Genomic DNA, 144,179 nt, shown 5'->3' on the forward strand with positions numbered 1-144,179 from the left:
GAATTTGGTGGTGCAGAATTTAAAAAAAAATGACAGGGGCGTGCAGGAGATGCTGTCGGTGGCCCGAAGAATTGCGGGCCACTTTCGGCATTCAGCCACCGTGTGCCGAAGACTGGAGCACCAGCAAACATTCCTGAACCTGCCACGCCATCATCTGAAGCAAGAGGTGGTAACGAGGTGGAATTCAACCCTCTATATGCTTCAGGGGATGGAGGAGCAGCAAAAGGCCATTCAAGCCTATACATCTGCCTACGATATAGGCAAAGGAGGGGGAATGCACCTGACTCAAGTGCAGTGGAGAATGATTTCAACCTTGTGCAAGGTTCTCCAACCCTTTGAACTTGCCACAAGTGAAGTCAGTTCAGACACTGCAAGCCTAAGTCAGATCATTCCCCTCATCAGGCTTTTGCAGAAGCAGCTGGAGAGATTGAAGGAGGAGCTAAAACGGAGCGATTCCGCTAGGCATGTGGGTCTTGTGGATGGAGCCCTTAATTCGCTTAACCAGGATTCACGGGTGGTCAATCTGTTGAAATCAGAGCACTACATTTTGGTGCTCGATCCTAGGTTTAAAGCCTACGTTGTAGCTCTCTTTCCAGCAGACACAAGTCTGCAGATGTTCAAAGACCTGCTGGTGAGACACTTGTCAAGTCAAGTGGAACGTGACCCGCCAACAGCTCCTCCTTCATTTTCTACCGCCACTGGAGCTGCCAGGAAAAGGATAACATTTCCAAAACCACCCGCTGGCGGTGATGCAGGGCAGTCTGGAGCGACTGCTGATGCTGACATCTGGTCCGGACTGAAGGACCTGCCAACGATTACTGACATGTCGTCTACTGTCACTGCATATGATTCTGTCACCATTGAAAGAATGGTGGAGGATTATATGAGTGACAGTATCCAAGTAGGCATGACAGACAGTCCGTACTTATACTGGCAGGAAAAAGAGGCAATTTGGAGGCCCTTGCACAAACTTGCTTTATTTTACCCAAGTTGCCCCCCCTCCAGTGTGTACTCCGAAAGAGTGTGTAGTGCAGCCGGTAACCTTGTCAGCGATCGGCGTAGGAGGTTACTTCCAGAAAATGTGGAGAAGATGATGTTCATCAAAATGAATTATAATCAATTTTTATTTATTTTTTTGCTCGTCAGCTACAGCTACACACACAGCTACACACTGGAGGAGACGCTGTGGAGGAGGAGACGCTGTGACACTGTGACCGGAAGTGAGAGTGAGGGGTCAGGCACGCGTGCGCACGTGTCTGAGTGAGAAGCTGCCGGATTGGGCCAGAGGGGTGCCCGATCAAGTGGTGCCTGATCGAGCCAGAGGGGGTGCCGGACAGAGGTATTGGGCTCCGGACCGTGGGATAGAGAGAGACCGGAGCACAGCAAGTGCTGCTGCTGCCGATCTCAGTGCTATAAGTAAATTTAAAAAAAGGACATCAGGGGCGTTTAATCTGTGTGAGTGAGGGACAGAGTGTAGTGTGTGACTGAGGGGTTGAGAATTGTGTGTGAAAGAGGGATAGAGAGTAGTGTGTGACTAAGGGGCTGAGATTACTGTGTGTGTGTGTGTGTGTGTGTGTGTGTGTGTGTGTGTGTGTGTGTGTGTGTGTGTGTGTGTGTGTGTGTGTGTGGGGTTGCAACTAGTGTGTGAGCAAGTGGGTGAATTTTCTGAGTGTGTGAGGCGCAGAGTTTTTGGTGTGTAGGGTGCCTGTTCTGTTTTGTTTCTGTGTTTTTGTGTGTGTACTAGAAATCTTCAGGGACGCTGCTGCACAAGCTGCAAAAGGGGACTGAGGAAGTTGGCTGCTGCAGTCATCAGAGGAGAGGACAGAAGGGGACGGAGACTGCTGCCATTACAGCTGCTGCCACTGGAGGAACTGGGAACTGGGGACTACTGGAGGAATTGGGGACTACGGAGGAACTGAGAACTGGGGACTACGAAGGATCAAGGACCGCACAAAGATAGATAAGTATAAGCCTAACTTAATTATTGTATAAGTGAGTGTTTCTCCAGATTGTTCTTCTTTGTTCTTCGTTATTTATTTCTTTATTTTTTTTTTTTTATATATTTGCTTCTTTTCTGTTGAGAGTAACAGGGAGTTAGACCTTACAAACACTATGGGTGGGGCTGTGATTGGAGACCTCACTCAGTGCATGTCGTGCAAGATGTACGCACACCTGGAGCAACCGTCCCAGTGTGATTTCATCTGCACAAGATGTGTGCGAACGGTTGCCCTGGAAGCCCAGGTAACGGATCTAGAGCAAACCGTTACGCGACCGAGGGAGAATCACAATCTCGAGCAAGAACTATATAGAACGGTGGAGCAGCTGCGGGAAGGGTTACTAGTAGAAGAGGAAAATCAGGGAGCCAGCTGGGTCACAGTTAGAAGGAAGAAGAGGGGGAGGCTCGACATCTCCGGACTATCAAACCCGAATAAATTTGCACGACTGGACGAGGATTCAGAGGATGATAGTGAGGAAATGACGGTGCCAGAGGGGACTGTTTCCTCTAGCATCCAGAGGAGCGGCCCCTCTGGCAGAGTTGGGACAAAAGATAGTGAGGTACCTAGTCAGATTGTGGTGGTAGGGGACTCTGACAGGAGGAAGGCAGATAGGGCAATCTGCTACCGGGACCATGATCGCCATACAGTCTGTTGTCTCCCGGGTGCTCGGGTGCGGCACATCGCGGACCGGGTAGATAGATTGTTGGGAGGGGCTGGGAAAGACCCGGCGGTCTTGGTGCATGTTGGCACCAATGACAAAGTCAGCGGAAGGTGGGATGTCCTTAAGAAAGACTACAGGGAATTAGGCAAGAAACTTAAGGCAAGGACATCTAAGGCAATATTCTCTGAAATATTACCCATGCCACGCACTAGTCCAGGGAGGCAGAGGGAGATTAAGGAGGTAAATGTGTGGCTTAGAGACTAGTGCAGAAAAGAGGGGTTTGTGTTCCTGGAACACTGGGCGGACTTCACAGTCAGGCGCCATCTTTTTTGTCGTGATGGATTGCACCTGAATGAGGAGTGGGCAGCGGTGCTGTGGGGAAGGATGGTTAGAAGGTTGGAGGAGATTTTAAACTAGGAGTCTGGGGGAGGGTTTAGCTAGAAACTACGGGGCGTGCAGTGAGAATAGTGGGGATGGCGGTAGTAAACGAAATGGGGGAGAAGTTTGGGGGAGGGTTAGAGCAGCTGGTAAAGGTATCAACATGGGTACTAAAAGAGGTTTTACCAAAGCACTAACCGATAACGATTACAGGTCATCGTTGTTACATAAGGTGAAAGTTGTCCCTAACGCAAAGGGAAATACTTATCTTAGTTGTATGTATGTGAACGCTAGAAGCCTTACTGGTAAAAAGGGCGAACTAGAAATACTTGCAGCAAGCAAACAGTATGATATTATAGGCATTACTGAAACTTGGTGGGACGAATCTCATGACTGGACAGTCAATTTAGAAGGCTATACGCTGTTTAGGAGAGACAGACTAAATAAAAAGGGAGGGGGTGTGTCTTTATGTAAAACAATTTTTAAAACCTGATCTACGGGAGGATTTGCAGGAGGGGACTGTAGATACGGTCGAGACGCTGTGGGTAGAAATTGCATGTGGCGAAAAGGGAATAAAAAAGTTAGTATTGGGGGTATGCTACAGGCCGCCTGGTATTAATGTATCTGACGAGGAATTATTACTGAGGCAAATTGAAAGAGCAGCAGGAGTAGGTGACATAGTGGTGATGGGAGAGTTTAACTATCCAGAGATAAACTGGAAAAACGATTCATGTGATACTGCTAGAGGTAATAAGTTTTTAAACACACTTAATGATAACTACTTAGTTCAACTTATTGAGGAACCCACCAGGTACAATGCAATCTTAGACCTGGTATTAACAAACCAGGTGGAATTGGTATCAGATATTGAAGTGGGGGAGCCCATAGGAAACAGCGACCACAATAAGGTCACATTCAATATAAGTTTTCATAAAGAGTCCTATACTGGCTCAACTAGGACTCTAAACTTTAGTAAAGCCAACTTTGAAATGATGAGGGAAACTCTAAGGGATATTTATTGGGAAGGTTTGTTTCTAGGAAAAAATACTACAGAGAAATGGGATATATTAAAATCACTACTAGCTAAAAAATACTCTCAAATGTATTCCTACGAGCAGCACAAAAAGGATTCAAAATAATAAACCGATGTGGCTTAATAAAAAAATAAAGGAACTTATGGGCAAGAAAAGGCGAGCATTTAAAAAATACATATCTGATGGGAATGCGGAATCATTTCAGCACTATAAGGACTGTAACAAAATATGCAAAAAAGAAATAAGAGCGGCTAAAGTAGAAACAGAAAAACTAGTAGCAAAGTAAAGCCAAGCAAATCCCAAAAAAATCTTTAAATACATTAATAGCAAGAGATTAAAGAAGGAGAGTATAGGCCCTGTAAAAGACAAGTCGGGAGTCTTAATCAAAAATGATAATGACATAGCGGACATACTTAATTAATTTTTTTCAACAGTATTTACTATAGAGGACCCAATTATGGGACTAACACACAACCTCAATAATGAGAATATCCCACTGATAGGTACTTATTTAAGTGAGGAGGTAGTCTGTGACCGATTAAAACATTTAAAGATTAATAAGTCACCGGGGCCCGATGGAATTCACCCAAGGGTTCTAATGGAGCTTCACTCTGAACTTGCAGACCGCTATTTTTGATCTTTAAGGATTCAGTTATATCAGGTATGGTTCCCAAAGACTGGCATATAGCGGAAGTAGTGCCTATATTCAAAAAGGGAAGTAAAGCTGAACCGGGAAACTATAGACCAGTTAGTCTTACATCTATAGTGGGGAAAGTACTGGAAGGTATTCTAAGGGATAGTGGGTCTAATTCCGAGTTGATCGCAGCAGAAAACTTGTTAGCAGTTGGGCAAAACCATGTGCACTGCAGGGGGGGGGGCAGATATAACATGTGCAGAGAGAGTTAGATTTGGGCGGGGCGTGTTTAAACTGAAATCTAAATTGCAGTATAAAAATAAAGCAATCAGTATTTACCCTGCACAGAAACAAAATAACCCATCCACATTTAACCCTCTGCAGATGTTATATCTGCCACACCTGCAGTGCACATGGTTTTGCCCAACTGCTAACAAATCTGCTGCTGCGATCAACTTGGAATTACCCCCAGTATTCAGAAGTTTCTTTAAGCCAATAAAATCATCAAAAGGAATCAACATGGATTCGTGAAGGACAGATCCTGTCAAACCAGCTTACTTGTTTTTTTATGAAACAGTAAGTGCAAACCTCGATCAGGGTAAAGAGGTGGATATAATCTTTTTAGATTTTGCCAAAGCTTTCGACACAGTACCACACATGCAACTTATCTACAAGTTACAATAAATAGGGCTAGGAAGCTCTATATGCACTTGGGTCAAGAATTGGTTAGTTGATAGAGAGCAGCGCGTTGTGGTTAATGGATCTCTTTCAAATTGGACTGAAGTGTTAAGTGGTGTGCCACAAGGCTCAGTATTAGAACCGCTATTGTTCAACATTTTCATTAACGACCTAACAGAAGGTCTAGAGAGCATGGTGTCAATTTTTGCAGATGATACCAAATTGTGTAAGGCTATAAATACAGAGGATGTGGAGTCTCTTCAGAACGACTTAGTTAAATTAGAAGCATGGGCAGCCAAATGGAGAATGCGCTTCAACACAGACAAGTGTAAGGTAATGCACTGTGGTAGCAAGAACAAAAATAACACCTACATATTGAATGGGGTAAAATTAGGGGATACTGTACTGGAAAAAGACTTAGGTGTTCTCATAGATAACAAACTAAGCAGCAGTTCCCAAAGTAGGATGGCAGCAAAGAAGGCTGATAAGATACTAGCATGCATAAAACGGGGAATTGATGCAAGGGACGAGAGTATTATACTCCCATTATATAAATCACTAGTGAGGACACATCTTGAATACTGTGTACAATTCTGGGCACCGTACTACAAAAAGGATATCCTGGAGCTAGAAAAGGTTCAGAGGAGGGCAACCAAACTAATTAAGGGCATGGAGAGGATGGAATACAATGAAAGGCTTGAAAGACTAGGAATGTTTACATTGGAAAAGAGGGACAGTACACAAAGCTAGCGCGGGACCTGTTTTTGTCCAAATCAACACATAGGACTCGTGGACACTCGCTCAGGTTAGAAGACAGGAGATTCCGCACAATACGTCGTAAAGGCTTTTTCACGGTAAGGACAATACGTGTTTGGAATTCCCTGCCTGAGGGAGTTGTAATGGCAGACTCTGTCAACACCTTTAAGAATGGGTTAGATAAATTCCCCATGGATAAGGATATCCAGGGTTATGGTGCATAGTCACGCACTATGGCCCTCATTCCGAGTTGTTCGCTCGCTAGCCGCTTTTCGCAGCAGTGCACACGCTAAGCCGCCGCCCTCTGGGAGTGAATCTTAGCTTAGCAGAATTGCGAACGAAGTATTCGCAATATTGCGAAAAGATTTTTCTTTGCAGTTTCTAAGTAGCTCCAGACTTACTCTTCCAGTGCGATCAGTTAAGTGCTTGTCGTTCCTGGTTTGACGTCACAAACACACCCAGCGTTCGCCCAGACACTCCCCGTTTCTCCAGCCACTCCCGCGTTTTTCCCAGAAATGGCAGCGTTTTTTCACACACTCCCATAAAATGGCCAGTTTCCACCCAGAAACACCCACTTCCTGTCAATCACACTACGATCACCAGAACGAAGAAAAAACCTCGTAATGCCGTGAGTAAAATACCAAACTGCTAAGCAAATTTACTTGGCGCAGCCGCAGTGCGAACATTGCGCATGCGCAGTTAGCGGAAAATCGCACCGATGCGAAGGAAAAGAACGAGCGAACAACTCAGAATGAGGGCCAATAGTTACTATAAAAAGGGATCAAATGCAATGGCTGAAATCAGCATCAGTCATAATTTTAGACAAATCATCGTGCATAGGAGACCACAAATAGGTTGACCTTGATTGACAATTGTCTTTTTTCAACCTCAGATACTATGTTACTAATTTCTCCGTGGAGACATTTACCAGCAATTGCCTCCAGAAAGTACACAGGGACCTGTGATGGTGGATTCCAGTGTGGACGAATTAATACTCTGTGAGGAGGGGGATGTACACAGTGAAAGGGGTGAGGAATCGGACGATGAGGAGGAGGTGGACATCCTGCCTCTGTAGAGTCAGTTTGTGCAAGGAGAGATTGATTGCTTCTTTTTTGGTGGGGGCCCAAACCAACCAGTCATTTCAGCCACAGTCGTGTGGCAGACCCTGTCGCTGAAATGATGGGTTTGTTAAAGTGTGCATGTCCTGTTTATACAACATAAGGGTGGGTGGGAGGGCCCAAGGACAATTGCATCTTGCACCTATTTTTTTATTTTTTTATCTTTGCATCATGTGCTGTTTGGGGACTATATTTTTAAGTGCCATCTTGTCTGACACTGCAGTGCCACTCCTAGATGGGCCAGGTGTTTGTGCCGCCCACTTGGGTCGCTTAGCTTAGTCATCCAGCGACCTCGGTGCAAATTTTAGGACTAAAAATAATATTGTGAGGTGTGAGATGTTCAGAATAGCCTGGAAATGAGTGGAAAATATGGTTATTGAGGTTAATAATACTATAGGATCAAAATTACCCCCAAATTCTATTATTTAAGCACCCGAATCCAACAAAAATTCTTAAGGGAGAATTTGCCAAAACGCGTCTGAATCCAAAACACGACCGCGGAACCGAATCCAAAACCAAAACACAAAACCCGAAAAATGCCCGCTGCACACCTCTAGATATACAAAATGCTTGGGACCAGAAGTATTTTGGATATCGGATTTTTCCGTATTTTGGAATAACAATTGCATACCACAATAAGATATTATGGTGATGGGACCCAAGTATAAGCACAGAATGCATTTATGTCCCATTTACACCTTATACACATAGCCTGAAGGTCATTTTATACAATATTTGTAGGGATGTGCACCTGAAATTTTTCGGGTTTTGTGTTTTGGTTTTGGGTTTGGTTCCGTGGCCGTGTTTTGGGTTCGAACGCGTTTTGACAAAACCTCACAGAATTTTTTTTGTCGGATTCGGGTGTGTTTTGGATTCGGGTGTTTTTTACAAAAAACCCTAAAAAACAGCTTAAATCATAGAATTTGGGGGTCATTTTGATCCCATAGTATTATTAACCTCAATAACCATAATTTCCACTCATTTTCAGTCTATTCTGAACACCTCACACCTCACAATATTATTTTTAGTCCTAAAATTTGCACCGAGGTCGCTGGATGGCTAAGCTAAGCGACACAAGTGGCCGACACAAACACCTGGCCCATCTAGGAGTGGCACTGCAGTGTCAGGCAGGATGGCCCTTCCAAAAAATACTCCCCAAACAGCACATGACGCAAAGAAGAAAAAAAAGAGGCGCAATGAGGTAGCTGTGTGAGTAAGCTAAGCGACCCTAGTGGCCGACACAAACACCTGGCCCATCTAGGAGTGGCACTGCAGTGTCAGGCAGGATGGCCCTTCCAAAAACTACTCCCCAAACAGCACATGACGCAAAGAAGAAAAAAAAGAGGCGCAATGAGGTAGCTGTGTGAGTAAGATAAGCGACCCAAGTGGCCGACACAAACACCTGGCCCATCTAGGAGTGGCACTGCAGTGTCAGGCAGGATGGCCCTTCCAAAAAATACTTCCCAAACAGCACATGACGCAAAGAAGAAAAAAAAGAGGCGCAATGAGGTAGCTGTGTGAGTAAGATAAGCGACCCAAGTGGCCGACACAAACACCTGGCCCATCTAGGAGTGGCACTGCAGTGTCAGGCAGGATGGCCCTTCCAAAAACTACTCCCCAAACAGCACATGACGCAAAGAAGAAAAAAAAGAGGTGCAATGAGGTAGCTGTGTGAGTAAGATAAGCGACCCAAGTGGCCGACACAAACACCTGGCCCATCTAGGAGTGGCACTGCAGTGTCAGGCAGGATGGCCCTTCTAAAAAATACTCCCCAAACAGCACATGACGCAAAGAAAAATGAAAGAAAAAAAGAGGTGCAAGATGGAATTGTCCTTGGGCCCTCCCACCCACCCTTATGTTGTATAAACAGGACATGCACACTTTAACCAACCCATCATTTCAGCGACAGGGTCTGCCACACGACTGTGACTGAAATGACTGGTTGGTTTGGGCCCCCACCAAAAAAGAAGCAATCAATCTCTCCTTGCACAAACTGGCTCTACAGAGGCAAGATGTCCACCTCATCATCATCGTCCGATTCATCACCCCTTTCACTGTGTACATCCCCCTCCTCACAGATTATTAATTCGTCCCCACTGGAATCCACCATCTCAGATCCCCGTGTACTTTCTGGAGGCAATTGCTGCTGGTCAATGTCTCCATGGAGTAATTGATTATAATTCATTTTAATGAACATCATCTTCTCCACATTTTCTGGAAGTAACCTCGTACGCCGATTGCTGACAAGGTGAGCGGCGGCACTAAACACTCTTTCGGAGTACACACTGGAGGGAGGGCAATTTAGGTAGAATAAAGCCAGTTTGTGCAAGGGCCTCCAAATTGCCTCTTTTCCCTGCCAGTATACGTACGGACTGTCTGACGTGCCTACTTGGATGCGGTCACTCATATAATCCTCCACCATTCTTTCAATGGGGAGAGAATCATATGCAGTGACAGTAGACGACATGGCCGTAATCGTTGGCAGGTCCTTCAGTCCGGACCAGATGTCAGCATCAGCAGTCGCTCCAGACTGCCCTGCATCACCGCCAGCGGGTGGGCTCGGAATTCGTAGCCTTTTCCTCGCACCCCCAGTTGCGGGAGAATGTGAAGGAGGAGATGTTGACAGGTCGCGTTCCGCTTGACTTGACAATTTTCTCACCAGCAGTTCTTTGAACCCCTGCAGACTTGTGTCTGCCGGAAAGAGAGATCCAACGTAGGTTTTAAATCTAGGATCGAGCACGGTGGCCAAAATGTAGTGCTCTGATTTCAACAGATTGACCACACGTGAATCCTGGTTAAGCGAATGAAGGGCTCCATCCACAAGTCCCACATGCCTAGCGGAATCGCTCTGTTTAGCTCCTCCTTCAATGCCTCCAGCTTCTTCTGCAAAAGCCTGATGAGGGGAATGACCTGACTCAGGCTGGCAGTGTCTGAACTGACTTCACGTGTGGCAAGTTCAAAGGGCAGCAGAACCTTGCACAACGTTGAAATCATTCTCCACTGCGCTTGAGACAGGTGCATTCCACCTCCTTTGCCTATATCGTGGCCAGATGTATAGGCTTGAATGGCCTTTTGCTGCTCCTCCATCCTCTGAAGCATATAGAGGGTTGAATTCCACCTCGTTACCACCCCTTGCTTCAGATGATGGCAGGGCAGGTTCAGGTTTTTTTGGTGGTGCTCCAGTCTTCTGTACGCGGTGCCTGCACGCCGAAAGTGGCCCGCAATTCTTCTGGCCACCGACAGCATCTCTTGCACGCCCCTGTCGTTTTTTAAATAATTCTGCACCACCAAATTCAAGGTATGTGCAAAACATGGGACGTGCTGGAATTTGCACAGATGTAATGCGCGCACAATATTGCTGGCGTTGTCCGATGTCACAAATCCCCAGGAGAGTCCAATTGGGGTAAGCCATTCTGCTATGATCTTCCTCAGTTGCCGTAAGAGGTTTTCAGCTGTGTGCGTATTCTGGAAAGCGGTGATACAAAGCGTAGCCTGCCGAGGAACGAGTTGGCGTTTGCGAGATCCTGCTACTGGTGCCGCCGCTGCTGTCCTTGCAGCGGGAGGCAATACATCTACCCAGTGGGCTGTCACAGTCATGTAGTCCTGAGTCTGCCCTGCTCCACTTGTCCACATGTCCGTGGTTAAGTGGACATTGGGTACAACTGCATTTTTTAGGACACTGGTGAGTCTTTTTCTGACGTCCGTGTACATTCTCGGTATCGCCTGCCTAGAGAAGTGGAACCTAGATGGTATTTGGTAACGGGGGCACACTGCCTCAATAAATTGTCTAGTTCCCTGTGAACTAACGGCGGATACCGGACGCACGTCTAACACCAACATAGTTGTCAAGGCCTCAGTTATCCGCTTTGCAGCAGGATGACTGCTGTGATATTTCATCTTCCTCGCAAAGGACTGTTGGACAGTCAATTGCTTACTGGAAGTAGTACAAGTGGTCTTCCGACTTCCCCTCTGGGATGACGATCGACTCCCAGCAGCAACAACAGCAGCGCCAGCAGCAGTAGGCATTACACTCAAGGATGCATCGGAGGAATCCCAGGCAGGAGAGGACTCGTCAGACTTGCCAGTGACATGGCCTGCAGGACTATTGGCTTTCCTGGATAAGGAGGAAATTGACACTGAGGGAGTTGGTGGTGTGGTTTGCGCGAGCTTGGTTACAAGAGGAAGGGATTTACTGGTCAGTGGACTGCTTCCGCTGTCACCCAAAGTTTTTGAACTTGTCACTGACTTATTATGAATGCGCTGCAGGTGACGTATAAGGGAGGATGTTCCGAGGTGGTTAACGTCCTTACCCCTACTTATTACAGCTTGACAAAGGCAACACACGGCTTGACACCTGTTGTCCGCATTTCTGTTGAAATACTTCCACACTGAAGAGCTGATTTTTTTGGTATTTTCACCAGGCATGTCAATGGCCATATTCCTCCCACGGACAACAGGTGTCTCCCCGGGTGCCTGACTTAAACAAACCACCTCACCATCAGAATCCTCCTTGTCAATTTCCTCCCCAGCCCAACCAACACCCATATCCTCATCCTGGTGTACTTCAACACTGACATCTTCAATTTCACTATCAGGAACTGGACTGCGGGTGCTCCTTTCAACACTTGCAGGGGGCGTGCAAATGGTGGAAGGCGCAAGCTCTTCCCGTCCAGTGTTGGGAAGGTCAGGCATCGCAACCGACACAATTGGACTCTCCTTTGGGATTTGGGATTTCGAAGAACGCACAGTTCTTTGCTGTGCTTTTGCCGCAAGTCTTTTCTTTTTTCTAGCGAGAGGATGAGTGCTTCCATCCTCATGTGAAGCTGAACCACTAGCCATGAACATAGGCCAGGGCCTCAGCCGTTCCTTGCCACTCCGTGTCGTAAATGGCATATTGGCAAGTTTACGCTTCTCCTCAGACGCTTTTAAATTTTGATTTTTGGGTCATTTTTTTACTGATCTTTTGTGTTTTGGATTTTACATGCTCTGTACTATGACATTGGGCATCGGCCTTGGCAGACGACGTTGATGGCATTTCACCGTCTCGGCCATGACTAGTGGAAGCAGCTTCAGCACGAGGTGGAAGTGGATCTTGATCTTTCCCTATTTTTTTAACCTCCACATTTTTGTTCTCCATATTTTGCGCACAACTAAAAGCCACCACAGGTATACAATGTAGATGGATGGATAGTATAGTATTACTTATACTTATGGACGACGACTGACGACACAGAGGTAGGTACAGCCGTGGCCTACCGTACTGCTGCTTAGTGCTTATATATATGATATACTGTATAACGGACCTGGTGGACACTGTCAGCAGACTGCTAAACAAACTAGTATGACTATGAAGAAAGAAAAAAAAAAACACCACAGGTATACAATGTAGATGGATGGATAGTATAGTATTACTTATACTTATGGACGACGAGTGCACTGACGACACAGAGGTAGGTACAGCCGTGGCCTACCGTACTGCTGCTTAGTGCTTAATTATATATATAATATACTGTATAACGGACCTGGTGGACACTGTCAGCAGACTGCTAAACAAACTAGCATGAAGAAAGAAATAAAAAAACACCACAGTGTTTTTCAGGCAGACAAACGTATACTGGACTGGTGGTCACTGTCAGCAAAACTGTGCACTGTACTCCTGCTATAACTGCTCCCCAGTCCCCACAATTAGGCAGTGTGAGCAGTGCACTCAGCACAGATATATCATGCAGCAGTGCAGCACACTGAGTGAGCACAGATATGGTGGAGCGTTTTTTTTCAGGCAGAGAAACAACGGATTAAACTCAAAACCCTGCACTGTACTCCCTAACAGCTGCTCCCCGTCCCCAATCCTCCCCACAATTAAAACTAAGTCTCTAAGATTTTTTTTTTTTCTAATACAACGGAGAGGACGCCAGCCACGTCCTCTCCCTATCAATCTCAATGCACGTGTGAAAAATGGCGGCGACGCGCGGCTCCTTATATAGAATCCGAGTCTCGCGAGAATCCGACAGCGGGATGATGACGTTCGGGCGCGCTCGGGTTAACCGAGCAAGGCGGGAGGATCTGAGTCGCTCGGACCCGTGTAAAAAAAAGGTGAAGTTCGGGCGGGTTCGGATTCCGAGGGACCGAACCCGCTCATCACTAAATATTTGTAATAATTTTTTGTATTAAATAAAATTTGTGTACATTGAACCATCAGAAAACAAAGGTTTCACTATCTCAGTCTCACTCAAAAAATTATGTATTTCGGAATATTTGGATATGGGATAATCAACCTGTAATTAGAACATAATAATGTGTTTATACATCTATCTATCTATATCTATATATATATATGTTGTTTACTAATAATGTATCACATTGGCATATAAATTTCCCGTCAGTTGAATTTCCACACATACCATTTAAATAAAATCGTTAACCAAATCTATAACTTATCTTATAAATAAAACAGAGGGCAGAAGGACTTGGCTGTCAAATTACTGTAGAATACTGTGTTCAGATCTGGAGGCCATATCTCAAAAAGGATATTAATACATTAGAGACTGTACGAAGAAGGGCAATTAAAATGGGTTCAGTATGACTGACTGCTGGATGGGATACTGGCGGTCACAATACCGACGCCGGAATACCGAAGTGTGAAATCCAGACTGGGGCGAGATAAGTATGTTCCCCGCTCTCCTACCCCCTAACTCTCCCTTCCCACTGCCTGACCCTAACCCTCCCCTTAGTGCCTAACCCTAACCTCCCTCCTTATTGCCTAAACTTAACCTTTCCCCAGTGGTGCCTAACTGCAGCCTGACCCTTCCAGGATTCCATCTTCGACATTTTGACAGGTGTCGGGATTCCAGCATTGGTATTCAGACTGGCGGGATCCAGACAGCCGGAATTCCGACAGCCATCATCTTAAACGCATCCCATTACAATGGTGCATGGCCTACATCACAAAACTTAAAAGTCTAAAAGATCTAAATATGTACAGTTTGGCACATAGAAGGGAAAGGGGGAACATGATAGAAACTTTCAAATATATCAGGGGTTTTAACAAGGTACAGGAGAGAGACATTCTTCAAAGGAAGAGAAGTATTAAAATACGAGGACATGCACTAAAACTGGAAGGAGGTAGGTTCAGGGGAAATTTCAGGAAAAATTACTTCACAGAAAGGGGAGTGGACAAGTGGAATTGCCTCCCATCAGAGGTGGTAGAGGCTAAGACAATAGAGCAATTTAAACATGCTTGGGATAGACATAAGGATATTCCTACAAAGAATTAGGAATCAAATAGGGTTTCAGATAATACAGTTAAAAAATGGGATTTTGTACTCACCGTAAAATCACTTCCTTGGAATCCATCTGGGGTACACTGCGTCATGATCTCTGGGTTAGAGTGTGAGCTATGGAGGTTAGGCACATAAAACACTATAAACTAACTCCACCCCGCTCTAACCCCTCCCACCTCCAGCAGAGCCTCAGTATACGTTTAGCTAAGCCGCATGGAGGAATAACTACAGAACAAAGTCAAGAGAAACCAGACAAGAAAGGAGGGATTGCAGCGTCCCCCAGATGGATTCCGAGGAAGAGATTTTACGGTGAGTAAAAAATCCTATTTCCTCTATTATTCATCTGGAGGACGCTGCGTCATGACCTCTGGGAATTCCCAAAGCTAGCTAACAGAGGGGGGGTTTCCGGTGCAGCAACACTAAGGACAGAACGGCAAACTGAAAACCCTCCAAACCAAAGGTATGGAATCTATAAAACATGGTAAAGGTGTGCACAGACGACCAGGTCGCAGCCCTGCACAGTTACTCCACTAAGACACCACGGTGAACCACCCAAGACTCGCCAAAAGCACGAGTCGAATGAGCCCCCAGAGGAGCCAGAACAGGCAAACTCGAAGAGTCATTAACCTGACAGATAGCCAACATGACCCAACGGGCAATGGTATTCCTTGAGGCCGACCAGCCCCATTTTGGGGCATCAACAAGAAATAAAAGAATGTCCGTACAACGAATCAACGCCGTGCGAGACAAGTAAACCTTTAAAGCCCAAACAACATCCAACAAGGACAGGGATGATGAATCTGGCGAAGACGAAGAATCCGGATTGAAAGACGGTAGAACAATATCCTGGTTGAGATAGAATGCAGAAACTACTTTAGGAAAAAAGGATGGTTTTATCCTCAAAACCATGCTGTCAGAGTGAAAGGTGAGAAGAGGTGCTTTGCGAGACAATGCGGCCAACTCAGAGACCCGCTGAGCCGAAGCAATTGCCAAGAGGAACACCACCTTCAAAGTCAAAAACCTGAAGTCCACCGAATCTAGAGGTTCAAATGGTAGCTTCTGCAGAGCCATAAGGACCAAATTTAAATTCCAAGGAGGAACAGGAGGCACATTTGGCGGCTGGATCCACAAAACGCCCTAAAGAAAACAACGGACATCTGGAAAGTTAGCCAATCTTTTCTGATAAAGAACTGACAAGGCAGAGACCTGACCTTCGAGAGAGGAAAGTCGTAGACCCTGGGCCAAACCATCCTAGAGAAAAGCCAAAAGCCATCGTAGACGAAACTGTGAGGCCAAAACATTCTGGCGCTGGCACCACGAAATGTACACACGCCAAATTAGGTAATAAATCCGGGAAGAGACTGCATTCCTGGCATGAAGCATCATACTGACAACCGAAGAAGACAAACCCTTTGACCTAAAGATGTTAGTCTCAATAGCCACGATGTCAAAGCCACACGAGACAAATCTGGGTGATAACATGGTCCATGAAGAAGGAAGTCTGGATGGAGCGGAAGGCGGTATGGAGGTTCGGCCACCATGGCCTGAATCTGGGCATACCAGTGTCGTCGATGCCAATCCGGAGCGATCAGGATGACTGGCAGAGCCTCCCACTTGTCTTGAGGAAGTCTCCGGTTGCTAGGAGACTAAATGCATTGACGCCCACTTCACTCCGCTTGTACTCTCCCATTGGTGTATTCTCCGCTCACCTTTTACAGCTCCCAGGCTCTCACACTTTGTTCTACACTGCTCGGAGGTGCTATTCCATCCTGCTGCCTGCCACCCATCCACACGTGGAACTCGCCCTGCGAGGCACAGAGCACACAGGCTCCACGGCGGCTGCTGACGGCTGCGGGCTCATACAGCCGCATGTGTACTTTACAGCATCACGGGGACGGCCGGTGCATTACAGCAGGCTGGAATCCCACGGGTTTATTATCAATCTGCGATCTCTTCAATTGAACATTAACACCACGTGTATTTATTGCATAAAGGAATCCTGATTGCTAACACACAGGAACCAGCACAGTGGTAACTATAAGAAACTGCATGCTGTTATAATTTCATTTGTGAGAACCTTATTAGCGGAATACAAACCATATAACCATACTGGGACACCAGTGATATGTTTTTTTTTAAAACCCTTTCAGGAGAGAAGTTTTATTTAAATAATTTACTAATTACTAACCTATCAGCTTTGCATGTTATTGAATATAATTACAGGGTATGCATACTATGATTGAATTTATTTATGAACTAAAATCCGGAGCTTGCAAGTCCTTAGATATGTGCTAATTGTTTTTACATGCTTTGTGTGTGTGAATACAGATGGGTCCATGTTTATCTTGACCTTTAATAGGATTAACTGAGACTGGGCAGTCGGAAGTACCAGTTGATCGCTAGCTGCATTCGTTCGCTGTGTAGCGATGAGGCAAAAAAAGGCACTTCTGCGCATGCGGCGCAATGTGCACGCGCAAAGTACTATTACAACGACCGATGTAGTTTCACACAAGGTCTAGCGAAGCTTTTCAGTCGCACTGCTGGCCGCACAGTGATTGACATGAAGTGGGCGTTTCTGGGTGTCAACTGACCGTTTTCAGGGAGTGTTAAAAAAAAATGCAGGCGTGCCAGGTAAAAAACGCAGGCATGGCTGGGCGAATGCAGGGTGTGTTTGTGGCGTCAAAACAGGAACCGAACAGTCTAAAGTCATCGCAAGCGCTGAGTAGGTATTGAGCTACTCTAAAACTGCACAAAAAAAATTTGCTGCCGCTCTGCGATCCTTTCGTTCGTACTTCTGCTAAGCTAAAATACACTCCCAGTGGGAGGCGGCATAGCATTTGCACGGCTGCTAAAAACTGCTAGCGAGCGATCAACTCGGAATGACCACCTTAATCCCCTGCTATAATGACTTAATCCCCTGCTGTATTGTTCTCTGTATTGTATTGCAGCTGAGAACAATAGATGAAGGGTTTATGTTAATAAACCATGTTGTGCCTAGGCGCAGCAAACTAGCCAAGATAACCGTGGACCCATCTGTATATAGAGTAATTTATTTTTATATTATTGAGCCTCACTGAGTCTATTCATTCTGAGAGACGGCACATTCACAGATTGAAGGTTTTATAAATAAATAAATAAATAAATATATATATATATATATATATACATGGATGGAAGTAAGGCGGCACTCAAACAGGCTTTCATCAGAAGAAATAGGTCATTTATTGAGACCAAAAGGCCAACATGTTTCGGGGTGAATCCCCGTCCTCAGGGCCAAAATTCAGCAACAGAACAACACACATAAGTGCAACATACATATATAACTACAACCATTAAACCTAAGCATACTCACCTGTTCGTCGGCGCCGCCGCCAGCCCCCTCGCCACGCTGGCTTCCGCATCATGGAGTGACGTCGTGTAGCGTCGCGGAGCGATGACGCGACGGGGCAGCCGAACGAACAGGAGAGTATCCATAGCAACGGCCCAGCGTGTCCCGAAGGTGCCGCTGCAGCAAAACCTCCTGTGGACAAAACAAATAAGTGAGAACACATACATTTAAAAACACACTTATAGGATATTACCAAATGACTTTAAGCACTTTGGGTATCAGAGTTCAGGCATATAAGTACAGGACTATAAATATCGCTCTAGATAGCCCAAATAGGGCAACCAGTTTAAAGAAAACATTGCAGGCTCATGTTTTCATTTAACCCCCTGGGTGCTAGTGTTCCCAGAGAGAAAATCCAACGTGTCTCCTTTTGGAGCAGACGTCTGCCTCTATCCCCACCTCTAATATTATTAGGGACATGGTCAATCAAGGTTGCACGTATACTAGCAACCCCATGTTTGGCACTTAAGCAATGTCGAGCAAATGGCTGTTCACTGCAACCTTTTTCAAAAGCTTTTTTGATGGCACTACGATGTAGTGCCATCCTTTCTCTAAATTGCCGTATGGTCTTGCCGACATAGGCAAGTCCGCATGGACAAGTTAAGATGTAAACTACATATGTAGAGGTGCAGGTAGGCCTATGCCGTATCTTCAATTTTTTGCCTGAATGTGGATGGTTAAAGGTCATGCCTGAGACTAAGGTGTTACATGTAGCACAGCCCAGACACCTATAACAGCCATTCTTGGCCCGCAAAAAATGTTTGGTCTGTTTTTTGGTGTTGTCAGAGATATCCAGCTTCATTACCCTGTCTCCTATGTTGCTACTACGGGTAAAGCTCGGTAAGAGGCGTGTGTCAATAAGATCTGATAGGGCTTTATCCGTTTGGATGATTGGCCACAGCTGTTTAGCCTTTTTAATAACTCTAGTAGAAGCTGTAGTGTACCTGCTTACCCAAGGTAGGCATTTGTCATCTCGTGTCTTGCCCTTGGGGACTAGTGTCTGTGCCCTAGTTAATTTAAGAACTTTATTCCTGGCTAACTCTAATTGTCCCAGAGGGTACCCTCGCTGGATGAATTTCTCCATCATGTTGTTCAATGCGATCAACGTCTCCCCCGGGTCAGATGTAATTCGCCTGACCCTTAAAAATTGAGAGTATGGGAGGCCCCTACGGAGAGAAGGGGGGTGAAAACTGTGATAATTAAGTAAGCTATTTCTATCTGTAGGCTTAACATAGATCGAAGTAGATAGCCTAGCCCCCGTGTGCTTGATCGTTACATCTAAGAAGTTAATATGTTCCAAATTAATCTCAAATGTGAACTTAACTGGATGGTTACTAGAGTTAACTTGCTCAAAGAGTGCCAATAGTTGTTCACGGGGCCCTTGCCACAAGATAAGGAGATCGTCTATATAGCGCCTATAGTACCACAATTTAGTAGTCACCCCTGGGTCGACATAGAACATAGATTTTTCCACTGCGTACATGAACGCATTGGCGTACGATGGGGCCACTGCCGACCCCATCGCACAGCCAGCCACTTGTAGATAGAAAATACCATTAAACATGAAATAGTTTCTATGTAGGACTCTACTCAATAATAGTAGGAAAAAGCTGAGATCTGGTCCTGTATATCTATCATTATTCTCCAACAGGAGTCGTACAGCCTCCACTCCTGCATCATGCGGGATGCAGGTGTAGAGGCTGGTGACATCCGCTCCACAGAGTAGCAGATCTTCAGGTACTGGGTTTAGTTGGTCAAGCTGTACAAGTAAAGTATTCGTATCTTTTAGATAGGAGGGTAACGCTTGAATACAAGGGTTAAGGAAAGAGTCCAGGTACACTGATATGGGATGAAAAAGGGACCCCCGGGCAGAGACTATAGGGCGCCCCGGGGGATCAACCAAGGTTTTATGTACCTTGGGCACCACATAGAATAAAGGGGCCCTAGGAAACTCTACTGTGAGAGCATCCCGCGTAGCAGTTTGTATAGTCTTTGTTTCGCAGGCCTCGACTAATAGGCGGTCAAGATCCTCCTTGTATTCGCATGTGGGGTCCTTAGATAGTTGCTTGTAGGTAGTAGTATCGTTCAGTTGACGGTTGCATTCCTCCATATATTTGTTCAGGTCCTGGACCACTATCCCTCCTCCTTTATCCGCCTTGCGGATAACTATGTCGGATCTTTGAGATAACTCATAAAGAGTCCTTTGTTCAGACTTAGTAAGGTTATGATGTACAGCGTCCCTGGATGCTTTAAATCCCTCTTGCTCTAGCATCCTGGTAAAAGTCCGTATTGAGGGATTTAAGGTAGGTGGATCAAAGTGGGACTTCGGGGCTATACGTTGTAGTTGGCTCGGGATGTCATTTAGTTCCCTGTTGGAGGATTTACCATAAAAAATTCCTTGCGTCTGAGTGTCCTATTGAGACGATACACATCAATTTTCCATTCAAGGCTGTCTAAGGGATAGGTGGGTACAAATGATAAACCCTTAGTTAGAAGGCGGTGTTCAGGGTCCGTCAACGGGACCGATGATAGATTAAATACTAGCTCTTTCATTGACGCTGCCGTCTTGGTGCGTAGGATCCTTTCGTTTTGGTGCGACCGCCGCGTCCTCTTCCGCGAGCGGGGCCTGGGGTCTGATTGGAACGTGTCGTGATATTGGTTGATGGTTGCCCTAAAGCGACCGCCCCTTCAGTACTAGTGGATGCCAGCGGTGTTGGTACATCTGTATCACTTGTTGACGTACTCGTGTAGACTTGTTGTTCCCTTCTACGTCTTGACTGAAACCGCCTGTTATTGGCCTGTTGCTCCTGGTTGGGTCTAGTACTCCCCAGCCAGGGGTAGACTAGTCTTTGTTCATAATCCCTCTTAACTTTAATGAGTTTGTCACTCTTAAACTTCAGGAGGTCCTGACGGTATTGCTCCATCTGTGTTGTTAGTTTGTTTATCCAATCGTTCTGTGTATCTTGTCCAAGTGATGTTTTATGTTGCCTTTCAAATGCTGATAATTGCTCGGTAATAAGACTCAGCTCCCTTGTGGACTCCTCCACCACCAGCAGAATTAAGTCCATAGAGCATTTATTGAGTATCGCAACCCACCTACGGCAGAACTGTGCATTGTATCTGCCTATTGTAGGTGTGTTGCGTACCCGGAAACCTCTTGGTATGAGATTATTGCGGTAATAGTCAGACAATGATATCCCATGGTAAGTGAAATCACATTCTTTCTGTTTGAGCTTAAGCCAGGCTCTGAAGAGTTCCTCATTTGTGTCCTTGGCAGGTTCATCAGTCATGCTGCGTTTTATCAGAATTGCTTGCGCCTCTGTATCTGAAAAGCTGAGGCGGTCGCTGGCATCCTTATATACCAGATCCAAGGCAGCCTCCAAATGTGGGTTCAATTCAGCCATGCTGTCGTAATGGTAGGTGTTCACTGAGCTACAATGATACTCCAACGTGCTGTAATGTCCACTTGCACAGTATAAAATACAAAAAGTAACTGTTAAAAACAGGTATGAGCCGTGAATCATATAGGTCCTGGGTTGTCTGTTGAAACCGGTAGGTGGGTGCCTTGGAAGCAAGGATACTACACTGGTATATGGCTATACCGAGTGTGTAGTCCATACATAGATAAAAGACAAGATAGCCCGGCACTCCCTTGTACCTTCTTATAATATCGGCTGCGGTGCCCTCCCTGTGACCGTGGTCACTATATACATGGATGGAAGTAAGGCGGCACTCAAACAGGCTTTCATCAGAAGAAATAGGTCATTTATTGAGACCAAAAGGCCAACATGTTTCGGGGTGAATCCCCGTCCTCAGGGCCAAAATTCAGCAACAGAACAACACACATAAGTGCAACATACATATATAACTACAACCATTAAACCTAAGCATACTCACCTGTTCGTCGGCGCCGCCGCCAGCCCCCTCGCCACGCTGGCTTCCGCATCATGGAGTGACGTCGTGTAGCGTCGCGGAGCGATGACGCGACGGGGCAGCCGAACGAACAGGAGAGTATCCATAGCAACGGCCCAGCGTGTCCCGAAGGTGCCGCTGCAGCAAAACCTCCTGTGGACAAAACAAATAAGTGAGAACACATACATTTAAAAACACACTTATAGGATATTACCAAATGACTTTAAGCACTTTGGGTATCAGAGTTCAGGCATATAAGTACAGGACTATAAATATCGCTCTAGATAGCCCAAATAGGGCAACCAGTTTAAAGAAAACATTGCAGGCTCATGTTTTCATTTAACCCCCTGGGTGCTAGTGTTCCCAGAGAGAAAATCCAACGTGTCTCCTTTTGGAGCAGACGTCTGCCTCTATCGCCACCTCTAATATTATTAGGGACATGGTCAATCAAGGTTGCACGTATACTAGCAACCCCATGTTTGGCACTTAAGCAATGTCGAGCAAATGGCTGTTCACTGCAACCTTTTTCAAAAGCTTTTTTGATGGCACTACGATGTAGTGCCATCCTTTCTCTAAATATATATACACAGCATTTCCTAGCATGCAGTGGCACTCAGAGACAGACTCATGGATATTCAAAACAAGCTGTGTTTAATCCATTCTAGTGCAAAAAAGACCATCCAACGTGAACTTCCTTCCCAGCTTGTGAGTAAGTGACGTAATGTACGAGCGCTGGTCACATGATACATGTAGCATGTGACCAGCGCTCGTACATTACGTCACTTACTCACAAGCTGGGAAGGAAGTTCACGTCTTCCCCTAAAAGATTGCTGTACCTCCCGCCGGCGGGACTTCTTCACCTATAAAGGTAATCACTTTGTTTTACTACACACTTCTTATTTGTTCACCTTGACAAAGGGGTGTTAGCACCCCGAAACGTTGGATTGTCTTTTTTGCACTAGAATGGAATAAACACCGCTTGTTTTGAATATCCATGAGTCTGTCTCTGAGTGTCACTGCATGCTAGGAAGTGCCGTATGTATAACAGTTTCCAGAAGGCACCGGGGCTCCATTTACAGGGAAGGGTGAGTGCCTATCCGATGTTGTATATATGTATATGTATGTATATATATATATATATATATATATATATATATATATACACACACACATACATACATACATACATACATACACACACACACACACACACACACACACACACACACACACACACGTGTTTTGAGCGCAGAGTGTCTTTTTATTTATTAGTTTTACTCCTATAGATGCAGCTTGGCAGGCTGTTTTCACTCAGCAGCTGAAATACTGATAGACGTCTAAATTGATTTAAAGCGCTGGTACATAACAATTTGGGACCTGGGTCCCATTTTGTTTATTGTTGTTCTCCCTCCGAACCTGTTGAAATACTCGAGGAATCATAGCCAGAGTGGAAACAGGTACCCGAGACGAAAGTGCCAAGGCACTGTCATGACGTCCACAAATACAGCCTGAGGATCCCGTGCGCGAGCTCTGTACTTTTTGTTGAGGTGAGATGCCATCAAGTCAATGTTGGGTAGACCCAATGTTGGGTAGACCCCACTTGGCGACCAGAGAGAGAGAAAAACTTCTTGATTGAGCTCCTATTCCCTGGGATGGACCGTATGATGACTGAGGAAGTCGGCTTTCCAATTGTCTACGCCGGTTATGAAGACTGCTGATATCATCAGAACCCAGGGCTCTGCCCACAGAATAATGTGGGCTACCACCCTCATGGCTCTCCAACTGTGAGTCCCGCCTGTTTATGTAAGTGACGGCCGTCGAATTGTCCGACTGTATGCGGATGGGATGATCCCGAACAAGTCCCTGAAGCTGCTGTAATGCATTGTGAATGCCACGGAGTTCGAGGATGTTGATTGGAAATGTTGCTTCCACCCCGGACTACCGACCCTGAAGATGGTGATGACGGCGCCCCAACCCCTGAGACTGGCTTCCGTTGTCACTATATGCCAAATTCAGACAGAAAAGGGAGATCCTTTGGTCAGATGTGGCATGTGAAGCCACCACTGGAGAGAGTGATGAGTCTGGGTTGACAGGCGAAAAATCTGAGTGTCCAATCGGAAAGCCAACGGGGACCAATGACACAGGATCTGAAACTGCAACGTCCTGGCATGGAAGCGGGAAAAAACGGGACCACCTCGAAGGCCGAGTAACTGCATGCATCGGAGCACCAACACTCAAGGTAAACTAAGTAGAGTGTGTATTATGGACTGGAGGTCTGCAACCTTGTCCGGAGGAAGGAAGACTCTTTGAACGACAGTGTCGAAGAGTAGGCCCAGGAACACCGCCCGCTGGGATGGTAGAAGTCTAGACTTGGGAACATTGATCAGCCAACCGAGGGATTGGAGTGTTTCCAATGTTAGGCCTACATGCGTCTGAAGTAGAGCCTCAGACAGGGCCTTGAGGATCAAGTTGTCCAGGTAAGGAGTGATGTTGACACCCTGTTTTCGGAGTATGGTGATCCCATGAGCAATTATTTTCGTAAACACCCTGGGAGCCGTTGAGAGACCAAAAGGAAGGGCCTGGAATTTGTAGTGGTAAGTACCCACTGCAAAGTGTAGCAGGTGGTGGTGCCCCTGCCAAATGGGTAGATGCAGGTATGCGTCCTTTGTGTCGATAGAAACCAAAAATTTGTTCACTTCCATGGCCAAGTTGACAGAACAAATGGACTCAATTTTACATTTGTTAAGGTGGAGGTACGGGTTCAACAGCTTTAAGTTGAGGATTGGACAAAATTAGCCGTCCGACTTGTACACCAGGAATATGAGTAGAACCAGAGACCCCGCTGCTGTTCCGGAACCGGCACTATGACCCCCACCCTCGAAAGAGAAGAAACAGCCTGAAACAAGGCCTGATTCCTTGTCGGGTCCTGAGGTAGAGGGGTCACAATAAACCTGTGCAGTATATGCTCTTTTAACCCCTGGAAATGCCGCCGCTTACCCAGTGATCCGATTTGGAATCCAACTAAACGTCCCGGAACAAGACCAAGCAGGCATCTACCACCTGGGGCTCGATGGCAGGACTGAGATAGTCATGCTGAGGTTTTGTCGACTGGCTTAGATCACGGTCAGTGGGTACCGTGGGCACCTCTGCCTCGAAAGGCACCTCTTCGGGAGAAACTGGAATTACTCCGAAAGGACTGGAAGGAAGCAAGTAAAGGATCCCCTGCCCTGAGGCCGAAAGGATTGAAACCTGGCAGGTTTCGAGTTGCTTTTCAAAACCAGAAGATAGGGGCTTTTTCCACCAGTAGCCTTGGTGATAATCTTTTCCTGCTCCAGCCCAAACAGGAATTCCCCTTCAAATGGAAATGCTTCCAAAGTGTGCTTAGATTCTGAATTGGCATTCCAGAAGCGCAACCAGAGGGAGCAACGCACAGCTATTGAAAGGACGGAGATGCGTGCTTGTAGGGAAACAGAGTCCAATAGAGCAGTGGTAACATATGACAGAGCCTCCGTGACCTGAGAGGTCAGTGGAAGGATCCGAGTAGGGTTATCAGAATGGACACCCTAGATAATCTGAGAAACCCAATCTTCGACGGCCCTAACGATCTATGCACTGGCCGCTGGATCCTTTAAGTTAGTGGTCTGGGCCATAGGCTTAGCAAATCTAGGTATGGGTGCAAGCAAGAAAAGGAAAAAACAACCTAGGTTGGAAGGGCGCTAGTGGGGTGTGTTTCCAAACTGATGAAAGCAGCTGCCTAAATTCCGTTAGTCACACTTAAAAAATAGATACATACAAAAAGCAATGGAAGCAGCGCTAAAACAGATGGATTGTCTAGTACCAACACATTTAGATAAAAATCAATTCATACAAAATACAGCAGTTAAAAATGAATTCATAAATAATACACTGTAAACATGATGCTTCTGGTCACCATATAAATGCATACCACATCACGCATGTTCCAAATATTTCTCATAGGCCAATGCAAATTTTGCAGGTGGACAATGATAGTTTCTTAGGGCTGATGGCACAGTTCCAGGAACGGTTTATCTCACTTCCAACGCTGGAGGAGTAGCAGTCCCAAAGTTCAAAGATGGGAAGTCCTCACCAGAATTGCGATGGCTTTAAGACAGTCCAATCCTTTAGATAGAAAACAGTCCAGCAATTGTTGTTTTGCAGGTCCGATGATAGTTCAGGCGATAATCACTCTTTTCAGTGGGTTAAGGTGACAAAGAAGCGCACACCCAATGTGTTTCACAGCCAGAACTGCTGCTTTTTCAAAGGTCTTTTAAAGGAAGAGGCAGGGAGAGCAGCTCCCAAAATGGCGGTGCACCGTTGCAGAGGCGGGGCTAAGCAGCAGCTACGGCGGGAGCAGCGGGACTTAGCGGCAGCCGAAGCGGTCTCCATAAACACCGGCAATACCGGGCAGTGGTGCACACGCGCCCCCCTTCTCCCCTACACAGCGGAAATTCAACAAAACAGTAGGGTAGCATTGGAACACACACACACTAAAAGTGATAGCCCAGCGCTGCCAAGGCAGGCTGTGGCTGTTCTTACCTTATCCAGCGCCTCCTCAGACAACTGTGATCCGGGGGGGAAGACCCAGGCACCACAATGGTTTAGTGACTCCACCAGAGGCAAAGCAAAGTGAGAAGAGAGCTCACAGAAGCTCCTAAACTGTCTAACCCCACTCTGGCAATGCTTGCCGCCTGTAACAGGGGCTAAGCATCATAATAAAGGAAAAAGAAAGAAATTAAACCTAGCTAAAAGCTAAGGAGAAGAAAAAAGTGTGCCTTCCTCCAAGGCACAAAAAAGTAGACTGAGGCTCTGCTGGAGATGGGGGGAGGAGTTAGTTTTTAGTGTGTTTTTATGCCTAACCTCCATAGCCCACACTCTAACCCAGAGGTCATGACGCAGCATCCCCTTGATGGATGATTGAGGAAAGGGGCAGACTAGATGGGCCAAATGGTTCTTATCTATCGTCAAATTCTATGTTTCTATATGATTAATGTACTAAGCCTCAAAGGTTAAGTGGATGGCATGTTATAGTCTGGTTTTGTAAAATGACAGATAGGAGCTGGTTGGTTTGTAGTTCATGGTCCAGACATAGGGGGTAATTCCAAGTTGATCGCAGCAGGACATTTTTTAGCAGTTGGGCAAAACCATGTGCACTGCAGGGGAGGCAGATATAACATGTGCAGAGAGAGAGTTAGATTTGGGTGGGTTATTTTGTTTCTGTGCAGGGTAAATACTGTCTGCTTTATTTTTACACTGCAATTTAGATTGCAGATTGAACTCACCACACCCAAATCTATCTCTCTCTGCACATGTTATATCTGCCCCCCCTGCAGTGCACATGGTTTTGCCCAACTGCTAAAAAATTTCCTGCTGCGATCAGCTTAGAATTACCCCCATAGGGCAGAGAAAAGCCCTTTTTTTGATGTAAACGGGACCTTTCTCTGCCTATTGCTATTCATAGAGCAGGTTACAGTGGAGAAGTTCCTGACTTCTCCAGCAGCGCCCCCACTCAGTGCCTGAAACGCATCACCATACTGTAGACTGCTATTCATGAAAGGACGGAAAGCATTGTTTTCTGCTTTTCGAGTGTGTTCAGATTCACCATACTAGGATGGCGTAGTCTGGGCATTGTGATAAAACTGATAGGGAAGTTATTACTTCACACTGTTTCTGTCACTCACCGGAACCAAGCTCCACCCCTTTTTTACCCAGTTCTGGGTATGCGCACACATAATCACAAGGATTACGCTGCCGCATGCACAAATGTCCAAGCAATGAAACCAGCTCATGTGCAAACAGAGAAAAAGAAAAACACGCCCAGATAGGTTAGTGGAATAAAAAGAGAAGATGGGTCCGCCGGATCCTGTTATACTGGATTGTATCATGAAACAGGTGAGGTTACATAAATTGCTACTTAATCAAGCTATATATCGCATTGCAATGATATATAGTGAAAAGGAACAATTGTATAACGAAAGCCTTAATGAATAGACCCCTGTATCGCCGTCAACTGTAGCTCTCTCCAAGGCTCAGTACAGGTTCAGTATCCCTTATCCAAAATGCTCGGGACCAGAAGTATTTTGGATATCGGATTTTTCTGTATTTTGGAATAATTGCATACCATAATGAGATATCATGGTGATGGGACCTAAGTCTAAGCACAGAATGCATTTATGTCTCATATACACCGTATACACACAGCCTGAAGGTCATTTTAGCCAATATTTTTAATAACTTTGTGTATTAAACAAAGTTTGTGTACATTGAGCCATCAGAAAACAAAGGTTTCACTATCTCAGTATCACTCAAAAAATTCTGTATTTCGGAATATTCCGTATTTTGGAATATTTGGATATGGAATACTCAACCTGTACTTACAGTAGATCCCTATATGACTATCCTGAGAATAAGGGCAATGAAAACATATTAAAAAAAAACCCTCTCCCATATTTACTGACATCCACTCCTCTGTTGAGTACAAATCATAAATGGACATATGCGTTGTTAGAGGTTTTAAACCCCAAAAAAAACAATATACAGACCAGGTTAGTTGTCAAATTTATTTTCACCAGAAGGATTGTTACATGATGGAGTTGAGATTTGCTGTCTGCTGGCACTAACTAAACAGGATGATAATGGATAAGGCAGTTATCCATTTATCAATTAACTAAACAAAGAATGAATTGTCAAATTTTGTGGACAGAGAACTACCCAAACATGGGACATTGATAAGTACAATAGTTTAGCAAAGAGACCTCTTTTAAAAAAAAAAAGAAAATAATGTACATTGCATATAGTAAAAATAAGGTTAATGCTACAGTATGCCACCACCAAGAGACACTCAGACAGCTAAGTAAATCACTACCGGTTTATAAGTAGAGACTGGGTACAGACTAGAACGATGTGCAACGCAATATAACAAGACATTGCGCCACCATACACACTATACGATATATCGTACAACGTCCGATTTATCTTTACATACTGCAGGGAACACATTGCGTCGTCAGTGGAATCATCCCATTCAGCACATCCAATGGTAGGATCCAAGGAATGATGTTTGGGTACGACGGATTGCAGGTACACACGATATAAAGTGTACGATATACACTATTGTTCTGATCCATGTTGGAACAATATATAGTGTAAGCTATGTTGCATAGTGTACACTCAGCTTAAGTCTGGTGTTCTCCAAATAAAACTTGTTGGATCCATCATGGACATTGAGTCCATCTGCAGATACCACATAAGCTCCCGTGTTGCTGTAGTTACAGGATTGGCAAGAGTCTATAGAGGACCATTTGAAACCACAGACAGAGAACTTATGTTTTACTATTGTTCCTTGGATGTCACACCCCTATTTGTCAGGCATATTTGATTGGTTAACACTTTTCTATAAACTTCAAAGCGCCAGAGATTATTGTGCAGTTGCCAGGGCTTTGCTAAAGGGAGGAAGCAGCCAATTTACACTTATAAGTTAATACAGGTATAAATTTGCTGTGTTTTTATATAAAGATTTTTAAATGAATGCAGGCATGTCTGTAGGATGTAATAATATAGAACAGGATTCAGAACAAATGCTTCAGACTTAATTCAAATCTTCCTCAAAATCAGCCACTTTATTCTTTCCGAGGGCAAACGCAACTGCTTCCACCTCACCGCCACCATTGCTCGCTTTCTGAAAATGAATCTGTATAATATCCTCAACGTCATCTTCATTTTCTTGGTCAACTTTGATCCCACGCAACAGCACCGTTCTTTTGACAATGCCAGAACATATCTGCAATGTAAACATACCCAGATACTCAGAAACAATTGACTGTGATACAATAATAAAAAAATAGATTGTGGAATATGGTTAATTCAAAGACTGTAACTGAAGGAAATGTGGTTGAGTTTTATTTACTTTCAGATATGGAATATTTTATCTAGAAACTGTAGTAAATTATTGCTGCGGGATGTACTGAATATTATGTCTTACCACTGGTATACCTCCAAACTATCCTGATATAGTCCTGATTCACGGACCTCAAAAGGGGCAGAATTGTGTCAAAAGTGTGCAAGTCAGGGTGGAGTTTGGATCAACTGGGGAAGAGTTTGACTGAAATACAATGGGACTTATTTTGTCAAAAGTTGGCATATATGAGGGGCATATTTATCAATGATCAGGTTCTAGAATGAAGTGTAATTCCTTACCGCTGCTATTCACAGATTGCAGGGATGTATTAAAATACACCCGTATGGTCAGGGTCTCTGAAAGGAACCCATCCCTGCGGTATGTTACAAGTCAAGTGATCATTAATGCGATCACCCCATTTCTCCTTCATGAGCCGGGCTCTACTGACCACGCATGCACAAGTGGAGAGTGCAGGGGAAGGATCTAGTGGACCCCTCTCCCAGTACTTTTTTGTGTTAGCTACGAGGGCCACACACTCTCACACTCCGGAGCTTGGTAAATTCAGCAAATAAGCAGCCCCCATACAGTAGGTTTGTATGGGGCTGCTTTTTCAATAAAAAATAGGGGACCGCAGCAGTTATCTGTAATAGGTGTTTTAGGGGGATGGCTCTCAAATATTAATTGATAGGCCCCTATATGTTGTGAGGTATACACTGAGTTGAGCGTACACATTAATACGCCTGTTCTCAGACAGATTTTTTGCACCAGGGATAGGACATGTGTGGATGCACATTTCTTGATGTGAGGTGAATGCCTTTAAAACAAATCACTTGTTTCTATTCCGCTACCATTTCTGGTGCTTCCTAAAACATCTGACAGTATCGATTTACAAATACATATCTAGAAAATGACCGCATATTTTTACCTGCAGTTTGTGCAAATGTTGTTCTACAACTGGTTGCACTGTAATTTCATGTTCAGCACACCCGACTGCCAGCTGGTGTTGACTCCTTTTTAGGACACGCTGAGCCACTTTGAAGGAGAGTAATATGGACAATGAAATATATTCTTCTATATAGTATTTTATTATTACTTTATGCCTTATGTAGCCCAGACTTAAACTTCATCACCCCAGGCCACATTTGGTCCCCCAAGGTGTAGTATGGTATGCCGGCGGCCGGGTTCTCGGCGGCCAGCATACCGGCGCCGGAATCCCGACCACCAGCATACCGACAGCTGGGCGAGCGCAAATGAGCCCCTTGCGGGATCGCTGCGCTCGCCACGCTGCGGGCACAGTGGCGCGCTACGCGCACCATGCTACTTATTTTCCCTCCAGGGGATTCGTGGACCCCCAAGAGGGAGAAAAGGTGTCGGTATGCCGGGTGTCGGGATTCCGGCACCGGTATACTGTGCGCCGGGATCCCAACAGCCGGCAAACTGAAGACCACCCGGTCCCCCACCAGCTTTCAGTTCATATTTCTTCAAAGTTCCATTGCACTATTATTTTTTACAGGCAGCCCTGCATATGTGCCTTCCATAATCCAGTACTGAAAGGAAATTAGCCTATTCAGATAGAGGAAGCTCATGCTCATTGCTCTCTGAGCAGGAAGACCAGAGTGGCGCACAGCGTAGCCACAATCAAAAAGAGGGGTCTACCTGAGATAAGTAAGGGCAGGCTATGCCTCTGCAGAAACCCTGGGGGTCCATTCAGAATTGTGCTATGGGACCAGCGCATTTTTCTCTAAGGGAAAGATTTATCAAGCTTGGAGAGAGATAAAGTGGAGAGAGATAAAGTACCAAGCAATCGGTGCCAGTCCTTTTTCAAACACAGCCTGTTTAGGGACAAGAGCTGATTAGGTAGTACTTTATCTCTCTACAAGCTTTGCTAGAGCTCCCCCCAAGCCCCTGTTTAGGTCTGTACTTAATATACAGGCCAGACACTGATTACTATTTTTCCTAGTTAATACAAAATCAAACTGGTGTTGGAATAATCAATGGCCTGCTGGATTAAGGAGAACATTTGTTACATTTAGGGAACATGAGCATGTGGAGTACACACTTAGTAACTATGGTTGTATTAGATATATAAACACACCTCCATTATGTAGATATGTAATGCAGGCAGAGTTTTTATTCCTGTTGTAGTCCACCGCCTCAATCTCTCCACCTCCTATATTAGACTTGTAGAAAGTAAGCTCCAATTTGTCCTTCAGTAACTGATCTGGGATGTCAGCAGGCAGTCCGCTAACACATAGTTTCTTGGTAGAAATATCCAGATTTACCTATAAAACAGAAAATGAAGACAAGTGACGCACGAATGATACACTGTCTATAGCCAGTCTCACAATGTTATACAATATATGGTTTTGTTGTACCTCAAACTCCACTGTTCTTTCTGGGTTTATTCCATGAGCTCTCACTTCTACATCTGCACCATTTAATTTCAGGATATGCTTTCCTTTGTTAATAATGTCTTTGGCAACTGTAATAAAGAGAAAAAACTTAAAAAAGTTAATTTAAATGTTATCGCCCCCGATCTCCTGTCTGAAGTGACGGGAGATCGCAGTGGACAATATACAATTGATGTCCCCTATCGCACTGAACGTGCTAAACTCGACTAAACTAATGGGCGCGATCCTGAAAAGTGCTGTTTGGGCGACCAAAAGGATCACTTTTCAGCTCATCACCCCCGGCGGATGCGAGCTGAAATGTAGACGCCGGCAGTGTACAAAACATTTGACTCTCGCCCTAAATGTCATATTCTTTCTGGGTCTTTCATTACATGCAGTGCAATCCCATAGATAATAAAGGTACTGTACAGAAGGTCTCAAAGAGAAAAGACTCAGGGATGTACTAACTATGCCTTGCGGAGTGATTAAGTGGAGAGAGTTAAGGCACCAGCCAATCAACAACTAACTGCCATGTTACAGGCTGTGTTTGAAAAATGACAGTTAGGAGCTTATTGGTTGGTAGTTTATGGGTGGGTATACACTAGAACAATGTCAGCCTGATTCGCTATTTCCAGGATCCTCTTAACATAACTGTATCTGGGATCACTCCAAATTGTTAGTACCAATGCTACTGCAACATTTGATATTTTGCAACAATTGTTGTAGTCACAAAATAAAATGAATGCAGACACCAGTACAATTCCTATTGGGAATTCACCAGCATAAATAAGGTGAATGTTGTTCAAAAATGCAGTGTCTGAATGGATAGTGAACACGTCATACATATGTGTTATTAATAAGATGCAATTAAATGTAGAAATGGAAACGGATGTGGACCATCAAATCGACAGTGTCTAGGTCGACAATGTTTAGGTCGACCACTATAGGTCGACAGTCACTAGGTCGACACGGTTTCTAGGTCGACATTTGCTAGGTTGACAGGTCAAAAGGTCGACATGAGGTTTTTGTTTTGTTTTTGTGTTGTTTTCTGCGTACAGTAACCGGGAAGCCGAAATGAGTGCACCAAGTCCCCTCGCATAGCTCGCTTCGCTCGCCATGCTTCGGGCAGATTACCGTTCCAATCGTAGTCCACGTGGATCGCAAAGTATGAAAAAGTTCAAAATAAGAAAAAAAAATGTGAAAAACTCATGTCGACCTTCTGACCTAGAAACCCTGTCGACCTTCAAACCCTGTTGACCTAGTGATTGTCGACCTATAGTGGTCGACCTAGACAGTGTCGATCTTCAGACCAGATCCCATGGAAATAAAGTAGGAAGGAAGAGAAATATATAACTCTAGGGAGAACCACCGGTCCTATATATGAGTCTTGTACTAAACATATTCATTTGTTACTAACTAGTTATCAATTAATATTCATACCGGTTCAGTATATAATTCACCCAAGGAAAGTGAAAACCAGTGCGCTATTTCCCCATAAACCCCTCCTTTTTTTTAAGGCTGCCCTTGGCCAGTGCTCTTAAAAGCTGGTTAAACTGACAAGGTAAAGTATTAATGTAATAGGTGATGAGATGTTAAACACATACGATAAATTACACCACAACTTGCAAACTTCCTTCCATTGAAATGCATGTGTTCAAGTACTGTACCTTGTTCACTCTCAAACGTGATAAGTGCCTGGCCAGGCTGTAACTCATATGGGCAACTAATGGCAATGTGACAAGTGCAGGAGATATCAGTAAGCTCGTCTTTACTTGGATTTTCCTCAGTTTTTTCCTTTTCTTTAAAATTTACATTCTTTACAGGCAATTTGTTTTCAACCTGATGTAAACAAAATATCAATATTATGAGGACAATTGCAAAAATCCAATTGGAAATCTAAAAATACATATGAACATAAGCAAAAACATTCATGAATGTACTGCAGTAGACAAAAATAAATGAAGATATGTGGAAGTAGAAGACAACCATACTCAGATGTACATAAACAGCTTTTCCAAAAATGTGTATTGCAACTATTATGCTGTAGATAACATGCTAACTTAATATTTACCAACACAATGACCCACTGTTTGCATGTGTATGATTGATGCCTCAGAGTGACATATAAATGAGTGTACCACCTCCAAGATGTGACTAATACCCCTTTTACACTCACACAGCCAGGTCACTCCCGGGATGCATTCCTGGGACTGACCCCTTTCACACTGGACTAAGACCTGGGATCAACCGGGGACAGCCCCATTTACACTGATCCCGGGATATCCCTGCAAATGCATATGTATGTCATTAGAAATGGCCTGCACCGTCAAGAACTGCTTTTTCAGAGTCTTCATTTTGTTTAAAACTTGCTGTTGTGTACGGTTCATTCCTCTGGCTTCAAGCATCTTGGATATGTTTTTATAAATGACTGCATCTTTCACTGTGCCTGTGATCTGCCTCATTATTTCCTCCTCTCCCCTAATGCTGAGCAGCTCTCTCACCTCCTGGTCTGTCCAGGTCGCCATGCTGCCTTGCTTCCAGGCTTCCAGGATGCTCCCCATGGCTCTGAAAGATGACATCATCTTTTCTGAGCCCAAGAAAGCTCCAATCCGAGGCCTTTTAACAGTCCCGGGTAGTATATCCCGGGACGGGCCCTTTCACACTACACAGCTTCCCGGGACGGTCCCGGATTCAACCCTGGTCGAGACCTGGGATGAAATCCCGGGATGCTCGTCCCGGGAAATTGTCCCTGTACGCTTTCACACTGAGCAAAATCCCGGGATTATGCGCGTTCATGTGCAATATCCCGGGATATTTTTGCGAGTGTAAAAGAGGTATAAGTGATGGGACTGAAGACTGAAAGGCAATAACTGGGTCGCAATTGCCTTTACTACTTATGCAGCGCAATTTATAAATGGCGTTAGGGTTTCTTTATAAACACCAGTTCTTAAATGGAGCTCTTAGCATTTAAACGTTCATGAAACCTTTCACCACTAAATACACTCATCTTACTTTAGGCAGGTGTTTTCAACAAGCGTTCACCTAAATGTTGGCATGTACATCACAAGACGTGCCTAAACTGACGGATTCATAAACAGGAAAATTGGTAGGACATGCACAGGGATATTATCACACAGACACAGAGAACTGCTGAGTGACCCCTTCAAACTGGGAATAATAGATAGGTAAACTGGGGTTGTGTCGGGGTGTATTTACTTAAAAATATATACATATATTCAGTGTGGGTGTAATGTGTTTTAATTTTTTTTTTCTGTACAGGTGCCACTGGGCCCTTTGTGTCATGAAATGCAAGCACTTTTGATTTGCCAAGTCCCATCATGCTCAGGCAGGCTTGCTGGGACCTGTAGTTCACCTGTAAAGAACAATATTGTTTACATTTTATTATGAATATTACCTCTGCACCCAAATCCCAGATGTTTTGAGTAGTGCCCTGTTGAGCTGGTTTAGGGAGGAACCCATTCTTGGAGGTTCCTACTTCCCTAGGGACTCCAGCCCAGGGCTAAACTGTCAAAGGCTGGTTGCCAGTATGGAAGGGGCCCTTCCACACTGGCTGATTCAGCATAGTGCTGGTTACTAGAAAATAGGAGGAACTCCGACACTGTTATTCCTCCCAATTTTTTCATACCAGCCTAGGCTCTGGTGCATAGGGCTGGCCAACAATTTGGGATGGGGGGCTCACACAATTGTTTATTTTATAGTTATTAAGCTATTTTAGTACAAAGCCTGCACAGGTTATAGTGATATGTGCTGTGCTTGAAACCAGCTCATCTGCCAGAGGCAAATCTATTATTGTTTCCATCAGTATCTGGTCAGTTTCTAAAGCAGATGCTTAGTAAATATGAGGTTGCTATAATTCTAATGTAGTAAATATATCCCATAGTCTCAGAGTTTGAACAAGAGGAGGACTTATCCCCCCAGTGGTTCACGCTGTGGTCCAATCCAGATATGGCGGCTTCCGGCCAGGTGATGAGAAGCATTGAGGATATTAAGATTTTCAATATCATCTATTTGTTCTTGGCAGAGCTCAGATAACTCGTGCTCCATTGACTCAGGGTATTTGCAAATATCATCTAATTTCTATGTTAGGCAATCTGTACATGGACCTACTGACAGCAGTTCCATCCTCTCATTTCAATTGAAATTATAGTTTGGAACAGACACATAATCTCCAGGGTAGAGCAGATTATGCCAAGAGGGGCAGTGTCCTCTGGTTCAGAAGACGTCGAGATACCTAACTATTTTGCAAAGCCTTTTCCTTTTCATGAAAATCAATCAAGTGGATAATTGTGTTGCTTTCTCGCATATGTGCAACTTAGTTAAGAACCAGATCACAGATGCAAGATACAGTACAAAGCAGCAGACAAGAGGGGTATTCAGGACAAGCAAGGAGAAACATGACATAGCAACAAACTTGAGACCAGAACTACTGTATAATGCTCCAAAATAGGGGTATGGACCCAGGGGCGTAGCCAGAACTTTGTGGGCCCCATAGCAACATTTTGAAAGGATCCCTGTCCTAATGCTTCTAAAGAGACACTTCTATGCAGCAGTTGATAATTTTATGCCCCACAGTAGTGCCCTAGTTTATTTTATGAAACATAGTAGTGCCCTAGTTCACATTATGTCACATGGTAGGGCTGCCAGTATACATTATACCAGTGGTTCCCAAACTGTGTGCCTTGACATCCTGGGATGCCTCAAGACACTAGCAGGGGTGCCTTGGATTGGTGGTCCGGGACCAATTCAAACTATTTTTGGTCAAAGTAATAGGCAAAACCAGTGCTTGTGGCTGCAAATTATAAAATATGAGGACAAACAGAAGCAAATATTGTCCCACAATACACTAAAGAATCTAAGGATGACACAAACATAATTTACATATTGTTATCTAAAATTCTCAAAGAAACTTTTGGCATGGGGGTACCGTGAAAAAGTTCTGATACTCTAGGGTGCCATGATTAAAAAAAGTTTGGGAACCACTGCATTATGCTATACAGTACCCCCAATTCACATTATGACATACAGTGACCCCAGTTCATATTATGCCACATTCTACTGCCTCCACTTCATATTGTACCACATTAAAATGTCCCAGTTTATATTATGTAACATTATAATGTCCTCCACTTCTTTTCATACCATATTACAATGAGTAGGTCCAGAAGCATAACTAGGTATAAAGAAGGCCCCAAAGCAAAAGATTGTAAGGACCCTATGTACCACCCAATGGTGAAAAATGTGTATAACTCATGAAACTTTGACAGGGAAGGTGGCCCCTCTCAGCTCTAGGCCCCATAGCAGCAGCAATCCCTGCACATATGGCAGCTATGCCCTTGTATGGACCTAATACTCTGACAGCTACCTGCTCCCAGAGAGAGGCTTTAATATACTGGCTCATTAGAATCTCTGATCATAGGTATAAATGATTGAAATAGCAGCATGCTCGCCACTGTGGAGGAGGACAAGGCATCAGCATAGGTATGGAGTGCACACTGTCAGCCGCTGAGCGGTGTGTAGGGTCTGAACACCAGAACTAGAGGGTGTAACGGTCTCTGGCACAATGCCAGGTCCAGAAAGGGAGCTAAAGAAGCAGGGACAGCTTGATCAGTTGCCTGACAGCGTGGAGACTCATTATGCTTTACTGGAAAGCCTGAGCTGTCAGCAGCAAAATTGGCAGGAACCAAAGTGTGGGGTCCCCAAAAATGCTGTTACCTGTGCTAGGCTTTGAGAGGCTGTTCTGCTGACATCATAGTAGAGATGACTCACAGCCTAACCTGTTTAGCATGGGGCTGCATTCTCTAGGAAAATGGGACCCACAAAAAATGCTGGTTCCACAACACTTAAGGAAAAACAGCTTTGTGCTGACAGCACTAGAGCTCTTCCCACACTCCTGGGCATTGAGAGTCAAGTAATAATCACTACAAATACATACAAAAATAGATTTAGGTGTTTTTTGCTGGTGAACTACAGGCTTCAGCAAGCAATGCCATGTCCAAATTTAATAGCTGCCGTGTCATGCTGGCACTTGGATAACTTGAAGTGCCAGCATGTTCTGACAACCAAGGCCCACTGGGACCTTCAGTAAATTTGTAAAAACAAAACTTTTAAATAAAAACACCAACACACACAGAAAAGTATGCTTTTTGATAAAATAAATACTTTCCAAAACTTTCCTATTTTTCCCTAGTTATTACTCACTCAGATCCAATGGATTCTTTCCAAGTAGCATCTACGTACTGGATTGATAAAATAAAAAACCATAAAGAACAAGCTGGTATTGTTTGTAATCAGAGATACTTCGCTCTGATTGATTAGAGCATGAAAGAAAAAACTCTTTGATTACTTAGAAACAGCAATACCTACCTGTGGTCCTAACCAATCAGAAAGTTAGAAGTATTTTTTTCAGTAATACTTTATCTACTAATGCCCCAATCTCTATTGGTGTGAACACTCCCAAACTACAATATGCGTTGTTCTGCAATCATATTGGATTGTCTTCTGATTCGATACCCTGTGAAACCATGACTCCACCGCATCATGTAGCTCATACTGTCTTGACTAACTAATATCACAACTCATACGCTCACACAGACATACTGTACACCTTAGGGAGTAACCTGCACCATTGTAATGTGACAAGTCCTGAGAAAAGAAGCAAGGAAGGTGATGGAAGCTGAACAGTATATTTAGGAGATACACAATAAAATAAGAATTTACTCACCGGTAATTCTATTTCTCGTAGTCCGTAGTGGATGCTGGGGACTCCGTAAGGACCATGGGGAATAGACGGGCTCCGCAGGAGACTGGACACTCTAAAGAAAGATTAGGTACTATCTGGTGTGCACTGGCTCCTCCCTCTATGCCCCTTCTCAAGACCTCAGTTAGGGAAACTGTGCCCGGAAGAGCTGACATTACAAGGAAAGGATTTTGGAATCCAGGGTAAGACTCCTACCAGCCACACCAATCACACCGTACAACTTGTGATAACCTTACCCAGTTAACAGTATGAACAACAACTGAGCATCACTCAACGGATGGCTCATAACAATAACCCTTTATTAAGCAATAACTATATACACGTATTGCAGAAAGTCCGCACTTGGGACGGGCGCCCAGCATCCACTACGGACTACGAGAAATAGAATTACCGGTGAGTAAATTCTTATTTTCTCTAACGTCCTAGTGGATGCTGGGGACTCCGTAAGGACCATGGGATTATACCAAAGCTCCCAAACGGGCGGGAGAGTGCGGATGACTCTGCAGCACCGAATGGGCAAACACAAGGTCCTCCTCAGCCAGGGTATCAAACTTGTAGAACTTAGCAAAGGTGTTTGAACCCAACCAAGTAGCAGCTCGGCAAAGCTGTAAAGCCGAGACCCCTCGGGCAGCCGCCCAAGAAGAGCCCACCTTCCTTGTGGAATGGGCTTTCACTGATTTTGGATGCGGCAATCCAGCCGCAGAATGAGCCTGCTGAATCGTGCTACAGATCCAGCGAGCATTAGTTTGCTTTGAAGCAGGAGCACCCAGCTTATTGGGTGCATACAGGATAAACAGCGAGTCAGTCTTCCTGACTCCAGCCGTTCTGGATATATAAATTTTCAAAGCCCGGACTACGTCCAGCAACTTGGAGTCCTCCAAGTCCCGAGTAGCCGCAGGCACCACAATAGGTTGGTTCAAATGAAACGATGATACCACCTTTGGCAGAAATTGGGGACGAGTCCGCAATTCTGCTCTGTCCATATGGAAAACCAGATAGGGGCTTTTACACGACAAAGCCGCCAATTCTGACACCCGCCTAGCCGAAGCTAAGGCCAACAGCATGATCACTTTCCACGTGAGATACTTTAACTCCACAGTCTTAAGTGGTTCAAACCAGTGGGATTTCAGGAAATCCAACACCACATTAAGATCCCAAGGCGCCACTGGTGGCACAAAAGGGGGCTGAATATGCAGCACTCCCTTAACAAACGTCTGAACCTCAGGCAGTGAAGCCAGTTCTTTTTGAAAGAAAATGGATAGGGCCGAAATCTGGACCTTTATGGACCCCAATTTTAGGCCCATAGTCACCCCTGACTGTACGAAGTGCAGGAATCGACCCAGCTGGAATTCCTCTGTAGGGGCCTTCCTGGCCTCACACCAAGCAACATATCTTCGCCATATACGGTGATAATGCATTGCTGTCACGTCCTTCCTAGCCCTTATCAGCGTAGGAATAACTTCATCCGGAATGCCCTTTGCTGTTAGGATCCGGCGTTCAACCGCCATGCCGTCAAACGCAGCCGCGGTAAGTCTTGGAACAGACAGGGCCCCTGTTGCAACAGGTCCTGTCTGAGAGGCAGAGGCCATGGGTCCTCTGTGATCATCTCTTGTAGTTCTGGGTACCAAGTCCTTCTTGGCCAATCCGGAACAATGAGTATTGTTCTCACTCCTCTTTTTCTTACTATTCTCAGTACCTTGGGTATGAGAGGAAGAGGAGGAAACACATAGACCGACTGGAACACCCACGGTGTTACTAGTGCGTCCACAGCTATCGCCTGAGGGTCCCTTGACCTGGCGCAATATCTTTTTAGCTTTTTGTTGAGGCGGGACGCCATCATGTCCACCTGTGGCAGTTCCCATCGATTTGCAATTCCGCGGAGGCTTGCATCCGTGGTCACCAGGACCCAGTCCTGTATGCCGAACCTGCGGCCCTCGAGAAGGTGAGCACTCTGCAGCCACCACAGAAGAGACACTCTGGCCTCGAGGACAGGGTGATCAGCCGATGCATCGGAAGATGCGATCCGGACCACTTGTCCAACAGATCCCACTGAAAGATCCTTGCATGGAACCTGCCGAAGGGAATGGCTTCGTATGAGGCCACCATCTTTCCCAGGACTCGCGTGCAGTGATGCGCCGACACCTGTTTTGGTTTTAGGAGGTCTCTGACCAGAGTCACGAGCTCCTGAGCCTTCTCCGCCGGGAGAAACACCTTCTTCTGGTCTGTGTCCAGAATCATGCCCAGGAAGGGCAGATGCGTCGTAGGAATCAGCTGCGACTTTGGAATATTCAGAATCCAGCCGTGCTGTTGCAACACTTCCTGAGAGTGTGCTACGCTGATCAACAACTGCTCCCTGGACCTCGCCTTTATGAGGAGATCGTCCAAGTATGGGATAACTGTAACTCCTTGCTTCCGAAGGAGTACCATCATTTCCGCCATTACCTTGGTAAATATTCTCGGTGCCGTGGACAGGCCAAACGGCAACGTCTGGAATTGGTAATGACAGTCCTGTACCACAAACCTGAGGTACTCCTGATGAGGTGGATAAATGGGGACATGCAAGTAAGCATCCTTGATGTCCAGAGATACCATAAAATCCCCTTCTTCCAGGCTTGCAATGACCGCTCTGAGCGATTCCATTTTGAACTTGAATTTCTTCAGATAAGTGTTCAGGGATTTTAAATTCAGAATGGGTCTTACCGAACCGTCCGGTTTCGGTACCACAAACATTGTGGAATAGTAACCCCTTCCCTGTTGAAGGAGGGGAACCATTATTATCACCTGCTGGAGGTATAGCTTGTGAATTGCCGCCAGCACTATCTCCCTTTCCATGGGGGAAGCTGCAAAGGCTGATTTTAGGTAACGGTGAGGGGGGGTCACTTCGAATTCCAGCTTGTATCCCTGAGATACAATTTGTACAGCCCAAGGATCCACTTGCGAGCGAACCCACTGGTTGCTGAATTTTCTGAGACGCGCCCCCACCGCTCCTGGCTCCGCCTGTGGAGCCCCAGCGTCATGCGGTGGACTTAGTGGAAGCCGGGGAGGACTTTTGTTCCTGGGAACTAGCTGCATGGTGCAGCTTCTTTTCTCTACCCCTGCCTCTGGCTAGAAAGGATGCACCTCTGACCTTCTTGCTTTTCTGAGAACGAAAGGACTGCATTTGATAATACGGTGCTTTCTTAGGCTGTGAGGAAACATGAGGCAAGAAAGTTGACTTTCCAGCTGTCGCTGTGGACACGAGGTCCGAGAGACCGTCCCCAAATAATTCCTCACCCTTATAAGGCAAAACCTCCATGTGTTTTTTAGAATCGGCATCCCCTGTCCATTGCCGAGTCCATAAGACCCTTCTGGCAGAAATGGACATTGCATTTATTCTAGAGCCCAGCAGGCAAATGTCCCTCTGGGCATCCCGCATATATAAGACGGCGTCTTTTATATGGCCCAGGGTTAGCAAAACAGTGTCCCTGTCCAGGGTATCTATCTCCTCTGACAGAGTATCTGTCCATGCTGCTACAGCGCTACACATCCAGGCCGAAGCAATAGCAGGTCTCAGTAGAGTAACAGAGTGTGTATAAACTGACTTCAGGATAGCTTCCTGCTTCCTATCCGCAGGATCCTTTAGGGCGGCCGTATCCTGAGACGGCAGGGCCACCTTCTTAGATAAGCGTGTCAGCGCCTTGTCTACCCTAGGGGAGGATTCCCAACGTAACCTGTCCGTTGGCGGGAAAGGGTACGCCATAAGTAGCTTTTTGGAAATCACTACTTTCTTATCAGGGGAACTCCACGCTTCTTCACATAATTCATTTATTTCATGTGAAGGGGGAAAAGTCACTGCCTGCTTTTTCTCCCCAAACATATACACCCTCTTATCAGGGACAGGGTTATCCTCTGAAATGTGCAATACCCCCTTCATTGCAATAATCATGTAGCGGATGGCCTTGGTCATCTTAGGCTGTAAATGTGCCTCATCATCGTCGACACTGGAGTCGGACTCCGTGTCGGCATCTGTGTCAACCATCTGAGATAGTGGGCGTTTATGAGACCCTGACGGCCTCTGAGTCGCCTGGTCAGGCACGGGTTGAGACCCGGGCTGTCCCAAGGCTGCAGCGTTATCAAACCTTCTATGTAAGGAGCTTGTATACCAAAAAGAAGAAAGGATTGGTCTCAAATGGCGCACAAAAATAATTAAACAATTACCTAAAATATAACTTTTATTCCAGTTTATCTAAAAGACCTGTAACTGTGAAATATTAATATTTTAATATTTTAATATTTCACAGTTACAGGTCTTTTAGATAAACTGGAATAAAAGTTATATTTTAGGTAATTGTTTAATTATTTTTGTGCGCCATTTGAGACCAATCCTTTCTTCTTTTTGGTATACAAGTTCTGTAAAGTTGGTAACACTACGGTGTGTGGCAGCACCCCCATAACTAATTCAAATTTATGAAATGGAAAATAATATGGGGTTTGTAGTAGTAAAAAAATAACATACAATACTATACTAGTGCAGTAGCTTCCCCACTCCCCTTTTCCCCAGATTAGTTATGTAAGGAGCTTACATTATCATTTAAGACCTTCCACATATCCATCCAATCAGGTGTCAGCCCCAACGGCGGCGACACCACATTTATCTGCACTTGCTCCGCCTCCACGTAACCCTCCTCGTCAAACATGTCGACACAGACGTACCGACACACTGCACACACACAGGGAATGCTCTGACTGAGGACAGGACCCCACAAAGGCCTTTGGGGAGACAGAGAGAGAGTATGCCAGCACACACCACAGTGCTATATAACCCAGGGATTTACACTATAATAAGTGACTACCCAATAGCTGCTGATTTTATGTCTTTTGCGCCTAAATTTATGTGCCCCCCCTCTCTTTTTCCCTTTCTGTACCTGGATACTGCAGGGGAGAGCCTGGGGAGCTGCTTCCAGCGGAGCTGTGAAGAGAAAATGGCGCTGGTTAGTGCTGAGGAAGAAGGCCCCGCCCCCTCAGCGGCGGCTTCTGTCCCGCTTTCTATGTGTAAAAATGGCGGGGGCTCGGACATATATACAGTCCCTGACTGTATATATATATGTCTATTCTTTTGCCAAAAAAGGTATTAAATTGCTGCCCAGGGCGCCCCCCCCCCTGCGCCCTGCACCCTACAGTGACCGGAGTGTGCGGTGTGCTGTGGGAGCAATGGCGCACAGCTGCAGTGCTGTGCGCTACCTTAAGTGAAGACAGGAGTCTTCTGCCGCCGATTTCGATGTCTTCTTGCTTCTGCTGTCTTCTGGCTCTGCGAGGGGGACGGTGGCGCGGCTCCGGGAACGGACGATCAAGGTCAGGTACCTGTGTTCGATCCCTCTGGAGCTAATGGTGTCCAGTAGCCTAAGAAGCTCAACCTAGCTTCAGTGAGTAGGTTTGCTTCTCTCCCCTCAGTCCCACGTAGCAGAGAGTCTGTTGCCAGCAGAAGCTCTCTGAACATAAAAAACCTAACAAAATACTTTCTTTACTAGTAAGCTCAGGAGAGCCCACTAGGAGCACCCAGCTCTGGCCGGGCACAGATTCTAACTGAGGTCTGGAGGAGGGGCATAGAGGGAGGAGCCAGTGCACACCAGATAGTACCTAATCTTTCTTTAGAGTGCCCAGTCTCCTGCGGAGCCCGTCTATTCACCATGGTCCTTAACAGAGTCCCCAGCATCCACTAGGACGTTAGAGAAATACTATTAAACCTAGTGTTCCCGCTAGGATGTAGGCAGGGCAGGGTGCAGAGGTGCAGGGACAGTACCGCCACGCTCAAAACACATCAGCATCACTTTATTACCATGCTATTACCCTCCAAGGCTTGATAAATCTGGGCCTAATTCTGGCCTGGCTAGATTCAGTAGTATTTGATATGAAAATGGCACATGACACAGTTTATTTGCAGAAATTATACTGTAATCTTTTAAATGTATGCCCAGATTTATCAAACCTTGAAGAGTGATAAATAGCACGTTGATAAAGTACCAACCAATCAGCTCATATTTGTCATTTTTCAAACACAGCCTGTAACATGGCAGTTAGGAGCACAAATTTAGCACAGCTATGATCAGGTCTGAATCACCCCCATAGTTACCATCCTAGAAATCCTTTCCTCTGTCTGACCATGTCTCCCTCCTGCACTTAGCTTCTTCTCTTTGCATCTTCTGTCCTACTTCATCTCCTGACTCCAACTCCTACTAGCTACAGACTGGACTCATCTACATTTATACAATTTCAAACTGACATATTCCTATTGGTTCCCTGTAACTGATAACTGTCAGATTCCAAAGTGTCGTAAAACATGTCCAATTGTTCTGCCCCAAGGTGGCAAACAGGACATGTAACCTGCGGTCATAAAATTTTGTTACTTCCTTATTCATCAAAAATCTTCCTTTGGTTATTTGAAGTGTAACTATGGGGGTAATTCAGAGTTGATTGTAGATGTGCTAAATTTAGCACATCTACGATCACTTTTACAGACATGCGGGGGGACGCCCATCATAGGGCTAGTGCGCCCCGCATGTCTGGTTCTGCCCCGATGCACAGGTACAAAACCGTACCTGACCAGTAGATCCCTACCAGCATAGCTCCTGCGCACTGGCAGGGAGCTTCTTGTTGCAGCAGCTGCATGTGGCACCACGCAGCCGCCGTGGTCCCCCCCCCAATGCATGTGGCGTCACGCAGCCGCCGTGGTCCCCCCCCCCACGCAGCCGCCGTGGTCCCCCCCCCCAATGCATGTGGCGTCACGCAGCCGCCGTGGTCCCCCCCCACGCAGCCGCCGTGGCCCCCCCCCCCAATGGTCCGGACACGCCTCTGTTGGCATTGGCACGTCCCCTCCCGCCCCGTGACCACCTCTGCCTGTTAATCAGGAAGAGACGATTGCAGCCCAGAGATGCCAATAGCATCTCACTGGGCTCCCGGGGTGTGAACGCGCAGTGCGGCCGCTGCACGTGCACACTCCACAAAAAGATTCCGACTGCGATCGCTGCCTGAAGTCTGAATCACCCCCTATATTTGTTTGTCTCGGGTGCTAGCATCAACAATTGGGACTTCTTGGTACAGTAAACGATCAATAGATCTTATGTTGTCATTTTTTCTGGCCAGCACTATAACGGGACAATACAAAAGGCCAGCTAGTTTATAACTGCCAAATGTACTGTATTGCAAATCTTGATTCTGATCTAAATGTACACCAGTGTCCATTTGATTGTAAACACATTCTTTGTTATATTGTAACCTCCGTTAGCCTCACTTATGGTTTGAGCAGTATAAACTTGTTCCCTACACAATGTCTTACACAAATACACATCTATATGCACACAAATACAAAACATTATTTCTTAAATCATCTAAACATTACCTCATATGTTCAAACATATTTCATATCTATTCCTTACTATAAAATATATCCACTATACTATTCACTATGGTTAAAAATCATCTTTTATCATTAATGATATTTTCAATCAGACAATATTTCTTTAATCTCAATATTATAAGAACAGTTACCTGTCTGGCAACAATTGGTACTTTATCACTATGCTATTTATCACTCTCCAAGGTTTGAAAAATGGGCCTTAAAGTTCTTGTTGTAATTAATATTGGTAAAATCAACAATAATACATTGCTTCTGATTTTGAAATTCATACAAAAAAAAAAAATTACCTTTTATCCTGAGGTTTTTTTTTAAATGCTGGGTCTGTGATTCCTCAGTACACATACCTGTAACTCAAATTGCATATCCTCAAAAGCTTTCTTCTTTGCCTTCAAATTATTCTCAAGTTCGGTGATATGTTTTTTCAATTCAGAGTTCTCGGTTTGCAAAACGTGCAGTTCTCTCTTAAGGTACGTAAAACATAAAACCATACAAAGTTATTAACCAGTCCTAGTCCAATTTTCATATTTAGATTAATATTCAGATTTTCTGCACACAAAGAATGTAAAGGTCTCTCATCTTCGCATATGTTTTTTTCTCTTTCTAATTAAGTTGCTTCTTTCTGGCTTTTGTGCCTTTCAGTCCTGACTATATGGATCTGATGCAGAGTTGCTCACAAACGGAAAATAATTGATGCTAAAAAAGTTGCATGTAACAATAATGAAGGAAGAAAAGAAGAGAGAAACATTTTTGAAGACTCAATATGGATCGGCTGATCACCTGATATCTCATGAATATAGTACCACTGGATTTGTTTCTTAGACTCATGAATCCTACGCCATTGATCTGGAGCCAAGGTTGTACTGTAGCTCTCCCAGATTAAAAAAAACAAAAACTTAGAAACACATTTCTCCCTCTCCAGTGTAGCCTCAACCCAATCCATGTTAAAGACATGGAAAAACGTCTCCTAAAGCAGCCGCAACTTAGGGGTGTAGCATCAATCCATGTCTGTTATATTGTCTTAAGGGACACCGCACTTATGATTAGCAAAAGCCTTTTACAAGCTTTCACCACTCGCTGACCTTCTGGCAGGATTCCAAATATCGCCCAAACATCAGTGGTATATAGTTTACCAAGTGTTCCAGGGCATAGTTCCAAACCTGCAACCAGATTACCCTAAGTAGAGGGCAGTTCCAAAAGTAATGATAGAAATCTGCAAGAAACTGGTGGTGGCGGTGGTGGGGTGGGGAGGGGGGGGGGGGGTGAGTGCGCTGTATGACAGACTTTTAAGACCATCTCTTGATACTGAATTGTAGGAGGCAATTTTCTATATAGATTGAGTGTTTCCGGCAGAACTTCACATGATAAAGGACGGATAGCCTGCACCCGTATACTCATCCCCAAGCATGCCTCATCATGCATCATCTGTTGTCTCAGAAAGGAGTAATGCACCAAAATATCCCCGCTTAGTTACCGGTTCCGATAGGTAATTGTGTCTAAAGTCCCAGTCTTCTTCTGACAACCATCTAACTGCTGAAACAATATAATATAATAAGACTGTGCTGACTACTGAGCTGACACTGGGCATGGTGGACAGCTACTGATGAAGTATTAGAAGATCTGTATCCTGCTGTTTGCCAGTGGTGAAAAGAACATCTGTAGGGGCATTCCTTGCGCTCAAAAAAAAGACACATTGTCAAAACGCGTTGGTGAAGAGACTGCTACAGACTTGGTTCAGACCTAGTAAAGACCCAATTCACCATCAGTGGGGTATAAGTCCGGACCTCATACCCCAAATAGGTCAGTTGCAATTTTTTTACCATCTACTTATCATGTACCAGGTGTGATACCAACGTGTATAGCATTTGCATATTTTCTAGAAAGTAATTTTTACATTTTGTGTTTTATACAAAAGTTTTTATTGTATAATTAATAAATTGTTTTTTAAGAAACAAAAAAGTGATAGAACTCCTCTCTCCTTATATGCCATATTAATCATATGGAGGGGAAATAGGATTATTGGAGAGAAGGTTCCGTCATAAGAAAGAAACCGCTATATGTGTATAAAGTGCAGATTACTGTAAATTGGGTACGCCCATTTGGATTATTTATCTGTCTCACACTGCACTGGTGACCCTTGAGAAAACCCTATTAAGAACATGGGTCGTGGTGGACACAGAAAGATACCTTTATATGTGGACCTTACTTCACTTGGGTGTGAGTATGGTATGCCAATCTAAAGATTTCTACTGAATGCGGAGAGGAAAAATCCCCCCTACATATCACCTTGTGTGTGTGTGATTGACCCTATCCTTGGAATATACTACACTATATGTGGCTTTTCTTTCTTATTTTTTATGCTTTTGAGGAGATCATCTTCAGAAAAACGGACTGACGGTCACTATAAAGGAGAACTGAAGGATCAACATAGAACGTCAGGAATATAAGATTCTATATGGATTTTTAATGGTAGTGAGCGCAAACGATTGACTGTGTTCTCTTCTTTTCTACATGTACAATTGTATGTTAGGTGAACAGATATACACAGTTACTGTTTGCAGCCCTCAGTGTGCGCAAATTCATACACCCACCCTGTTTTTTTTAATGTTTAACTTGCATATAAGAAAAGGATATATGAAGGATAACCTGACGCACTGCCCAGGCGGCTGGGACCGCCCGACCATCCCTCCCCTACCTCCCTCCCCCTCTTTTCTCTTCTTGCCTCTTTTCTCTTCTACTTCTATCGTTAAATTTACTTTCTGCTCCTCTTTTATAAGCTATATTGTTCCACTAAGAGATATTCCTTCGCCCTTAGCTACGGTACATACCAGACACATAACACTACCTATTGATGGCTTTCCATACATAGGCATACATATCTGTTTGATTCTCCACTTACTCGCTGTTGTACATGGGTAGATATTCTGTCACTGCTAGTCACCTGTTAACTGCGTTATGTGCCAATGTGTGACACCTGTAATATATACTTTACGAATATCTTGTTAAAAGTATAAAATTCAATAAAAACTTTTTCTCAAAAAGAAAAGGATATATGTGCAGAATGAGGGATATTTCTCAGACGCTTCAGTAAATGGAAAAGGGCGCTTGGACAATGTGTTTAAAAAAGTACTTATGTTGGTCAAACCCACCTGATATAGGGCCTGATTCTGCATGGATTGCAAAAGCAAAATCTTTCTCTAATGGGCAAAACCATTGGTACTGCAGGTGGGGCAAATCTTACATGTGTAGAGAGAGATAGATTAGGGTGGGTTATTTTGTTTCTGTGCAGGGTAAATACTGGCTGCTTTATTTTTTACACTGCAATTTAGATTTCAGTTGGAACACACCCCACCCAAATCTAACTCTCTCTGTACAGTACATGTTATATCTGCTCCACCTGCACTGCACATGGTTTTGCCCATTAGAGAAAGATTTTGCATTTGCGATCCATGCTGACTCAGGCCCATAGATTGGTGAATGAAGATGATGCCCTACCACCCTGAAACTCCGGATTTCATAAGAATGCTAGAAAGGTCAATTCGTGGAAAAAGTGAGATTGCGTTTATGCCACAATTTCCATGTTGACCATAAAAGAGGATTATTAGTATTTGCTCAGAAACCTCGCTGCTATCAATTCTTTTAAATATTTTTAAACTGAACCAAAATCGAAATCCGAACCATAACATTTGATGGTGGTTTTGCAAAAACCAAAACATGGGAGTCCATGCATAGCTCTAATTTATAGATGACTTCACAAGAATGACAAACATGCATCATCAGAGAGAAATCTGAAGTGGCAAAAAAGATTGCAGATTACAAGAGTTTTGTAGAAAATCAAACAGGTTACTGACTCAAGAACCTGAAATCTGATAATGGCAGAGAGTATCTCAAAAGAGATTTCGAACAATTCTCTTTTTATTCTTTCTTTCAAAAATGTTTTTATTAAAGTCAAGAAACATTCCAGGAGGTTCTAAACATGCCGTACATTCATCCCATAGTTACAGCTTGGATGTGGCATTGCAATGAAAAAAGGACAGTACCACGCATTCAAAAGTACAAAATTACATTATGGGGGGAATATAATAGGGTGTGAGAATCAGGAAGTGAGAGATTTTGTGAGAGTTCACCTGTTTTTTTAAAGTGGCAATCATTTACATTGCAAAACCAGGTTGATTTTGCCATATAAATGTTTGCCACGTTTAAAACAAACAGGAAAACACTCACAAAATCTCTCACTTTCTGATTCTTACACCCTATTACATTACCCCCCATGGCATCTGGTAGAAAAAAAATGGACAAAATCATACTGCTGTTTTACCAGACTTCATGGTGTGTGGTATCATCATATGAGTAGACACATAATTCCATTTTGTGACATCAGGAAGATGAGATTATATTTAGGTTGTCCTATATAAGTCCTATATAACAACACACATACTAAACAAAGACTTTATATATTTTCCTTTTTTTTCCTACAAGTATTAAAGAACAAATTAGTAATTTCAATAGTAATAGAAAAAATAGAAGGTGGAGAAAGATAGGGGGGAAGGGAAGAGGTGGAACAATTTGTAAGAAAAATAAGATTTTACTCACCGGTAAATCTATTTCTCGTAGTCCGTAGTGGATGCTGGGGACTCCGTAAGGACCATGGGGAATAGACGGGCTCCGCAGGAGACTGGGCACTCTATAAGAAAGATTTGGTACTATCTGGTGTGCACTGGCTCCTCCCTCTATGCCCCTCCTCCAGACCTCAGTTAGGATACTGTGCCCGGAAGAGCTGACACAATAAGGAAGGATTTTTTGAATCCCGGGTAAGACTCATACCAGCCACACCAATCACACCGTATAACTCGTGATACTATACCCAGTTAACAGTATGAAATATAACTGAGCCTCTCAACAGATGGCTCAATAATAACCCTTTAGTTAGGCAATAACTATATACAAGTATTGCAGACACTCCGCACTTGGGACGGGCGCCCAGCATCCACTACGGACTACGAGAAATAGATTTACCGGTGAGTAAAATCTTATTTTCTCTAACGTCCTAGTGGATGCTGGGGACTCTGTAAGGACCATGGGGATTATACCAAAGCTCCCAAACGGGCGGGAGAGTGCGGATGACTCTGCAGCACCGAATGAGAGAACTCAAGGTCCTCCTCAGCCAGGGTATCAAATTTGTAGAATTTTGCAAACGTGTTTGCCCCTGACCAAGTAGCAGCTCGGCAAAGTTGTAAAGCCGAGACCCCTCGGGCAGCCGCCCAAGATGAGCCCACCTTCCGCGTGGAATGGGCTTTTACAGATTTAGGCTGCGGTAAGCCTACCGCAGAATGCGCCAGCTGAATAGTGCTACAAATCCAGCGCGCAATAGACTGCTTAGAAGCAGGAGCACCTATCTTGTTGGGTGCGTACAGGACAAAAAGCGAGTCAGTCTTTCTGACTCCAGCCGTCCTGGAAACATAAAGTTTCAGGGCCCTGACTACATCCAGTAACTTGGAATCCTCCAAGTCCCCAGTAGCCGCAGGCACCACAATAGGTTGGTTCAAGTGAAAAGCAGATACCACCTTAGGGAGAAACTGGGGACGAGTCCTCAATTCTGCCCTATCCATATGAAAAATCAGATAAGGGCTTTTACAAGACAAAGCCGCCAATTCTGACACACGCCTGGCCGAAAACAAGGCCAATAACATGACCACTTTCCACGTGAGATATTTCAGATCCACAGTTTTAAGTGGTTCAAACCAATGTGATTTTAGGAAATTCAACACCACATTGAGATCCCAAGGTGCCACGGGAGGCACAAAAGGGGGCTGAATATGAAGCACTCCCTTTACAAAAGTCTGAACTTCAGGCAGTGAAGCCAGTTCTTTCTGGAAGAAAATCGACAGGGCCGAAATCTGGACTTTAATGGAACCCAATTTTAGGCCCATAGTCACTCCCGACTGCAGGAAGTGTAGAAAGCGACCCAGCTGAAATTCCTCTGTTGGGGCCTTCTGAGCCTCACACCACGCAACATATCTTCGCCAAATACGGTGATAATGGTTCGCGGTTACTTCTTTCCTGGCTTTTATTAGCGTAGGAATGACTTCCACCGGAATGCCCTTTTCCTTTAGGATCCGGAATTCAACCGCCATGCCGTCAAACGCAGCCGCGGTAAGTCTTGGAACAGACAGGGCCCCTGCTGCAGCAGATCCTGTCTGAGCGGTAGAGGCCATGGGTCCTCTGATATCATTTCCTGAAGTTCCGGGTACCAAGCCCTTCTTGGCCAATCCGGAACCACGAGTATCGTTCTTACTCCTCGCCTTCTTATTATTCTCAGTACCTTTGGTATGAGAGGCAGAGGAGGGAACACATAAACTGACTGGTACACCCACGGTGTCACTAGAGCGTCCACAGCTATCGCCTGAGGGTCCCTTGATCTGGCGCAATATCTCTTTAGCTTTTTGTTGAGGCGGGACGCCATCATGTCCACCTGTGGCCTTTCCCAACGGTTTACCAACAGTAGGAAGACTTCTGGATGAAGTCCCCACTCTCCCGGGTGTAGGTCGTGTCTGCTGAGGAAGTCTGCTTCCCAGTTGTCCACTCCCGGAATGAACACTGCTGACAGTGCTAGTACGTGATTTTCCGCCCATCGGAGAATCCTTGTGGCTTCTGCCATTGCCATCCTGCTTCTTGTGCCGCCCTGTCGGTTCACATGGGCGACTGCCGTGATGTTGTCTGACTGGATCAGTACCGGCTGGTTTTGAAGCAGGGGTCTTGCCTGACTTAGGGCATTGTAAATGGCCCTTAGTTCCAGAATATTTATATGTAGGGAAGTCTCCTGACTTGACCATAGTCCTTGGAAGTTTCTTCCCTGTGTGACTGCTCCCCAGCCTCGAAGGCTGGCATCCGTGGTCACCAGGACCCAGTCCTGTATGCCGAATCTGCGGCCCTCTAGAAGATGAGCACTCTGCAGCCACCACAGTAGAGACACCGTGGTCCTTGGAAACAGGGTTATCATTTGATGCATCTGAAGATGCGATCCCGACCACTTGTCCAAGAGGTCCCACTGGAAGGTCCTCGCATGGAACCTGCCGAATGGAATTGCTTCGTATGAAGCCACCACTTTTCCCAGGACTCGTGTGCAACGATGCACCGATACCCGTTTTGGTTTTAGGAGGTCTCTGACTAGAGATGACAGCTCCTTGGCTTTCTCCTGCGGGAGAAACACTTTTTTCAGTTCTGTGTCCAAAATCATCCCCAGGAACAGTAAGCGAGTGGAAGGAACCAGCTGTGACTTTGGAATGTTCAGAATCCAGCCATGCTGTTGTAGCACCTCCTGAGATAGTGCTACTCTGACCAGTAACTGCTCGCTGGACCTCGCCTTTATAAGGAGATCGTCCAAGTATGGGATAATTAAGACTCCCTTTTTTCGAAGGAGTATCATCATTTCTGCCATTACCTTGGTAAACACCCTCGGTGCCGTGGACAGTCCAAACGGTAGTGTCTGGAATTGGTAATGGCAATCCTGTACCACAAATCTGAGGTACTCCTGGTGAGGAAGGTAAATAGGGACATGCAGGTAAGCATCCTTGATGTCCAGGGATACCATGTAATCCCCCTCGTCCAGGCTTGCAATAACCGCCCTGAGCGATTCCATCTTGAACTTGAATTTTGTTATGCAAGTGTTCAAGGATTTCAAATTTAAAATGGGTCTCACCGAACCGTCTGGTTTCGGTACCACAAACAGTGTGGAATAGTAGCCCCGGCCTTGTTGAAGTAGGGGTACCTTGACTATCACCTGCTGAGAATACAGCTTGTGAATGGCCTCTAGCACAGCCTCCCTGCCCGATGGAGTCGTCGGTAAGGCTGATTTGAGGAAATGGCGGGGGGGGGCGGCGCCTCGAATTCCAGCTTGTATCCCTGAGATACTACTTGAAGGATCGAGGGATCCACCCGTGAGCGAGCCCACTGATCGCTGAAATTTTTGAGGCGGCCCCCCACCGTACCTGGCTCCGCCTGTGGAGCCCCACCATCATGCGGCTGATTTGGAAGAAGCGGGGGAGGACTTTTGGTCCCGGGAACCGGCTGTGTGTTGCAGCTTTTTGCCCCTTCCTCTGCCTCTAGACAGAAAGGACCCGCCTTTTCCGCGCCTGTTTTTCTGGGGTCGAAAGGACTGTACTTGGTAATACGGTGCTTTCTTAGGCTGTGAGGGGACATGGGCAAAAATGCAGACTTCCCAGCCATTGCTGTGGAAACAAGGTCTGAAAGACCGTCCCCGAATAACTCCTCACCCTTATAAGGCAAAACTTCCATGTGCCTTTTAGAATCTGCATCTCCTGTCCACTGCCGAGTCCATAAGCCTCTCCTAGCAGAGATGGACAAAGCACTTATTCTAGATGCCAGCCGGCAGATCTCCCTCTGTGCATCTCTCATGTATAAGACCGAGTCTTTTATATGCTCTATGGTTAGCAATATAGTGTCTCTGTCTAGGGTGTCAATATTTTCCGACAGGGAATCTGACCAAGCAGCAGCAGCACTGCACATCCAGGCTGAGGCAATAGCTGGTCTCAGTATAACACCAGTGTGTGTGTAAATAGATTTTAGGATAGCCTCTTGCTTTCTATCAGCAGGTTCCTTTAGGGCAGCCGTATCCGGAGACGGTAGTGCCACCTTTTTAGACAAACGTGTGAGCGCTTTATCCACCCTAGGGGGAGTTTCCCAACGTGACCTATCCTCTGACGAGAAAGGGAACGCCATTAGTAATTTTTTTGAAATCACCAATTTTTTATCGGGGAAAGCCCACGCTTCTTCACACACCTCATTCAATTCCTCAGATGGGGGAAAAACTATAGGTAGTTTTTTCTCCCCAAACATAATACCCTTCTTTGAGGTACCCGGGTTTATATCAGTAAGGTGTAATACCTCTTTCATTGCCTCAATCATGCCACAAATGGCCCTAGTGGACATTAAATTTGACTCATCGTCGTCGACACTTGCATCAGTATCCGTGTCGACATCTGTGTCTGCCATCTGAGGTAGTGGTCGTTTCAGGGCCCCTGGCGGCCTTTGAATCGTCTGGGCAGGCACGAGCTGAGAAGCCGGCTGTCCCGCATTTGGCATGTCGTCAAATTTTTTATGTAAGGAGTCGACACTTGCACGTAATTCCTTCCATAAATCCATCCACTCAGGTGTCTGCCCCGCAGGGGGTGACATCACATTAATAGGCATCTGCTCCGCCTCCACATAAGTCTCCTCATCAAACATGTCGACACAGCCGTACCGACACACCGCACACACACAGGGAATGCTCTTACAAGGAGACAGGACCCCACAAAAGCCCTTTGGGGAGACAGAGAGAAAGTATGCCAGCACACACCAGAGCGCTATAATAATACAGGGACTAACTGAATTATGACCCTTTATAGCTGCTTATTATATTAAACTGCGCCCAAATTTAGTGCCCCCCTCTCTTTTTTACCCTTTCCGTAGTGTAGACTGCAGGGGAGAGTCAGGGAGCTTCCTTCCAGCGGAACTGTGAGGGAATAATGGCGCCAGTGTGCTGAGGGAGAAGGCTCCGCCCCTTTTTCGGCGGCCTTTCTCCCGCTTTTTTCTGTAATTCTGGCAGGGATAATTACCACATATATAGCCTCTGGGACTATATATTGTAATTATTTTTGCCAGCCAAGGTGATATTATTGCTGCTCAGGGCGCCCCCCCCCCAGTGCCCTGCACCCTCAGTGACCGGAGTGTGAAGTGTGTATGAGGAGCAATGGCGCACAGCTGCAGTGCTGTGCGCTACCTTGGTGAAGACTGATGTCTTCTGCCGCCGATTTTCCGGACCTTCTTCATACTTCTGGCTCTGTAAGGGGGACGGCGGCGCGGCTCCGGGAACGAACACCAAGGACGAGTCCTGCGGTCGATCCCTCTGGAGCTAATGGTGTCCAGTAGCCTAAGAAGCCCAAGCTAGCTGCAAGCAGGTAGGTTCGCTTCTTCTCCCCTTAGTCCCACGATGCAGTGAGCCTGTTGCCAGCAGGTCTCACTGTAAAATAAAAAACCTAATTTTAAACTTTCTTTCTAACAGCTCAGGAGAGCTCCTAGTGTGCAACCAGCTCGGGCCGGGCACAGAAATCTAACTGAGGTCTGGAGGAGGGGCATAGAGGGAGGAGCCAGTGCACACCAGATAGTACCAAATCTTTCTTATAGAGTGCCCAGTCTCCTGCGGAGCCCGTCTATTCCCCATGGTCCTTACGGAGTCCCCAGCATCCACTAGGACGTTAGAGAAATATGGAATAGAGCAGGGGTTCTCAAACTCGGTCCTCAGGACCCCACACAGTGCATGTTTTGCAGGTAACCCAGCAAGTGCACAGGTGTATTAATTACTCACAGACACATTTTAACAGGTCCACAGGTGGAGCTAATTATTTCACTTGTGATTCTGTGAGGAGACCTGCAAAACATGCACCGTGTGGGGTCCTGAGGACAGAGTTTGAGAACCTGTGGAATAGAGCATCAGTTGACTATTGCCTATACACCTGAGCAGAATGGTGTCAGTGGATGAGCAAACCATACACAGGTGAAGATAGCAAGATGTATGCTAAAGGGTGCAGGCCTAGACAAGCAGTGTTGAGCCAAAGCCATATCCACAGCAGTTTATTTCAATAATTATTCTCCTACAGTTGCCCTAGGGACATAACACCTATTGATCATGGTCAAAGAGAAAACAAAGTATAAGGCATTTCTGAACTTTTGAAAGTACTGCCTATGTACATATACCAAAAGAAAGAAGACGCAAGATGGATTCAAAATCAGAGAAGTGCATCATGCTTGGCTACTGCCATGAAAGCAAAGGTTACAGATTGTGGAATCCAAAAACTAGAAAGAATGTTAATTCACTATCTTTAAAGAAACAAAACAAGTTGTAGAAAAGCTAGAAGTTGATATGGAGAACAATTATGTGTCACTGGACATGCCAGCAGCAGGAGATGAGACTCAGAGACTATCAGCGTGGAAGTTCAACCAGAGAGGAGATCTTCTATAAGATCAAATATTGGCAAGCCATCTAAAAGGTATGGTGAGGAATTCGCAAACATCGCATTCAGTGAACTCAGGACATCCAGAAGCCAAAGTCATGGTCTGACTGGGGTGAATAGAATAGGAAAAAGGACTATGCAAGATTTAAGACACAAGTGTGAAAGATGCCAAGAATCGTGACAATGACAGTAGTCCAAAGTTTGTGAGTCAAGAGACTGTTGCCATTGTCCATGCTATCAGTGTGGGGATTCTTACTGGTATGTTTACCAAGAAGACCAGACCAGAGTCACATTATATGTTGATGCTTTAATATGTGTTTTACCCTAACCTTTCACACAGGTCACTACGAAAAAGCTAAAATGAAATGTTTGTGTAACATTGAGAAGCTTGTAGCGAGGAAGGTTGTTACAACGCAATGCACTCTTCTATCCACTGTACATACAAGCTGGGCACTGGAACCCAGGGAGGTCTGTCCTCCATCTGATGTTATACTGCACATGTGTTGCAGCGATCGTGTAGATCCTTCTTTTGTACAGTGAGACTGTAATGTGATAATAGTGGTGGCACAAGTCTGTATACTTCAATAAACCAACACCACTGCTTAAGTAGCTGGGCTCTTAATGGTTTGAGTCATCCGCTGGTGTGTGCCTATATAACTCTGCAACAGCAACACCTGCACACACACCATTCCCAACGCATGTACTGTATGTTTCAGAATGCGAAAGAGAAAAGACAAGAGAAGCATCTTTTCCAGATGCACTGGAACCACAATAATTGGTTAAAATTACTCTTTATTAGATATACATTAAAATTATTTCAAGGACTGGTAAAATATTAAAACATAGTGTGATATGAAAATAAAGTGTGATATTAAAACTGCAAGACTCCGGTCAATGTTTCTCAATGTGAATCTTTTATTTATAATAGAAGCTGGTTTGCTTGTAAAATCTGTGTGAATTTGTATTTCTATTAAGTTGTCCTGCACATTTACCTTCTTGTGTCAATTAGACATCATATTCTCAGTGTAGTATTATTTCCACCTCCTCACAGCAGATGTATCATATTTGTAACATTCCCCATAAATATCTTGCCCTGTTGTACAAGTGTACAGTATCTTTTCTCTTGATACTGTATTCTCAAGGTAACATTTATTTAGTTACTAATAGCCAAGTATACAAATGGTTTATCTGCCTTTAGTATATCATTATGGTGCTCCTGCACCTATTCCTTATTAACTGAGGCAAAATGGGTGAGTTCTACATTAATTGTATACAATTAATGTATATCTAATAAAGTGTAATTGTAACCAATTATTATGGTTCCAGTGCATCCGGAAAAGATGCTTCTCTTGTCTTTCCTTTTTCCTTTGTAAATGTTGTTCTTTGACCTCGAAGAATGAGGATATAGCACCTGCAAATAAAAGGTTATATTTCTGATGGATTTTCAGATATTATAATAAAACAAATATAGAGCAGAAGGAACCATATCCGAACAAATACTTAATATGCTTTCCAATACTGGTGCAGGATTTATTTAGTATTGTACATGTTCCAGAATGCATCTGTTTGCAATTGCATCTTTCCAAACACGCCCTTACAGTGCATAGCCAATGTTACAATACCCTATCCTACCTATCCAGGCACAGACAGGCATAACCACCTGAATTATGCAAGACTGACTAGTGACGTATGCATGTGTCGCTTACTGGGCATGCACACAATGATTTCACACAGGATACACTAAATAAAATGGAAGCATAGCCACTCTGCATACAGGGCCGTAGAAAGTAGGCATGGGCCCCAGTACTGAGGGGGTGCGTGCTTTCTGCCAGAGGATGAGCTATACAGGGAGGTGCTGGCGGCCATGCAGGGGGACACCTGTCCCTCTCAGCAGCTGCAGTACCCACATAACTGCGGGGAGGAAAGGACATGAGGGCAGGAGGCGTGTGCATTCAGGATGAAGAATATCCTCATAGGTGATGGCTGCTATGGGCGTGGCTATGTGATCTGCAGGGAGGAGCCTTGCATTTATAAAGTACTTTCTATAAAATGATAGGTAGAAACTGATTGGTTACTATGGTCAATTTCTCCACTTTCTCTACTCTTTTGACTGCTTGATACATCTGCCCTTTTAGCTTAATAGATCTCAGAAAATCTCTTACATAATGCAACCGGTATATTTCCCTTTTTCAGGTTAACTAACAAACAAGACATTACTGGTATTAATATTATCCTGGATACAGTGTGAAATATAACAAGAGCTTATTGCATGCCGATTTGACCTGAAAAGTAAAATAGACCAGAAGCATCAGCGACCTCCACCTATGGAAGCTCCGTGCACTGAGGTTCCAGTTCATCGATGTAATAGCAAAAAAAAATACTTTAAGACATTCTAAAAAATTTCTTACCTCGTAAAGATCCTTTTTTTCATATTGAGCACTTTCAGACTCAGTCTGCTTTTCCAGCACTAAATGCAGACGTTTCTCTGCAACTTTTCGATCATCATCTGCTTCCAATTTCTCTAAAAGAATTTTAGTTTTGCGTTTTTCAGCTTCATTACATTGTTCCTTGAGTAAAAGTATAACAAGAATGGTTTCCAGTTATTACAGTTACTACTATTACTACCACTAATACTCATAGTTGTCTTCTCCCAAACTTGGGGTAGTTTTTCCTGGGCTCCTGGGACAGTAGACATGATAACACCATTTGTGGTGAATGGCAACATCATGGCCTACCTTCCATGGCATAATGCTTCATCTCCCACCTGAAGGCAAGACAAATACCACGCCATCCAGTGCATTTACTACATTAAGACTAATTCTAACTAGCATCACTTGACTCAATTGCACTTTAAGTATATAGTTGGTCCTAATATTTAGTTAATTTATCAGGGTCATAGCAAAGGATGTGTGATAGATGCTGCCAACCGGGGCACAAGGCCAAGGGTGCCCAACAGTGCCCATTTGCTGCTTGCTACCTAGAAAGGTGCATGGCTCATTCAAAGGATAGGCCATGAGTCATCCATAGGAAATGCCATGGCTCTTCCATAGGACAGGCCAGGGATCATTCAAAGGACAGGCCACAGCTCATCCATAGGACAGGCCAAGGTTCATCCATAGGACAGGCCACGAGTCATCCATAGGACAGGCCACGAGTCATCCATAGGACAGGCCACGAGTCATCCATAGGACAGGCCAAGGTTCATCCATAGGACAGTCCAGGGCTCATCCATAGGACAAGCCAGTGCTCATCCATAGGACAGACCATGGCTCATCCATACAACAGGCCAGGGTTCATCCATACAACAGGCATGGGTTCATCCATACAACAGGCATGGGTTCATCCATACAACAGGCATGGGTTCATCCATACAACAGGTCAGGGTTCATCCATACAACAGGTCAGGGTTCATCCATACAACAGGTCAGGGCAAATACATAGGACAGACCAGGGCTCATCCATAGGACAGGATAGGCACCGATCTTCCTGCTGCCCTGATGCTGTTTTGTAATGTCATGATGTCACATGAGACAGGTAGGTTCTATAAATTATTACAGTATATATGTATGTTTTAACAATTATATCACAAAAACAAGTTTTTCTTCAACTACGTACAATAAACTTTTCTGCCACAAAATGTGTTTTGTTGGGTTTTTTTTTTTGCTTCTTCATGAGCACATTCAGAGGTGATTTTGTGGCACAAACATGCATTTTTTTTATTTTGCTACACAATATTCATGTATACATACACTAGTTATCTAGGGGAGAATTTTCAGAGAGGGAGAGCCCCCAAGGGGTTAAAATGTGAAGGTGATTAAGCTGGGGCAGCACCCCTCCTTGATTGACCCCACTGGTGAGTGCATCATGGCCAACTGATAGTCACAAAACTGACCATAGGCATATACACCAGGGCCACCTTAGTCAGAAGCCCACTAAACTACCAATGTATTTAGACTGTGTACTTTTAATACTGTTTGAGACTAAGTATAATACAGTAGTCATTTTCCACCAGGCACTGGCAGACAGCCACGAGTGAAGTGGGACGTGGTATTTACAAAGGCGAGCGGTAGAGCGGCACTGGAGGGCTCTGGAGTGTGTGGCTGAACCACATGCTGCACATCGCAAGCCACTCCCCCGCTGTACAGCCACTTGCTTCTTCGGAAAGCAGCAACTTCTGGGTCAGTGCAATCCAAGTACCGGTATACCATACAGCTGCATACCGGCTCAGTTTGAGCACTGATCCAAATGCTAACTAAAAAATGTTGATTAATTTTGACAGGTTTACTAAAAGCTCTCGCAGCTTCAAGGGTTACAAGCACTTGGATAGTTAGACAATTACTTGTGGCCTAAAAATACAGTACATACAGTATACCAGGGTAGAGAAACATTACCTTCCAAAGGTCACGGTCTTCTAATAACTTCCGTAAATCCTCCATACTTGTACTCATTATACTAGAAATCTGTAATTATTCAGAAAAATATGATATTAATAGAGTTTGTGTGTATATTAATAGAAAGAACATTTTTCCCAGTAAACATTTCAGTTATTACTTTTCCTACTTCTGTTAATAATTTCAAATAGGAACACACATGTCTAAATTCTAAGCAAATCAATACATTGTCATTTCTATACTCGAGTGTGGAGATTTGCTTTCTATTAGATATGAAGAAATGATTTGTTAATTTATCGGATTATAGCTGGGTACACACTAGACGATATCATGAATGATATACCCGATTCCAACATGGTCGTCTGTGAATGGACCATGTCGGTGAAGTTGCACACTCCCACGCATCATTAGTGACATCTTCCGTCGGACCTGCATGCAGCATGGCCCCGCTCCGCTCCACCCCCCACCCACTCTATCGCTGCCGACATCGGCAAGTGTGTATGTACTTGCCAATGTCGGCACCCCGACGACATTACCGCCGATATCGCCGGGTACACACATCTTTTGGTGTGTACCCAGCTTTAGTCAGATTCGGGGGCTAAATATTTACAGCTCCAAGATTTTAAATAAATAAACTAGAATATGTTGCATAATCATACAATAATACACGTACAATACATAAAAAATATTGCGCTTATCTGGCTATATCCAGACCCAAGGGTGACATAAGTTTGTTGGCTGTCTTTCTCTGGATATAATCAGATAAGTGCAATATTTTGTAAATACTGAACATGCATGATTGTATGGTTTTGTTGTTATATACGTTAATACCTAAACTGGATTACACTTAAGGGCTGGTTTCAATTAGCCTCGAAAGTTTACTGCGTGAGGAAAAGGGTGATAGCCTCAGACTTTTATGCCCAGAGCTATTCAATTACAACCCCTTTTTCCTCATGCAATAAATCCCATGGGTTACGGGATAAGTACACGGAGCTATAGGTTAACAAGTTTGCGGTACAATCAATATGCGCACCTACCGCGGATTTCTGTTCAAGCTTCCCTCAGGCTCGCACAGAAAATAGGATTTTGGTACTTACCAGGTAAATCCTTTTCTTTGAATCCATAGGGGGCACTGGAGTACTCTTGGGATATGGACGGCTTCCGTAGGAAACAGGGCACTGAATATTTAAATTTAGAACACTCCACCCCTCCATATCTCAGAGTACCTCAGTGTTTTTTACTGAGCCGAACAGGAACCATAGAGAGGTTGACAATGGAGTATTACATATAACATAACGGACAACAACGAAGTTGACACATAACGTTACTGACAACTAAACAGTTGACACCATAACCAGCACTTGAAAATTTGAACCAGTCTGTGAGAATGTGTTACCATAAGATCCCCTGAACTTACCACAAACCAGGTAAAACTGCTCTGGGTGGGCGTCCAGTGCCCCCTATGGATTCAGAGAAAAGGATTTACCTGGTAAGTACCAAAATCCTATTTTCTTTTTCATCCACTAGGGGTCACTGGAGTACTCTTGGGACGTACCAAAGCTTCCCCTGTGGGCGGGAGAGCTGTTTGGCACCTGTAACACTAGGCGGCCAAAGCTAGATGCTGATGCCGCAAACATATCAAACTTGTAAAAGCGCACAAACGTGTGCACTGAAGACCATGTAGCCGCACGGCAAAGCTGCGTCGTAGAAGCTCCACGACCAGCTGCCCATGAAGTTCCCACAGAACGTGTGGAATGAGCTGTTACTGATGTAGGCTGCTGTAACCTAGCATTAAGGTAAGCCTGACGTATAGTCAGTTTTATCCATCTGGATAAGGTCTGCTTAGAAGCTGGCCAACCCATCTTGGCAGCATCATAGAGAACAAACAACGTATCCATCTTACGAACTGTAGACGTTCGGGATACATAAACGTGTAATGCGCGTACCACATCCAGAGTTCCAGAATGTGCTGTTAACACAGGAACTACTGGTTGATTGATGTGAAAAGATGACACTACCTTTGGTAAGAAAGCGGCATTCGTCCGAAGTTCCGCTCTGTCATCATGAAACACCAAATACGGTGGCTTGCATGACAAGGCACCCAAATCTGAAACACGCCTTGCCGAAGCTAAGGCTAGAAGAAAAATTGTTTTCCAAGTGAGAAACTTTATATCCACTTGCTGTAAGGGTTCAAAAAATGAAGACTGTAAGAAATAAAACCAGATTCAAGTCCCATGGCGCTGTAGGTGAAATGAATGGAGGCTGTACTCTGAGGACACCTTGTAGAAAAGTGTGTACCGACGGCAATAGAGCCAATCGTCTTTGAAAATAAATTGACAACGCAGATACCTGCACCTTTAGTGTAGATAAACGCAGTCCTCCATCTAACCCCGTCTGTAGAAATAACAAAAGACGGGATAACTTGAAAGATGATGTCGGAAACTTCCGAGCTTCACACCAACCTATATAGGCACGCCAAATTCTGTAATAATGAGCTGCCGTAACTGGCTTCCTAGCTCGCAAAATGGTTGGTATCACCGATACTGGAATGCCCTCTCTTCTTAAGAGGGCGGTCTCAACAGCCACCCCGTCAAACGCAGCCGCGCTAAATCGGGGTAAAGGAACGGACCCTGTTGTAACAAGTCTGGACGTAGTGGGAGCGGCCAAGGATCGTCTGCGAGTAGTCTGCGGAGATCCGAGAACCAAGCTCTCCGAGGCCAATGAGGTGCCACTAGTATGACTGTGACAGACTCTCTTTTGATCCGTTTTAGCACCAGAGGGAGCAGTGGAAACGGTGGAAACAGATACACGAGGCTGTACGACCACGCGACGGTGAGAGCATCCACCGCCACTGCCTTTGGATCTCTCGTTCTGGACACATACTGGAGCGTTTGGTGATTGTGGCGAGACGCCATCAGGTCCACCTGAGGGTAACCCCACCGCTGAACCAACATGTGAAACACTTCTGGATTTAATGCCCATTCTGCTGGATGAAAATCCCGACGGCTGAGATAATCCGCCTCCCAGTTGTCCACTCCCGGAATGAACACTGCCGACAATATCACCTGGTGGTAGTCCGCCCAATTTAGGATTCGAGCTACTTCCCGCATTGCTATGCGGCTTCTCGTTCCTCCTTGTTTGTTGATGTATGCGACTGCCGTCGCATTGTCTGACTGCACCTGGACAGTCTGAGACCGAAGCATGTGCACTGCTTGTCGTAGCGCATTGTAAATTGCGCGGAGTTCCAGGACATTTTTTTTTTTATTGTTTATTTTAATTTTCAGGTTATAAACATTACAACAACCTCCCCCCACACGTGGGGTGAGCCGTTTCATTTAACAATATACTACCAAAAGCAGAGATATAACCTTAAGACAAAGAACATGCGGTTCCCATAATGCAAAAAAGAAAAAGAAAGTAAAAATGGTTAAAGAAAATAAGAGCCAATAACCATACATTGTTAAAACGAGAAACAGCGATGGATTGTGCATCGGGGTAAACAGAGGCTATTCAATTGGATGGGGAACCAAAGATTAAATTCGTAACTATAGCAATAAAAAAGAAAAAGACTAAAGAGAGAGAGCATGAAGAAAGAGAAGAAGAGACGGGAAAGACGGGGAGGGAATAGAATAGGGGGGGAGAAGTGACAGGGTTAGAGGGGCCGCCGGTGCGCCCCCGGACCCCGCTAACTACGCTCATGGCGCTAGTACATAATGGAAAGTACTACTTGAGGAACACGAAAAGGACATGCTAAGGGTAATCCCAAATCTACTCGTCAGGTTAGGAGATTACAGAGATCATAGTAGAAGAGCCATCGAGCCCCCGGGAGATCGTAATCTACGTGCGGGAGCCTGAGAGTCGAACCATAGTTCCCAGATCAGGAGAAACTGGAAAGATCTATTATGAAGGTATGCAGTGATTTTTCCGATGCTTGCGAAGTACCATACTTTATTGATGACCTGTTTAATAGGGGGGGGCTCCCTCTGTTTCCATTGGAGGGCAATTGAGCACCGGGCCGCGTTTAAGATCTGTGTCAGTAATTTACCGGAGTTTGGAGGTGCGTTAGCAATGGGGAGGCCTAGCAGAAAGGACCAAGGGTCTTTGTATACCTGGGTCTGGAGCACTGCGCTCAACAGGTGTGCTACTGAGTCCCAAAATAGCATGATTTTAGGGCACGTCCACCATATGTGGAGGAAAGAGCCATGTCCGCCGCATCCTCTCCAGCACATAGGCGAAGAGGAGGGAAACATTTTGTGAAGTCTAGAGGGGACAATATACCACCTATATAAGATTTTATATGCGTTTTCCTTTACTAGGGTTGAGATAGAGGATTTCGCGACCGCAGTGAAGACATCCGACCAATCATAGTCAGCCGGCATCGGACCAAGGTCCCGTTCCCACTGGAGTATAAAAGCCGGGGTCGCCGACTGGTCCCATGCCTGAAGAAGGGAATACAGTAGGGAAATGATTCCTCGAGCAAGCGGTTTGTGATAGCAGTAGGACTCCAGGGTGGAGAGAGGTTGGAATGGGGACGAGTTCGATAAAGAAGAGACAAAATGTCTCACCTGGAGATAGGTAAAAGGGTTCGCTTCCGGGAAGTCATATTTTGTCATGATTTCCGGTAAAGGGGCACAGGTACCCTCGGACAGCACGTCCAGGACAAAGCGGATGTTACGTTCCAACCATGGACGCAAGCGGGTCAAAGAATGACCCGGGGCGAAAGAAGGGTTGTCCCACAAGGGGGTAAGCGCCGAGGGGGATGACAGCAGGTGAAAATGGCGCGTGCAATAGTCCCAGATCTGGCAAGTGAATTCCAGCACAGGGTGCAGTTGTAAATGGGGAGATCTAGCTCTAGGAGGGGATAAGAGTAGAGACGACAGAGATGGAGTGTGGCTAAGCGCCGTTTCCAACTGAAGCCAACGTATGGACTGCGTAGGGGCGAACCAGGCCACCGCTTGGCTGAGATGGGTTGCCAGATAGTAAAAACGGATATCTGGGAAACCTCTACCCCCATCTTGTACTGGTCTGCGTAGGGTAGAGAAACCTATCCTAGGGATCTTATTTCTCCACACAAAGCGGAGCAACCATGAGTGGATTTGTGCCAAAACAGAGTCCGGAACTTTCACTGGCAGCGTCTGAAACAAATAAAGGAGGCGGGGGACAATATTCATTTTCAGAGCTACAATACGACCCAGCCAGGAGATAATCAGTGATTGCCATTTATGGAGGTCGGCCTTAAGGCTTTTAAGCAATTGCGAGAAGTTTTCCTTAAATAAGTCTCCATTGCGGCACGTAATAAAGATCCCCAAATATCGGATTTTAGAAGCGCACCAGGAGAATTTAAAGTTGTTTTGCATGTGGGACAGTCGGGAAGGGGGAATGTGGAAGGGGAGAGCTTCCGTTTTGGACCAGTTAACTTTGTAAACCGAAACATGTCCGTATTCAGACAGGAGTTTAAAAAGGTTCGGCAGAGAAGTGTGCGGTGAAGAAAGCGATAGGAGGACGTCATCTGCGAACAGGGAGATCTTGTAAACAGAGCCCCCCACCTCCAGCCCTCCAATGTCGGGCGAGGCTCGGATGCGGGCTGCTAATGGCTCTATTACTAAGGCAAAGATCAGGGGCGAGAGTGGGCAGCCCTGTCTAGTACCGTTGGAGATGTCCAGAGGGTCTGACTGCACTCCATTTACAGAGACCCTGGCGGAAGGGTTCGAGTACAAGGCCTGAATCCCTGTGAGAAATTCCCCCTGAAAACCAAAGTGAGCAAGGGTTTCGAACATAAAGGGCCAACCTATCCTGTCAAACGCTTTCTCCGCGTCCAGAGAAAGCAAGAGAGCAGGAGTATGTGTGAGGTTGATGTAGTGAGCCAAGCTAACAACTCGTCTCGTGTTGTCTCGGGCTTGGCAACCGGGGATAAATCCCACCTGGTCATTATGGACAAGGTGGGGTAAGACACTATTCAATCGGAGGGCTAGGATTTTTGCGTAAATCTTGATATCCGAATTAAGTAGCGAAATAGGTCTATAGTTAGCACAATTGGATGCGTCTTTGCCATCCTTGGGAATGACTATAATCTTAGCCTCCAGAGACGATTTGGAAAAAGAGGCACCCTGTAAGACAGCGTTGAAGAGGGCTGAGAGGTGGGACGCAAGCTGGGGGAGAAAAGTCTTGTAAAAGGCGGCCGTAAAGCCGTCTGGGCCAGGAGCCTTGTTAAGTTTTAGGGTTTTGACAACGGTGGCAATTTCTTCGTCGGAGATCTTTGAGTTTAGTTCGGCAGAGACCGATGAGCTCAGACAAGGCAGATGGCAGTGGGATAGGAAGGTACGAATGGCCCCAAGAAAGTCCGGGCTCGATTGAGTGGGCCCATGGGCATTGTACAACTTCTCGTAGAAGCGAGAGAAAGTTTCAGTGATACGTTTGGGATCACCTGTTTTCTTACCAGGGGAAGACTGGATAGACAAAACGTTGTTCCTTGCGAGCTTAGCCCGAAGCCTAGAGGCTAGTAGCCGATCAGCCTTATCCCCTTTTTCGTAAAAGGATTGGTTGAGCCATTTCAGGCTGTTTTCCACCTTCGCCGTCAGGAGCATATTTAGTTCACCCCTGGCCGCGGACAATGAAGAGAGATCCGCCTCGGACCCTGTTTTTTTGTGTTTCAGTGAGAGGGAAGTGACCAAGTCCGAGAGCTCCCGAATGCGTTTGGATCTGGCCTTCTTATTATAAGAGGAGGCACTGATCAGGCATCCACATATTACCGCCTTGTGAGGGTCCCATAATAACATGGGAGGGACAGACGAAGATGTGTTTGTCTCAAAGTAATGGGAGATTTCAGCGGCTATATGGGCTTTCGTTTGGGGATTAAGTAGGAGTCTGTCATTCAACCTCCACACAGGGTGGCGAGCGGGAAGATGTGGACCCGGGACGTCAACAGTAACCGGGCCGTGGTCTGACCACGTGCTAGGGTGAATGGAGGTGTCAAGGATACATTGAGCAGGCTCTGAACTCAATCATGTCCAATCTTGTGTAAACATCATATATGGGGGAGTAATATGTGTAATCCTTAGCATTCGACTCTTTCACTCTCCATGTATGGAAGAGAAGGTGACGTGATAGCAGGAGATTCAAAGCAGCTGCATTGCGCGCATGTGAGGGGCGCATAGATCTGGGCAGAGGTTTAGATCTGTCCAGGGCGCTATCCAGAGTCACATTAAAATCCCCCCCCAAAACCACGTTACCGCGTCTGTGCAGGGCTAAGAGGCTATTTAGGGAGTGGAAGAAAGGGGCCTGAAGCTGATTTGGAGCATAGATATTCAGGAATGTATAGGGGGACCCGTTTAACAACCCCACTAGCAGCAGGTATCTACCTTCAGGGTCCCTCAGTATTTCAGAGGGGATGAAATCCAGGTGGCTAGCAAAGAGTACCGAGACCCCCTTCTTCTTGCGTATGGGATCGCAAGCATGGAAAGTGTGTGGGAAGGACTTTGACCTAAGTTCTGGATGTGACTTACCAGAGAAGTGGGTCTCCTGTAGAAATACGATGTCGCCTCTAAGTTGTTTAAGGGACTGAAATAAGAGAGAACGCTTAAGTGGGCTGTTCAAACCTTTCGTGTTTAGGGTAACTATTCTAAGAACCATGGTATAGAAGCGGAGTACTCTTCATGTGGAAGCGCACCAGCGGGACCTCAAAAGAGATAGGGGAAAGAAAAGGAGAGAAGACCAGAGAAAGGTGAGGAGAAAGAGTAGGAGAACAGATGAAGAACAGGCATAAATTGAGTTCCAGGACATTTATAGACAGCAATCTTTCGTGATCCGCCCAGAGACCCTGGAGCTGACAATTTTGAACTACAGCTCCCCAACCTCTGAGACTTGCGTCCGTCGTTAGAATTATCCAATTCCAGCCGCCGAACAGTTTCCCTGCGGTTAAATTGTGTTCCTTGAGCCACCAGAGCAGAGACACCCTTGCCCTTGGCGACAACCTCACCCTGTGGTGAATCTGCAGATGCGAGCCCGACCACTGTGCGAGCACATCCAGTTGAAATGGACGCAAGTGAAATCTTCCGAACTGAAGCGCTTCGAAAGCCGCCACCATTGTTCCTAAGAGGCGAATGCACAAATGTACCGAGACTTGCGTGGCTTGAGCACTAATTGTACCAGATGGCGAATAATCTGTACTTTCTGTTGTGGTAGGTAAATTCTTTGATTGACCGTATCGAAAATCATACCTAGGAATTGAAGGCGTTGAGACGGAATTAGATGTGATTAGATTAGATGTGATTTCTTGAAGTTGACAATCCAACCGTGGTGAACCAGTACATTGTACGTTAGCAGCGCATGTTGGAGAAGTATCTGTTGAGACGGTGCTTTGATGAGCAGATCGTCCAAATACGGAACTATTGTCACTCCCAGGGATCTGAGATGAGCTATCATCACAGACATCACTTTGGTGAATACGTGAGGCGCTGACGATAGGCCAAACGGTAGAGCCTGAAACTGGTAATGGTTCTGGCGTATTGCAAACCGCAAGAACCTCTGATGAGGCTGCCAAATCGGAATGTGTAAGTACGCATCCTTGAGATCTAGCGCAATCATGAACTCCTTTGGCTCTAAACTTGCAATCACTGAGCGCAGAGATTCCATCTTGAATCTGTAGTAAGTTACGTACCGATTGAGACCCTTTAAGTTCAATATTGGCCTGACTGAGCCATCCGGCTTCGGTACCACAAACAGACTGGAATAATAACCCTGACCCTGTTGGTGTACAGGGACCGGAATCAAAACTGCTGAATCCAGTAGGGACTGAATGGCAATTTGCAGAACCGCCCTCTTGTCGTCCGACAGAGGCAATCCTGTCTTGAAAAACCGCAGTGGCGGAAGACAGTCGAACTCTATTTTGTAAACTTTTAACACTAAATTGCGGATCCACCCATCCGCGGATGTCTGGAACCACGCCAAATGGAACGTCTGAAGGCATGCTCCCACAATTGGAGAACCGAGATGGGCTGGTAGCCCGTCATGCCACTGGCTTGTCGGTAACCTTAGCGTCATGACGACTTGTGTTGGTTTGTTGGAAACCACGTCCACGACCACGTCTACCAGGCGTGGCTGTTCCTCTGCCACGTCCTCGAAAGGACTGAGGTCTAAAGGATTTGAACGAAGGTCCAGAGTACCTCCTTCTTGGTACCGGTGGAGGCAATGGTAAGAAAACCGACTTTCCTCCCGTAGCCTCAGAAATCCATGTGTCCAATTCAGGACCAAACAACTTCTTGCCATCGTAAGGTAACGCCTCTATACCTCGTTCGACCTCTGCCTCCACTTGCCAAGAACGCAGCCAGAGTGCTCATCGTGCCGTAACTAGCGACGATGAAATACGAGAAGTGAGCTGACAGACGTCAGTAGAAGCTGTACAGAGATACTCCGCAGCCTCACACATTTGATCAGCAAGAAGTATAAGGTGTTCGTCATGTAAGGCAGACTTAAGTTCTGTTATCCATACTATGAGCGCCTTAGTGACCCAGATACCAACCAAGCCAGGTCTCAGCAGCACTCCTGCTGCTACATACATGGACTTTAGCATAGTTTCTATTTTGCGATCTGAAGGGTCTTTAAGCGTAGTAGCCGCTGGCACTGGTATGGTTAATTTCTTTGTAAGCTTCGACACTGACAAATCAACTATTGGTGGATTCTCCCATGTACATGTCACCGAATCTGGAAACGGGTAACTAGACTTAAATCTGCGAGGTATAGAAAACCGTTTATCTGGAGTCTGTCGTGTTTCTACTAACATCTTATTAAGAGACTCCGACACAGGAAAACTTATTGGAGTTCTCTGTCGTTTAGTAAATAAATACGACCTGATCATTTGTGAGAGGCTCCTCAGTTTCTGTAAACTTCAGAGACTGACGCACCGCTCTGATGAGATTATCAATACCTGAGCTGTTAAAATCCTCACTATCTGACTCCACTTCGCCCTCCTCACCCTCATCTTGTGCCGAGAGGTCTGGCATGGAATCGTCAGAATGCAACATAGCAGAAACTGGTAAATCATAAGACATATGAAATTTATCCCGTCTACCCAAAATAAATTTGGACCTTTCGCAAGGCTGAGACCCCTCCGGTAGTTCTGGCAGTCTCACCCTAGACTCAGATCTTGCCGTTTCCCGCTCCTGTCGAGCAGCGGTCAATTCTGATTGCAACCCAGCCAGTCCATTGGCTAGCATTTCCCATGGAGGGTCCGGGGAGGAAATTGGCTTTAAAACCGGAGCAGAATTTTTATTCGGAACCGAATCCACAAAACATACTGTACATGTGGTAGATCCATCCGGTAACACACTGCCACAGACTTTGCAATTATGCTTTTTAGTTTTTGCTGGTGCCTTACTCATTATGGCGACAGACAATACAATACACAAAAAAACAGACACTTGCACGACTCAGTAAAATAGTACGAAGGTGTCTCTATATATATATCTGGCCAAGTGCAGTACACGTGGCCAGTATGAAATGTGATCCCAAATTCCCGCTAACACCCCTGCGCCTCCGGTGGAGTAGAGATGTAGTACTGGAACGTTCTGGAATCACAGCAGGAAGACACAGGAAGCATGGTTAAAATGGCCCCCATGCTTAAACTTATAATCACAATACAGGTTACAAACTCTTAACTGATATATATAACTCTGTATAAAACAACCTGTGTAAAACCTCCCTGCAGCCTAGCATACTGCTGATGCTGCTGCTAGTTCCCCCTCGTGCCGCTGATCTTATTAAAAAAACTCAGTTGCAAACTGTAATGCCCCCCCCCCCCCCCCTGTCTGCTCCGTTGCGGATGCAGTGCGGGGCGGGCAGCGGGTAGCGAGCTGTGGGGCCGCCAGCGGGAGCCGGGTAGCGGGACGGGGAGTGTGCCGTGAAGCGCTATGAGCAGCGGCCGGAGCAGCGGTGGGGCTCGGAGCAGCGGCGGCCGGAGCAGCGGCGGCGGGCGTCAGTAGAGGGATCCCAGCGCCAGACAGAAACCAATGTCCCCACACAGCGGGGCGGGAGCTGACCGCCCCGTTTAACATACCGTGACTCCTGCTGCTTCTGGTGAGGCTCCGACGGGGCTTCTCTGCAAGCGCCGGCCAGCCTGTGCAGGAGATCTGTGTGGCTGTGAGGGGGCTCATTCAGTGAGGGCCGACATGCCACAGCTGCTATTAGCAGCTTGCACTATCCCTGACCCTGCCTTTTGGAAGGGGGAAAGGGATGTGTATGAAAAAAGAAAAACTTAAAAAAAATATTCAAAAGAAATTGTGGACCCAGCCACAGACCTGTTGCTACTTCGAGCACAGAAAAAACACTGAGGTACTCGGGGATATGGAGGGGTGGAGTGTTCTAAATTTAAATATTCAGTGCCCTGTTTCCTACGGAAGCCGTCCATATCCCAAGAGTACTCCAGTGACCCCTAGTGGATGAAAAAGAAATCTGAATTATGTGCAGCCTGCTGGCTGATTACAGGCTACAATTAAAAAGCCTTGGCCACTGCATCACCCCATGGTTAATTACCGTGGCTAATTGAATTAGGCCCTATGTGTTCTATATGTATCAGAACTGTAAGTGAAAAGCAGATATTCCTGTCGCTGGGAGTTCTGCCTGGGAGCACTTCTGGAATTTGGATATCAGATAAGCCTTGACTTTTATATCTTTGGCACCGGTTCACTTTCTATGTATTTGTTAGCACTATTGTTAATTATCACTTGTTATTGCACTAGGAGGCACCCTTCTCTTTTCTATCTTTCAGAAAATGAGAAATTTTGTGTAAATTCTGCCGTCCTATATGTGTGCATTTTCCTATGCACCTAATTGCAACTTATTTTTTTCATGGACATTTGAACTTTATATTTTGGGCCATTATTTTGGATTGCATACACACTTAAGACATCAGAAGTCATAATTTTTGCTTTGCCAGGCTATCTTCTCTAGTTGAGCACAGGAATGAGCCAGCTTGAATGCATCCACAATGGAAATGAAAGCCCCCAAATAAGGAATGCCCTCCGAACTGCTCCTTCTCCACCCATTCATATTATCTTCCCCAAAAATTTAAAGTCTTGCCTGTGGGTATAGAAGTAGGCATATTCATGCACCTTATCCACACTCAGCAAGGGAAGCTTTAGATCTACCTGCCACACTCTCTCTTTAGTGCCCCTCACCTGCACCACCCCCCGCAGTCATCTTGGCCCACAAATTCATGCGCCTAGCCATAAAGATGAGCGCTTTCATGCAAAGTAGACATGTAAAGTCACAAAACAGCATTCGCACTGCGCTTTTCCTGTCTAAGTTATCATAGCACACACTGGGACTGACACAGGCTTAAACTCAACTTGACTGTAGTTGCTTCCACATTGCATGTATGGAACTAAATGTACAGTATATATTTACACTATGCAGAAATATACGCATCTCTATGGCCAGATGGCCCTTGTCCATTCTGTATGTTTTGGTTTGATAGCCGTCATTATCATCATGAACAGTGTGCACTTATTAACATTTACTTATATAGCGGCAACGTATTCCATTGTCCTTTATGACTGGGACTCGCACCAGACCTATACTAGCTGCCAAAGATCTGTATGAGAACCATAGTTACTTTCAGTGTCTGACTGGGGCATTAAGGGTCCACAAGGGGAATGCAGTGCTAGGGGCCCATGGTTAGGGTTGTGGCCAGCCATCATAGAGGATGGCTAACCCCAGCTGCTCCGGTGCCCTCCCTCGGTACTGGTGTCCGTATATAGAGAAACAATAGCAGGCGGCACTCAGGAGACTCGGTCAGCTTTTCACAAGATTTATTGCATCTAGCAAATCCATACTTGCCTACCTGACCCTCTCCATGAGGGAGAAAATGCTCTATTCCTGGACTTTCCTGGTAATGTATGATTACCAACACCTGTGGTGAAACACCTTTCTTATCAATTAACTATCTCACCACAGGTGATGGCAATCATACATTACCAGGAAAGTCCAGGAACAGAGCATTTTCTTTTTCTCCCTCATGGAGAGGGTCAGGTAGGCAAGTATGAGCAAATCCAACATGTGTTTCGGGTCACAGCCCGTCGTCAGGGATATGCATGACACAAAGACATTCACATATATATATATAATATCTCCTATATATTAGCCCAAGTCTGTGACTCTGTGCGTGGCCGAAACGCTGGGCGGGGTCACAGTGGTGGGCGGAGTTAGCAGCTCCTGCCCTGTTCCAGCACACCACTAAGCTGCAGCCACAGAATCCGCCCACCAGGCAAAAGCCACCAGTGCATGGTTTCCCCACAGTGCCAGGTAACCACGGACACCCCAATGCCGCCCGCACCACACACCCGCAAACCCACCCCCCCCTCCTTCCCTTCCTCCCTCCACCAGCTCTCACATCCAGCCATGGACGGCCCAGACACCCCCAGCCCGACGCCCGCATAACTGACACACTGACCACTCTAACCCCACATCCATCAGTGCCCGGAGAAACGCACCACGGCCGCACGGCACACCGCCCCTCCCGTCAGCAGCACAAACCCACCTGCACCTCGCGCACCCACCTGCTCCACCACGGACGCCCAGACTGCCGCAGCCCACACCACCGCTATTCCCACCCGCAGCACAGCACCATCAGTTACCTTACAGCCGCGATGCGCCCGCACAGACCGCCTCCGCCCTCCCCACAACCCTAGCACAAACTGTACCGCCAGCCCCAGTCACCACAACGCCGGGACCCGCTGCACTCGCACATCCCCGTCACCAGCACCTGTCTGTGTGCAGGCGACAGGCCTCTCGCTGCTCCAGCCCCCAGCTCCACATACACAAAGTCTCTCCCCTCCCAGCACCATACACCCGCACCCAGCCATCCCGCCCCCCCTATCAGCCATCCACCCCCCCAACCAGCCATCACCCCCCACCCTATCAGCCATCACCCCCCTCCCTATCAGCCTTCACCCCCCCAGCCACCCCCATCAGCCACCCCCCCTGTCAGCCATCACCCCCCCCCTTCAGCCATCACCCCCCCCCCTTCAGCCATCACCCCCCCCCCTTCAGCCATCACCCCCCCCTTTCAGCCATTACCCCCACCCCCTATCAGCCATCACCCCCCTCCCTATCAGCCTTCACCCCCCCCCCTGTCAGCCTTCACCCCCCCCTGTCAGCCTTCACCCCCCCAGCCATCCCCCCATCAGCCACCACCCCTGTCAGCCATCACCCCCCTATCAGCCATCACCCCCCCTTCAGCCATCACCCCGCCTTTCAGCCATCACCCCCCCCTTCATCCATCACCCCCCCTTTCAGCCATCACCCCCCCTTTCAGCCATCACCCCCACCCCCTATCAGCCATCACCCCCACCCCCTATCAGTCATCCCCCCTGTCAGCCATCACCCCCCCTGTCAGCCATCACCCCCCCTATCAGCCATCCCCCCTATCAGCCATTGCCCCCCTTATCAGCCATCACCCCCCCCTCTTACAGTCATCACTCCCCCCTTTCAGTCATCACCCCCCCTTTCAGCCATCACCCCCCCCCCTTCAGCCATCACCCCCACCCCTATCAGCCATCCCTCCCTATCAGCCATCCCCCCCCCTATCAGCCACCCCCCCATCAGCCATCACCTCCCCCCTTTCAGCCATCACCTCCACCCTTTCAGCCATCACCTCCCCCCTTTCAGCCATCACCCCCACCCCCTATCAGCCATCACCCCCCCTATCAGCCATCACCCCCACCCCGTCAGCCATCACCCCCCATCAGCCATCACCCCCCCATCAGCCACACCCCCCTCTATCAGCCATACACCCTATCAGACACACACCCCTCTATCAGCCATACACCCCCCCTTATCAGCCAATCCCTCCCCCCTTATCAGCCATCACACCCCCCTATCATCCATCCACACACCCCTATCAGCCATCCCCCGAAGTACATAAATGAGCATGCCTCCCTTTTGCTCACAACTCCGCTCACATCCCACTCATCTCAGGGTGGGGGGGGGGCCCCGGTGCTGCCTCTTACACCCACATATACCATGGTCTACTATACTTTTACACACACACACACACACACACACTCAGCCTGCACACTCCTAACATAACACACGCACCCTACACCCCCCCCCCAACACAGACAATACACCTACCCCATGTGTACACCACCAACACCCACCAATTTTCACACCTACCCCTATCACCCTCACACCACAATAACATACACAAATCACACACTCACACCCCGCACACCCTAAGGTCATCCCACACCCACCATAACCCCATACCTGCCAACCACCCACAGCAAATACAACACCCATCCAGCTTCTCCCCCCCCAAAAAAAAAAAAATACCTCTGCCTTCACCTAATGCCCCCCCTGCCACACACACACCCATACCCCCCCCCCAAAAAAAAAACCTCCACCCATCCATCACATATCAACACACTCCACCCATGCACACCTCCAACTCCATCCCCCTAACACCCACAACTGCATCACACACTGCACGTCCTGTCACCACCCCCATCCCTCACCCCTACACCAATACATATACAGGCACCCACCCCCACGTTATTCCGCAAGCACCATACATCACTACCCAACTCTTTTTCTTAACCCACACACACACACCAACGTACCCTTCCTACATAACACTCCAACACCCACATTCCCTTCCACACACTCCACAATCCTGTACAACACCACACTACCCCTATTACACACCCACCTCCCTCTCTATACAGCCCATGGATTCTGTCACACCATCACCACAACAATTAGGCCACAACAGTACCTGTCTCACAACCAGGCACCCACATGCCAATTGCTGCCCCCCCCTCCAACCTCCCAGCCACACACGACACTACCCTACACAAAGCACCCTATGCACACAAACCAAAGCCATGCCACCTTCCAACAAACTCACTCTAAAGCACACACACACACAACACCACCAACTACTACACCTCCTAACCCCTCACCCACCCCTCATCCCTAGCCCAGCTTATACACAGGCCAGACCACATCCACCGTCCAACCTCACTCTGCTCAACCCCCCAAACTCCATTTTCTCTACACCACGCACAATCTATGTACCCCTTCCACAACAAACTAAACACCAAACATTGTTCCTTCACCCCCCTCTACAATACAGCTTGCAATATATACAACACCTACCACGTACAAACTCTGACCCTCAACACGGATTATATCTACCCATCACAACCACTGATACCCCACAACACTACCCCTCTACCCTACAAGCAACCACATGCACTACACACATATTTACAGCCCCAATCCACACAATCAACACACCCTACCACCACTCTAAAAATCACACAACATTCTTCATCCTCCACAAACCCTATCACAAGACACCACAACCCAAAACTCATAACTACTATACCCCTATCCCTAATCCACCTACCTTTACACAAGTACAGCACCTATGCACCTCCTCCACCATGCCCAACACCCCCATTTAAAACCAACCATACACCAAACCATACACACACACACACACACACACACACACAACCTCCCTTCAGACTCACACATTCACATCCTCCATACAGGACACCAATCACCACTGACTACAGCTACATAGACCTTTTTACAGTACACCTCTACAATAACAACCCCATCCACATGTCCCCTTCTATAACCACACAGACACCACACGCACAACCGTCACCATCACATTCCCTTTTGTCATACCACATCTACCCACGAACAAACCTCCCATTCCACCAACACAAACTATACAACTACTATTCTACACCTTCACTTTTCAGTAGAGATTACGGGGGCGTAGCCTCTTACGACGGTGTGAAGAGCGCCCGTAGGGCGCGATGAATCACCTAGTATATGTATATATATATACACAAACACATATATATACACACACACACACCTTCCCCCAAAGTGCAATCAATAGACTCACCTGTGAATTGCCTCTGGTGTGTAATCACCACCATTCACGGCAGATGCCAGAGAACAGCAGGAGACGTCATCCACAGACAATTCACATCAATGTATTTGTGGTATTCAAATTCCCCGGCAGCAATGTTGTCATAGTTACCTAGGCAATCAATGCTGCTACCACGTTTATAACAAAATCACAGGACATACAATTGAATAGATCATTATTACCCACATACATTGATTCATTTAAAAGAGCAATATTGCTCTAACAGACATACAAAGTTTAAAAAGCGCATGAGTATGTAACTTAACATTATATTGAATGAAAAAGTATTCACATCTGCATATACAACAGTAACCGTTACCTTTAATGAATATAAATATACACCTACACATTAGCAAAAAAATTCATGATATATTTTAGATGTAAACAGCAATATTGTTTCTATGCGGAGTCATAACAGCCCCTGCTTGCTACATATTGTTAAAGGAAACAATGCAACCCTAAGTATTAATTTAACCCTTTTGGGGCAAGGGTATCTAGCCTGTAGATCCATCGACTTTCCAGCTGTAACAATTGTTTGGCACGATTACCCCCCCCCCCCTCCCCCCCGAATCGAGGCAGGTATATGATCAATGAGTTTGCATCTAATGCTGGCAATACTATGAGATGCTTGTACCCAGTGATGTGCAACAGGCTGATCGCTGATCCCCGTTTCCCCGGATGGCTGATCTATGATTAGCCATTCTTTCCCTAAACTGGCATTCTGTCTTGCCCACGTAGTAAAGCCCACATGGGCAAGACAGAACATACATAACAAACTTGGAAGTACAAGTAAGCGGAAAGTTGATAGTAAATTTTGTACCTGACCGTGAATGACTGACAGTGTCACCCGGCAGCATAGACCTGCAGGTGACGCAACCAATACATTGATAACAACCCGCTTTCCTAGATAAAAAATGTGCAACAGGTTTAGGCTTTAGCAAATCAGTCACATCTAGTTTTACTAATAAATCCTTTAAATTCTTACCCCTTGTGTATGCTGGCATAATACGAGTATTGTATAGAGCAGGGAGGTCTTTATCAGAACTAATGATTGGCCAAAGTTTTTTTTATCTCTTTCTTAGTAGTCATACTAGTGTTGGTGTATCTATTAACCCATGGGATTCTCTTAATGGAGTCTACCTTAGTTTCTTTACTATCAAGAGTAATCTTTCTGGGAATCAATGTAACTTTCTGTTTATTCTGTGATAAAGATCTACTGTCATATCCCATTTCGGTAAATCTTGTTACCATATTATTAAGGGCCTGATCAAACTGTTGGGGATCACTGGTAATATTTCGGGCCCTAAGCATTTGAGAATAGGGTAATCCTTGACGTAATGGAAGAGGGTGGAAACTATCATGTTTTAATAGTGCGTTTCTATCAGTCTCCTTAGAAAACAAAGAGGTGGTTAGTACATTATCCTTTAGATTGATGTTAATATCTAAAAAGTTGATGTTAGACCAACTGTAGACATAAGTTAACTTCACAACACTTGATGATTTGTTGTGCATAGAGCTTCCCTGCTGCCCTTCCACAAAATAAGCAGGTCGTCTATGTACCTAAGATACAAAATGACATGATGGGACTGTGGTGTTTGTAACAACAACAGTTTCTCAACAAAACACATAAAGGCATTGGCATATGCCGGGGCCACATAGGACCCCATCCCCACGCCCCTAAACTAAAATGCCCCATTGTGACCGGACGGGCTTGTCCCCAGTGCACAGAATGGAAGGTTAGGTCACACGGGACCTGACCACATAGGGGATTCCCGCTTACCGTCAGTAACCGCCTGTTACTGACTCCACCCACTGCCCTACCGGTAGCTGGCGGAAGGCGGAACTTGGAGACGCTGATTCACCCTAGACAGCCGCTGAACAGGGCTATGTTTCGCATAGCCCTGTAGGTCACGAGATGACGCAATCTTCTTGAGGCAGATGATGTTTTAATGCCAACAAAAAGTTCTGAAAAGAACTTAGCAGTACAGCAAGATGTTTACAGCAGAATGAAGATGGTACAATACACTTTTCATGGGGCAACTGCCCTCCTTGTATCCTACTCCAATACACACTACCACAGGGGGTAAGCCCGCCCTGTGGTTTACAACCAATCAATGTTTACCCATGGGCTGTGCATGCCTTGGTCACATGCACAGCTAACATTGTCCTCTATGGACAGTCGGGAGTGGTCACTCTCCTTTGACTGTCCCATCCTGGAGGATCAGGATACGCCCTGGTGCCGTTCAGTCTAGGCTGGGGGAAGTTTTCCCACCTAAACTGACTTCCAGAAACCTGCCCGGGACCTAGCCCACTGTCTGCAGCCTGGATTCGGGCTCCAGAGCTGGGCAGCCTAGATCCCCGGTCAGGGTTTCCTGGCCACTACGGGTGATCCCTATGGAGCTCCAGAAAACCACTCAGCTTGTTTCAAAGCTGAGCTTCTCCTCTCTCTTCCAATGTCACTTTCAAGTGTGAGGCTGAAAGGGAAAGTATTCCGTTTTGGGGGAAAAGGTCTGGGATAATCCATCAGCCTGCACAGCCATGGATTCCCCCCTCCTGGGAAACACAACCAAGTAAGTGCATTTTACCTTTAAATACATCACATTTAAAATACACTGTACATTCCCCTTTAAATATACACTGAGCCTGTGCCCTGCACAGGCTCCACATACCCAGGCACTGCAGTGCCTCATAACACAATATATATATATATATATTACATTTTAATACATTGTTTTGTTTTAATGTGCCCAGCGCTCAACGCTGGGCTCCCCTAGCCCTGCAGCCTGGCTGCTAGGGCTCTCTCAGTGCTGGAGGTATGGGGCTGGCTTCCCCCATCCTCCAGCCTGCCTGCCACTGGGGTCCAGGGAGCTGGCTCTCCCTGTCCCCCCAGTGTGGCACTCATTTTGTGGCCACGCCGCACGGTGCGGTGCAACCCCCTGATCTAAAGCCCGGCGGCTCAGGACGCTTGTCCCGGCTGCCGCAGCTCTGTGTCTCTGGAGCGCTGAGGCGCCGGGAGCGTAGCCGGGAGTGTGCCCTACACACACCCCCGCCGCTAGGGAGCCTGCTAGCCCGGACCCCCCTGAGCGGCACACTCTGGTGCCCTCGCCACGCAGGGAGCCGGCTAGCCCGGTCCCCTGTTTGCGGCGCTGAACATTGTAGCCTCGCCGCAGCGTCCGGCAGGGATCCGGCCTGCGGTGCACCCCCCTCGCCTGCCGCTCAGCAGCCCGGGACGATCGTCCCGGCAGCTGCGGCTGGCCACCTCCGCTGGTGAGGAGGTGCAGGGAGCAGAGCTCCCGGTCCCCATCGGCGGCACGCACAGAGAGCACTGCGGCGGGAGCAGCTCTCCCGCCTGCAGCGGCTCTCCCTCCATAGCGCTGAGGTGCCGGGAGCATAGCTCCCGGAACTCAGCACACACACAGCGGCTCTCCCCTCCATCGGCGCGCACACACACAGTTCAGCGCGCTGGGGGACTCCCTCACTGCCGCGGTCGCTGGAGAGGTCCGGGACCGCGGCACAGATTTAAAATACATTAATAAATCACACGGCGCCTAGCGCCCAATACATTTTAAAAGTGGCGCCAAGCGCCCAGGGTCCCTTAATATGGTGCTGGGCACTGAGGGTTAACCCCTTCAGTGCTGCGGCCACCATTGTCCACGTGTGGGGGGTCTCTCTGGCCACACTCCTCCCCCCCATTTAAGCGGGTCAACCAGGTACCCATGTCCCAACGATTTGGTCCCTGGTCCCGCAGTCCTTAATGGGGTTACCGGGAGTTCTTTGGGGGTTCAGGCTCCTCCTGACGTGACATTCCATCCGCATTGCTATGAGCCTTGCCTTGCTTGTGGATAATATGAAAGTCGTAAACCTGAAGAGCAAGGCTCCACCGCAACAGTCTGCCGTTTTCCCCCGTGGTGTGCTGGAGCCACCGTAATGGATTGTGGTCCGTTACCACTGTAAAATGGCGGCCATACAAATAGGGCTGAAGCTTCTTCACAGCGCAAACAATAGCCAAACCCTCCTTTTCAATTGTGGCATACCCCACCTCCCGCGGTAGAAGCTTTCTGCTCAAATAGGCCACAGGGTGCTCATGTCCATCCGCCCCCTCCTGACTCAGTGCTGCCCCGAGTCCGTACTGTGACGCATCAGTCTGTACAACAAAGTTTTTACTATAGTCCGGCGCCATCAGTACTGGGGCTTGTACTAGAGCTGTTTTCAACGACTGGAATGCCAACTCACATGGGGTCGTCCAGTCAACTATCTTGGGGAGTTTCTTCTTAGTCAGATCAGTCAGGGGTTTGGCCACGGAACTAAAGTCAGGGACAAAACGTCTGTAGTACCCTGCGATCCCTAAGAAAGCCAGGACCTGTCTCTGGGTTGTGGGCCGGGGCCAGTCGCGGATTGCCTCCACCTTCGCTGGTTCAGGCTTCACCTTACCTCCCCCCACACGGTGTCCCAGGTACTGTACCTCTGACATCCCCATTTGGCACTTGTCTGCCCTGATGGTCAGACCTGCCCACCGAATCCTCTCTAACACTAACCCCACGTGCCTCAGGTGCTCTTCCCAGGTTCGGCTGAATACAGCAATGTCATCCAAGTAGGCCTGGGCGAAATCTCTGAACCCCTTCAGCAGGTCATCGACCACACTCTGGAAGGTGGCTGGCGCATTCTCCATACCAAATGGCATGGTTTTGAACTCAAACAAGCCAAAGGAGGTGATGAAGGCGGACCGTTCCTGAGCCTCGGGAGTCATTGGTATCTGCCAATACCCCTTGCTCAGGTCGAACGTAGAGATGTATTTCGCTCCAGCCAACTCGTCTAACAGTGCGTCAATGCGGGGTAGGAGATAGGCGTCGGATTTGGTCACTTCGTTCAACCGGCGGTAGTCTACGCAGAACCTGGTTGTCCGGTCCTTCTTGGGAACCAGTACAACGGAGGCGGCCCAGGGACTGTTGGAGCGCGTGATTACGCCTAGCGCTAACATCTCCTGCACCTCTTGGTAGATACTCGCCTGCGCCTCTGGTGAGACCCGATACGTGGGTTGCCGAATCGGCCTATGCTCACCAGTGTCTACATGATGGGCACGTAGGCAAGTCAGGCCGGGCTTCCTGCTGAACTGGGCCTCAAAGGACTGCAGCACTGACTCCAGCTGCTCCCTCTTGGGGTTCCTCCATCGGCAGGCAGCACACAGCGGCTACCGACTCCACACGCTCGTGGTATTCCTTTAACATGTTTACATGGTAGGTACGCTGCCTCCTACCATCGCTGTCAAATGACACCACGTAGGTGATGTCGCTTAGGCATTTTGCGACCGTGTACGGTCCCGCCCAGGCAGCCTGGAGCTTGTTCTGACGTGTGGGCACCAGAACCAGCACCTTCTGCCCTACTCCAAAGACCCGAGCACGCGCGCCCTGGTCATACCAAGTCTTCTGCTTGGTCTGTGCTTCCGCAAGATTCGCTTGCGCTAGTCCCATGAGATTCTTTAACCGATCTCTGAGCTTCAACACATACTCCACCACGGACTCATCCTGGTGGATCAGCTCCCCCTCCCAAGACTCCCGGAACAGGTCAAGAGGTCCACGGACTCTGCGGCCATATAGTAACTCGAAGGGCGAGAATCCGGTCGACTCCTGGGGCACCTCCCGATATGCAAACAGGAGGTGCGGCAGGTATCGCTCCCAGTCTCCCCCCTCCGAAGTCACAAATGCCCGTAGCATCTGCTTCAGAGTGCCATTAAATCTCTCGCAAAGTCCGTTAGTCTGGGGATGATAGGGTGCAGTGCGGAGTTGACACACTCCGCACCTCGCCCAGAGACACTGGACCAGATCACTCATGAACTGCGTCCCTTGATCAGTTAGGATCTCACTAGGGAACCATACTCTATTAAATAAGCCTAGCAAAGCGTCCGCTACCTTTTCTGCAGTGATGGCGGACAGAGCCACAGCCTCTGGATACCGGGTAGCATAATCCACCACGGTGAGGATGTATCTCTTCCTCGATCTACTGGGCACAGGTAGGGGACCTACTATGTCCACGGCCACTCGTTGGAAAGGTTCTCCGACTATTGGCAAAGACCTCAGGGGAGCTCGAGCACTGGGGCGTCCAAGCCGTTGGCATACATCACAGGACTTACAGTAGGTCCGGACGTCATCCGACACTCCGGGCCCAAAAAAGTTCTGCGTTAGGCGCCTCAGTGTTCGGTCCCTCCCCTGGTGTCCCGCCAAAGGGATTTCGTGTGCAACTGACATCAGTTGCTCCCGAAAGCTCCTGGGAATCGCCAGTTGAACTTGCCTATCCCCTTCTACCTTGGCTACCCAGTACAGTAACCCTTTCCACCAGGTCACACTCCCTGACCCCATCCCAGCAAGGCCGCGGCCAGCTTGGCGCCTCATACCTTCCAGGGATGGGTCAGAGAGCTGAGCTTCCCTAAACTCCTGCCTGCGGCCCTCACTTTCTCCTAAGTCTGGACACTCTACATGGGGAATATTGGGGTCAGTCAAGTTGGGGTCAGTCATGGTAGGGTTGGGGTGGTCGCTCATACTCACCGCTGGAGTTGGCAAACCACTAGGGACAGGAGCATCACTGGGCACCCCCACGGATTCAACAAACTGGAACCGACATCCTCTGCGTTGCTAGGGGACGTAGGCCCACCAGAGGCAAGGGGCAGATGTGCTGATCTGGCCGCTGTGGTCTTTTCTTCTGGGATGGCTGACGCTGTGGTTGGCAGTTGTCTAGCCGCTGTGGTCTTTTCCTCTGGGCTGGGCTGGCAGAGACAATGAAGACTCTAGTCTGGCCGCTTGACTCCGGGTGATGGCGTTCGCAAAGGCAGTAACGATTCCTCCACCGAGATCATTCCCCAAGACTACATCAGTTGGGAGGCCATCCATTACAGCAACATCTCTTAGCTCTTGTCCTGCTCCCCAGTCGAGGTAGACTCTGGCCATGGGCACTTGTCGCTCTAGCCCATCGGCCACTGTAACTTTTGCAGTGCAACCCTGCAGTACTGCAGCAGGATCGACAAGGTGGGGGCTCACAACAGTTATGGAGGCCCCAGAGTCTCGTAAGCCTTCGCCCTGCAGGGACCCCACTTGGACCGGCTGCAGGTGCCGCCAAATATTTGGTGGGGGCTTCTTAGCCATACAGGTGACTCTCTCCGCAGAGTCCACCTGTTCCTCGCCACACTCCATCGGACTGACTGGAGGGGGTACGGTCTCTGAAGGCTCACCTCCACGGGTTAGGCAAGCAATCCGGGCTACAGCACTCGGATTTGGGGCACGAGTCCGGGGTGCTTGGGATGCAGGACAGTTCATCCTCAGATGTCCGATTTTCCCAAAGCCATAGCACTTTTTGTCCAGGCGTGGCTCCGATGTCCTCTGATTACTGGCAGGGGCACTGCGGGGCTGTTGCTGGCCAAAAGCACCCGGGTTGGAAGATGCTTGCTTTGGGGGGCGTGGAGCTGAAGAGGGGTGTCCCCCTGGTTGTACAGTCTTTTGGGGCTGGCTGCTGGTTGGGCACTTCTGCCCCTGTGGCCGAATTGCCACATACTTGTCTGCTAACTGGGCAGCCATCTTTAAGCTGGGTGGCTCCCGGTCTAGCACCCACTCCTTCACTTCTGGGGCGCACCTGCGGTAGAACTGCTCCCTGCAGATCAGGTCAATCAGTGTGTCCCATGTAGTGGCTTCAGAATCCTTCACCCACTTCACCACGTAATGCCGCAGCTGGGTGGCGAACTGCTCATGGGTGCTGCTAGGATTCTTGGGCAAGTCTCTGAACTTCTTCCTGTAAGACTCTGGACTGATGAAGAATCGCTGGAGGAGGGCCTTCGCAATTTCGTCGTAATCCCCACAGTCCTCCGTGGCTACTCCTCAATAGGACTCCAATGCCTCTCCATGCAGAGTGAGCACAAGGTGTCTCACCCACTCCGACTTGGGTAGATCGTGTAGTTTACAAGTTCTTTCAAAAACTTGTAAATGTCCATCAATGTCCCCATCACTGTCTGCAAACTTGGCAAACTGAACGCGTCCTGATCTGTGTACAATAGCTGACAATGGTTCCCGGGGTACCACGTCCTGTGGTGCCCGCTCATCACGCCACATCTGGATGATGATCAAGCGTTCTTGCTCCGTTGCCCTTTCCCCCAATTCCGCTAGCCGATCCGCTAGGCTATACGTGCGGCCCCCCCGGATTTTGTTAATCCAAGGGCAAGATTCATACCAGCCACACCAATCACACCGTATAACTTGTGATAACTACCCAGTCAACAGTATGAAAACAACATATCATCAGTTCAAGGCCGATGCAACTATAACATAACCCTTATTGAAGCAATAACTATATACAAGTATAGCAGAAGAGTCCGCACTTGGGACGGGCGCCCAGCATCCTCTACAGACTACGAGAAATAGATTTACCGGTAGGTTTAAAATCTTATTTTCTCTAATGTCCTAGAGGATGCTGGGGACTCCGTAAGGACCATGGGGATTATACCAAAGCTCCCAAACGGGCGGGAGAGTGCGGATGACTCTGCAGCACCGATTAAGCAAACATGAGGTCCTCCTCAGCCAGGGTATCAAACTTGTAGAATTTTGCAAAAGTGTTTGAACCCGACCAAGTAGCAGCTCGACACAGCTGTAGTGCCGAGACCCCCCGGGCAGCCGCCCAAGAAGAGCCCACCTTCCTAGTGGAATGGGCCTTGACCGATTTTGGTAACGGCAAACCAGCCGTAGAATGCGCTTGCTGAATCGTGTTACAAATCCAGCGAGCAATAGTTTGCTTTGAAGCAGGGGCACCAATCTTGTTGGATGCATACAGGACAAACAGCGCTTCAGTTTTCCTGACTCTAGCCGTTCTGGCTACGTAAATTTTCAAAGCCCTGATCAAGTAACTCGGAATCCTCCAAGTCACGTGTAGCCACAGGCACCACAATAGGTTGGTTCATATGAAAAGATGAAACCACTTTTGGCAGAAATTGCGAACGGGTCCGCAATTCTGCTCTATCCAAATGGAAAACCAAATAGGGGCTTTTATGTGACAAAGCCGCTAATTCAGACACTCGCCTAGCCGAAGCCAAGGCTAATAACATGACCACTTTCCACGTGAGATATTTCAACTCCACCATTTTAAGTGGTTCAAACCAGTGTGACTTTAGGAAACTTAACACCACGTTAAGATCCCAAGGTGCCACCGGAGGCACAAAAGGAGGCTAAATATGCAGCACTCCTTTACAAAAGTCTGAACTTCTGGGAGAGAAGCCAATTCTTTTTGAAAGAAAATGGATAGGGCCGAAATCTGGACCTTAATGGAACCTAATTTAAGGCCCAAATACACTCCAGTTTGTAGGAAGTGAAGGAAACGGCCCAGATGGAATTCTTCCGTAGGAGCATTCTTGGTCTCACACCAAGACACATATTTTCTCCATATACGGTGATAATGTTTTGCGGTTACTTCCTTCCTAGCCTTTATCAGCGTAGGGATAACCTCAACCGGAATGCCTTTTTCTGTTAGGATCCGGCGTTCAACCGCCATGCCGTCAAACGCAGCCGCGGTAAGTCTTGGAACAGACAGGGTCCCTGTTGCAACAGGTCCTGTCTTAGAGGAAGAGGCCACGGATCTTCTGTGAGCAGTTCCTGCCGATCTGGATACCAGGTCCGTCTTGGCCAATCTGGAACAATGAAGATTGTTCTCACTCCTTTTCTTCTTTTTATCCTCAACACCTTTGGTATGAGAGGAAGAGGAGGAAATATATAGACTGACCGGAACACCCACAGTGTCACTAGGGCGTCTACCGCTACTGCCTGAGGGTCTCTTGACTTGGCGCAATACCTCTATAGCTTTTTGTTGAGGCGGGACGCCATCATGTCTATCTGTGGCAGTTACCACCGACTCACAATCTGTGCGAAGACTTCTGGATGAAGTCCTCACTCTCCCGGGTGTAGATCGTGTCTGCTGAGGAAGTCTGCTTCCCAGTTGTCCACTCCCGGAATGAACACTGCTGACAGTGCGCTTACATGATTCTCCACCCAGCGAAGAATTCTGGTGGCTTCCGCCATTGCCACTCTGCTCCTTGTGCCGCCTTGGCGGTTTACATGAGCCACTGCGGTGATGTTGTCTGACTGGATCAGAACTGGTTGGTCGCGAAGTAAGGTCTCCGCTTGACGTAGGGCGTTGTATATGGCCCTTTGCTCCAGGATGTTGATGTGAAGACAAGTCTCTTGACTTGACCAAAGACCCTGGAAATTTCTTCCCTGTGTGACTGCTCCCCAACCTCGGAGGCTTGCGTCCGTGGTCACCAGGACCCAGTCCTGAATGCCGAATCTGCGGCCCTCGAGAAGGTGAGAACTCTGCAGCCACCACAGTAGTGACACCCTGGCCCTAAGGGAACAGGGTGATCAACTGATGCATCTGAAGATGTGACCCGGACAACTTGTCCAGTAGGTCCCATTGGAAAGTCCTCGCATGGAACCTGCCGAAAGGAATGGCCTCATATGACGCCACCATCTTTCCCAGGACTCGAGTGCAGTGATGCACTGACACCTGTTTTGGTTTCAATAGGTTCTTGACCAGAGTCATGAGTTCCTGGGCCTTCTCTATCGGGAGATAAACCCTCTTCTGGTCCGTGTCCAGAATCATGCCCAAGAAGGGTAGACGAGTCGTAGGAGCCAACTGCGACTTCGGAATATTGAGAATCCAGCTGTGTTGCTGTAACACTTTCAGTGAAAGAGATACGCTGTTCAGCAACTGCTCTCTTGATCTCGCTTTTATGAGGAGATCGTCCAAGTACGGGATAATTGTGACACCTTGCTTCCGCAGGAGCACCATCATTTCCGCAATTACCTTGGTGAAAATCCTCGGGGCCGTTGAGAGACCAAACGGCAACGTCTGAAATTGGTAATGACAATCCTGTACCGCAAATCTTAGGTACGCCTGATGAGGTGGATAAATGGGGACATGAAGGTACGCATTCTTTATGTCCAGTGACACCATAAAATCCCCCCCTTCCAGGCTTGCGATAACCGCTCTTAGCGATTTCATCTTGAACTTGAACCTTTTCAGGTATAGGTTCAGAGATTTTAAATTCAATATGGGTCTGACCGAACCGTCCGGTTTCGGGACTACAAACATGGTCGAATAATAACCCCCTCCCTGTTGAAGGAGGGGAACCTTGACCACCACCTGCTGAAGATACAATTTTTGTATTGCGGTTAACACTATTTCCCTCTCTTGGAGGGAAGATGGTAGGGCCGATTTGAAATACCGGCGAGGAGGCACCTCTTCGAATTCCAGCTTGTAACCCTGAGACACAATTTCTATTGCCCAAGGAGTGAACCCACATGTGGCTGAAATTCCGAAGACGTGCCCCCACCGGGTCCGACTCCGCCAGTGGAGCCCCAGCGTCATGCGGTGGATTTTGCAGAGGCCGGTGAGTACTTCTGTTCCTGGGAACTAGCTGTGTTGTGCAGCTTCTTTCCTCTGCCCCTACCTCTGGCAAGAAAGGACGCACCTCAGACTTTCTTGTTTCTTTGTGAACGAAAGGACTGCATTTGATAATGCGGTGCTCTCTTAGGCTGTGAGGGAACATAAGGCAAAAAATTTGACTTTCCAGCTGTAGCTGTGGAGACCAGGTCCGAGAGACCTTCCCCGAACAATTCCTCACCCCTGTAAGGTAAAACCTCCATATGCCTTTTTGAGTCGGCATCACCTGTCCATTGCCGAGTCCACAGGACCCTTCTGGCAGAAAATAAGAATTTACTCACCGGTAATTCTATTTCTCGTAGTCCGTAGTGGATGCTGGGAACTCCGTAAGGACCATGGGGAATAGCGGGCTCCGAAGGAGGCTGGGCACTCTAGAAAGATTTATGACTACCTGGTGTGCACTGGCTCCTCCCACTATGACCCTCCTCCAAGCCTCAGTTAGGACACTGTGCCCGGACGAGCAGACATAATAAGGAAGGATTTAGAATCCCGGGTAAGACTCTTACCAGCCACACCAATCACACCGTACAACACGTGATACTATATCCAGTTTGACAGTATGAAAACAACTGAGCCTCTCAACAGATGGCTCAACAATATCCCTTTAGTTAACAATAACTATTTACAAGTATTGCAGACAATCCGCACTTGGGATGGGCGCCCAGCATCCACTACGGACTACGAGAAATAGAATTACCGGTGAGTAAGTTCTTATTTTCTCTAACGTCCTAGTGGATGCTGGGAACTCCGTAAGGACCATGGGGATTATACCAAAGCTCCCAAACGGGCGGGAGAGTGCGGATGACTCTGTAGCACCGAATGAGAGAACTCCAGGTCCTCCTCAGCCAGGGTATCAAATTTGTAGAATTTTGCAAACGTGTTTGCCCCTGACCAAGTAGCTGCTCGGCAAAGTTGTAAAGCCGAGACCCCTCGGGCAGCCGCCCAAGATGAGCCCACCTTCCTTGCGGAATGGGCATTTACAGATTTTGGCTGTGGTATGCCTGCCACAGAATGTGCAAGCTGAATTGTACTACAAATCCAGCGAGCAATAGACTGCTTAGAAGCAGGAGCACCCAGCTTGTTGGGTGCATACAGGATAAACAGCGAGTCAGAGTTTCTGACTCCAGCCGTCCTGGAAACATATATTTTCAGGGCACTGACAACGTCTAGCAACTTGGAGTCCTCCAATTCACTAGTAGCCGCCGGCACCACAATAGGCTGGTTCAGGTGAAACGCTGACACCACCTTAGGAAGAAATTGGGGACGAGTCCTCAATTCTGCCCTATCCATATGGAAAATCAGATAAGGGCTTTTACATGATAAAGCCGCCAATTCTGACACTCGCCTGGCTGAAGCCAAGGCCAATAACATGACCACTTTCCACGTGAGATATTTTAGATCCACGGTTTTTAGTGGCTCAAACCAAAGTGATTTTAAGAAAACTCAACACCACGTTGAGATCCCAAGGTGCCACAGGGGGCACAAACGGGGGCTGAATATGCAGCACTCCTTTCACAATGCCTTTACTTCAGGTACTGAAGCTAATTCTTTTTGAAAGAAAAATCGACAGAGCCGAGATCTGTACTTTAATGGAGCCTAGACTTAGGCCCATATTCACTCCTGCTTGCAGGAAATGTAGAAATCGACCTAGTGGAAATTCCTCTGTTGGGGCCTTTTTGGCCTCGCACCATGCAACATATTTCCGCCACATGCGGTGATAATGCTTTGCCGTAACATCTTTCCTGGCTTTAATAAGCGCAGGAATTACTTCTTCCGGAATACCCTTTTCCTTCAGGATCCGGCGCTCAATCGCCATGCCGTCAAACGCAGCCGCGGTAAGTCTTGGAACAGACAGGGCCCCTGCTGAAGCAGGTCCTGTCTGAGCGGCAGAGGCCATGGGTCCTCTGATATCATTTTCTGAAGTTCCGGGTACCAAGCCCTTCTTGGCCAATCCGGAACCACGAGTATCGTTCTTACTCCTCGCCATCTTATTATTCTCAGTACCTTTGGTATGAGAGGCAGAGTAGGGAACACATAAACCGACTGGTACACCCACGGTGTCACTAGAGCGTCCACAGCTATCGCCTGAGGGTCCCTTGACCTGGCGCAATATCTCTTTAGCTTTTTGTTGAGGCGGGACGCCATCATGTCCACCTGTGGCCTTTCCCAATGGTTTACCAACAGCAGGAATACTTCTGGATGAAGTCCCCACTCTCCCGGGTGTAGGTTGTGTCTGCTGAGGAAGTCTGCTTCCCAGTTGTCCACTCCCGGAATGAACACTGCTGACAGTGCTAGTACGTGATTTTCCGCCCATCGGAGAATCCTTGTGGCTTCTGCCATTGCCATCCTGCTTCTTGTGCCGCCCTGTCGGGTCACATGGGCGACTGCCGTGATGTTGTCTGACTGTATCAGTACCGGCTGGTTTTGAAGCAGGGGTCTTGCCTGACTTAGGGCATTGTAAATGGCCCTCAGTTCCAGAATTTATATGTAGGGAAGTCTCCTGACTTGACCATAGGCCCTGGAAGTTTCTTCCCTGTGTGACTGCTCCCCAGCCTTGAAGGCTGGCATCCGTGGTCACCAGGACCCAGTCCTGTATGCCGAAACTGCGGCCCTCTAGAAGATGAGCACCCTGCATCCACAACAGTAGAGACACCCTGGTCCTTGGAGACAGGGTTATCATTTGATGCATTTGAAGATGCGATCCCGACCACTTATCTAAGAGGTCTCACTGGAAGGTCCTCGCATGGAACCTGCCGAATGGAATTGCTTCGTATGAAGCCACCATTTTTACTCAGGACTCGTGTGCAACGATGCACCGATACCCTTTTGGTTTTAGGAGGTCTCTGACTAGAGATGACAGCTCCTTGGCTTTCTCCTGCGGGAGAAACACTTTTTTCTGTTCTGTGTCCAAAATTATCCCCAGGAACAGTAAGCGAGTGGAAGGAACCAGCTGTGACTTTGGAATGTTCAGAATCCAGCCATGCTGTTGTAGCACCTCCTGAGATAGTGCTACTCCGACCAGTAACTGCTCCCTGGACCTTGCCTTTATAAGGAGATCGTCCAAGTATGGGATAAATAAAAACTCCCTTTTTTTTTTTTTTTGAAGGAGTATCATCATTTCTGCCATTACCTTGGTAAACACCCTCGGTGCCGTGGACAGTCCAAACGGTAGTGTCTGGAATTGGTAATGGCAATCCTGTACCACAATCTGAGGTACTCCTGGTGAGGAAGGTAAATAGGGACATGCAGGTAAGCATCCTTGATGTCCAGGGATACCATGTAATCCCCCTCGTCCAGGCTTGCAATAACCGCCCTGAGCGATTCCATCTTGAACTTTGTTATGTAAGTGTTCAAGGATTTCCATTTTAAAATGGGTCTCACCGAACCGGCTGGTTTCGGTACCACAAACAGTGTGGAATAGTAACCCCGTCCTTGTTGAAGTAGGGGCACCTTGATTATCACCTGCTGGGAATACAGCTTGTGAATTGCCTCTAGCACAGCCTCCCTGCCTGAGGGAGTTGTCGGCAAGGCAGATTTGAGTAAACGGCGGGGGGGAGACGCCTCGACTTCCAGCTTGTACCCCTGAGATACTACTTGAAGGATCCAGGGATCCACCTGTGAGCGAGCCCACTGATCGCTGAAATTTTTGAAACGGCCCCCCACCGTACCTGGCTACGCCTGTGGAGCCCCCGCGTCATGCGGTGGACTCAGAGGAAGCAGGGGAAGAATTTTGATTCTGGGGACTGGCTGCTGGTGCAGCTTTTTCCCTCTTCCCTCGTTTGACCCGCCTGCTTTTTTGAAGCCGAAAGGACTGTACCTGATAATACAGTGCGTTTCTTAGGCTGTGAGGAAACCTGAGGTAAAATATTTTCATCCCAGCTGTTGCTGTGGATACGAGGTCCCAGAGACCATCCCCAACCAATTCCTCACCCTTATAAGGCTCTATGTGCCTTTTAAAGTCAGCATCACCTGTCCAGTGTCGGGTCTCCAATACCCTCCTGACAGAATGGACATTGCAATAATTCAGGATGCCAGCCGGCAAAATATTCCTCTGTGCATCCCTCATATATAAGACGACGTCTTATGTTCGCAAAATAGTATCCCTGTTTGAAAGGGGTACAGACCACGCTGCAGCAGTCTGCAGGTCTCAGTCTAGTACCTGAGTGTGTAATTACAGACTTCAGGATAGCCTCCTGCTATTTATCAGCAGGTACCTTCAAAGTTGCCGTATCCTAAGACGGCAGTGCCACCTTGACAAACGTGTGAGCGCCTTATCCACCCTAAGGGATATCTCCCAGCGTAACTTATCCTCTGGCGGGAAAGGGTACGCCATCAGTAACTTGTTAGAAATTACCAGTTTCTTATCGGGGAAACCCACGCTTTTTCACACTTCATTCACTCATTTGATGGGGGAACAAAACACTGCCTGCTTTTTCTCCCCACACATAAAACCCTTTGTTTTTAGTGGTACTTGGGTTAATGTCAGAAATGTGTAACACATTTTATATTGCCGGGATCATGTAACGGATGTTCCTAGTGGATTGTGTATATTGATACAACAGAAGTGACAGAAAATAAAATCACAATGCGCTACACACGGTGTAAAATGAATAAAACTGGATACATTCACCAATATCTTTCCTCCTCCACGTTAATGTAAATGGATTTGTTCCTCATGTGCATGTAAGGAAATTAAAAAAGATATGCCATATGGTGAAGTACAGTTTAATAAAAATACATTTAAAAACTCAATTTCCAGCATCAATCATTCACAGAAAGTGCAAGTGCAATAGTGCAATAACAGCAATAATGGGGAATCCTCTGGAGGCTGCAAAATGAACAATTACCGGCAGGATGCAAGGTCATTCGCATAGAATAATCTTGACAGCATAAAAGTCTGTTGGATAGCCCGGGTTCCTTTAGACCATATGTGCAGATGGTTCTCCCGTCTGGTCTTGGACTACAGTGCGTTTCTTAGGCTGTGAGGAAACCTGAGGTAAAATATTTTCATCCCAGCTGTTGCTGTGGATACGAGGTCCCAGAGACCATCCCCAACCAATTCCTCACCCTTATAAGGCTCTATGTGCCTTTTAAAGTCAGCATCACCTGTCCAGTGTCGGGTCTCCAATACCCTCCTGACAGAATGGACATTGCAATAATTCAGGATGCCAGCCGGCAAAATATTCCTCTGTGCATCCCTCATATATAAGACGACGTCTTATGTTCGCAAAATAGTATCCCTGTTTGAAAGGGGTACAGACCACGCTGCAGCAGTCTGCAGGTCTCAGTCTAGTACCTGAGTGTGTAATTACAGACTTCAGGATAGCCTCCTGCTATTTATCAGCAGGTACCTTCAAAGTTGCCGTATCCTAAGACGGCAGTGCCACCTTGACAAACGTGTGAGCGCCTTATCCACCCTAAGGGATATCTCCCAGCGTAACTTATCCTCTGGCGGGAAAGGGTACGCCATCAGTAACTTGTTAGAAATTACCAGTTTCTTATCGGGGAAACCCACGCTTTTTCACACTTCATTCACTCATTTGATGGGGGAACAAAACACTGCCTGCTTTTTCTCCCCACACATAAAACCCTTTGTTTTTAGTGGTACTTGGGTTAATGTCAGAAATGTGTAACACATTTTATATTGCCGGGATCATGTAACGGATGTTCCTAGTGGATTGTGTATATGTCTCAACCTCGTCGACACTGGAGTCAGACTCCGTGTCGACATCTGTGTCTGCCATCTGAGGGAGTGTTGATGGCCTTTGAGACGTCTGGGCAGGCGCGGGCTGAGAAGCCGGCTGTCCCATAGCTGTTACGTCATCCAGCCTTTTATGTAAGGAGTTGACACTGTCGGTTAATACCTTCCACCTATCCATCCACTCTGGTGTCGGCCCACAGGGGCGACATCTCATTTATCGGCATCTGCTCCGCCTCCACATAAGTCTCCTCATCAAACCTGTCGACACAGCCGTACCGACACACCGCACACACACAAGGAATGCTCCAATGAGGACAGGACCCACAAAAGCCCTTTGGGGGGACAGAGTGAGAGTATGCCAGCACACACCAGAGCGCTATATAATGCAGGGACTAACTGAGTTATGTCCCCTATAGCTGCTTTTATATCATTTATACTGCGCCTAAATTTAGTGCCCCCCCTCTCTGTTTTAACCCTGTTCTGTAGTGTAGGCTGCAGGGGAGAGCCAGGGAGCTTCCCTCCAACGGAGCTGTGAGGGAAAAATGGCGCCAGTGTGCTGAGGAGATAGGCTCCGCCCCTTTTTCGCGGCCTTTTCTCCCGCATTTTTATGGAATCTGGCAGGGGTTAATATACATCCATATAGCCCTGGGGGTTATATGTGATGTATTTTTGCCAGCCAAGGTGTTTATATTGCTGCTCAGGGCGCCCCCCCCCAGCGCCTTGCACCCTCAGTGACCGGAGTGTGTGGTGTGCATGAGGAGCAATGGCGCACAGCTGCAGTGCTGTGCGCTACCTTTGTGAAGACTGATGTCTTCTGCCGCCGTTTTTCCGGACCTCTTCTTGCTTCTGGCTCTGTAAGGGGGACGGCGGCGCGGCTCCGGGACCGAACACCAAGGACTGGGCCTGCGGTCGATCCCTCTGGAGCTAATGGTGTCCAGTAGCCTAAGAAGCCCAATCCGGCTGCAAGCAGGCGAGTTCGCTTCTTCTCCCCTTAGTCCCTCACTGCAGTGAGCCTGTTGCCAGCAGGTCTCACTGAAAATAAAAAACCTAAATCTATACTTTCTTTCTAAGGGCTCAGGAGAGCCCCTAGTGTGCATCCAACCTCGGCCGGGCACAAGATCTAACTGAGGCTTGGAGGAGGGTCATAGTGGGAGGAGCCAGTGCACACCAGGTAGTCATAAATCTTTCTAGAGTGCCCAGCCTCCTTCGGAGCCCGCTATTCCCCATGGTCCTTACGGAGTTCCCAGCATCCACTAGGACGTTAGAGAAATCGACATAGCGTTTATTCTAGAACCCAGTAGACTAATGTCTCTTTGAGCATCTCTCATATATAGGACAGCGTCTTTTATATGCCCCAGGGTCAATAATACAGTATCCTTATCTAGGGTATCCAATTCCTCAGATAAGGTATCCGTCCATGCCGCTACAGCACTACACACCCAGGCCGACGCAATTGCCAGTCTTAGTAAGGTACCTGAATGTGTATAAATGGACTTCTGGGTAACCTCCTGTTTGCGGTCAGCAGCATCTTTGAGGGTAGCCGTATCCTGGGACGGCAGGGCTACCTTTTTGGATAAGCGTGTTAAAGCTTTGTCCACCCTAGGGGAGGATTCCCATCGTAGCCTATCCGTTGGCGGGAAAGGATACGCCATAAGAATCCGTTTGGAAATCTGCATTTTCTTATCTGGAGATTCCCAAGCTTTTTCACATAACTCATTCAGTTCGTGTGAGGGGGGAAAAGTTACCTCAGGCTTCTTTCCCTTATACATATACACCCTCGTGTCAGGGACAGGGGTTTCCTCTGTGATGTGCAAAACATCCTTTATTGCTATAATCCTATATCGAAGGGATTTAGCCAATTTTGGCTGTAACTTTGCATCATCGTAATCGACACTGGAGTCAGAATCCATGTCGGTATCTGTGTCAACAATTTGGGATAGTGGGCGCTTATGAGATCCTGACGGTCCCTGCGACAGAGGGTCAGGCACGGGTTGAGACCCTGACTGTCCCAATGCATCAGCCTTGTCAAATCTTTTATGCAAGGAATTAACATTATCATTTAAAACCTTCCACATATCCATCCAATCAGGTGTCGGCGCCGTCGGCAGAGACACCACATTCATTTGCTCCCGGTCCTCTCCCACATAGCCTTCCTCATCAGACATGTCGACACAAGCGTACCGACACACCACACACACACAGGGAATGTCCTTTCTGAAGACAGTTCCCCCACAAGGCCCTTTGGAGAGACAGAGAGAGAGTATGCCAGCACACACCCCAGCGCTATAATATCCCAGGAATAACACAGTAACTTAATGTTAACCCAGTAGCTGCTGTATGTATAGTTTTTGCGCCTAATTATGTGCCCCCCCTCTCTTTTCAACCCTCTTCTACCGTGTATCAGCAGGGGAGAGTCCGGGGAGCTTCCTCTCAGCGGAGCTGTGGAGAAAAAATGGCGCTGGTGAGTGCGGGGCTCATACATATATACAGTGCCCAGCTGTATATATGTGTACTTTTGCCAACATGAGGTCCCAAATGCTGCCCAGGGCGCCCCCCCCCCCCCCCCCCCCCCCCCCCTGCGCCCTGCATCCTTACAGTGACCGGAGTATGTGAGGTGTGTGGAGCAATGGCGCACAGCTGCAGTGTTGTGCGTTACCTCTAGTGAAGATCATGAAGTCTTCTTTTCTTCTCATACTCACCCGGCTTCTATTTTCCGGCTCTGCGAGGGGGACGGCGGCGCGGCTCTGGGACGGACGGCGAGGGTGAGATCCTGCGTACCAATCCCTCTGGAGCTAATGGTGTCCAGTAGCCTAAGAAGCAGGACCTAGCTTCAGAGAGTAGGGCTGCTTCTCTCCCCTCAGTCCCTCGATGCAGGGAGTCTGTTGCCAGCAGAGCTCCCTGAAAATAAAAAACCTAACAAAATACTTTCTATCAGTAAACTCAGGAGAGCTCACTGAAAAGCACCCAGCTCCTCTGGGCACAGTATCAAACTGAGGTCTGGAGGAGGGGCATAGAGGGAGGAGCCAGTGCACACCAGGAACTAAATTCTTTCTTAAAGTGCCCATGTCTCCTGCGGAGCCTGCCTATCTCCATGGTCCTTACGGAGTCCCCAGCATCCTCTAGGACGTTAGAGAAATAGCCAGTAAAAACAAAACCTTAAGAGAAAGCCCCTTAAGGTCCACAGACTCAAGCGGTTCGAATGGAGACTCTTGTAAGGCATCTAGAACAACCAACAAATCCCAAGGAGCCACAGGAGGGACATACATAGGGAGGTTGAATCCGCAAAACACCCTGAGTGAATGTATGAACATCAGGCAGAGTCGCAATTTTTCTGAAACCATATATCGACAAGGCAGAAATATGAACCTTGAGGGAAGTCAAGATCTTGGCAGTACTGAACTTGTATGCATCATAATTCTTAGCCGCACACCAGGTGAAGACCCTATAATAAATCCGAGACAAAGCCGGTTTACGGGCTTTCAACATAGTTTGAATTACCGCCTCAGAAAATTCTTTGGCCATCAGAACTGAAGCTTCAAGAGCCACGCCGTCAAAGCCAGTCGGGCCAGATCATGGTAGACACAAGGGCCCTGAATGAGGAGGTCTGGGCTTTGCGGAAGTAGAAGAGGAAACACTTATCGAGAGAGAACCAATGCCGTCTGGGCCACGCTGGAGCTATCAGAAGCAGTATTCCTCCTTCTTGCTTGAACTTCCTTATTACCCTGGGCAGGAGTGACACCGGAAGGAACACGTATGGCAGCCAAAAGTTCCATGGAATTGCCAGTGCGTCCACGAACGCTGCAGGAGGATCCCTTGTCCTTGCTCCGAAGACCGGAACCTTGTGATTGTGTCAAGATGCCATCAGGTCTACATCTAGTAGGCCCCACTTGTCCACTAGGAGTTTAAATACTTCTGGATGAAGGCTCCATTCTCCGGCGTGTACGTCCTGACGACTGAGGAAGTCCGCTTCCCAGTTGAGGACGCCCGGAATGAACACTGCCGATATGGCTGGCAGATGGTGTCCCGCCCACTGAATTATCCTTGACACTTCCCTCGTTGCCATGCAGCTTCGAGTGCCGCCTTGATGATTTATGTACGCCACTGTGGTGGTGTTGTCTGACTGTACTTGAACAGGCCTGTACTGTACCAGAGGCAGGGCTAGTGTCAATGCATTGAACACTGCCCGCAATTCCAGTATGTTTATCGGGAGGAAAGATTACTCCCTGGTCCACCGACCCTGAAGAGAGTGTTGCTCCAAACACCGCGCCCCAACCTCACAGACTGGCATCCGTCGTCAGAAGGACCCAGCTGGTGATCCAGACGGGACGACCCCTGCTCAATTGCTGATCCTGTAGCCACCAGGTCAGTGACAGGCGAACCTCCGAAGTTAAGTAGATGATGTAAGTCCTAATTCGGTGAGGCAGGCCGTCCCATTTGGAAAGAATCAACCTATGGAGAGGGTGGGAGTGAAATTGAGCGTACTTTACCATGTCAAAAGCCGACACCATTAGGCCCAGTACTTGCATCGCCGAGTGTATCGACACACCTGGGCGAGATAGGAAATGTCTTATTTTGTCCTAAAGTTTCAGGACCTTCTCCGGAGACAAAAATAACTGCTGATCGTGGGTGTCCAACAATGCCCCCAGGTGCACCATGCTCTGAGCAGGGACCAGGGAGGATTTCTTCCAGTTGATGAGCCACCCGTGGGCTTGTAGGAATTGTACCGTCAGTTCAAGATGATGAAGTAGAACCTCTGGTGAGTTCGCCAGGATCAACAAGTCGTCCAGATATGGCAGGTTCCTGATGCCCTGGCGGCGGAGGAGAGCTGTCATGACAGCCATGACCTTGGTGAAAATTCGTGGAGCATTGGTCAGACCAAAAGGTAAGGCCTGGAATTGAAAATGTAGGTTGAGAATAGCAGACCTCAGGTATTGTTGATGCGACACAGCAATAGGAATATTCAGGTAAGCATCCTGTATGTCCAGGGATACCATATAGTCCTTGGGCTCCAAAGCCAGAACAATAGAGCGAAGCGTTTCCATACGGAATTTGGAAACTTTCACAAATTTGTTCAAAGACTTGAGGTTGAGAATGGGCCGAAAGGAACCATTCGGTTTCGGGACTAGGAACAGTGTTGAATAGTACCCCCTGCCTCTCTGAGCCAGAGGCACCGACACTATCACTCCTGTATCCAGGAGAGATTGTACCACCAAATGGAGAGTTTTTGCTTTTACCTGATCCGAAGGGATGTTTGTTGAGCAAAACTGGCGAGGGGGACTTTTCTTGAAAGAGATGGCGTATCCATGAGTAATGACTTCCCTTACCCAGGCATCCGAAGTGGTCTGTAACCACACCTGGGCAAACCGTAGAAGTCGGCCTCCCACCCTGGGATTACCCAGGGGGAGGCCCGCCCAGTCATGCAGCAGGCTTGTCTGTTTTGGAAGCAGGCTGACGGGCAGCCCAGGCACGTTTAGGTTTGGGCTTAGTGGATTTGGAAGTGCGAGCCTGTTTCGGATACGCATGACGCTCTGCTTTACCCGGAGGTCGAAAGGAACGAAAGTAAGTACTCTTAGCCTTCAGAACCGAAGGAGCAGTACTAGGCAGACATGCAGTCTTAGCAGATGCTAAGTCAGCAATGATCTTGCTGAGATCTTCCCCAAAAAGTATGTTTCCCTTAAAAGGGATCACCTCCAAGGTCTTTTTAGAGTCCAGATCAACAGACCAGGACCGCAACCAGAGAATCCTGCAAGCCAGAATGGATGCAGTAGACTCTTTGGCCGCCAGGACACCGGCATCAGATGCCGCCTCCTGAATATAATGAGAGCCTGTTATATTATATGAGAGACACTGTCTAGCATTATCAGGAAAATCAGCAGTAGCTGTGCTTCAACTTCCTGAACCCAGGCCTCAATAGCTTTTGCGGCCCAAGAAGCCGCTATACTGGGCCTATGCACAGCTCCTGCAAGAGTGTAAATAGACTTAAAGCAACCATCCACACTCTTATCCGTCAGTTCCTTCAACGAGGTGACGGTAGTGGAAGGCAGAGCAGAAGACACCACCAGACGCGCGTCTTGCGAATCCATCGGCGGCGGTGTTTCACAATTTTTATTTAACTCTGCAGCGAGGAGATAATGAGCTAGCATCGTTTTAGACAGGGAGAATTTCTTTCCTGGATATTCCCAGGATTCCTGATGTATATCAACTAAGTGGTCAGAATGAGGTAAAACCAATTTAGTAACCTTCTGACGCTTGAATTTATCTGGCTTCTTAGAGGTAGCGGGATGTTCTTCTTCATCATCAATCTGAAGAATCAACCTGATAGCCTCCAATAGGTCAGGAACATCCACTTCTGTCATAGATTCCCCATCAGAAGCATCTGCATCAGTGTCTGAGGGATCAGTACATGCGCCATCTTCATCGGATGAAGTATCAGAAACATGTGTGGATTGTGAGGAAGTAATGGCCCGCTTAGATGACCCCTTGGTCCTAGGCGGGCGAGGATTAGGATTCTGCTTAGTCAAAGACTGATTTAATTGCTGTAACTGCGAGGACAGAGTACCCGCCCATGGCAGATTAACTGCAGGAACAATATGTGGCTGTAATGGCACAGGAGGACCCACAGGTGGCGCAAGTCTAGTAACTAGCGTAGTCAGTAAATTAGAGAAAGCAGCCCAAGGTGGGTTTTTATGTGCCCCCATTGCTGCAGACTGACTGGGGGGTATAGAACCCCCAGCACCTGAACCCTCCACTGCAATTTCCTCTGAAAGATCCATTGCGTCAGCACTGCATGGTGCAGGGTCAGCCATGGATTTACCATCCTTTTTAGCTGACATTATATGAAAGTGTAACCTTAGGGCATAACAGTAAAATATAAGCAGACACAAAAATCCCCTGTATAGTGTGACTGCAGAGCAGAGCACAAACAGAAAAATTAAGAGTTATATGGTGACTGAAACACACAAAAAATACTAAAATAGTATATCCCGTGAAACACTATTTTATATGAGAACCCTGATGCACTTACCCCCTTCAGGGTACAGAATATAGGGATAGCAATATGTGTGAGATACACGGAGTGTAGTCCACACAGCAGCTATTGGCACACACACACAGTCACATGTACAATGCAGAAATTATTACAAACAACAATAAAACTGCACTGGACTAGTAGCAATACTAAGTAACTGTACTACTAAGTAAAGGTATGTATGAATATAGATATAGCAATGCACAGTAAAGACTGGATGTATATTACAGGATACTTGTACTAAATATCCCTGTAGTAATGCACTTGTTCTTAACCAACACTGTGTAAACGACATGTAGAATACTTAAGTGTCCTGTAAATGCACAGCGCTGATGATGCAGGCGGCTTTACAGAGGAGGCATTGTCCAGCAGTCCCAGAGTCAGCGCATCTGTGTGTGTAATGGCACCCAAACGCTGACAGGGAGTGAGGGAGAGATGCAGCTCCAGGGCGGGAACATTTGCAGTAAATGGCGCCTGGGGCTGGGGGAGGGGCTACAGGTCAGAGCCTTATCCCCTTGCTGGACTTCACCACCGGGTACTGCGGGCCTATGTAAAACAGATTATACCTTAATCCGACCGGTGCCCTTGCCCTGGTGGTCTAGTGCGGTCCCTGTATGGGAAAAGTGTCCATGCAGTGCGTGCGGTCCGCCTCCTATAGACCGCGCCGGATCGCGATTTCAGCGGGTCCCACCCGGGGGACCCTCTTACCTCCTCCCTAGACATGCGGCCACGTGATCCAGGAGAGCAGCGGCGAGTGTGTGTGCCCTTGAAGTGACCGGAGCCCTCCGCTGTAAGTACCCGGCAACCAGGGCGCGGGAGTATACAGCGCCGCTAGGGGAGGTGAGGGAGCCGCAGCACGATATGTCAGTATGACATACAGCCCTCCTAGGTCTTCTTTCTTCAATAAAAGCTCTTTTCAGGGCTGCCTAGCGCAGCCCTGCCTGTTAGCTGCCTGCACTGCAGGCACCAACTTACAAACTGAGCTCCAGTGCCTGGAGGCGGGGATATAGAGGAGGCGGCGCTATGCATCCTGGGAACAGTCAAAGCTTTTAGCCTGTTGATGCCTCGGATCAAGATCCAACTCTACACCCCGATGTAATTCCCTGTGGAATCACAGTGCACCCCGCTGCAGAAACTACAATATTCTGACCCGTTCGCTCGCTGCTTTTTATCGCAGCCGAGCGAACGGGTACCCACTGCGCATGCGAAGGCCATAGCTGGGCTGCTATCGCCTCTGCCTGATAGACAGGCAGAGGCGGTCGCTGGGCGGGAGAGGGCGGAACGGCAGTGTTTGGCTGCCGTTTCGTGGGCGCGGTCCACCCAACGCAGGTGTGGCCGGACCGTGCGGGGAGTGGCCCGCAGCGGCTGCGTGACGTCATACGCAGCCGTTGCGGGCCGGGGAGTGACGAGTAGCTCCCGGCCAGCACGCTAAAGCTGCGCAGGTCGGAGCTACTCTGGAAGTGAAAAGGCATCACCGCTGTGCGATGCCTTTGCACTTCTGTGGGGAGGATTAGCCCTGTGCTGGGTGTCCCCACGCATGTCAGTGTGACGATCATCTCGGAATGAGGGCCATGGTTTTGCCCAACTGCTAACAAATTTGCTGCTACGATCAGGTCTGAATTACCCCCAATGGCAACAAAGTTGCAAACTAGTATTAAGGTGCATACACGTGGTGAGATATTGACTATGCGATTTCCCTTGAACTCCCCCAGAGACCAAAAGCACAGATTTTGACTATCTGTACTTTCGATTTTGATTATGTACGATTTTGACTTAGTACCAATTTGACTATACTTTGTACTAGATTGTACACTAGATAGTCAAGATAGACTTGCCTGCACAGTCTATCTAGCCTTGCGATACTGACCCCGCGGGAGTGTGCATTAGGATCGAATCCGTATCGCAAGATGGCTAACACCTTGCTATTTGCACTAACTTTCCTTGCAATTTTGACTATATAGTCAAAATCGAAAGCAAAGATCTCACCGTGTGTACATGGCTTTAGCCTGTGTGAGAACTGCGTCCGAGTCTGAATCATCCTATGAATGGTATCCAGTCTCTAGGTCGACCACACTTAGGTCGACAATGCATAGGTCGACCACTATTGGTCGACAGTAAGTAGGTCGACAGGGTTTCTAGGTCGACATGAGTTTTTCACAAATTTTTTTTTTATATACTTTTTCATACTTCACAATCCACGTGGACTACAACTGGGAAAGGTAACCTGTGCTGAGCACAGCGGTAGGGGGACTAGGTACCTTGCCCGAAGCATGGCGAGCGAAGCGCAGGGTACACGGGGGTACACAGTGCACTAATTGGGGTTCCCGGTCACTATACAGAGAAAACTACAGCAAAAAAAACAAAGCTCATGTCGACCTTCTGTCATGTCGACCTTGTTCATGTCGACCTAGAGACCCTGCCGACCAATAGTTGTCAACCCAAGTGTGGTCGACCCTATGATCAACACCCCCTCTGAATTGCATACAGCTCTGCATCGCCTGTAAATGCATAAAACTGTCTCTGAAGTGTACGCAGAGTGAAAACATGCTAGATACTATCTGCAACGTACTTTTCTCGAGAAAGAATAACACATAGATGGGGACATTCTGGCTGCCTCCTCTGGGAGGAGGCAGCCAGGTCGGCTCAGCAGGGGGCGTGGTGCGGCAAAGGGAGACGTGTAATGGGGAGGAGCAGAGGGCATGGCCGTGAGATCGCGTCATCATGGCCCCAGCCCCCGCTACTCTATGCCGAGATTACTGGTATAATGGGGCAGGTGGTGGGGTCACAGGAACCCCAATTTTCGGGAGAGTAGGTAAGTATGGAATAACACCAGTGGCATAACACGGCTAGCGACAGGCTTCTATGTTATGCGCAGCATCCAGCCTGCGCATATGCAGGCTCCTTCAGTCGATAGGGACCTAGCAATGCCTGGAAAGCTTCACTGAAGCCAGAAAAGCAGCTCTGGGTCCCCATTGCCGGCAACAGCAGTAAACCTAGCTTACAGCTTTTTTGATGAATACTCAAAGGAAGTCATAACCCCTATAACAAGTGCTAAATGGGCTATGCATACTGCGTACACACAAGCACACATATATTTCAGATCAGCACAACACACTTATAAATGCGTAAATTAATATATAGGGCTGCACAGTGGTGATGTATGAAAACATTTTCTACAGTGATGAAGCACACAATGGGCGGGATGTACTAAATAGTGATGAGCGCCTGAAATTTTTCGGGTTTTGTGTTTTGGTTTTGTGTTCGGTTCCGCGGCCGTGTTTTGGGTTCGACCGCGTTTTGGCAAAACCTCACCGAATTTTTTTTGTCGGATTCGGGTGTGTTTTGGATTCGGGTGTTTTTTTCAAAAAAACCCTAAAAAACAGCTTAAATCATAGAATTTGGGGGTCATTTTGATCCCATATTATTATTAACCTCAAAAACCATAATTTCCACTCATTTTCAGTCTATTCTGAATACCTCACACCTCACAATATTATTTTTAGTCCTAAAATTTGCACCGAGGTCGCTGGATGACTAAGCTAAGCGACCCTAGTGGCCGACACAAACACCTGGCCCATCTAGGAGTGGCACTGCAGTGTCACGCAGGATGTCCCTTCCAAAAAACCCTCCCCAAACAGCACATGACGCAAAGAAAAAAAGAGGCGCAATGAGGTAGCTGTGTGAGTAAGATTAGCGACCCTAGTGGCCGACACAAACACCGGGCCCATTTAGGAGTGGCACTGCAGTGTCACGCAGGATGTCCCTTCCAAAAAACCCTCCCCAAACAGCACATGACGCAAAGAAAAAAAGAGGCGCAATGAGGTAGCTGTGTGAGTAAGATTAGCGACCCTAGTGGCCGACACAAACACCGGGCCCATCTAGGAGTGGCACTGCAGTGTCACGTAGGATGTCCCTTCCAAAAAACCCTCCCCAAACAGCACATGACGCAAAGAAAAAAAGAGGCGCAATGAGGTAGCTGTGTGAGTAAGATTAGCGACCGTAGTGGCCGACACAAACACCGGGCCCATTTAGGAGTGGCACTGCAGTGTCACGCAGGATGTCCCTTCCAAAAAACCCTCCCCAAACAGCACATGACGCAAAGAAAAAAAGAGGCGCAATGAGGTAGCTGTGTGAGTAAGATTAGCGACCCTAGTGGCCGACACAAACACCGGGCCCATCTAGGAGTGGCACTGCAGTGTCACGCAGGATGTCCCTTCCAAAAAACCCTCCCCAAACAGCACATGACGCAAAGAAAAAAAGAGGCGCAATGAGGTAGCTGTGTGAGTAAGATTAGCGACCCTAGTGGCCGACACAAACACCGGGCCCATCTAGGAGTGGCACTGCAGTGTCACGCAGGATGTCCCTTCCAAAAAACCCTCCCCAAACAGCACATGACGCAAAGAAAAAAAGAGGCGCAATGAGGTAGCTGTGTGAGTAAGATTAGCGACCGTAGTGGCCGACACAAACACCGGGCCCATTTAGGAGTGGCACTGCAGTGTCACGCAGGATGTCCCTTCCAAAAAACCCTCCCCAAACAGCACATGACGCAAAGAAAAAAAGAGGCGCAATGAGGTAGCTGTGTGAGTAAGATTAGCGACCCTAGTGGCCGACACAAACACCGGGCCCATTTAGGAGTGGCACTGCAGTGTCACGCAGGATGTCCCTTCCAAAAAACCCTCCCCAAACAGCACATGACGCAAAGAAAAATAAAAGAAAAAAGAGGTGCAAGATGGAATTGTCCTTGGGCCCTCCCACCCACCCTTATGTTGTATAAACAAAACAGGACATGCACACTTTAACCAACCCATCATTTCAGTGACAGGGTCTGCCACACGACTGTGACTGATATGACGGGTTGGTTTGGACCCCCCCCAAAAAAAGAAGCACTTAATCTCTCCTTGCACAAACTGGCTCTACAGAGGCAAGATGTCCACCTCATCATCATCCTCCGATATATTACCGTGTACATCCCCCTCCTCACAGATTATCAATTCGTCCCCACTGGAATCCACCATCTCAGCTCCCTGTGTACTTTGTGGAGGCAATTGCTGCTGGTCAATGTCTCCGCGGAGGAATTGATTATAATTCATTTTAATGAACATCATCTTCTCCACATTTTCTGGATGTAACCTCGTACGCCGATTGCTGACAAGGTGAGCGGCGGCACTAAACACTCTTTCGGAGTACACACTTGTGGGAGGGCAACTTAGGTAGAATAAAGCCAGTTTGTGCAAGGGCCTCCAAATTGCCTCTTTTTCCTGCCAGTATAAGTATGGACTGTGTGACGTGCCTACTTGGATGCGGTCACTCATATAATCCTCCACCATTCTTTCAATGGGGAGAGAATCATATGCAGTGACAGTAGACGACATGTCCGTAATCGTTGTCAGGTCCTTCAGTCCGGACCAGATGTCAGCATCAGCAGTCGCTCCAGACTGCCCTGCATCACCGCCAGCGGGTGGGCTCGGAATTCTGAGCCTTTTCCTCGCACCCCCAGTTGCGGGAGAATGTGAAGGAGGAGATGTTGACAGGTCGCGTTCCGCTTGACTTGACAATTTTCTCACCAGCAGGTCTTTCAACCCCAGCAGACTTGTGTCTGCCGGAAAGAGAGATCCAAGGTAGGCTTTAAATCTAGGATCGAGCATGGTGGCCAAAATGTAGTGCTCTGATTTCAACAGATTGACCACCCGTGAATCCTTGTTAAGCGAATTAAGGGCTCCATCCACAAGTCCCACATGCCTAGCGGAATCGCTCCGTGTTAGCTCCTCCTTCAATGTCTCCAGCTTCTTCTGCAAAAGCCTGATGAGGGGAATGACCTGACTCAGGCTGGCAGTGTCTGAACTGACTTCACGTGTGGCAAGTTCAAAGGGCAGCAGAACCTTGCACAACGTTGAAATCATTCTCCACTGCGCTTGAGACAGGTGCATTCCACCTCCTATATCGTGCTCAATTGTATAGGCTTGAATGGCCTTTTGCTGCTCCTCCAACCTCTGAAGCATATAGAGGGTTGAATTCCACCTCGTTACCACTTCTTGCTTCAGATGATGGCAGGGCAGGTTCAGTAGTTTTTGGTGGTGCTCCAGTCTTCTGTACGTGGTGCCTGTACGCCGAAAGTGTCCCGCAATTCTTCTGGCCACCGACAGCATCTCTTGCACGCCCCTGTCGTTTTTTAAATAATTCTGCACCACCAAATTCAAGGTATGTGCAAAACATGGGACGTGCTGGAATTTGCCCATATTTAATGCACACACAATATTGCTGGCGTTGTCCGATGCCACAAATCCACAGGAGAGTCCAATTGGGGTAAGCCATTCCGCGATGATCTTCCTCAGTTGCCGTAAGAGGTTTTCAGCTGTGTGCGTATTCTGGAAAGCGGTGATACAAAGCGTAGCCTGCCTAGGAAAGAGTTGGCGTTTGCGAGATGCTGCTACTGGTGCCGCCGCTGCTGTTCTTGCGGCGGGAGTCCATACATCTACCCAGTGGGCTGTCACAGTCATATAGTCCTGACCCTGCCCTGCTCCACTTGTCCACATGTCCGTGGTTAAGTGGACATTGGGTACAGCTGCATTTTTTAGGACACTGGTGACTCTTTTTCTGAGGTCTGTGTACATTTTCGGTATCGCCTGCCTAGAGAAATGGAACCTAGATGGTATTTGGTACAGGGGACACAGTACCTCCAACAAGTCTCTAGTTGGCTCTGCAGTAATGATGGATACCGGAACCACGTTTCTCACCACCCAGGATGCCAAGGCCTCAGTTATCCGCTTTGCAGTAGGATGACTGCTGTGATATTTCATCTTCCTCGCAAAGGACTGTTGGACAGTCAATTGCTTGGTGGAAGTAGTAAAAGTGGTCTTACGACTTCCCCTCTGGGATGACCATCGACTCCCAGCAGCAACAACAGCAGCGCCAGCAGCAGTAGGCGTTACACGCAAGGATGCATCGGAGGAATCCCAGGCAGGAGAGGAATCATCAGAATTGCCAGTGACATGGCCTGCAGGACTATTGGCATTCCTGGGGAAGGAGGAAATTGACACTGAGGGAGTTGGTGGGGTGGTTTGCGTGAGCTTGGTTACAAGAGGAAGGGATTTACTGGTCAGTGGACTGCTTCCGCTGTCACCCAAAGTTTTTGAACTTGTCACTGACTTATTATGAATGCGCTGCAGGTGACGTATAAGGGAGGATGTTCCGAGGTGGTTAACGTCCTTACCCCTACTTATTACAGCTTGACAAAGGGAACACACGGCTTGACACCTGTTGTCCGCATTTCTGTTGAAATACCTCCACACCGAAGAGCTGATTTTTTTGGTATTTTCACCAGGCATGTCAACGGCCATATTCCTCCCACGGACAACAGGTGTCTCCCCGGGTGCCTGACTTAAACAAACCACCTCACCATCAGAATCCTCCTGGTCAATTTCCTCCCCAGCGCCAGCAACACCCATATCCTCCTCATCCTGGTGTACTTCAACACTGACATCTTCAATCTGACTATCAGGAACTGGACTGCGGGTGCTCCTTCCAGCACTTGCAGGGGGCGTGCAAATGGTGGAAGGCGCATGCTCTTCACGTCCAGTGTTGGGAAGGTCAGGCATCGCAACCGACACAATTGGACTCTCCTTGTGGATTTGGGATTTCGAAGAACGCACAGTTCTTTGCGGTGCTACTGCTTTTGCCAGCTTGAGTCTTTTCATTTTTCTAGCGAGAGGCTGAGTGCCTCCATCCTCATGTGAAGCTGAACCACTAGCCATGAACATAGGCCAGGGCCTCAGCCGTTCCTTGCCACTCCGTGTGGTAAATGGCATATTGGCAAGTTTACGCTTCTCCTCCGACAATTTTATTTTAGGTTTTGGAGTCCTTTTTTTACTGATATTTGGTGTTTTGGATTTGACATGCTCTGTACTATGACATTGGGCATCGGCCTTGGCAGACGACGTTGCTGGCATTTCATCGTCTCGGCCATGACTAGTGGCAGCAGCTTCAGCACGAGGTGGAAGTGGATCTTGATCTTTCCCTAATTTTGGAACCTCAACATTTTTGTTCTCCATATTTTAATAGGCACAACTAAAAGGCACCTCAGGTAAACAATGGAGATGGATGGATACTAGTATACAATTATGGACGGACTGCCGAGTGCCGACACAGAGGTAGCTACAGCCGTGGACTACCGTACTGTACTGTGTCTGCTGCTAATATAGACTGGTTGATAAAGAGATGTAGTAGTATGTATGTATAAAGAAGAAAGAAAAAAAAACCACGGGTAGGTGGTATACAATTATGGACGGACTGCCGAGTGCCGACACAGAGGTAGCTACAGCCGTGAACTACCGTACTGTACTGTGTCTGCTGCTAATATAGACTGGTTGATAAAGAGATGTAGTAGTATGTATGTATAAAGAAGAAAGAAAAAAAAACCACGGGTAGGTGGTATACAATTATGGACGGACTGCCGAGTGCCGACACAGAGGTAGCTACAGCCGTGGACTACCGTACTGTACTGTGTCTGCTGCTAATATAGACTGGTTGATAAAGAGATGTAGTAGTATGTATGTATAAAGAAGAAAGAAAAAAAAACCACGGGTAGGTGGTATACAATTATGGACGGACTGCCGAGTGCCGACACAGAGGTAGCTACAGCCGTGAACTACCGTACTGTACTGTGTCTGCTGCTAATATAGACTGGTTGATAAAGAGATGTAGTAGTATGTATGTATAAAGAAGAAAGAAAAAAAAACCACGGGTAGGTGGTATACAATTATGGACGGACTGCCGAGTGCCGACACAGAGGTAGCTACAGCCGTGGACTACCGTACTGTACTGTGTCTGCTGCTAATATAGACTGGTTGATAAAGAGATGTAGTAGTATGTATGTATAAAGAAGAAAGAAAAAAAAACCTCGGGTAGGTGGTATACAATTATGGACGGACTGCCGAGTGCCGACACAGAGGTAGCTACAGCCGTGAACTACCGTACTGTACTGTGTCTGCTGCTAATATAGACTGGTTGATAAAGAGATGTAGTAGTATGTATGTATAAAGAAGAAAGAAAAAAAAACCTCGGGTAGGTGGTATACAATTATGGACGGACTGCCGAGTGCCGACACAGAGGTAGCTACAGCCGTGAACTACCGTACTGTACTGTGTCTGCTGCTAATATAGACTGGTTGATAAAGAGATGTAGTAGTATGTATGTATAAAGAAGAAAGAAAAAAAAACCACGGGTAGGTGGTATACAATTATGGATGGACTGCCGAGTGCCGACACAGAGGTAGCAACAGCCGTGAACTACCGTACTGTGTCTGCTGCGACTGGATGATAAATAATGATATAAAAAATATATATATATCACTACTGCAGCCGGACAGGTATATATTATATAATGACGGACCTGCTGGACACTGTCTGTCAGCAGAATTAGTTTTTTATAGAATAAAAAAAAAAACACCACACAAGTGAAGTCACACGACGAGTGTTTAACTTTTTCAGGCAATCACAATATAGTATACTACTAACTATACTGGTGGTCAGTGTGGTCAGGTCACTGGTCAGTCACACTGGCAGTGGCACTCCTGCAGCAAAAGTGTGCACTGTTTAATTTTAATATAATATGTACTCCTGGCTCCTGCTATAACCTATAACTGGCACTGCAGTGCTCCCCAGTCTCCCCCACAATTATAAGCTGTGTGAGCTGAGCACAGTCAGATATATATACATAGATGATGCAGCACACTGGGCTGAGCAGTGCACACAGATATGGTATGTGACTGAGTCACTGTGTGTATCGTTTTTTTCAGGCAGAGAACGGATATATTAAATAAAACAAAACTGCACTGTCTGGTGGTCACTGTGGTCAGTCACTAGTAAACTCTGCACTCTCTACACTTCTACAGTACTCCTAAGCTCCAGTAAATCAGGTCAATCTCTCTCTCTCTCTCTTCTAATCTAAATGGAGAGGACGCCAGCCACGTCCTCTCCCTATCAATCTCAATGCACGTGTGAAAATGGCGGCGACGCGCGGCTCCTTATATAGAATCCGAGTCTCGCGAGAATCAGACAGCGTCATGATGACGTTCGGGCGCGCTCGGGTTAACCGAGCAAGGCGGGAGGATCCGAGTCTGCTCGGACCCGTGAAAAAAACCATGAAGTTCGGGCGGGTTCGGATTCAGAGAAACCGAACCCGCTCATCTCTAGTACTAAACAGAAAATGCAGTAAAACCCTGGTTTAACGAATTTTGCGAATGCACTAACTGCTGGCCGCCGGGTTACCGCCGCGGAGGCGAAGCTGGCATTACCCCAGAGAAGCCTATGGGCTTCTCTCCGCAGCACCGGTGTGAGATCTAATTGGATCCCTCCCAGCATGCCCTGCAGCCTCCCCGTCACTCAGTGTATGCGCAGAACGACTCCCGGGTCATAAACATGGAAGTCCAGGGTCAGCTGGAGATCGCAAAGGAGAGGTCTTATCGGAAGAGCTGTCCTTCGCAATACTAATCGCACATGTAAGTGCAAATGCAATTAGCAGCGCTGCGATGGGCGGCGATATTAATTAGTACATCCGCCCAATATGTGAAAAAGCTCATACCAGATAATACAATAGCAGCTTAGGAGAATTCAAACATTAAAATAAGCAATATAATAAGTATATGTACTATACACAGGCACGTAGACAAGTCTTTACATTGCTATTAAACTGTAAAGCCTTTTAGGAAGACAAAGGGGAGAGTAGTACACAGAAGACTAATAAGAAACTATAGTGAAAGTAATGCAGAAAGATTAGAGAGTTTGAGCTGATTTTAGGGCACAAAATTGGGAGTTCGTCTACAAATATAAAATCACTTACCCTATGTAGCTCACACCTACCGTGTACTTAGAGGTTATAGATTTGTGAGGAGGACAAAAGTAAAGTGAACGTGGCAGAAAAATAAGATCTGCTTCTGCTTACTTCCTGATTGCCAGAATAGAAACTAAAAGACCAGAGCAGAGCAGTCTCTTTACTTTCACTTTCTGTTATATCCTGTGTCACACATATTATGTAGTCACAGATGCAGAGCCAAGGAATCTTACAGACACAAGTACTGGGAAAAATCCCTCAGGGGTTATAACATATGATGACCCTGCCTCAGCTGCTTCCATAGGAGACTGCAAACTCCTCCAAAAGCAACATAGCAATTTCAATACATTGTATATAGCCTATAGGCTGACCATACTAGCCTTTTAAACTGGGACACTCACGAATTACACAGGTTCTGTGGCTGATTAAACCAGGTGATATGCAGGCTTGAAGTCAGCCAGCCACAGAACCTGTGTAATTCATGAGTGTCCCAGTTTATTAGGTATCTCTGTGAGTGGGCTTTAGCATACCTCCCAACATTTTAACATTGAGACGCGAAAATACGCGGCACGCAAGCCTGAAAAAGCGTGGCCTATTTGAAAGGGGGCTTGGCCTTGCGGCAGTGCTGCGAACGCTAGTCACGCCCCTGTTTGCCGTCACTGAAGGGGGTATGACCAGCGCTCTGTGAGCTGCTGGCATGCCCCCTATTCCTCCGTCTCCATTGAATAGACACTGTATGCATGCGCACAGCGTCTATTGACCCCGAGTAACAGGAATCTCCCAACTGCCCCCCCACTGCAGGACACTGCGGCCCGCGGGTGGGACAATGCCAAGAAAACGGGACTGTCCCGTGAAAATCGGGACAGTTGGGAGGTAAGTGTTTAGTATGAAATACCTACAACCAAAATCCAGATGGTCAAAATCCCGACAAAAATTGACCTACGGTTAAAATCCCAACAAGGTCAAAAGATCGACATTTAAAATACTGACATTTAAAATGTTGACAGGTCGAAAAGTCCACAGGTTTTTCATTGATTTTGGGGAGTGTATGTCGACATGGACACCGTATAAGAGTACCGCTGCACTCGCCATGCTTCAGGCACACTATTATATTCCCCCTCCAGGTCCACTGGGATGGTAAAGTATGAACAAGCCGGTTTCAATGAAAAACTCATGTCAACTTTTTGACCTGTCGACATTTTAAATGTTGGTATTTTGACCTTGTTGGTATTTTAAATGTTGGTATTTTGACCTTGTCGGGAGTCTGACCGTCGGTCAATGGTTGGTGGGATTTTGATTGTAGGTAAATTGACGGCATACCTGTAAGTGGACTGGCCCTATTTGGACTCCGTTTCATAATTGCCTTCCAATTCAGTGTGCATTTGTACCAGCCCTATCATTGAGCCAGTAGATCGACCTGAAAGCAGGAGTAATTGCATGTACACACAGCAGGACGCATCCTGTCTGAACTCAGCCGACCTGGGAATTCCTGTTACATCTCAATAATATCTCCTCAGCTGCTAGAGGAGATGAGACCGATATGTGGATGACTCCACACTGATTCAGAGATGGACGCAACCTGATTTGTTTAGAAGCTGAGTGTATATCACCAGTCTCCGCATTCTTCTTAGTCGCACTGCGCATTTTGCTTGATAGTCTTGCAACAGTGGTCAGGTTGCTGAGTGGGATGTATTTGCAAAGTGATTGACAGTCAGTGACCATTTGTGGGAGTGGCGTCAAAAACAATGGCGTGTTGGAAGCGGTTTCAGGACTTGTTACCGTGTACCACTGCACAGGGGTGTATCTACCTATTGCCCAGGATGGCACTCGCCAGGGGCGCCAGCCAAGGTGGGGGCACCACTCGGCGGTGCTACCCGCGGTAAGGAGGTAGAATCACATAGCAGTTCTGTCCAGCGAGTCCCGCAGACCCCGCTATCTAATATCTATGCCTAGCTCTTCCCCCAGCTCCCCCTGAGCTCCCAGCTGCCAGCCGCACACCTTGCTTCCGCTCTCCGTTCAATCAGGGGAGCGGGCCCACGAGTGACGGCTGACCAGTCCTTGGCCAGGAAGCGGTCCCTGCCAACCCCTCCCTGCAGCCTGCTCTATCAGCCACCTGACAAGAATAATGGTATGTATATGGCCTTGTAAAGCTAGACATGAGCTATGTTACTGCAGCCTGCTCCAGCCGTTACATGTATAATAGCCATAGAAGGGTTAATGTCATGTAATATTATAGTATATTGCTGCAAATCCTGTGAATAAGGTGGCCACACAACACCATGCACTATATGCTGACTCTCCCCCTATGTGCAGACTGCTTATAAAGAGCATGATATGTGATACTTGATTGATGCCAATATGCCAATAATTGTTCACAATAAACAATAACACCATATTGTTAATACAAATTATCATAGTATACCTGCTTCTGCCCATGTGCATTGCTGCAAGGATGCATTTGAACCTTGGATCTTTAATCGTTTACAAAAAAGTTGATTATGATAAACATACTTTCACAGTGCAAGTGTGTTTATTATGATAATTATGCCCAGGGCATGATGCGGAAGTGGCACTACTACTGTGGACTTAATGTGTAAGGGGCATTACTACTGTGTGTGCATAATGTGCATGGGCACTACTACTGGGTAAGTATAATATGTATAAGGGGAGGGGTACTACTGTGTAATGTGAATTAAGGGCTCTAGTGTGTGGCGTACCATGTATAAGGGGTACTACTGTGTGCTGTAATGTAAATAAGAGACACTGCTGTGTGCTGTAATATGAATAAGGGGTCCTATTGTGTGGTCACACCCCTTCCCCATGAGATTACTTCCCTTTTTGACACACGCCTAAGGGGGGGGGAGCGCCAGTCCCTTACTTTGCCAGGGGCGCTCAGACCCCTAGATACACCCCTGCCACTGCAATCCCATAGAATGGCTCTGGCATCTTATTTCCTGCAGTAATGTTGCCGACAGAAGATTTTGGTGGAGACCCACACGTGCATGCATCATCAGTGACATAGCAGGCACACACTAGACAATGTGCCCAATATGTTGGTCTGATTCACCAGATTGGACGGCATATTGTCTAGACTCTAGTGTGTACCCAGCTTAGGGATGATGAATGCAACAGCGCACAGTGGGATGCTGCTGTAAGTTAGTATGCAATACAAAGTAGAGATGAGCGGATTCGGTTTTACTCGGATTTACCCGAATCTCCTTATTGGCTATCGGACGTCATGTGTTTTGGTTAGCCAATAAGAAAAATCCAGAAAATAAGAAATGCCGATAATTCTGGCGTAAAGAACCGAGTAAATCCGAACCCGCTCATCTCTAATACATTTATTGTCATACATGTAGATTGATGATTACATAGCCAATATACATGGGCTCATCTTTTTATTAAAGGGATAAAGGTTAAGCTCTACTATGCTACACTTACCCCAGGGCTCACACTCAAGATGATTGTCAGCAAACGGATTTACTGTGGCTGATCTTATTCTCATGAACAATCTTTTATGTAACAATATACTGTTTTCATAAACTATTTATTAACTAGATCACTAAATCAAGTGATAGTGTTGTGGTGACATGATCCCAAGACCACTGATTACCTGCTTCCAATATTGATTTATATATTTTGGTTTAATGTCTTTTTTTTACAGTATATATTTACACTGTCATCAAATAGATGGAATTAAGTTGATATGTAATTCAGACTAGTATATTTGTCTGCTCTACAATACATTATGGCACCATGGGGCTGATTCTGAGTTGCACACAAAGTAGTTGTACTAACGGGCAGCCACGGAAGCCAGATTTGTACCTTATGCTAATGTGGCATTTCGTGTGTATGCAAGCAGGAACCTGTGCCACCCATTGGCCTTGTGCAAGCCACCACAATGGTCATTATTAGTGTTGGCACTTGCACCTACCCTATGCTAGCTACAGATTTTCACCTTATTTAGTACAGTAGAGCTGCTATCATAGCTTGGATGTACGTTGCTTAGTACTGCGGGAGCAGCTGGGAGTTGTAGTCTAGCTCTGTGATTTGCATTCTGTAAGAAGAGTGAAACGTGCAGTCAGGGGAGGCAGAGCCTCACCTGTCATGCTCCATGTTATATTTTACAGTTTTGACTATAAAAATGATTGGAATAACACAAAGAAGATGCTTATAACTTCTAAGAATATTCTTTGTATTATTGCAAGCATTTTACGGATAAAACTGGGCAGAGTTGTAGGGAGAGACAAAGATGAGGCAACCAGAGCCTCACCTCACCTCACACACTGTCAGAGCCTGCCTGTACAGCGGTGCTGGGCTACACAGCAGCCAATCATGCTGCTTAGAAAGGAGAAATGGGAGGCATGCCTCAGTGTGGGGGCGTACTTGTGCTCTGATGGGCAGCTCGGATTGGTGACCAATCCAGGAAGTGCAGGAAGACAGACAACGGAGCTGAGCAGTGTGACAGGGGAGGAGGGACATGGGGATCTGAAGTACCAGCAGCAGCCACCCGTGTGCACAAAGTGACTGGGGTGAGTAGCAGTGTGTGTGTGTGTGTGTGTGTGTGTGTGTGTGTGTGTGTGTGTGTGTGTGTGTATCATCTGTAGTGAGTGTGGGGACAGGACTGTGTGTGTGTGCGAGCGAGTGTATCACCTGTAGTGAGTGTGGGGACAGGATGTATGTGTGTGTGTGTGTGTGTGTATATGTGTGTGTGTGCATCATCTGTAGTAAGTGTGGGTATCATCTGTGTGTGTGTGGGGGAGGGGGGGGGGGGTGCGCCATGCACTGGGGGAGACAGTGTCAGAACTGGTGGGTGGCAGCGCAAGGGAGGGCGCGATCACGCCCCTTCCTTTTATCACTGGAGAGAGGACTGGCCACCGCTGAGCTGCCTGTCACCCCAGCACATGCCAGCATCCGCTGGGCTGGGAGAGAGGCTGCTGCAGCAGCGGCCAGTCCTCTCTCTCCCCACCCGACATGTGGCTGTCCGCAACAAGGAAGGGGGAGGGTAGCGGGAGCAGGGCCCCCTCCGTGCCCCCCCCCCCCCCCCCACTGGGCCCGAGCTAGGTAGAGAGTACCCTCCACCCCCCTCGGCGCCACTGTGTGTGTGTGCTATGTGCAGTGAGTGTGGGGACAGGGCTCTGTGTGAGTGTGTGTGTGTGTGTGTGTGTCTTCTGTAGTGAGTGTGGGGACAGGACTGTGTGTGTGTGTGTGTGTGTGTGTGTGTGTGTGTGTGTGTGTGTGTGTGTGTTTCATTGAATAGGGAGTCACAGACTCCCAGCACCCAGACCCACCCCTATGTGTGCCTCCCCAGCCTCTGACCTCACTGCACGTCACTGGAAACGTGTATCCGTTTTAAACTACAATTCCCGACAGCCAGCTGAACTTCGCTTTATGACATTCCCAGGAATGGCTGAGCCTGACAAGGGCCTATCCTAGGATGAACGCTGGGAGCAAGTAAAGGTGAGAAGGAGACCGGGACAAGGAGGCATCTAATAAGGTATTTTTCCTGGCACTGGGGGTTTCCAAGTTGATCGCAGCAGGAATTTTGTTAGCAATTGGGCAAAACCATGTGCACTGCAGGGGAGGCAGATATAACATGTTGGATATAAAAAGGCACACCTTGACTCAGTTTATCCGTTTAAACAGACACCAAATTGTGTCAGTTCTCTATATAGAAGTCCACAAAAGGAAATAAAGTCCAGCTGTTTGTTGGAAAGCAATAGATGGTAGTAGCCGTAAGGTTAATATTGGAAGTGAATGATCAGTGCAGTAGACATCCCATAATAATAAATTGAGGGAGTGATCCAGTGTTATTTATTGTTCAATTACCTCTCCTTAGGTGGGCTGGTCCAAAGCCGAGCGTCCTCGGCGATGTGTCCTGCAATGCCCACTGTGCGAATGCCGCAGGGAAGAGGGAGCCGTGGATTCACTGTAAAGTATAAGCCGTGTGCTGGTTTATCCGGCTGACGGGGAGCCGTATGTTGATACGGGCGGCTCAAGAATTCAGATCCGCGGCTATTCTGGGATCTCTGTGGAGATGAAGGACGGCTTGCGGGGAGAACAAACCCGCTGATGCTTTCAAATCGGATACCTCGGCAGGTGTGCAGACAGGAGGCGTGGCCTAACTAGTTTCGTCACGTGACCCGTGACTTTCTCAAGTCAAGTCAAGTTACAGTGAATCCACGGCTCCCTCTCCCCTGCGGCATTCGCACAGTGGGCATTGCAGGACACATCGCCGAGGACGCTCGGCTTTGGACCAGCCCACCTAAGGAGAGGTAATTGAACAATAAATAACACTGGATCACTCCCTCAATTTATTATTATGGGATGTCTACTGCACTGATCATTCACTTCCAATATTAACCTTACGGCTACTACCATCTATTGCTTTCCAACAAACAGCTGGACTTTATTTCCTTTTGTGGACTTCTATATAGAGAACTGACACAATTTGGTGTCTGTTTAAACGGATAAACTGAGTCAAGGTGTGCCTTTTTATATCCAACAATTTAATGTCATCTTTTACTGCTATTTTATGCTTTTTTATTAATAAATCAATTTATATACATACATCGGTTCTCCTAAAATTGTACTGTCCTTTCCCTGATACTTTGCGCAGCTGATTTTGTCTGTTTCTATATTCTCCAACCAAACACCCACATAGTGTTTTTCAGCCGCGCATGTATCAGGGTAATTTGATTATTAGCCTCCTGCAATTGAGGCGCTGTAGAAGCAGTCTTCGGTTTTTTCTCAGATATAACATGTGCAGAGAGAGTTAGATTTGGGTGGGGTGTGTTCAATCTGCAATCCAAATTGCAGTGTAAAAATAAAGCAGCCAGTATTTACCCTGCACAGAAATAAAATAACCCACCCAAATCAAACTCTTTCTGCACATGTTATATCTGCCTACCCTGCAGTGCACATGGTTTTGCCCAATTGCTAACAAACTTGCTGCTGCGATCAACTCAGAATTACCCCCACTGGGGGTCATTCCGAGTTGTTCGCTCGTTATTTTTTTCTCGCAACGGAGCGATTAGTCGCTAATGCGCATGCGCAATGTCTGCAGTGCGACTGCGCCAAGTAAATTTGCTATGCAGTTAGGTATTTTACTCACGGCATTACAAGGTTTTTTCTTCGTTCTGGTGATCGTAATGTGATTGACAGGAAGTGGGTGTTTCTGGGCGGAAACTGGCCGTTTTATGGGTGTGTGCGAAAAAACGCTACCGTTTCAGGGAAAAACGCGGGAGTGGCTGGAGAAACAGAGGAGTGTCTGGGCGAACGCTGGGTGTGTTTGTGACGTCAAACCAGGAACGACAAGCACTGAACTGATCGCAGATGCCGAGTAAGTGTGGAGCTACTCAGAAACTGCTAAGAAGTGTCTATTCGCAATTTTGCTAATCTGTCGTTCGCAATTTTGATAAGCTAAGATTCACTCCCAGTCAGAGCTGGATTAAGGCATCAGGGGGCCCGGGGTACTAAAGACAGGGGGGCCCTAAGGTGTAAATGTAAAATTATAATATATATATATATAGTCTACTGGAGGGTCTACCACGTGTTCTAAATTGGTTAGACATTATACCCATTTGAATTGCCTTCACTCCTGAGTCTCTGAGTGTCAAGTTCAAGCTGCTGACCGACGAGGTTCCTTATGCTTGCGAACCAGTTAGATTCTATACACATATGAATCTTCCCCATATTCGAATATCTGAATGTCAGACTCAAGCTGATGATATATGAGGTATGGTCCTCGCTGTATCAATCAAGTCCCATTGAAATATTGAAACGTTGTTCATACATCTTTGAATGACCTTTTATGTGCTGACAATATGTTCTGAAATGAAGAGATTTTACCCCTGATGAAGTCTTGGAACAAGACGAAACGCGTTGGGTTATTTATCTATCTATTATCTGATGTTACCTCCGAATCTACAATAAGGAGAAGGAGGAAATCGTAGTGATATATCTACGCTTTTTCCTCATCACTACAAACTGATTGTTCAAATTGTGCGACAAATGTAAATGTATCAACTCTGCATACTTATGAACATTTGTGTCGGGTTTATATGTTGTTTTAATAAATTTTTATGTTAGTATTTGTTATCTGACGTAATTTATCCGGAGAGTACTGTAAGGGTCCGTTTTTAGGTAGGGCGTTGATATAACTCCCTTGGCGCCATCTCCTCTATTTCGTTTCATATATATATATATATATATATATATATATGGAGGTAGTGTGGACCCAATTATGCGCTATAAATAAGCTGCAACCTTATGACGTACTCCCTGTTAGCTAGAGTACAGATAATGGAATACAAGAATACAGAATGTCAAAGGGAGCTGTGTAAGTTAATTTTTGTGAACAATTCTTCCAGATTATGACCACAGAGTGATAAAATAACACTTAGTTTATTCATATATTGTCTATGTACATTAAAATTTGGTGAACATAGATAATCACATAAAAATCAAATGGTGTACATATTTAAAATACAAGTTCCAATTTTGTTGAAGACATGATATATCAGTATATTCCATCCAGTAGTATTGTATACAGGATGTTTGATGTTCTCACAACAAGATCGTACCCGACGCGTTTCATCCCAAAGGACTTCATCAGGGGTTCATGTCGATCAATATTGGAAGAGTTATGAGGAAAAGAAACCAATTTATATGGTAATGTCGTTTCCACAAGTAAATTCAAGAAATTAAAATCAAACCAAGATCACGCTGAGTGCACCAGTGTTCACCATTGATCCAACCCACTGCTGTTCAGGAGAGCCTGTCACTACTCAAAGCTGGATCACTATAAATGTGTTTGTAGCTGATAGGGATCACAACAGCGCAATCCCTCAGTTTGTACGTGTATGAGGGTTGGATCAATGGTGAACACTGGTGCACTCAGCGTGATCTTGGTTTGATTTTCATTTCTTGAATTTACTTGTGGAAACGACATTACCATATAAATTGGTTTCTTTTCCTCATAACTCTTCCAATATTGATTGACATGAACCCCTGATGAAGTCCTTTGGGACGAAACGCGTCGGGTACGATCTTGTTGTGAGAACATCAAACATCCTGTATACAATACTACTGGATGGAATATACTGATATATCATGTCTTCAACAAAATTGGAACTTGTATTTTAAATATGTACACCATTTGATTTTTATGTGATTATCTATGTTCACCAAATGTTAATGTACATAGACAATATATGAATAAACTAAGTGTTATTTTATCACTCTGTGGTCATAATCTGGAAGAATTGTTCACAAAAATTAACTTACACAGCTCCCTTTGACATTCTGTATTCTTATATATATATATATATATATATATATATACATTCTGTATCATTTGAACTAAGGGGAGTATCGGGTAGTTTGGGTTAATTACCTATTTCATATATGCATACACACATATATACCCATACACACACACACACACGCATACATACATACATACATACATACATACATACATCTGGGTTGGTCTGATATGCCGGCGGTATCCCAATGATGAAAATCCTGACAGGGGCAAGGTAAGTATACTTACCTTTCCACAATGCCCGCTAACCCTCCCCCACCTCTGCAGCCTAACCATAACCCTTCCCGGGTGTGCCTAAACCTAACATTCCCTTCTCGCAGCCTGAACCTAAACACCCCCCACACACACACACACACCCCACCCGCAGCCTAACCATAACCCTCCCCGGGGATGCCTAAACTAAACCTAATCTCCCTGTAGCCTAAACCTAGCCACCTCTCCAAAGCCTGACCCTAACTCCTCCCCCCCACCACCATGGATTACTTCTCCGGTGGCCCAGCAAACACTCGTTCGGGTTTCCAGTGGTCGGGGTTCCTAGCACTTGCGGGATCCTGACCTGATCCCATACATATATATACACACACACATATATATACATACTAACATATATCTTCTAAAGGACAGGTAACGCCACTCACAGGTCCTGCGAGACCTGTGAGTGCCGTTCTCTGTCATTTAGAAGTTAGATAGATAGATAGATAGATAGATAGATAGATAGATAGATAGATAGATAGATAGAACACAGAGCCTAACTTTAAATTTAAAGCCTAACTTCAAAAAAAAAATCCTGACTTACAAACATAACAGGAGAGTGGGAGCTTGAATGTTCCTCTCCTTCTCTGTAGTGCACCCCGCCAGCACTAATCCCCACACGCTGCCAGGGAACTTCCTCCTTTCAGCCTGAGGCTGCAGCTTGACTTCCTCCTATTGGGCGGCTGCAAGGGCAAACGCAGGATTTACTGGGGGGGTTTCCATGTTGCACACATATGCACATTGCAGACACATACATTGCACACACACACACATTGTACACGCATACAAAGCACACCATACTTACTGACTTGTAGTACGCCACATATATACACATTGCACACACAGCACACCACACAAATAAACACTGCACACACATACATAGCACACCACACACAAACACACACACACATATTGCACACACAGGGCGGGATGTACTATCACTGATCGCGGGTCATTGACGGTCATCGCAATGATGCTAATCGCATATGTACTAACATATGCGATTAGTATCGCAATGCGATGCCAGGGGTGCCCTGCGGTCAGTGGTAGTCCCGAGGGGAAGCCCTGCAGCTCAGCGCCCACTGCACCCTGACCTCCTGCAGCATGGAGTACGGTCTGATACCCCCTGCCGGCACCCGCCCATCTCCCGTCATATGCTCCTCCGTCCGGTCGCTACCACCATCAGCACCCGGAACCCCGGCACTACAAGCAGTTGTGTGGCTGGGGCAGGGTGCGGGGCAGCTGCAGGAAGCACGGAGTGCACCGGCTTCCGGAGGACGGGGAGGAGGAATAGGAGGACCCCCACCAGCTGCTGCAGGAGCTCGGAGGCGGGTGAGGATCCTGGAGCAGGCTGCCAGGACACTGGTGAGAGAGGGGTCAGCGTTTGGCGGCGAGTGCGGTGGATTGCCGAAAGAAGCCCATAGGCTTCTATAGGGTATCGCCATAAAAAGATGGCGATACCCTCCGCACCGATATGTGGGCGGCTGGGTCTAGGGTACATTTCAAAATGCGTTAAAACCCCCGAAAATAGGGGTTTTACCGCATTTTTCCCTTTGTACATCCCGCCCACTGCATACCACAAACAAACATAGCACACCATACTCCTACACATTGCACATACACATATCACACTATACACGTACATAGTACACCATACACATTGCACACACAGCACACCACACATACAGTGCACACAAATACATAGCACACCCCACACACATATTCTCACCATACGCATTGCACACACGCATACATAGTACAGTACACCACATACACATTAACCACACAGCACACATACAAAATAAATTAAGCTGTCATAATTTATTAAAGCTCGCCCCCCCCCCTCTCCCCCATTCACCTTCCCCCGCGAGACACACACACCTGTCTCCCCAAGGTTGATTCTATTTCCCCAAGGCAGAGCAGCTCCGGAAGACACAACTCAGCAACCCCGGGTCAGCAGGTCTCACACGGAACTGCCTAGGAGGGGCTGACGCTGCAGCTCCCCCTACAGTCAGACAGCCAGCCTCTTTGTCAGTGTGATGAGCAGGCAGCTGCACGTTACTGACACAGCTGCCTGCGCTCCACACTGTCTCGTCCCTCTCCTTCCCCAAAAGAATCATCAGTGAGGATGGATCGGCGGGCAGGCCCCTGCGTGCGCTGCACTGAGCCATCGCTCAGTAAGCTCTGCAGTGGGGAGGGGAGCGCAATGCCCCGCAGTGCAGTGCCGCTGATCAGATCGGATTAGAGATCTGATCTCCGGCGAGTGGAGGGGGGCCCTTTTCTGACAGGGGGCCCGGGGTATTTAACCCCGGAGCCTCCCCCCCCCCCGTTAATCCGGCTCTGCTCCCAGTAGGCGGCGGCTTAGCGTGTGCAAAGCTGCTAAAAGCAGCTTGCGAGCGAACAACTCGGAATGAGGGCCACTGAGCGGTGTTTGCTGTCCTTGTTGGATGGTGCCCTTTTGTTGCTGGTTGCAAATGGGCCCCCATAATAGGTCAAGCTTCAAGGCCCCATAAATGTAGGTCCGCCACTGGATGGTAGACAAAAGGATTCCCTGCATTCGTCACTAAACACTTTTCATGTAGACAAACAGTGACACTGCTGAACATGTAAAATGTTATTTGGAAAATAGTAAATATTTCATGTTTTGAGGTCAGTCAGATATACTAGGATGAAACTATTTTATTTTACTTTCAATTTGCATTTTTTACACCACGTTGCCTATTTTATAGTATAGACCAGTGGTTCCCAAACTTTTTTGAATCACGGTACCCTAGAGTATCAGAATGTTTTTACACTGCACCCCTAGGCCACAAGTTTCTTATAAGTTTTTTGAGAAAGTTAGAAATAAATATTAAATTATGTAAACTGTCTTTATATGTCATCCTTATGGTCAGTTATGTGGTGAGGGACAAGATATGTTTGCCACATATTTTATGATTGGCAGCCACCAGCACTGGTTATGTTTATTACATTGACCATAAATCATTTGAACTGTTTTTGGACCACCAACCCTGCAAGTGACCCGGCACACAATGAAAGCGGTATGGACCAAATCATTTGAACTGTTTTTGGACCACCAACCCTGCAAGTGACCCGGCACACAATGAAAGCGGTATGGACCAAACTGCCATGTGCTTAAATAAAGGATAACGGTGTTGGGTTGTTAGTTGCAATTGGGTAGTAGTAGTAGTAGTAGTAGTAGTAGTAGTAGTAAGTAGTATGTAGTAGTACTAGTAGTAGTAGTAGTAGGAGGAGGAGGAGGAGGAGTAGTAGTAGCAGCAGCAGCAGCAGCAGCAGCAGCAGCAGTAGCTAGTAGTAGTAGTAGTAGTAGTAGTAGTAGTCCCCTCGGGCAGCCGCCCAAGAAGAGCCCACCTTCCTAGTGGAATGGGCCTAAACCGATTTAGGTAACGGCAATCCTGCCGTAGAATGCGCCAGCTGAATCGTGTTACAGATCCAGCGAGCAATAGTCTGCTTTGAAGCAGGGCCGCCAACCTTGTTGGCTGTATACAGGACAAACAGTGCTTCTGTTTTGCAGATCCTAGCTGTTCTGGCCAAATTTTACATTTGTTCTGGCCAAATTGGTAAATTTTCAAAGCCCTGACCACATCAATGGAATCCTCCAAGTCACGCGTAGCCACAGGCACGACAATAGGTTGGTTCATATGAAAGGATGAGACCACCTTTGGCAGGAATTGAGGACGGGTCCGCAATTTCGCTCTATCCATATGGACAATCAGATAAGGCTTTTAGTGAGAAAAGCCTCCAATTCCGAACTCAAACAAGAGAGATGCTCTGCGCTCCAAAAATCACTTAAAGTTAATTAATTTAGTTAAATGCAGTCTAGCAAGGAGAATAATTGACTCAATGAGGCTTGACCTTTTAAAAAGAAAATACTTTATCAAACAATTAAATACCACATAAACACATAAAACAAACAGTACATAAAGAATTGATAGTTTAAAAATTCAGAGGTTAATACCTCTAACATGTGTATGTAAAAACACTGTATCTATAATTGTAAACGTACTGTTAAAACAGTACACAATGTATCTAAAGTGCAAAAATGGATATCTTGAGAGAAAAGCTCTCTAACAGAGAATATCAATTGATTCTATCACTGGCGTCCCAGTGTGAATTCATATGAACTGTCCACAGAAGGCTCCGCAATAGCTAATATAAAATTATTAGAGGCAAAACAATCAATAATAGTTACCCCCGTGCTGGTTCCTGGAGTTTGTCACAGGGTCCTGTATGCAAATGCACGAGGTAAGTATGGAGATTTTTGGTTGATCCCTCAGTAATAATTAGAAAGCAAACTTGCTGAAATGCTCTAACCTCCGTTAGAGAAGCCGTCAATTGACCATAAGATGGTGTTTGTAGTAGGAACTTCCCGACAAGGGACGTAATTTCTTCAGCTGATGGTAGCAATGTGGAAAAACACACATCCGCTGGTGGCTGATGTTATAGTGGTCTCACTGCGGAGATCCGTTCGTATCTATAGCCGCTACAGTTTCCAAATGACAAGATGCCGTGAATAGCTGAAATAACTTTTTACCTCACAGCGGAGGTGCAGTTCCTAGAGGTCACTTGGCTGCAGTGTGAACACCGGACGGGGTGCCGGGAGCCGAGATGGTAAGGAGCCTGTCTCACAGCGGAGGTGCGGTTCCTAAAGGTCACTTGGCTGCAGTGTGAACACCGGACGGGGTGCCGGGAGCCGAGATGATAAGGAGTCTGTCTGCCAAATAACAGATGTCCAATGATGAACTTGTGGAAAGGGGCGTCAACGCGTTTCGTCTCCTAGCAACGGAGACTTCCTCAAGACAAATTTTTTATATCGATCACCAGTTGGTAAATTTATTATTATTTATTATATATAGCGCCAGATATATACAGTTTGAGATTTATCTCCAGCTTTATCTATATTTCCAATTCCGAACTCGCCTAGCCGAAGCCAAGGCTAACAACATGACGACCTTCCAGGTGAAATATTTCAACACCACTGACTTAAGTGGTTCAAAGCAACGTGACTTAAGGAACCGTAACACCACGGTAAGGTCCCAAGGCGCCACCGGCGGTACAAAAGGAGGCTAAAAATGCAGTACTCCCTACACAAACGTTTGTACTTCAGGAAGAGAAGCCAATTCTTTTTAGAAGAAAATGGATAAGGCCGAAATTTGAACCTTTATCGATCCTAATTTCAGGCCCAAGTTCGCTCCAGTTTTAAGGAAGCGAAACAGACGGCCCAAAAGGAATTCCTCCATATGAGCATTCCTGGCCTCACATCAGGAAACATATTTTCGCCATATTCAGTGATAATGTTTCAACATCACTTCCTTCCTAGCCTTAATTAGGGTAGGAATGACCTCATCCGGAATACCCATTACCGCTAGGATCCTGCGTTGAACCGCCATGCCGTCAAACGCAGCCGCGGTAAGTCTTGGAACAGACAGGGCCCCTGCTGCAGCAGGTCCTGTCTTAAAGGAAGAGGCCACGGATTCTCTGTGAGCATTTCCTGCAGATCTGGATACCAGGTCCTCCGTGTCCAATCTGGAACAATGAGAATTGGTCTCACTCCTCTTTTTCTTATTATCCTCAACACCATGGGTATGAGAGGAAGAGGAGTAAACACAGAGACCGACCGGAACACCCACGGTGTCACTAGGGCGTCCACAGCTTACTGCCTGAGGGTCTCCTGACCTGGCGCAATAACTTTGCGGCTTTGTGTTGAGGCGGGACGCCATCATGTCTATCAGTGGCAGTCTCCACCGAATTGCAATCTGTGCTAAGACTTCCTGATGAAGTCCCCACTCTCCAGGACGTAGGTCGTGTCCGCTGAGGAAGTCTGCTTCCCAGTCGTCCACTCCCGGAATGAACACTGCTGACAGTGCGCTTACATGATTCTCCGCCCAGCGAAGAATTCTGGTGGCTTCCGCCATCGCCACTCTGCTCCTTGTGCCGCCTTGGCGGTTTACATGAGCTACTGCGGTGACGTTGTCTGACTAGATCAGAACAGGTTGGTCGCGAAGTAGGGTCTCCGCCTGACAAAGGGCGTTGTATATGGCCCTTAGTTCCAAGAAGTGAAGACAAGTCTATAGAGTCGACCAAAGACCTTGGACATTTTATTTTTCCCTGTGTGACTGCTCCCCAACCTCGGAGGCTCGCGTCCGTGGTCACCAGGATCCAGTCCTGAATGCCGAACCTGCGGGCCTATAGAAGGTGAGCACCCTGCAGCCACCACAGGAGAGATACCCTGGCCCTGGGGGAGAGGGTGATCAACTGATGAATCTGTAGATGTGACCCGGACCACTTGTCCAGTAGGTCCCATTTGAAAGACCTCGCATGGAACCTGCCGAAGGGAATGATTTTCCCCGGACTCGGGTGCAGCGATGCAGACACCTGTCTTGGTTTCAATAAGTTCTTGACCAGAGTCATGAGTTCCTGGGCCTTCTCTATCTGAAGGTAAACCCCTTTCTGGTCCGTATCCAGAATCATACCCAAGAAGGGCAGACTAGTCATAGGAACCAACTGTGACTTCGGGGTATTGAGAAACTAGCCGTGTTGTTCAACAACTGCTCTTTTGATCTCGCCTTATATGAGATCGTCCAAGTATGGGATAACTGTGACTCCTAGCTTGCGTAGGAGCACCATCATTTCCGCCCATTACCCTGAAATTGGTAATGACAATACTGTACCGCAATTCTCAGGTACGCCTGATGGGGTGGATAAATGGGAACATGAAGGTATGCAGCCTTTATGTCTAGATACACCATCAAATCCCCCCTTTCCAGGCTGGCCATGATCGCTCTGAGCGATTCCACCTTAAATTTGAACCTTTTCCAGTATAGGTTCAGAGGTTTTAATTTTAAATAGGTCTGACCGAACCGTACGTATTCGGGACTACAGCCAAGGTTGAGTAATAGCCCCTTCCTTGTTGCAGGAGGAGAACCTTGAGCACCACCTGTTGGAGATACAATGTGTGAATTGTATTTAATATAACTCCCCTGCTGGGGGAGAAGCCGGTAGGTCCGATAAGGAAAACCGGCGAGGAGGCACCTTTCGAATTCCTTTGTAACCCTGAGAACAATTTTTATTGCCTCGGGATCCACCTGTGAGTGAACTCAGATGTGGCTGAAGAGTCGAAGACGTGCTCCCCCTGGGACGGACTCCCTTAGCGGAGCTCCCGCATCCTGCGGTGGATGTAGTAGAGGCCGGGGAGGACTTCTGTTCCTGGGAACTAGCTGTGCCCCGTGCCCTTACCTCTGGTAAGAAAGGACGCTCCTCATACTTTCTTGTTATTCTGCGACCGAAAGGACTGCATTTGATAATGTCGTGCCTTCTTAGTCTGTGAGGGAAGATAAGGCAAAAGATCAGAATTACCAGCTATAGCTGTGGAGACCAGGTCCGAGAGCCCTTCTCCACACAATTCCTCAGCCTTGTGAGGTAAACCCTCCATATGCCTCTTTTAGTCGGCATCACCTGTCCATTGCATGTTCCACAGAACAAGTCTAGCAGAAATCGACATAGCATTGACTCTAGAACCCAGTAGACTAACGTCTCTTTGGGCATGTCTTATATATATATATATATATATATATCGGGTAGTGGGGGTATGGCGCCACAGGTATGTGTGAGCAGATACTTATTACAATATAATATTTTAGTTAAAGACACTCCTTTTAAGAGTATAAGGTGTCAGCTAACCCCTAAGTACTCAGCAGTGATAAGCTGCCTTTAGAGTTAAAATGTTGAAAAAAAGAGGGGATAGGGGTACCAGCGACTTGCAGTGTCTAATATATTGATATAAATATGAAGAATGTAGCGGGATACGGTTTAGAAAAAAAGGGTAACAGTATATTTATTTATGCAATTTAAAACATAATGATGGGATAAAAATATAAGATAAAAGCTTGATAATACAAAAAAATAAAAAATATGATAGATAAAAAATGTATAGTTTAGCTAGAACCCAGAATCACATAAAATCAGTAAAAACAGTTTTGTACTGATAAAAAGTATTTTAGGATAAGAGAATAATGCTTATCTTTAAAAATGGAGAGTCACTAGAGGTACACCCAACGCGTTTCGTCCATCAGACTTCATCAAGGGGTAAGGGACTAGTGTGCAAACACTTATTTATAGCAGCAATGATTAAGGAAGAGTGTCTGTGACATCACTTCCTGTTCGTACTAACATTCAGAATTCTAACACAAACTTGAATATAAGTGTAGGTAAGGAGTAGGGCTACTAATGATGAGCCCAAATATAGTTTATCACATGAAAAACGAGAGCAATTTAAAGACATCCCATCCCATATGATCAGGATGTCATCAATGTACCTCCTGTACATGATGATTGATTCCTTGAAGTACTGTGTAGAGTAAACATGTTTCTCTTCCCACTGTCCCATAAACAAATTTGCGAAGCTGGGTGCAAAAATGGTACCCATAGCGGTGCCGCACTGTTGTAGATAACATTTATCTAAAAATGTAAAATAGTTGTGGGTTAAAATAAATTCCATTAGGTCACAAATAAATTTCTTATGGGGTTCTGTGAGGGAGTCATCTTTATTTAGGTACTCTCTGCTTGCTTCAATTCCTTTATTGTGTTCTATACAAGTGTACAATGATTGTACATCGATGGTCACCCATAGGTATGATTCCTTCCATTCCACATTTTTCATTTCGTTCAGTACCGTGGTAGTGTCTTTAAGAAAGGATGGAAGTTTCTTAACGTATGGATTTAAAAAAATATCCACATATTTGGATAGGCCGGACGTAAGAGAGTCTATCCCTGCGACTATCGGTCTCCCTGGAGGATTCGACAGGTCCTTATGGATCTTTGGTAAAAAGTAAAAAATGGGGGTCGTGGGGTTTGATGACATTAAAAAAGAGAATTCATCTTTTGTAATAATGTCCTTTCTCAGGCCTTGTGGGAGTAGTGATCTCAATTCTTCCACATATGAATCTTTTGGATCGTCTGGCAGCACACTATAGGAGTGGGAATCTCCTAGGAGTTTTTGTGCTTCCTGGACATACTTATCATGATCCATGAACACCAACCCCCCCCCCCCCCCCCTTTGTCAGCCGGTTTTATAACAATCTGCTTATTCTTCTGAAGTTTTTTCAAGGCTTCTATTTCTCTGTTGCGTAGATTTTTATTCATAACTGGTACGGGTTCCGTTTCACAACGGTCTTTCTTTACCAAATCATAGAAGATGTTTAAGGTTGCTCCCTTTAGAAGAAGGGCAAAACTACTATATTATGAGGACGTTGTACCGGAAGTAGCGCATGGTGCGCATGCGCAATAATACACTGAGGACACAGGAAGTGGGGCGGAAGTGACGCAGAAAGCGTCCTGGCCGATTTTTCACTATTTCTCCATGTACTGCTCTCGTTTTTAATGTGATAAACTATATTTGGGCTCATCATTAGTAGCCCTACTCCTTACCTACACTTATATTCAAGTTTGTGTTAGAATTCTGAATGTTAGTACTAACAGGAAGTGATGTCACAGACACTCTTCCTTAATCATTGCTGCTATAAATAAGAGTGTTTGCACACTAGTCCCTTACCCCTTGATGAAGTCTGATGGACGAAACGCGTTGGATGTACCTCTAGTGACTCTCCATTTTTAAAGATAAGCATTATTCTCTTATCCTAAAATACTTTTTACCAGTACAAAACTGTTTTTACTGATTTTATGTGATTCTGGGTTCTAGCTAAACTATACATTTTTATCTATCATATTTTTAATTTTTTTGTATTATCAAGCTTTTATCTTATATTTTTATCCCATCATTATGTTTTTAATTGCATAAATAAATATATTGTTACCCTTTTTTTCTAAACCGTATCCCGCTACATTCTTCATATTTATATCAATATATTAGACACTGCAAGTCGCTGGTACCCCCATCCCCTCTTTTTTTCAATATATATATATATATATATATATAAGACAACATCGTTTACATATAAATAAATAAATATATATCTATATACTAGGGACAATAACATGGCATCCTTATCTAGGGTTTCAATCTCCGCTGATAAGGTATCTGTCTACGCTGCTACAGCGTTATAAACCCATGCCGACACAATCGCCGGTCTGAGTAGTGTACCAGAATGTGTGTAAATGGACTTCAAAGTACTTTTACTGCATGCTATCTGCAGGATCCCTGAGGATAGCTGTTAAGTCAGCGCTACCTTTTTGGGTAAACGTGTCAATGCCTTGTACACCCTAGGGGAAGATTCCCATCTTATCCTGGCCCCATTAGGGAAAGGATATTCCTTGAGAATTCTTTTTGGGAAGCTGCAGCTTCTTGTCTGGAGATTCACGCTCTTTTTCTTCATGAGAGGAGGGAAATTTACCTCAGCTTTCTTCCCCTTAAACATGTGTAGCCTCGTGTCAGGGACAGATGAGTCATCAGTGATATGCAAAACATCTTTTATTACAATAATCATGTATTGAATACTTTTCTGCCAGTCTTGGCTGTACTTTGCATTATCGTAGTCGACACTGGAGTCAGACTCCGTGTCGATAACAGTGTCTAATATTTTGGATAGTGAGCGTTGTGAGACTCTGAAGGTCTCTGTGTCATAGGGGCAGACATGGGTAGATTCCCTGTCTGTTCTCTAATCTTTTGTAATAAGTTCATCTTAGCACTTAATTTCACATATCCAATCAGGTGTCGGCGTTGTCGACGGAGATACCACACACACACACACACACACACACACACACAGATTTGCTCCATCTCTTCCTTAGGAGAGCCTTTTACCGCAGACATGTCGACACACACGTACCGACACACTCCACACACACAGGGAATCTCTTATCTGAAGACAGGTTCCCCCTTAGGCCCTTTGGAGAGACAGAGAGAGAGTATGCCAGCACACACCCCAGCACTATATGACCCAGGAAAAAACACAGAATGTTTACCCAGTAGCGCTGCTGTAATGTATAATCGGCAAATATGTGCCCCCCCTCTACTTTAAAACCCTCTTCACTGTGTGTCAAGCAGGGGAGAGTCCAGGGAGCTTCTTCTCAGCGGTGCTGTAGAGAGAAAATGGCGCTGGTGAGTGCTGAGGGAGAAGCCCCGCCCCCTCGGCGGCGGGCTTCTGTCCCGCTCAAACTTACTAAAATATGGCGGGGGCTCTTTTATATACATGTACAGTGCCCACCTGTACATGTATATTGTCTTTTGCCATAAGAGAGGTGTTATATTGCTGCCCAGGGCGCCCTCCCTGCGCCCTGCACCCTTACAGTTACCGGAGTGTGTGAGGTGCATGGGAGCAATGACGCACAGCTGCAGTGCTGTGCATTACCTCAGTGAAGCTCTGAAGGCTTCTGCCGCCTGAGACGTCTTCTGACTTCGCTTCTTCTGGCTCTGTGAGGAGAACGGCGGCGCGGCTCTGGGGATGGACGCCCAGTAAGAACCTGCGTTCACCCCCTCTGGAGCTAATGGTGTCCAGTAGCCGAGGAAGCAGAGCTTATCTTAAGGCCCGTACACACTGGTCGATATATCGGCCGTTCTCCTGAACGGCCGATATATCGCGGGACCGTCGGCCAGTGTGTACGGCCGATACGTCTGTGAACTCCGTCGTTCACAGACGTATCGCGTCGGCCGCGCAGCACAACCGACGGCCAATATATCTACCGATATATTGGCGCGTCGCTGTGTGTGTACGGGGCGGTCGGCCGACCGCCCGTACACATGCTGCGGCGGCCGGCGGTGATTGACAGGTGAACTGGGCGGGCGTGTGTAGACGCCCGCCCAGTTCATGACGTCAGTCCCCGACGGATCGAGCAGTGTGTATGCTGAACACACTGCTCGATCCGTCCATAGATATATGTGCAGATCAATTGATCTGCAGATATATCTGTTAGTGTGTACCCACCTTAAGACAATAAGGTCTGCCCCTCTCTCCTCAGGCCCTCGATGCAGGGAGCCTGTTGCCAGCAGTGCTCCCTGTAAAAATGTAGAAAAAATCCAAACAAAAATGCTTTCTAGGCAGAGAACTCAGGGAGCTCCCTGCAGTGCACCCATCTCGCTCTGGGCACAGTGTAAAACTGAGGTCTGGAGGAGGGGCATAGAGGGAGGAGCCAGTGCACACCCAGAATCCAAAACTTTCTTAAAGTGCCCTATCTCCTGCGGAGCCCGTCTATTCCCCATGGTCCTTACGGAGTCCCAGCATCCTCAAGGACGTTAGAGAAAAAAATTTGGACTGGAACACACAAGCAGGGCGCTGACAGGTTTCAAATTCAAAATAATATATATGGTAGAACATGAATTGGATATACAATACATTCCTTTTCTTTGAAGTGTTCATGGTCAGTAGCAATCTTTTTTGATTAAACTTCACAGGTGTGCATTTGTGGCACTGTGAAGTTACCAACTTTTGTGACAACCTTGAGGTAATATCATCTGCTACCTTCATTTGGATTCCGGATTCCATTTTGTTTTTAGAAGTAGTGACTCATTTGCTTCTTTTACCTTTTGTTTCATCAGTTGTAAGGTTGTGGTATCACCCTCTGTGACTTGAACGTGCTAATTAGGGCTGCTACTGCGCCCATTTTGAGGATCAGCTAACTTTTCTTCTTACACAGGAATGTTGGCCAATAGCACAACCGGCAGGATGTGAATGTGAAGAAAGAGAAAATGTGTGGGCTGTATAGAGGGGATGTAATTGGGTAGGATAGATTATGGAGGTTACGCGGGTAGTACTGGAATCTTGCCTGAACGGGTGGGTTTTTAGGGAACACTTGAAGGTTTGGAGACTTTAATACATAATACTTTAGGGTGTGATTCTGAATCGCATGCAATGCACATGTTCATGGAGTTCAACAATTTTTTAACTGCACGCGCGAAAATCCTTAAAACTTGTACGGTGTATACATTAAACTGAGTGCACAGAGGAGCTGCTGTGATTGTAACGCACGGTGTCCGAAAAGTATTGGAAATGTATTGGGCATTCCTGCTAGGTAGCTATTCTTTTGGGCAGGTTATGGAAGTGCCGCAGGTGTGTTACTCAGTTGGTTGCATACTCAGGCGCTTAATTACTCAATGAAGGCCACACTCTGATGGAGATTCTGCATTGAGTATGGAGATGGTGCAAGTTTCCATGGTGGGACTGATGGTTGCATCTAAAGACACTCAAAATGGGCAGCCCAGCAGTGGGACATACACTTGTACAGCAGGGAAAGGGCTGATACAGCATTAGCATAAAGCCACAGGTGCGACTACAGCAAAAGACACAAGGGGCAGGAAGTACTAAACAGAAAATCCGGTAAACTTCCATTTAAAGCATTTTCCTAATGTACTAACCCCTGGCCAGCAGGTCAGCGAAAAGCTGGTGATACCCCATAGAAGCTCTCCACAGCGCTGTGTGTGGGATCCAATCAGATCCCTCCCAGCATGCACCGTACCCGCCCCCATCACCCTGCACATGTGCAGACTGACTCCCAGTGCCGAATCCCGTAAGTCGGGAAGCTGCTGGGGATTGCGGGGGACAGCTCTTATCGGAAGAGCTATCTTACGCAATGCTAATCGCATATGTAAGTACCTATGCGATTAGCATCGTGACGTTGGGCGGCGATGTCATTTAGTACATTCCGCCTTAAAGCAGTCACAGGTGCGTGCGGCTCAGCCCCTCTGTGTTTCACATTAACATCCTGCATTCCTCCAAAATCTATACAGTACTTTACATTTTAACGTAATTCTCCTTTAATATGTGTCCTTCCAGTACGGGTACGTTATCACAACACAATGTGCCTCATGTTGAACAAGTACAGATTTGTTGATTAACAGAAAGTAATAAATTCTAAATATTTATCTTCTAACGAGGATCAAAGATCAAAGCGATCTCGATAAGATATTTACATTTATGAATCACATTCAATTGACTGAAAACCTTGTGAATCATCTCTCAGTTTCTTAACCCGACCAAACTAATGGGTACGGTGCGAAATATCCCGTTTGAGCACTCAGATGGGTCATTTTTCGCTTATTTCAGCTTGCCACACCCAGGGGGTTGTAAAATATGTTTATAGAAGGTCCTCATTCAATTATTGTTCATTAAATACTCAACCATTTATAACAATATTAAGAGGCCTATTTATCCTGAAATATTTGTGGAAAATTCCACGAAAATACCCAAATCACTCTAATGTACAGATGTAGTCATGCTCATCGTGCCCGCAACTAGCTGCACCAAGCTGCAGCATTTGCCGCTCCCGTTCTTGCAAATGGGGCACGTTCACTTGGAATTTTCCACATACTACCACAGTAAGATGTAGCAACATGGCTACATCTGTATGACAGGGGGTCCGCAGCAGATATCTCCAATATCCCTCCATTTCTAACAGCAGCCCAAACCCTCATACTGTAGGGGAATGCAATGCTGGCAGATTTACCAATCTGAATGCTGCATTAGCCTGTTGTAACCTATGTGCTACATAGCAATAGCAGCAGAATTTGCGTGATCAGCAGTACATGCATGTGCAGAAGTCCCACTAGAGGTCTAAACACATTGCAGGGACAGGCTTGTTTTGGAATCCCTGCTGGTGTACCCTTTCCACCCTGCTGGTGTTCCACATCCGGGTGGAATAATTGCAAAGTGCAAGGTGAATTTAGGTGCTAATAAGCAAATTGAGTATGTGATTATTGATAAATAAACCCCTAAAAAAATAATCACACTGAGTATGCAATTATAGATACAGTAAATAAAACTCTAAAAGAGTAAAAAAAGTAAATAAAACCAAAGCTATATAGTTACAGTATAGCAAATGAAATATAACATATACCATCCACCACCCTGAAAACACCATGATAGGTACATGTACTGAAAAGGTCAACGCCACAATGTTGACAGTTATGATGTTGTAATTTTTAATATGCTGACAGGCAATGTGTCAACATTAATGATATTGAGGTTAGGCTGCGGTAGGGGGGTTAGGGTCAGGCTGCAGGGTAAGGTTAGGGTTAGGCTGTAAGGCGTTGTAAGGCTTAAGGTGGGTACACACTGTTTGATATATCTGCAGATCAATTGATCGGCAGATATATCTATGGACGGATCGGGCAGAGTGTTGAGCATACACACTGCCCGATCCGTCGGGGACTGAAGTCATGAACTGGGAAGGCGTGTACATACGGCCGCCCAGTTCAGCTGTCAATCACCGCCGGCTGCCGCAGCATGCGTTTGGGCGGTCGGCCGACCACCCGTACACACACAGCAACGCGCCAATATATCGGCTGTGCTGCTGGGCCGACGCGATATGTCTTTGAACTACAGAGTTCACAGACATATCGCCTGTACACACTGGCCGACGGACCCGCGATATAGTGGCCGTTCAATAGAACGCCCGATATATCGGCCAGTGTGTACCCACCTTTATGTTGTGCAGGAAGGTCAGGGTTACGCCGCAGGGGGTGGTTAGGCATAGGCTGCAGGGGGAGGTTAGGAACAATTTGCGAAGGGAGGCAGTGGCGTAACTAGAAATTTATCCACACACTGTAATGCCTGTGATACATTATGCCACACACTGCAATGCCCGTTATACAGTATGCCACACCCCGCAAAGCCCATTATACATTATGCCCCACAGTAAGGCATCTTATTACTTTTAAATTACCTGCTCGTTGCCAGGGGTTTCATGTTCTGGGTTCCATGTTCGTTGCAGGGGTTTCATGATCTGCACCACATAGCACTTACTGTATAGTATATGACTTATCACCCTAAGCTGCCTGGCCATACACCAGTAACTTACTATATTTATAACAGGTCAGGCACTGTAGATTGGTCCTAGGCTGCTGCTGGCCTCTCCACACACCAGCACCACACTGCCCAACACATTGTCCACTTGACTCCAGCACAAGGGGACCGCCAGCAGCAGGAGCAACACTCTGGAGACCAGCAGCATGGTACCTGGCAACAGGTGGCTGCAGCCTCCACTCAAGGATTTGCAGGGTCTTCTGCTGGGGGATGCAGCTCGGAGGGTGCGGGCTCAGAGTGACTGTCACTGTGTTTAACAGGCGCTGGGAGCGGCTGCGGATAATTCATCCCAGGTCCAGACAGTGGGACACCGCCGCAGCAGCTCAGCCTAAACTCTTTCTAATTGGACAGCCACTCACGGTTGACTGAATGAGGCGTCATCAGAGCCAGATTTAGACCTCATAGGGTCCTAAGCAAGATATCGCATTGGGGCCCCCCAAGGTGAGTTGCTCACCTTGACAAAGAACCATGCGAGCCCCAAAACGTTGGGTTAATACCGTGATGCTGTGAAATATACACTTATTCAAGTCTCAGAGTGCCACTGCTTGCTTGTTAGTGCTTCAGACCATCTATTGTATCCAGAGGGCACCGAAACACCTAGATTTATTCTAAACAGTGCCGGCCCAAATGTTATAAATATATATATATATATGTGAAGGCAGGGGAGAAGAACAAGCGCCATATGGTGTAGTATTTTGAATAAATTGGAGTGATAGATAGGTATATACGAAGTAAGTACCGGATAGATTCTTGAGATTAGGCCTGTCTGTCTCACTAAATTCTTTGTGGCTGTTCCCCACCTAGGAGACAAAAGATCATCATGTTGCTGCCTTATATAGTATTATCAATAAAAAATTTTAATCCACAAAATAATAATACAAATTCAGATAAAAAATAAATAAAACAAATCAGAATTTTTTTTATTGATAATACTATATAAGGCAGCAACAGTCGACTGATTCAGCCATTACATCATATTGGACCGACTTGATCTACTTGGATATAAATATATCCTATATGCTATATTGAATTTTCCTTTTGGTACGCATGAAATAGAGGGGAGGGTACCCCAAGATATATCTGAGGTTACTACACCATATGGCGATGATCTTTTGTCTCCTAGGTGGGGAACAGCCACAAAGAATTTAGTGAGACAGACAGGCCTAATCTCAAGAATCTATCCGGTACTTACTTCGTATATACCTATCTATCACTCCAATTTATTCAAAATACTACACCATATGGCGCTTGTTCTTCTCCCCTGCCTTCACAGAATTTCATGACTGAACATACCCAAGTCATATTCTGAAGAACTGAGCAGCCACCAAAGAAGTTTGGAGAGGTGTTTTCTGACGGAGCATCCACAACTGACTGTATCCAAACAGTAGAACCTGTTTGACGACCCTTTGCTTTAAAGGAATATTTGGACGTGAGACTAAGCGCACTGACCTTAAAAAAACTCTATATATATATATATATATATATATATATATATATATATACACACACACACACATATATATGTATGTATTATATGTATATATATATATATATATATATAAAATGTAAATTACTGGTACTGCGCTTCTAAATTGTTCACCAATTAGTCGTGTATATGGTGTTAGCAGTGCCGTAACTAGACATTTTAAGCACTGTGTGCAAGAAATGGCATCGGCGCCCCTACCCCCCTTATGTAAAATAGTGGCGTGGCTTCATGGGGAAGGGATGTGGCCACAAAATAATACCAATTCATATTACGGTGCACAGTAATCTCCATTATTCAAATCAAGCCGCACAGTAGCGCCACTACACCAGGTAGAGCCCCCTTTTTACACATTACGGCAGACAGAGTCCACCTTTTTACACAATATGGCGGACAGATTCCCCGTTTTACACATTACGGGAGAAAGAGTTCACCTTTTTACACAATATGGCGGACAGATTTCCCTTTTTACACATTACGGCAGAAAGCATCCCCTTTTTACACATTACTGCAGACAGCGTCCCCTTTTTACACATTACGGCAGACAGCGTCCCCTTTTTACACAATACGACAGGAAGAGTCCCCTTTTTACACATTACGGCAGACAGAGTCCATCTTTTACACTTTATGACAGGCAGAGTCCCTTTTTACATATTACAGCAGACAGCATCCCCTTTTTATACATTACGGTGGACAGAGTCCACTTTTTACACATTACGGCAGCAGAGTCCCCTTTTTTACACATTACGGCAGACAGCGTCCCCTTTTTACACATTACGGCAGACAGCATCCCCTTTTTACACATTACGGCAGCAGAGTCCCCTTTTTTACACATTACAGCAGACAGCATCCCCTTTTTACACATTACGGAAGACAGCGTCCCCTTTTTTACACATTGTGGCAGACAGAGTCCCCTTTTTACACATTACAACAGATAGAATAGATAGATAGACAGACAGATAGACAGACAGACAGAAAGAATAGATCATACTTACTCTCTCCCAACTGGCTCAGGCTCCTCGGTGCAGCTGCTCAGCTGCTAGCAGATTCCGGGCAGGGGAGGAGGGAGGGGGACTCAGGAGCCGCAGCAGCGCACTGTAATTGGTGGCGGCGCTGCTGCAGCTGTCCCTCTCCTTCCATATTGGCTGGGAAGCGCATCTCAGCATTCACAGCAGCGGCGGCCAGCCTATGTGGAAGGAGAGGGACAGCTGCAGCAGCGCCGCCACCAATTACAGTGCACTGCTGCAGCTCCGAGTCCCCCTCCCTCCTCCTCCTTCTTCTCTGCTCCCGGAGCTGCTGCTCCTCTCCGCGCACATAATGGAAGATTGTAATGAGTCAGTTTGACTCATTACAATGCGGCCAGTTGCGCCCTCTGGGCGACTGCGCTGTGTGCCAGGCACACCTGGCACACACGTAGTTACAGTCCTGGGTATTAGCTAGATATTTATATGTTTATAAATATAGCAGCAACCCCAAAGATGGTCTTCTACCAGAACAGACCCTTTGTAGTGTAAATGTAGTTTGAGTATCTTCAGGGGCGCCTATGGTTTTTGGCCTACTGACGTTAGTAAATATCTAATCTTTGTAAAGCAGTGTTTAATGAACCTTTTATGTGGTCCAGATGATGGATAAACCTTCACAAATTGTATTATTGGGTACAACCATAAAACTTCATTTGAAGTATAGACAATTTATTAAAACAGTTTTTCTTAAAACACTGGAAGCATTAAAACAATGAAAATTAAGAATTAACTAAATCTAATTTGTAAATAGCTTTCTTTGGACAATAGGAGTACCCTAATTAGGGTAGAGCCTATAAGGTAGCTTCTTTGTTCTTAGAATATGTATCACCCAACACGTTTCGTCAAAAAAAAAATACTTCATCAGGGATGTCTTAAATAGAAAAAGGTTGTCTCGATATACAGCAAACATTTTATACAGTGTTATATTCACAGACAAAAAACAAGTGAACTTTTTTAACATTTTCTTTACATTACTTTGCTTACGGGAGTGTTGAGGACATTTAGAAATTTTTTAACAAGACAATGCATTTCAGACGAAAAGGGCACAGACTGTTTGGAGAATACAAATTACTTAAAGTTTTTCAACATTAACAAGGTTCTTGAATTTATGGAAAATTGAATTACCATATGTCCACTAATCCGACAACAGTTAATAAACTCCATTAGACATAGGATTGTAATAAATTCATTTTAGTCATATTTAATGATGGGACTAGATAGCAGAGGCGTAACTAAGGGGGGTCATGCAGGGCACCTTGGCAGGCCCAGCAGAGGGGGCGGCGGCCAGGGCATCATGCCCTCCCGCCCCCGGTATTGCTCTGCCCCGTCCCGCTGCAATGTGAGGGGAGGAGAGCACAGCGTCTCTCCTGTCCCTCAATGTGCTCACTGCTCAGTGTGAGTGTCTGTCTGGTCTCCGACGGCATTAGCCATCAGAGCTTGCGGACCGGCTCCTGATTGGCTGCCAGTCTGCGAGCTCTGATTGGCTAACGAACCGACGCCACATTTAAGATAGCCGCCGCCGGAGACCGGACTTCATGGAGCGTTGAGGGGCAGGAGAGGTGCTGCGCTGCACTCTCCTCCCCTCACATAGCACTGTGGGGAAATATGTATCTGTCACTGTGAGGCAATGTATATCTGGCACTCTGGGGCACTGTGTATCTGGCACTGTGGGGCACTGTGTATCTGGCACTGTGGGGCAATATGTATCTGGCACTGTGGGGCAATTGTGTATCTGGCACTGTGGGGCAATGGATGATCTGACACTGTGGGGTAATGTGTATCTGGCACTGTGGCGCAATGTGTATATTGTTCTGTGGTGCACTGTGTATCTGGCTCTGTGGGGCAATATGTATCTGGCACTGTGGGGCAATTGTGTATCTGGCACTGTGGGGTAATGTGTATCTGGCACTGTGGGGTAATGTGTATCTGTCGCTGTGGGGCAATGTGTATCTGGCACTGTGGGGCACTGTGTATCTTGCACTGTGGGGCAATATGTATCTGGCAATGTGGGGTAATTGTGTATCTGGCACTGTGGGGCAATGTTTATCTGGCACTGTGGGGCAATTGTGTTTCTAGCACTGTGGGGCAATTGTGTATCTGGCACTGTGGGGCAATATGTATTCTGGCACTGTGAGGCAATGTATATCTGGCACTGTGGGGCACTGCGTATCTGGCACTATGGGGCAATATGTATCTGGCACTGTGTGGCAATATGTATCCGGCACTGTGGGGAAATTGTGTATCTGGCACTGTGGGGCAATTGTGTATCTGGCACTGTGGGGTAATGTGTATCTGACACTGTGGGGCAATGTGTATCTGGCACTGTGGGGCACTGTGTATCTGGCACTGTGGGGCACTGTGTATCTGGCACTGTGGGGCAATTTGTATCCGGCACTGTGGGGAAATTGTGTATCTGGCATTGTGGGGCAATTGTGTATCTTGCATTGTGGGGCAATTGTGTATCTGGCACTGTGTACTGTGTAAAAAGGGGACTCAGCGTGCGTACTGTGTAAAAAGGGGACTCACCGTGCATACTGTGTAAAAAGGGGACTCTGCATGCGCACTGTGTAAAAAGGGGACTCTGCATGCATACTGTGCAAAAATTGAATGAAGGTGTGCTGAGAGACGACACAAGGGGTA

General features: G+C 46.7%; 1 protein-coding gene across 2 annotated transcripts; it reads right to left on the reverse strand.

Moving 5' to 3' along the window:
• Positions 1-28,400: 28,400 nt before the first annotated feature.
• Positions 28,401-113,992, reverse strand: NMI (N-myc and STAT interactor). Of its 2 annotated transcripts, none has more exons than XM_063933755.1 (9): positions 113,711-113,992; positions 61,713-61,781; positions 59,730-59,888; positions 46,657-46,773; positions 33,809-33,980; positions 32,127-32,233; positions 31,847-32,033; positions 30,677-30,783; positions 28,401-29,634 (listed from the first exon to the last, which is right to left on the reverse strand). In XM_063933755.1, the coding sequence occupies exons 2-9, from the start codon at positions 61,767-61,769 to the stop codon at positions 29,443-29,445; spliced, it is 1,098 nt and encodes a 365-aa protein (XP_063789825.1). In that variant the 5' UTR covers positions 61,770-61,781; positions 113,711-113,992; the 3' UTR covers positions 28,401-29,442. The 2 variants fall into 2 exon arrangements, with proteins under 2 accessions (XP_063789825.1, XP_063789826.1); XM_063933756.1 differs by having other exon boundaries at positions 113,691-113,992.
• Between the last annotated feature and the right edge of the window lie 30,187 nt (positions 113,993-144,179).

The sequence above is a fragment of the Pseudophryne corroboree genome, chromosome 7, assembly GCF_028390025.1.
Source record: "Pseudophryne corroboree isolate aPseCor3 chromosome 7, aPseCor3.hap2, whole genome shotgun sequence".
NCBI lineage: Eukaryota > Metazoa > Chordata > Amphibia > Anura > Myobatrachidae > Pseudophryne > Pseudophryne corroboree.

Excerpts from the sequence above, each read along its gene's own strand:
- NMI (XM_063933755.1), bottom strand. The coding sequence starts at position 61,769 with ATGAGTACAAGTATGGAGGATTTACGGAAGTTATTAGAAGACCGTGAC. Across the intron at positions 32,034-32,126 it reads AAAGAACAGTGGAGTTTGAG|GTAAATCTGGATATTTCTAC; the intron begins GTACAACAAAAC and ends TCTGTTTTATAG. Across the intron at positions 30,784-31,846 it reads TACATATCTACATAATGGAG|TGGCTCAGCGTGTCCTAAAA; the intron begins GTGTGTTTATAT and ends TCTCCTTCAAAG.